The 109,361-nt window shown below is 38.1% G+C and overlaps 1 protein-coding gene across 6 annotated transcripts; it reads left to right on the forward strand.

The window, feature by feature from the left end:
- The first annotated feature begins 34,102 nt into the window (after nucleotides 1–34,102).
- On the forward strand, nucleotides 34,103–97,060 carry USP15 (ubiquitin specific peptidase 15). 6 transcript variants are annotated; one of them, XM_068998193.1, is made up of 22 exons: nucleotides 34,103–34,238; nucleotides 45,164–45,291; nucleotides 48,337–48,467; nucleotides 51,137–51,263; nucleotides 56,298–56,443; nucleotides 58,957–59,018; nucleotides 69,505–69,588; nucleotides 75,948–76,092; nucleotides 85,761–85,934; nucleotides 86,268–86,426; nucleotides 87,085–87,309; nucleotides 88,914–88,997; nucleotides 89,088–89,182; nucleotides 89,358–89,546; nucleotides 90,345–90,460; nucleotides 90,589–90,864; nucleotides 91,170–91,240; nucleotides 91,607–91,722; nucleotides 93,586–93,735; nucleotides 94,117–94,220; nucleotides 94,780–94,868; nucleotides 95,172–97,060. In XM_068998193.1, the coding sequence occupies exons 1-22, from the start codon at nucleotides 34,150–34,152 to the stop codon at nucleotides 95,355–95,357; spliced, it is 2,946 nt and encodes a 981-aa protein (XP_068854294.1). In that variant the 5' UTR covers nucleotides 34,103–34,149; the 3' UTR covers nucleotides 95,358–97,060. The 6 variants fall into 6 exon arrangements, with proteins under 6 accessions (XP_068854294.1, XP_068854303.1, XP_068854311.1 ...); XM_068998202.1 differs by lacking the exon at nucleotides 69,505–69,588; XM_068998210.1 differs by lacking the exons at nucleotides 93,586–93,735; nucleotides 94,117–94,220; nucleotides 94,780–94,868; nucleotides 95,172–97,060 and having other exon boundaries at nucleotides 91,591–91,695.
- The last annotated feature ends 12,301 nt before the right edge of the window (nucleotides 97,061–109,361 follow it).

The raw sequence follows: 109,361 nt of genomic DNA on the forward strand, positions 1-109,361 counted from the left end.
AAACATGATGTCTGACATGTTATTGATCTGGTACATTGTTATAAACTCCATCCAAGTATCTTAAATATTTTGCCACATTTAAAATGTTCACTACAAATAGTTAAAATGCTACCTTTAAGGCAAGTTATTCAACTTAACCAACTTGCTGTGATTTGAAGTACAATTTAGTTGATCCAAAGTAGATACCGTTTTAAAGCAAGCAGAATCACTTTCTAGGTCTATTGATAAGCAACAGGATTCAAGTGCCCAAACATAACCATCTAGGGCCATTTGAGATGCCCAAGAGAAGGGATCAGCAGATGTCATGCAAGCTATTTTGCATCTGATTCAGATATGGTTCTGCAACCATCTGAAGCAGCACTTGGAGGCCAGACAAGATGCTCTGGAGTTTTAAATTATGTTATGCATCTGAACCGTACCCTGGATGTCACTTGACTATGAAGCTAAAGCACCTATCTCTCACGTAGGCAATTGCAATTGGATGCCTATTTTAGGTGTCAGTCTCAAGCTGAATCCTGCCTCTAATGCCCTTTTTGGTAGGTTATGACCAAATTTCCAATGCCTAAAGCCAAGCAGCACTGGAATCTTCTTTAAACTTCACAAAGCAGCAACAATGTGACATACAAAGTGTTTTACTCTTTGCCGAACACTGAAGTCTCTAAAGAAGGAGTTTCTTTTACCATTAAAATAAGATACTGTAATTTCAAATGTAGCTTTGCAAAGGTTCATTATCTGACAACAAAATAAATCACAATTAAAGGTGTATTCACTTTTAATCTTGTGTAGCTTCTGTTTTTTGGGAGTTTTTGAAAAAGAAAGGAAGATGTCAAAAAAGGTGTTCTTTTCAGGTTCTGTATGCTGGCCAAGGAATTTTATTTGATGATGGACCATTATTACTCTTCTCCAAATACCAGGAGGTTTAATAAATTTTTGAGCAGAGGCTTCAAGATTAAAAATAATAACTTCAAAAAATAAAATTACTACCATATGTTTCAACAGGCAAAGAAACATAATACTATGAGACCTATGAGATTGCTATGTCTAGCTGTATCATTCCAAGTCACAAAATTTAATTGCTGGAAAAAGATATTCAGGCCAATCAAGTAACACAAGGAGGTGGTAAAACACAATTGTAGCTGTTATCCAGCTTCTGGATTTGATAATATCAGTGAAAAGGTAAATTCCAACCACAAGTTTTATTAGTGCTGAAAATGCTGAAAGGTGGCTCCACCTTCACCTTTTCAGTCAAAATCAACCACCCAAAGAGCTTTTATTATATGAGATTCTCAGAGTGAATTTCAGAGTATCTGCAACGGTTATGTGAAGGGCTCGACTTTCTTTTCTCTGACAGATCTAGGCCATCTGAGCAGGTTTTAAAACTCCTTCATCACCTTTGAGACTGAAATTAAAAGGGAGATGTGCAGTACCCAGTCTGAAAGCTTTATGGTATTGTAGGCTAGCAGAGAAACTGAATACATGAAGCTAACCATGAAGGGATATGATGCTATTTTAAAAACCAGTTTTAATGACTGTAGTGTCTGTTGCTCAAGTCCTTTAGCTTTTTTCTGAAAAAGCTACTGTGTTACACAGATCTTTGAGCAACTGCAGAAGTCAAACCAACCCAGGGTACCAACTGGAAGAGGTAAGCTGAAGAGTTAAGATAGAAAGAAGAGACTGCTTTTTAAAATCCATTTTATATTTGCTATATTTGATTATTAATATTAAAAATAACTTTGGATTTAAAATGTTTCTGTCTGTTTTATTCAACCCTGACCACAAATCAGTTAGACTCATCAAGGAAGCCTGGTGCTGAAAGTCAGTGGAATGGCAAAATGTTAGCTATGCTCAAAGAAAGATAAAGGACTAGGGGCTTGAAAGCACTCAGAGTATGCCTCAAATGGCAAAGAAAGGGAAAAAATTAGACCTAGTTTAGGAACCATTACAAGCTCACTGCATATTATACTGGCAAATTAAAACCCTCACAGAAAATTACTACTATAACTCATTATGCTGGTAAAAAGAAAACCAAGGAGTTATGCTCCTTTATTACACCACTACTTAATGCAACTGGCATTAATTCATTGGAGTGAGTGGTATTCAACTTAGAGATCCAATTTTTGTAGAAGAATGTATTTGTAGGTATATAGAAATTCCTAATTGTTAGTATGTTGCTACTAATGAAAGACTTCATTTCATTCAACAACAATTTAAAAAAAAAAAAGAAAAAAAATCCCTACCAAAAAAAATCTAGTAGAACAATAGATTTGGTTTCATTTTTCAAAGGGAGTGTTTCTTGGGTAGATGCCTAAGTTAAAGATTGTTTAAATTAAAAAAAAGGAAGGACATGGACATTCTCCTGTTCCCCAGTTATGGTTTTGTTTTCTTCAATGCTAGAAAGCATTTATAATAGTTAAAAATGAAAAGGCCTCACAAACCAGGCTTCCATAGAAAGTCATAGACGGACATGCTTTTCTACAATACATGGTTAGACACTTCTGGGAAACACTAATAAAATGTCTTCCAAAAATATGAAAAGAGCGTAAAATAAAAGTAGAACAGAAGGCAGAGGCCAGGTACAGTTTCTTTCCTCCAAATTGGAAACAACAATGCCTGGACAAATTAGCATTATATAAGTCCTCCTGTAATGGTGCTTTGTGAAACACTGTCTGCCACTAACCAACAGAAAGAATATGACAAAGCATTCATCAAAGTACAAAGTACTTTTCTTACATTGTCATTTCCTTTTTTTGTTAGATTGTATTCCCACTTGTTCTCTGACTCTGGCCATTACTGAAGTACCTTAACAGGAAACTTCTCCTTCACAAAAGAGATCTAATGGATAAAACTGAAAGCCTTTACCAAGACCAGACTCACTGGAGAACCTCAGCAACAGCTGATAAAAACAAATCAGAGAAATTGCTTGTCCACTATACTATTTCCTTTTCCAGTGGGCTCCAATCATTTATTTCACGGACAATGAATTAAGTTCAAGAATTCCCCTGATCTGAGGGGAAAGAAGAAACTAAAGCAAACAATGATTTTCAAACAACAATTTCTACCAGAAGCAATCATATTGTGGGAACCAACATATCATTATATAGAGAGTTCCATCATCCATAGTCCAATACCTGAAAACATTACAGCAGGTCTGATGCACTCTTTGGCAAAGACCAACTAAAAAATGTTAATTAGCCAACAAATAACAACCCCCAAAGTGGAAGAACAGAGAAAGATGTACCTTTAAATCTTTCCAATGTCTCACCACTATGATGATCGTCACTGTGGGTCTGAACTCCACAGCCCACTGCTGAGTTAGGAGCATACTGTATATACAGCAAAACTATGTATGTTTATCTCATGGTTTCTGTTGATAATGTAGACTGATATACACTAATTTTCTAACTGTCACATAGCTATTCATATACAGTCAGTACATAATGTGTTAAGGACTGTTATACGTATGGGGATGTAAATGCATTTTACATGCAAAGACAAGCACGAGCTGTAAATAAAAAGAAGGATAATTATATCTGTGGAGAGACAATTACTTAAAGTCCTAATGGCTTGGTCAGTAAATGGAAAAATATTCTTTTCAGGTGTTAGATAAAAGTTATACAGATCGTCTGGTCAAAACCAGAATACACACAAAAATTAGAACCGGACAGCTACAAATTGTCTCTCCAGGAAGGAGGCCATGAATTACCAACAATTGCTTAGGACACTAAAAGAAAGACACAGAGACAGAAATATGCAGCTCAGAATAGCTACAGACATAGCATGAAATCATAGCTTCTCACTTTTTCCAGTAAAACAATAAAGTTTAGGTAGGATTTGGTATACACAGACTACTTTATCTCTTTGTTTAATGGGTAGGAAGTTTGGGAGAGTGAAAAATATTTTGCTTTAAAAATCTGGCTTTGAATCACCTGAATCATTCACTAGTGAGAAATATTTCATTATTTCAGCTGACAGAACTAGGCCTGTCGTGTTACTATGATAAGAAACCAGAAAAGATTGCGGCTGAACTGAAGCAGTGGTGAACCAAAGAGTTCCAGAGAAATCAGGGGAGAAGTAAAGCTACCTGCTTGACTACTTACTCACCTGTATATATTAGCTACTTACTCAAACAGAGGTGCAAAGGTGCATAAGGCATGTGTAAATTGTGATCTTACAGTATCCAAGACAGAAAGGAATACACATCATACCCTTCAGCTATCAAGGTGACAAGGATTCTACATAATACGAAAACTTCTCAGCATATTTTTCAATCATTTGTATCTTACATTCATTTTGAATCTGCATTTAGCATCTACAGGTTCAGAGAAAGGAAACTTTCTGGCAGGAACATTTTCAATATTGTTCCCACAAAATAACTGTGAGAATGAAGTATGAGCTCCAATACACAACCAATGAAGGGAGTCCATTAGAGACTTAGTTTTACAACAGCTGGGACATTTCTACCAACTTCCATGGCAGAGTCATGGATAGGTTTTCCTCCTGTTAATCATTTCCATATTTTGCTAAAGTGGAACTCTAAGTAGCAGAAAAACAAAAATATTAGAATTCATGGAAAGGCTATTAGGATTTACCACAAGGTGATCCTTTGGCAGGTTGCATATACATTTAGTTTGTATCTATTAACTAGATATAATTAACCATAATGACAAAACCAGGATTATATAGCCTGCACTAGTACATATTATTAGATTTAATAAATACACAGATGTAAGGGAACCTGTGAGCCACAAATGTTGAACTCACTTATTCATTTTTACTGAGTCAGCTGCAATTTTGCCAGCTTGTTATTAGACAACCACTTAATTTGAAGAATTATCCTAATAAATGGAATATTATAGTTACTAAAAGAATATATGAGAATAACATACCAATTCAAAAATGTCCAAAACTTTACAATACACATGGAATATTATTTGTGTTTGTGCTCAACTTAAGTTTACTCAAAGTATTCTCCTGGGTTAAGAAAGCATAGAAACTAATTTTTTTTCATTTAGACAAAGTAAAAACTAACTACTCAGCCATCCATGTACCTACTTTCATTTTGTGTTTTATTAAAATAGCACATGCAGTAGTCTTGTCTGTATTACTGATGACACCATGGTGGGTATTGGACTGATATAGGGGTCTCTAGGAGTTTCCAAATACAAATTAATTCTAATGAGATAATCCCTAGTGCATGGAGATGGAGGAATGCTATCTAAATAATGCCACTTCTGTTGCAGAATTGGTTTCAAATTAATTGTTTCTTTCTAAAGCTATAATTATCAGGAGGAATGCTGTTAGTCAGAAAAAAATGAAGTTAAAAAGTGAGTAATGTCTAATAGCTCATTAAATAGAAAATACATTGTAAATTTGGGAATCAGAATGACTTGCAGCTAACTGTGAGACGATGGGTCATGCACATGAAAAGTGACTTTTTTGGCAGGAAAGCAATTTGGTAATGCTGACTGTAGTCTGCATTTACTTGACATTCGGAAAGATCATATGACACCAATGCAGATGAGGTGAACAGTGAAGAGAAAAGGAAGGGCAAGGAGAGCTAGAGGAGAAGAAGTTAGGTTATGAGCAGCTTAGGCATAATGAGGAAGGGGAGAATATGAGTGCCATCATTAGGTGTTCAATTTTGAAAGTGGAAATGGGAACAAAAAGGTATGATATTAAAGAGACTTGGAGTATTCAAGCAGCAATAGCCATAGCTGGGTCAACATTTTTCTCACAGAGGGGTTTTATAAAGAGTTCATTTTGTGATTAATTAGCAATTTTTAAATTCCTCTTCCAATGAAGAAACATAGTAATTGTTATGTAGTCATTGTTCTGTTTGAAAAGTTTACTTCATTTTTTAAAAACATGGTGTGTATTTACTCAGTGTCAAATATATCTTTATAATAATGCAACAAAACAAAGCAAATCCAAAGAATATTCGAAACACTTAAGAATAATTAAGCTGTCAAAAAACCCTCAAACCTAAAACATTATACCACAGCCTCAAAGGGAAAAAAGCTCAGAATAGCTGATTTAGGCTTAAATGTTCTCCTAGTACATTTTCCATAAGCAGTGACCCCAACAATTGCACAAGCAGATGCAGACATGATCAGAATGGGAGAAGGCAGCTATGCATTTGCATGTACACAAACAGGTGCATGCCACACCAGCCTGCACAAACGGGAGGGCTAAAGCCACCTAAAACCTCACAGAGTCATCTAAAGGCCCAGATGTACAAACAACTGCAAGCTGTGGGCTCAGAATCGCAGGTGATGCAAAAGCAGTATACAAGGGGAAAAAAGTTACCCAGAGTTACATTATTTTATGTTGTTAGGCTTTGGTCACAAGCTGATCTACGTGGTAAAACAAAATCTGGAATACAATCATCAGAAACACTTCTATCAATGTACTGTTTTTTGCTGGGACAGAGTTACCTTTCTTAATAGTAGCTCATAAAGTGCTGTGTTTCAGATTTGTGACCTTGAAGTGACCATGGATAAGGCCACGACACAGCAGGTACACCCCTGAAGGGGCTGTGGTTCAAGGACAGTGAAGAGCAGAGCAGTGGAGCACACTTCAGAGTGATCATAGCTGTGGATTAGTTCACACTGCAGCAGACATAGCCCCGAAGAGGCTGTGGTCTATGGATAAACCCATGCTGGAGCAGTGGCAAGCAGAGAAGTTCACTGCAATGTAAAACCCTACGACCTGGTCCAAAGGGACCAGGGATGGAGACTGCAATAGATACCCATTTAAATTGCTGTAACCCACGATTCGAGTTGCATGTTGTAGTAAGTACTACAGCAAGAACCATCCAAACCACTTGAGGACAAGCCTTACAAGAACCAGTGCCAAGTGCAGCAGTGACCCAACCTGAGCTGGCTTTGGTGCCCACACAACACTCCGGTAACTCCACACAATAACCACCTCTCCTCTCCTGAGTGACCACCATAACAAACAGAATCCAAATCGAGGACTAAATGAACTCAATGGACATTTTATGGCCATTATACAGTCGCAGATCATAGACTAGAGGAATAACACCTGCATATAGTAGCGAGTGAGAAGGGGAAAGGGGTGGTTAATGAGGGTATATTGGACAATGTGGGACCTAAGCATGATGCAAATTGTAAGAATAAGTGGTAGAGATGGTACAGGGTTTGGCTAGAATAGTGTTAATTTTCTTCACAGCAGCTTTTAAGTTGCTCTGTTTTAGATTTGTGATCAAAACAGTGTTGATAACAGAGATGTGTTTAGTTACTGCTGAACAATGCTTACACAGCATCAAGGCTTTTTTTCTGTTTCTCACATTGCTCCACCAGTGAAAAGATTGGAGGTGCAGGACTGCTAACCACAAATAGCCAAAAATATATTTCATATCATACGAGGTCATGCTCAGCATATAAAGCTACAGGGAAGAAGCAGGAATGGGCATACATTTGACAAGTCACCACTACACGTGATGCAGCCTTGCTTTTCTGGAGATGGCTGCATCCCTGCCTCCCAATAGGAAGCGCTGAACGAATTCCTTGTTTCGCTTTGCTTGTGTGTGCAGCTTTTGCTTTACCTGTCTTTACCTTAACCCACAAGTTTTCTCACTGTTACTATTCAAATTCTCTTCCTCATCTCACTGAGGAGGAGTGAGCAAGTGGCGGAGTGGGCTGAGCTGCCTGCTGGCATTTAAACCAGAACAATCATAATGATAATGTTTATAAACAGAAGAATAAAATCTCATTGCCATAAAGGAAAAATGAATCTGCATTGGGGAAAAAACTCCAAAATTTCCTAAATCAGAAGCTCAACCAGGGTTCATGGCCACTTCTTTATTTGAACATCCATTGCACAAATAGCGACATAATGCCTTCCTTATGAAGGTTTGGACACTTTGGCAGTAATGCATTTTAAATATTACCTTAATTCCAATGCAAGGTTTATCCCTCATGAATCTAGAGTGAACAGAAAAAAGCAGGATCATAATAATGAGAAATGTCAGTGTACTGGCTGATAATACCGTATCTAAATTTATGGCATGTTATGTTAGCATATAAATACAATATTTCTTCTGTCTTGATTCCAGTAAGCCCATAAAATTGAACTTACCTCTCTGTATTCACTGCTGTTACCAAATCTCAAGATAAAACTTCCCATCTTGTTTAATATTAGCTTATTTGTTACAACACATAGGTTGAAATTTTTTACACTAAATTTGCACAGGTAACAGAGTCCAAAGAGAGGATATAACCCAGAGAGGGTATTCTTCTCTTATGATGGTGCTGAAACAGATCTTTTTTTCTGCAATTAGGCTCTAAATCTGACCTAATTTCTTGCACAAATACCACAGCCTGATCTACTTAGTCAGAAAGTTATATTTTACTTTGGTGCCACACCAAAAACATCATATTTGAAAATTTACATTATTGTAATGGTAGCCTCTAACACTATAATGCAGAGTACCTGCATACCTGTAGAATCTTTCTGAAATTTACGTGCTGTTACATAGTCTCTGTTCTGAATATAATGGGATTGAAGGTGTAGGAGTGGTAAACCACTGACATAAAGCTCAGGTCTTAAACTTATACCCAGAATACAGACACAAACGTAGTTGTCAAAACAGCACCCAACCTACATGCCTTCAACACAGATCACTCTAAGCAGTGACCAATATTTACTCAGGTTCACTTCAGAAAATACTTAAATCACATAATTAATTTGATTGGTCCCATTGAAGCCACACCAGTTTAAATGTCTCACATGATCAGACCTCAAGTTTTGCCTCCCTGCACACAGCATGCACACATCCTAATTTTTCCAAGTGATGATTTTTGGGACTTGGACACTTCTACAGTTCAAACCGAACTAAGACTACTAACTTATCTTAGATAAACCATGAGACAAGCTTCAGATGGTGCCTGCTTTCATCCCTTACTGGAAAAGATCCAAATTTCAAATCATTTACAACATACAAATAGCACAGAAAGATATTAGCTTTCCTCAGAGCCATCGAGGCATTCTGTGCGACTTTGCAGTGTCATTAAACACAATAACACAATAGCCAGTGACAAATTATGGTTGAGCCTAGAACCAAAGGCCAAACATTTCATAAATGGAAATAAACACTGAAAGTCTCAACTGAAAGGGGATCTAGAGTACATAGTTTGACTGCAGTGCTCACAGCTCTCCCAAATGCACAGTCAAGAGGCAGAAGGCAGCATCTATCCTAAGACTGCATGACTGCACATCAGAGACTTTGGTACAGGTTCTCTCATACATGCAGTTTCACATGGTGAGGAAGAAGGCAGGGACAACCTGTAACCAGGAGGACTGTTCTGTACAAAGATGCTCAGACAAGCATGAAAATTCATTTGGTGACCCAAGGGCTGAACCATACCCTCTACCCCATCCACGATACAACCTGTCAGAGACGAGGGAGAGCACCTGCTACATAACTGACTGGTTTGTGGCAAGATGGATCAGAGGCCATAGCTCTGCCTTATCAATATGTGATGCAGAAACTGCAGTGAGGGAGTAGAAGAAATCCAATATGAGAGTATCACTGCAAATGTGAGAGACTTGTCAGGTCTGTGCTCCTGTCTCTAAAAGAGTTGGTGTGAGACTGCATGTTACTGACAGATTTATTTTAGAAATGTTTTATATCCTGCTTTTAAAAGTGAAAAATAAAGCAAAAGCAGTACACTAAGCAATTGCAGCTTGGTTCTAGTGAGTAAAATAAATATGCAGTACTGCAATACTGCCTCCTTGCATTTCAAGAAAGAAATTGCTTTATTGGATCGAGACAGTGGTCCATCTAGTCCAATACCTCATCTTCAAATACTGGACCTTAATATAGCAACAGAGGAGGCAAGAAATATTCCACAGAGAGAGAGCCCAGCATACAACCATGACTAAAAATTTATCTATTTTAAAAGTGCTTGATATTTAGTGACTCACTTATTAATATTTCACTATTCATACAGCCAGCTGGTTTGTTGAGCTGTGATTGTTCATTATTTACTTGTGAAGTTTGCCAGTGTAAAGCACCTTTTGCAGCATTAGCTTCAATTTGTGATATAGGCATAGAAGATTACCAAACACCCAGGAGTCAAAAAAAGCTATGTGTGCTTTCACCTGAGTGCTATCCTGTACTGTGGCATTCCCCTTGGCACTGTTAAAGGGATGCTCACAGTTGAGGCGGCTGTGTACAACGCTGTCCTGGTGCCGAGAGACCTGTGTTCAAGTTTCCTATTACAAGATCAGCAAGATGTGAAGTGAGGCAACTAGAAAATGCAAGCTATGAACATGGTACAGATTAGAAGGTTTGATAAAATTCAAAGATGAGGGGAAAAAAATTCTAAGTTTTTACATATGCAATTATATACACGATTCTTCCATGCCACAAAACATACAGGAGCTTCTCCTATAAGTGCTTACTTAAGGACTAAGGATTAAATCCATACAAAGCATTTTCCAGTGCTACTTCAAGCAACAGCTACAGCTGCGGTGCATTCTACAAATCACTGTACTAATGTATCCAGACAGTAGAAAATCTAAGAAAGCTTTTTTCAGTGACTTCATCCCATTTTATCTAACTATGTAGTGTCATGCCATAACTGGTAGTTATGCTAACTACTACAACTAGTAAAGCATAAGGTCTTTACTTTCTCTTTTCTATCTCCAAAGTGTTTTTCAAAACACATTATATGAATGAAACTATACAAAGATGCCTTGAATTGTTTATCTTAAAAATGTGACTGTTCTTCACTCATAGTATGAAAAAGTACATTAGGTGGCCATTATTATTTTGTCATGTCTTTTGATAAATAACTTACTATATATGGCAAACAAGAGTGGCTGGCTTGGGTATATAAAGAAGCAAAGCATAAAGCCCACTATCTTCCCAAGTTCTACCAAGAGCAAAAGGAGATAGCTTTGTAGCTGCCACCAGGAAAAATGAACAACATTACTGCTGATGTTTCCACATTCATTCCTATGTCTGGTGAGTGTTATATATCTGAACTCAGCCATAAGGAGAAGTGTTTCAAAGTAAATATTAACAGTTTATAAAACCAAATCACTGAGCCAAACTTCCTGTTGAAATAGCTCTAAGAATGAGCTTGTGCTTTTTAAAAAATATTCCAAATGTGATGATATGTGCTTACAATGGACTCTGTGAAGCTGAGTATACCATGTAATTATTTCCTCGTGGTTAAAATAAAAAAAAAATCAAGCAAAATCCTTTTAAAGTACACTCTTAAATTCAGTGATCTAAGGATAATGGAGCAAATACTCTAGCTGGTTTAAAATGTCAGAGCAGCAATTATTCCAAGGGAGCAATGAAAGTCTACATCAGTTGGGGATATCCCTCAACACATAAAAATGGTCATGAACAGGGACAGGTCAGTATTCAGTTCTGCTGGCATAGGACCTTTCTGTTATATTCATCCTTATACAACTTTTGCCTCAATGCCTTCAAAATTCAGCATTTCAAAAGGTAAATGAAAAATGAATTTTCCAATGAAAAGCTATTGCTACCTGAATTGCTTGGACATGCAATAGAAAAATGATGAGAGAAAGACATTTAAATGAGATGTTTAAATACAGATTGTAAATATGAGACTGAACATTAATTCATTAGATTTGTAGGGTTTTCCCTTGCTTTAGCCTCTGTATTACCATGCAGTCTTTGTTTACTGCCATTTATCTTCTTTGTTTGATGACATTTGACTAATAAATACATTGATGAATTGCATCTGTAAATGCCATCCATATATCACAAAAATAGTATGTATTCAGTGCTTCTGGCACACTGAAGCTAAAAGATTTTGTTTTATTTGAACTTTCAGTACTTAACAAAGGAAATATTACTGCTCTGCTGGATAAATTTCCTGATTTTTATTTTAATTTTCAGTGAACAAACAGCTGCAGAATAATGTGACTTAATGAAGCATTTCTAATAAAATCCTGCAGAAGATAAAACAGGGGCATAGAACTACTTGCTCACTGATAGTTGTATCATTCAGAATAATTTTTCAAGATGGTGATCACATTTCTGTGTAGACGAGTATTAGGTAATGTGATTTTCTGTCTTCCAAGTCAGTGATTTCCTTTAGTGAGATAACTAGTTAGCACTGTTGCATTACTTATTTATAGTAAGCAAAACATACAACATAATAAATGCAACATCTTTCTAGTACATTATTTAGGCTTTACACTGGTTGGTAAGTAGCAACACAGACAGCAATAAATTTAAGTGTGAAGATGCTCAGATCTGAAAAACTTCATGGTTACATTTTGCTTACCGAAAACATACTGCCTGTATTTGTAAAGATGTCCTTTATCAAGTCTGTCATCACCTGTGATGAAATTATGAAACTTCTTGGCTGCTACATTTTCCTCTGCCACCACAATTCAGTGTAAAGTATTATTTGCTTTATGTAAATCTAGATAGGGCTCAATGAATCATCACTTTGCAACCTGCCAGTAAAACGATCTCCAATATCCGTCTGTACACACATCTATTTACATTCATTCAGAACAAGTTTTTCATGTATTCCCCACCAGAACAATTAAGCTCATACAGGCATCTACACATAAAGCTGAGATCTCTCACATCATAAGAGCCAGGTAAAAAGGTTACCCCATGTGTCCAGTACAGTAAAAGATACTGGCACCTTAGTCATCATTCTCTGATTAAAACAGCAAGACAGAATCAAGATTTTATCTCAGTCACCCACCACCATCAGTGTATCTAAAATTAATACCACATTTTTGAAGGACCTTCCATGTACAAAAAAAAATATGCAGAACCAGTGAGTAGTAAATCTGATTTGCTGCATCAACTAACTAAGCAAAGCTTTCCATTGAAATTATGGCACTTAGTTAGTTTACATTTATAAGAATAACTACTCAGAACTGGGACTATGTGAAACAAAACCCACATGGTTTTCAATACTGCCTCAGCAGTATCAGTTCTCTGAAATAAAATATTAATAGTGAAATTTATATTAATTACTACTGTTAATTATACACTCACAATACAATTTAGGCATCAGTATGACAGCATAATTACTGTGAAAAAGTATAATGAAACTTGTAACTTTTGCCACCTCTGATAAAAATACCTTAGTATGCTCTTTCACAACTTCAGCTAAGCTATCCTCCTAGTACCACTGAACTACTGTATTTCTAGTAGTACCCAACACTAGAGCTAAGAATCTTAATTTCTCAATTTGACTTAAATTAGCCCATCAAGTAGTTTTAAAGTGTTAAACGTACAGTAGGCTGAATGCTAAAGTCTGAAACTAGTGGGTAAGACAGAGAAACCAGATAACAATTATCATTTAGTCAATAGTAATTTAAATGTATCCACTGTGGTGCAAAGACCCTACGACCCCGAATCCTTTATGGGGTTTTCAGAGATAGGAGTTGAGTATGTTTATTATTTAAATTGACAGTTCTGCAGGAGTCAAAGCACGGTTCTTTAAACACTGAGCCAGTGTCTGCTGGGGGGAGGGTGGTAGAACTGAGGTATTTAAAAAAAAATACTGATAAGCTCCAAGCAAAAGCTGGAAAGAGAGAAGTGTAACTACACATATAATTTAAAATGCTTTAAGCAATGATTTCAACTCCCATAGGAATGAAACATACAGAAGGGCCATGCATGGCAACTCCTAACTGGGCAGTGCAAGCTCTTGCTCTTTATTCTTCGTATAGATAAGCTGGTGTCCGATCCTACAACTCCCCAGGAATAAAGCAGGTTATTTTAAAACTTTGTCTTGCTACACTATAATTGGGATGGGATAAGGGAAAATCCCTCTCACTGTGGCATACAGAACCTGCAACATATTTAGTAGGTAAATAAACACACTGAGATGCAAAGAAAGCAACGTGGATAGACAAGGTGTGTTTCATACTATATACCCACAACTTGGAGAGCACTATACATAGAAGGAAACGGAGCCATGAATCTTCCCTTTATCGCTTTTTTGTTGTTGTTGTTTTTAGAGGACACATAAAGGGACTCCCCGCTCCTTCAGCCGCTCACTGAAGGCGGCCGATAAAGCGTCCGGGCAGAGTAACCCTCAAGTGCCCGAAGGTCCTGCGAGTTAGCGGCCACCCTTTCCATAAAAGTGGAAAACCAGGTGGGTTCTACTGCTCCTCCCCGCCTCCCTCTCGGCTCTGTTGAACTGTTCTTTTAAGTAAAATCAAAGAAAATTAAAAGGAAAAACAAAAGCCTTGAGGATCGCCCGGCGAAAGGATGTAGCCGGCTGTTCCAGGTGCCGAGCAGACGGACGGCAAAGCAGCTCCTCTTTGCATTCGTCTTCGTTCAACTTTAGGGCAACGGGAGGGTGCAGCCCGCTCTGCAAACCTCGCTCCTGGCCCCGCCGCGGCCGCTTGTGCCCGCCGCCCGCGGGGTCTCCGCCAACGGCGAAGGGTATCTCCCGGCGGCCCCACCAGCGCCCAGACAGACACACAGACAGACACACGGTCCTGGAGCGCTCCGCTCACCTACCTGCAGTCCCGATTCGTGCTAGAAATGCCTAGCGATCGGCCGCCTCCCGTCCGGGGGGAGCTCCAGCCTTACCGCCCGGGCATCGCCGGCACACGCCCCGCGCCCCGCCAGCGCTCGGGGGCATGGAGCGGCGCCGTGCCGCGCTCCGCTCGGCTCCCCTCGGCTCGGCCGGGCCGGGGCAGCAGCCGTCCGCGGGGCCCGGCTCTCTCCCCTCGCCTCTCTGGGAATACACCAGGAATCCGGCTAAGAGATGATAGAGGAAGGGTGAAGTAACTGAGAATGGAGGGAAGACTTGAAGTGTTTCTTGTGCACGATTTCAGAGTATTAAAAAAAAAAAAAAATTAAAAGGACGAAGTATGGTTGAGCTATTGGACAAGCGGAGATGGGGAAGTCCTGCAGCCCAGTACGGCTCCGATCCCTATGCCAGCTGCGCGTGGTCCCGATTCAGCCCCGGCGGCAGAAGAAGGAGGAGAAGCCGGCGCGTCCTGCAGCAGTCCCTCCGTTAGAGCATCTCTGATTGGTGTGCCTTCCACACACAGCACGACTTCCCCCTCCTGCTGCCTCCTTCTCTCTTTTGGGAAAAGTAATTGGAGAGCGAGAGCTTCACCTTCAGCAGCAGCAGCAGCAGCCTTCCGCGCCCAGCCTGCGCGCACCGCACCGCGGAAGGGCGCGGAGACGCCCCGGGCGCCCGGACAGACAGAGGCAGTTCCAAGCGCGCCCTCCGCGGCAGGGGGGAGGGAAGAGGTGGAGGGAGGTGGGGAGAGGGAGAGACGCCCTTCTCCTCCCCCGTATTTATCCGGCCACTCGTCGCTTTCCTCCCCAGCCCTTAGGAGGGAGCAGATCCCAGCGGCCGCCGTTCTGTCTGACCGAGGAGCGGGGCTCCGCCGGCAGCGCCCACCGCCGCCACCCCCGCGGCCCGCGCACACCGGGGCTGGGCCGCCTCCCTCCCCCCGCGCTCCGCAGCGCACCTCTCCCTTCTCTCCCCTCCGAGCAGCGGGGCGGGGGTGCGAAGTTTACGCACAGGCGCACGTGGCCGGGGAGGTCCCCGTGGACCCCCGGCGGCCCCGCCGCCGCTCCCCCGGGATCCCTGTGCCCCTGGGGCGGGAGGCTGGGGCGCCGGGCGGGGAAGCAGCCGCCGAGCTGGGCTGCGCAGGGCCGGGCAGGGCAGCTGCACCGCGGAAGGGGGGCCGCGGCTGCCGGAGCAGGAGCAGGGGCAGGAGGGACGCGGCTCCGGCGGCGGCAGCCAAAAACTGGACTGTGTCTCCCTCCAGAGGGAGAAGGGAGTCACGCACGGCAGCTCCGGCAGCGGGAGAGCCGAGGACTCGGCCGGGCCCCTCTTCCCTGGGCGGTGGCATGGCGAGCTTGGTCCGTGTACCTGCGCTCGAGAGGTAGTGAGGAAAGGTAGTACGGGTCAGGTCCCGAAGGTCTTGTTTCTCTTAAGACACCTTTAAAGATGGGTGGCGAGTCGCAGTCGTCTGCCACGACTATTAATTATTAAGGGAAATGTTGCTGAGTGAGGATAACAAAAAGCAGAGTTTTGTAATTTAATTTGCTGTGTTCTGTGCCATTTGAAGGGTCGTGCAGATAAGTGGAGGGGAGAGAGCCAAAAAAGGTGAGAAAGAACCCTTGTTTGTTACAGTAATATCAGAATCAAAGTCTCAGTTTTGTCGTGTAATTCTGGTCCACTCCTAGATTAAATGGGGATGAATGCATGCAGCATTGAGAAGTACTAATATACCTGATCATCTGTTGGGGTTTTTTTTTAATTCTCCAAGCTAATATAATGACCAGTTCTCAGAAAAGAACCTTTTGCTGAGTCCTTAACTCTTATCACGTCTTACATGATCTTCATAATCAACTCTGTCAGGAACAGAAGAAGGAAGTTCTCTTCTTGTTGTTGTTCATGCTAGAGTTCTTCCATGCAAGTAAGCATCTGTAGAATGTCTGAATCCTTTTCTTTTTTTTTTTTTTTCAAAGCAGATGTAGACCTAAATGTACATGCACTCCGAAAAAAACTTTAAAAAAAGGCAAAAGGAAGGCTTAATGCTGACCACCCCGCATGCAGTGATGCAGCTGTAGGATGAAATACAAAGAGACTGGTATCGAAAGAGCGAGTTAAAAGTAGCCTGGTATGTGACTGTCACAAGCACTGTTGCAGAAAGCACTGCAGTACACATACATGCCTGCATGCTTACTGCAGCCAAATTAAAAGGCTGCTGGTTGTAAAGACGATATGGTCTTGTCTCATTCATTGGAAGCTGATACAATAACTTCAGAATTTCCATCGTCAGTAACCATGTTTCTAGATTTGCAGAGACCGGAAAGATAATTTAGAGGGAGCTGGAAAAAGCCAAGATCGTGCTGCTCTCAGCACCACAACTTCAGGAAAAGAGATAGATCCAGACTAAGGTGGATCCACTGGGGTGGGATGCTCCTGCCCCACCAATTCCAAATTACCAGGGATCCTGAATACATAGTGGAAAGGGTAATCTTTCCAGCTCCCTGCCTCAGTGTAGAACCACAAGTATTGCTACTGGGTTAGAAGCAGTGAAAGCACACAAAAAATCCAACTACAGCAACTAAAATGCAACTACAGCAGCTGTTGCACTTTAGATGTGGCAAACACCTTGTTACTATAGGAGCACGTATGTCTATTTTACCTGCATGTATCATTACACTCCAGTTGACTGCATATTGTAAGACCAGAAGATACTTGGTAGTTTCATGTTGGTGTCCTGCTGTTGCAGAAATCTGGTAAACACATCTGAAGACACAGAACTCTTATCATCATGTTAAAGCAAACAAGTCCCATGCAACAACCAAAGAAAAAGTAGCAGACAAAGCTGTAAGTAAAATGACCTGGTTTGAAACCCAAGAATTTTGTCTGTGAAAATAGTGAAAAATGTAGTCTTTGTTTACATCATGATGCTGCTGTGCATGAACAGTTCCACATCTCTTTGTACAACATCTGAAAATCTGAAAAAATCTGCAGCACTCACACACAGCTTGTGTGACACCATGCATATGAAACTATGTGCTGAAAGACATGCTTTCAGAAAGCTTCTCTGCTTGCTTTCACAGTATGGTCAACACTCCTGGGAAGAACTGAAATGATCTGTTGCACCTATAGAGTGCAGCTGGTTTTACAGATGCTTACTTGGTAAGTCTGACTCATCTCCAAAGGTGCCTTTGTACATGCTGCACATGTACGATATGATAGATTTACCATTTTCTGGAAACACCAGATTGGCAGTCTTTGTCTTACATAGCCTGTATTTATATCTTTCTGACTGGAAAATCCCCAACGGAATACTGTGGGGCCTTAGAACACAATACAGTTATGAACCACAATTATTACATGAATGTTCTCGCTTTATTCCTTCAGCTTGTTTCATTTTTGAGTTAGTGTCACTTTTTCTTACTTTTCATCAATTTGTAGGGCTCTTCCACATGCTAATAAACAAGCATAAAACATGAAAATGGGCATTGGCATTTGCAACAGGTGTAGTATTTGGAACAACTTCAGCATTTCCATTTCAAGGTGAACAGCACAGCATAAAAATCAGGAAAGTAAAACCTTGTTTCTGACTAGTTATATGTGGATCTGGTGTGTATATCTTTTAAACACTGATTTTACTCAGAAGCATGCCCATTCTGAGCTGCTAAATAGAAAAAAAGGGAAAATTTATATTTTAATAGCCACATGTAGATTTAGTCTCTAAGACTTGACATCAACATCAGTACTATTCAGTAATGTCTACCAAAAATTTTGCTCCTTCATCTTTCTAAAGAGACTCCTCCACTCCCACCACTGACCATGCTACTAATCTAAATTAACTGAAAGTGCCAGTTTTGGCACTGCTTTTCATTTTAGCAGTTAGGTTCTTGGCTTCTCATTTTGTGCCCAAAGATTAGGATTTTGGTTGGGTCTTCCAACTATATTAATATTGAGCTTCACATACTAAAATAAGCAGCAGTTCAGACCACAGCTCTTACCTGGAATACCTCAGTGTAAGGAGATAAATAGTGATGTAGAGCCTGATGTACAGTGGCATCCTACAGCATTCCTTTATTGCCATCCCGTAAAGCTGGGGAAGAGGAAGCAACGATCTCAAATGTCAGCTGCTGTAAACTATTTGTGGTTATCATCCTGACATTGTGTGAGCTGAGGCAGCCCAACAGTGCCTACAACTCCCCTTTACAATGTGTGTACAGATACACAGACACACAGTCATGTTTTTATCACAGGTGAGAATCTGGTCCACCAAATTTAGGTTCTTTAAATGCTCTGCTACATTCCAGATGTTCACATACAAAAATAATTGACTCCTGAAAAGCTGATGGAAATGAAAAGGCAATGGAGCAAAGTTATTCTGGGGTTCTTTAATAAGTCTCCCACAGGCATTTACTAAAATCATGCTGCTTGTTGCATTTTGAAGGAAAAAAGGTTTTTAACTAGCATGCTGCAATCATCATTGATTTCCACATAAAATGGAAAAACTGACTGCAAAAAAAATAATGGAAGTAACCAGTCTTTCTTTTCTACAACAAGTAAGTTATGCAGATAAACACTATAGTTTGGGGGTTTTTTACCATTTAAAACCATTCTCCTAAGATATAAATAAAATGTATGCTTATGCATGCTAACATAAATGCTGCTTACAGAATAATCACATCTTCCAGAGTGGGGAAACACAAAAACAACAACAACAAAGAGAAAAAACAACCCACAGATACATGTATATTCAATGTAATTTTGGGAGCAAGACTTTGTTGCTTTCATTCATGAGGAGAGAAGGCTGGGAATCAGGGAAAAAACGGGTTGAAAGGGATTTCTGGAAGTCTGGTTGGACTGAAGATCCAAATCCCAGTCATGCATGGGCTGACTTCAAAGTTAAATCAGGTTGCTCAGGGCTGTCTCCAGTGGTTTCACATACCTCCGAGGACAAAGATTGTGCCTACCACTTTTCCAGCCTTTGACCTCCCTCACTGGAAAGGTTTTCCTTCCTTACATTCAAACAAATTTCTCTGAATTTCTCTTTCTGCCTTCTGTGTCAGTTGCCTCTCAACCCTTTGCTGTGTACTTCCAAGCAGCCTCTGGCTCCATCTTCCCTGTAACCAGCCATATGTAGCTGAGTACAGCAGTTATTTCTCCCTTTTCCCTTCTTTCAAGGGCCTGAGCAAACACAGCTACCAGTTTTCTCATATGTCATGCCTTCACCACTGCTATGACATATGGCTGACTCATGTTCAACTTGTTCACCAGCATCTCCAGGCATTTTTCTGCAAGAATGTTTTCTAGGTAGTGCCAAGCTTGTACTGTTGCCTGGGGTTATTCTGTCCCAGGTGCTGGACTTGCATTTGTCTTTGAACTTCATGAGATTTCTACAAGCTCAATTCTCCAGCCTGTTTTGAGCCTTCTGAGCAGCCCTCCAGAGAATTAACAGCTTCCCTTCCCCAGCCAGCCAGCCATTTCACTGTAGAAGGCAATTATGTTGGTCAGGCAGAATTTGACTCGAGTAAATCCATACTGGCTATTCCAAATAGCCTGTTTAGCCAAATAGCCAAATTACCTTCTTGCCCTTCATGTGTGTGGAAATTACTTCCAGGAGAGTTTTCTCCATAATCTTCCTTCAAAATGACTTCTAGTTTCCCACATTCTCCTTCTTGACTTACTGAAATTGGATATATTTACTATTTTCCAATTATTTGGGACTTCCTCCTGTCACCATGATCGTTCGCAGATGTTAGAGAGTGGTCCCATAATGACATCAGCCCACTCCCTCAGGGCTTTTGGACACACCTGGTCCCACAGACTACTGCATGTCCACTTTGCTTAGATAGTCCCTATTGATCATCTCCTATCAGGGGTGATACTTGACTCCCCCAAACACACAAAGAAACCCTGAGAGGAAGGCTGTTTGTCTGAATTAACCCATGGAATATCATATGATCAGGTCTTATGCTATTTCATCAAAAAGAGTAAAATCCCCCAGACTGTGAGAACTGTAGCTATTTTGAAATATAAAGATGCTTCTTCCTAATAGTTTGTAAAGCACCCAAGCTCCCTAAAGGGGAAAGATTTAAAAGCCTGCACTCCTCATTTCTCATATGCTAACCTCCTGACAAGTCACTACTGAGCTTTTTAGATCTTTTATGTATCATCATAAGGCACCTTACTTTCTCTATGCATTTGAGACCCTATGCTGCCAGGCATAGCTTCTGAATCTTGGGCTGGGTGAAGCACGTACAAAGAAGTCAGGTGTTGCAGTATTTCATGCCATGGCTTCTACATTTCTTTTTGAATCTAGACTGTAATTGCTGTGAAAAGCAGAAAAAAAGAACACCAGAAGAATTCAGATCAAATGTTGAACAACACTTGGCCGATTCACCTTTTGCATTTAGTCTTAAACTTTCTTTTTAACAAATTATCGACTTGGCTATATTAAGTATTTCATAAGTAACAGGTCTGAGCTTTATTACACCAAAAGGAAGAGTCCATGGGCCAAATACTTGGGGGTGCCTATGGGGCTTTATTGCACAGCAAAGTTGTAAATGAAAAGAATATTAAGTGTAGTGTCATCTTCTTATTTGAGATAGAGTAAGTATTATTCACATGTTTGGGAAAAGCCTCAAACTATTCCAGAAGGCAATATCAGCCATTTTCCCGTTTTTCTTTAAAAAAATAACCAAGTATCCCTCCATCTGCATCTGTGGGACTTAAAACACCAAATAGAAACAATCACTAAATCAGGAATCCAGAGAAAGAAAAACTAATAAAATCAGGACCAAAAGCGTTCACATACATTTGGCCTAAATTTGGGTTATTATATTACAGAGGCCATTCATGCATGCATTTTTCTTAATCTGGTACTACGTGATAGTTCCTATTTTCCTGTGTATCAAAAAGCACCAACTCCTGAAGTCATGCTACAAAGAACTCCAAAATGAATCAATGTTTTATCCTTGGTTGTAAGTATGTTCTGTTTCAATTTTACATTAAAGATTACATTATAGACAAAATAGGAAACAAAGCAGACCTTCTTACCTAGTGAAATTTTTCATTCAATTTTAAAATAAATATAATTATTCCCAAAAATATGTATTGAATTATTTTCATGAATTATGTGTACATAATTAAATTATTTTAAAGGAGACCTTGTGAAAACAGCAGGTTAGGCAGACCAATAGTAGTAAGTAGGAAAGTAAATTCAATGTGATTTCACAAAACAAATCATACTTATTTTTGTCTCAAACAAGGGCAACGTGTTGGCAGACTTGTGAACTCATCTACAAGAAGGATTAGACTTCACTGTAGACATTCATGGTGCCATTTATTATCTCACAATGCAGCATTTTCTAATCTGTGCAGTGTTGTTTTAAAAACAGGCATCACACTTTCTGGTTAAAAAGTTGTCAAATCTTATTAGCCCAGTAATCCAGTTCCTTCCAGGCTGGAGATAAACTAAGGCATTGTCAGATGTGTTGTTTGCTGAAAAACAAAAGGTCACCTGAGTTATTTTTCCCCTGTTTAATAGTTACAAATCACTTTTTAAACAGTATCATCGAAATTTCAGAAAGTAAGTTTAGTGAAAGGTACAGTGCATTCAATTATTAAATAGGAATAAGTTGTTCAGTTCCCCAGTATTTCTTTCTGATTTAAGTTTTTATCCTCTAAGTTTTAACCACCTATGCTTTAATGAAGGAAGGAAAAATAAAATTCCATTCAGGCTTGTGTATGTGCATTAAAAAACATTACAAGATGGCCTAAAGGTTGCTGAAGATTTTGCATTTTATGATGTTGTAATAGTAAGGCAAAAAGATGTATTTTGGTGTCATCTTTCTGCATACTGAGTATGGGCAAAAATAGAGCTTTTCAAGAGTCAAGAGCAGAAGAAGTAGTATTATTTAGAATATTACCATATTTATTCCAAAACCTGAGGGGTGGAACTGGGCAGTGGAGAACGGGACGGGATCAAAACATAAATAGAATATGACAATTTTTTAATGTTCTGAATTGCAGATTTCAAGATATTTTCAAATGCATAACCAAAAGGAAACCTTTTTTTTTTTTGAAAGAAGAGAACTAAAGAGCATTTTAGCTTGGCTGAAGACAATCCGCTATTAATTCAGCATAAAAAAAAAAAAAAAAAGCCAAAACCCCAGTCCTTATATATAAAAGGTTACATTATCTATTTAGAGTTGCTATAACTTTCAATGAGATTACAAATGGAGCTAATGGATTACATAGTTAATGGTCTGATTATAAGTAATTTCTTTTGTGTAAATATGGCAGAAAATTATATATACCTAGAGAGAATTACAGCCACTTAGATCTTAGGATGTGCAGGGCTAGGAAGTCGGACTGACTGAGCTTTGCCTTCCATCTCAAGCCTTTCCTCCTTCATCACACACACAGCAGGAAAAGCTAAAGGATGTGCGCCTTTGAATTTTTCTGCTTTTATGGCTCTCATTGACTGATTCCTTTGAAGGTAGTGGTAGACAGCCTTTTCAGAGCTTGGACTGCATGGGGGCAGGGCACTGTGATGCCATGGGGATGCTCAGAAGACTTCATGTGTGCCTCTCTCAGTGTTAGACTTAAGTCCATCGTCACCTGACAAAAGTGAAATTAGTTTCTTGTTACCCATGCTAAACTTGTGGATGAACATAAATGACACCACCTGACTCCTGCACATGCATGCCCTGCCTGGCATTCATCATCATGCCAAAACATTTGCCCTGAGGGACTGAGTGCCTCACTTCTGGCCAAGCTGCAGAACTCCACCACCTGCCAGATTGCCTCACATAGCAAGTCAGTTCAAATTTCCATTTCTTTGTCACCCACAGGGCATCGTAAACATAGCACAAGCATCTTGAATTGATCTTCGATGTACATAATTCTCATTTTCTGAAACCCAGCCCAAATACAATGTAAGGATGATAAGCAGTGAGGGAGCTCTAGATCCTTGGGCATATATCTTTTACGGTCATGAGAATAATTTTGACATTTTTGTTCTGACCAATGATTAATCATGTATAGTTTTCTTCTAAAAATGTATTCTAGGACCAGTCGTGTATGCACTGTGGTCCTGAAATTCAGTATTCACAATGAGCAAAATTAGCACTTGTACTTGTGGTTGGGGGACACAGATCCATAGTAGCTGCAGTGTCAGGCAGGTATGCTGGGATTTGGCAACTGGTAGCATGTTCAGTGCTTAGAGCTTGGTGGTGTGGAAAAACTTGCTTTTCCAAGCAGTTCAGAGGTATCTCAGATGTCTCTGCTCTACATAGAAGGCATAGCCCGAGATGCAGAGAGATGCTGCTGCTAGCGTGATAAACCCACTACATAAATCTTCTTTGTTTTCCTCCCACTTTAAGCTTCGTGGCATATCTGTTGCTCCTGACAGGCCCCAGAGTAACCCCCTTATCCACAAGTGCCCTGGCTTTCACTGCCATCAAGCGCCCATAAATGTCAGAGAAGCCCAGAGTTCTGGGGGAGGGATTCCTGAAAAATTTACAGCAAGCATTGCAATGGAGAGGTTTTGCCAGCAGATGTCAGAAGGCAGAGCGCAGATAACACACCGCCTCACCAATTCCTGAAAAATCACATTTCGGTCCCTTTATGCTTCCCCTGCCTGCTTTCTCCTCTCCTTCTCTCCTGGCACATATATGCATAACCATACAGAAAGAAAATCATTAAGGGAATACTGGCTTGGGGTTTTTTTGTTTTCATTGGAGCCTCACACATATACAGAAGATCCAATGCCCTGTTAAGCTTCACGACATATGCAAGAAAAAGAGTTGTCTAAAATTTGAAGTTGCTAAACAAGCTGAATAATAACAAGTTCTGTGAACTCTGGAACTAATGAAGTCTCATTTTTTATGGATTTTACCTCCTGGTTTATTGAAGCTTTTCCTATGCTGTGAAACTTCAAATCTTTGCTTTTTTGTGTAATGGTGATCCCAAGGGACAGGTTTTCAGAGAGATGCTGAAACATCTTTCTGTGGCTTTTCTCTTTTCTTCCCAGGCATCCTTCCTTACTTGAATAAATTTAAGACTACTACCCACCTCTCAAATTTTTTTGAAATCACATGGGGCTCCAAAGTGCACAAGGCTTTCTTCTGTAGGAAACCTAGCAAAAGAAAATGCAAGGACAGCTTAATCTATTACAGATTCAGATTAATGAGGCCATTTATTTTATAGTTTAACTCTGCTAGAATTACTTAAACACTTGAAACTTCACTGGCAATTTAAATGTTCCATTAAGTATTCTGATGATTCCTCATTTTTCTACCAGACTATGAATTTATGGAATATACATAAATGTGTCTGATTGACCATCAATCTCTGCTTTGAAACCCTGTTCCTGTGACCACATGTTAGTAGGTTACCTCTTCTCCCATGTTTCTCCCTTCTTTCCAGAACAGAGAGTAAGTAGCATGAAATGTCATCCTGGATATCATTTCCGCATCCCTCCAGCAAAACTAAACAGGCATCATTGGTAACAGTGAAAGAGAGCAATTTGCCTTCTACTGGTGTCCTGTGACTTCCCAGCTGAAGTTACTCTGAATTTCTACAATGATCCCAGCAAGAATAAGATTAAACGCTCAGCACTTTTCCCTTAATGTAAGCTTGTGCTTATTCCAGCTCTTTGGAGCGTATGTTTTTACTATGCCAAATTAATGAGTTTTGTTTCATTATTCTTTCATAATTTTAAGCTTTGATTAGTCTAGCTCTTAATATGTACATAAAATTACTTTGATTTGACTAGCTATTGTTTAAATTAACACTCTTAAATTATTATCTTTGTATTGTGAAGCTGGTTTTTGTTGCATTATAATGGTTACTTATCCTTCCTGACCTGAGATTATATTGCATCATAAAAATATAGCAACAGATTTTTAAAATTAAATAGAATTCGTATAAAGCATGAATAATAGTCATGTGGACTCATCTATATTCATCTATAATAATGATCCTTTTTGAACTATTTTTACAGAAATGGGTCAGTTCTGTGAAAATTTAGAATGTAGCTAAACAGTCTTTGACAAGACAGAAATGTTAAATTTTATCACTTTCACATTTAAAATATCATCCTCATCAGACAGATTCAGAGCCATTTCAGTGTCTGGTAACACAACTGTACAGTTACTAATGCAGTTGTGGGAGTCATAGCAAGCAAAATTTCTTAATGGTACACCTGGAAATTGCACATATAGGTAAGTGCAAGCCAATTTACTCTTTATATAAACAAGCTCAAGAATGATGATGACAATTGCTCAAAACCAAAGTCCATATACCTTATTAATTTTCTGGAGTTAGATTTGGGTGTGTTGGTCATGCACTTCAGTGATTTTTTTAAATAATGTAATATCCACACAAGCCAATACAAGCCTTCCCTTCACCTCCCTCCACAGTGTCACAGCTCATGCCTATTCAGCTCACCTCCACTCTGACCTCCCTGTCCCAGTGCAAGTTCTGTCTGTGATGGTAAGCTTGTTCTTCATTTTAACTCCTCTCCTGTATTATCAAGGGCAACACATACTCTCATTATACCTTTTTAGGCCAATGAGTCCATTTATGGAGACATCTGAATCAATCAGAACCACTGACAGAATATATGAAATTTTAATGCCATAGTTTTAACGAGACAATATTTTTAAAGTACTTACACTAGTCTTCAAATGCACATCCTGCTTATTCTAAAGAAAATTCAAACCAGCTTAATTGAATTGTCTCAAGAGTGTAAAAGCAGGTTTCCCACTTGCCATTATCAGCCTTCAAAGAGACAAACAGGTGGACAAGAAATGATGGAAATGGGCTTTCCAGCAAAAGCTGAAACTAAGGACTCTTGTGCTGTCACAGATTAGGAGGGAAGAACAAATGGTCAAGAAAAATGGTTTTGTTTCTAGGAGTGTAATAAGTTAAGCTATCTCATCCAGTCCAAACTGAAAGCACATGAGTATAGTGGTGTTCTAGTGTATGGAAATGCAGACCTTCAGATGTTTTCTTGAATAAAAGCAACACTGAGTTACACCAAGAAAACTACTTTAATTCTGTAGGCTGTTGGATCTAGCTAAATCTAGTTGAAGTTTGCGTGTCTGTCCTTGGCAGATCATGGAGGATCATATTCCAGTATTCCTGCTTGAACCAATAAAAGGTGCAAATGGCTAGGGAGATGGAAATTCACCAATTTCTCAGAAAAAAATAAAGCCACACAGGATCCTACCAAAAGGACCTGGATGCAGAAGTGTGGATGACAAAAGGCTGAACACACATTTAGTTTAAAGAGACCACAGTCTCATCCTCAGTTTAATTGCTTCTAGACTCAAGCACCTTTTCACACTGGATATTTCCCTACATATTCACACAGATCACCCCAAACAGAAAGGGTGAGGAGAGTTTCTGTGAGGCCCACAAGGTTAATGCACTGAAAATGACATCTCAAGAGGTAAAAAAAGTATCCAGCAGAACTTCACCACAGTGGTCTCTCTCGTATCACACTGGTGGGTCCTGTGGTCTGCAAGAACAGCACACCTCCCTTGTGCACAGCCAACCACTTTGGCCAAAGTACTAGTCTCTCTTGCACTGCAATACAATCCAGGGAAGTTCTCTAAAATGCAGAAAACTGTGTCCCTTCATATGCAAATATGAGCTGTAAAATAAAAAACATAAGTATGAGCACAAAAGCTGCAGGACAGTGATAACAGTGTGCTGTGACTCTGACTTTTGTCCACTTCAAAAACCAGGTCCCACCGCTGGTGCAAAGGCCAGGCCTCTCCAGCAACTGTCCTGCTCCAGCATGCTTGTATTTAGATGCAGGGAGATGGAGTGGGAAGGACAGGGAGGCATGGGGCAAACGAGGGCAACATCAGAGCCTGGGGGGCGTGGCAGCTCTGACCCAGAGCTCTTTGAAACCACTTCTGCTTCACCATTACCTCAGGAAAAAAAAAGAAAAAGACAAAAAATTACAAGATGTTTTATGCATTTGTTCAAAGATCCTTGTAAATTCAAAAGGAAATACTTTAATTTTACAGGGTTGACTGACAATCAGGGTTTAGGTTTTTTTAATACATTATAGGTTGAAGGTCACTCCAAATGTCAACAGTAAAATAATTTTGTCAATATCTGAACCTATACTGACTGAGCATCCCCTGAAGTATTTCAGGCTGCTTCTTTCAAGTGAAATCTTGAATCATCTACAGTATTTATATCAAACTCCAAAATAATAAGAAAAGCATATCTATATTTCCATTGCTAATGTGGCCCATTTAAAAATTTGTATTTTTCTAGTGTCAGCTAGCAAAAACAACAAAATGGAACACAAATTTTGCTAGCTGAAGCAGAGAGCAGAATACACTTTGTCCTAAGCACAAGGTTTAGATGAAGACTGGGGTTAAAGCTACAAAGTCAACAAGGTAAAGGAATAAAACAGGTGCCTAAACACTCCTGTTGATATATACCAAGGAGTCTAGCTATACACATAAGAACATTCTCAGACACAGAATTTCCCATTCCCATCCCCTGTTTCTCCCCCTGAATCCTAAGTCCGGTGCCTTGGATCTGCTTTCAGTCTGGATCAGCCATGTGCATGGCAGGAAATACCCGAAACTTAGTTCTGCCTAAGTACACTGTGGCAATTAGAGTCTAAGCCCCTGTTTAAAGGTGTCTTGCTCATGCAGGAAGGAGTGACAGTATTAAAGTTCATTATCCCTAAAGCACCAGTGAACCTGAACTCCAAACCCCACATTCGCCAACCAAACCCCTGTTCACCACCATCACTGATTGTTGCATTTCCCACTAGGCTGGAAGTGGAAATCACTTTCCCATGTGCTACTATACGAGGCAGATTGATCCCATTGCAGAAGGTGAAAGAGGCTTTTTGTGCAACAGGTTCCGGGATAACTGGATTGTATATATGTACCACAATTTGCCATTGTTTCCTCTCACTACACTCCTACATACACCCAGCAAAGGACAATGCTGTCATTCATAGAAACAAGTTTCCTTTTTCACTTACTCTCTGAAAAATTCTCTAATCACCAAAAGCTCCTGCAGCTTCTTCTGGAATGCCAGAGCAGCAACTCAAGAATTTTTCAAATGTCTAAAACTTCTCTGTGTTTGAGATACTTTGATCAAAATATTTATTTCTCAGTCAAAATGTCTTATTTTTCCTTTTACAGATGCGCTGACACTCTACTTCGAAAGTTTTTTGCTTTACAAGATTGTCTGCATATATTTTCAGGTTACGGTAAGTCTAACCAGATTCCATAGTAACAGTAATGTTTTATTCTAAAGGAGGTTTAGAAAAGGAAAGCAGAAACCACATATCTAAAATGTATAGTATTAAAATATACCTTTATGTAATTCTGAGTGCCACGTATAAAAAACAATATACCTTCAATGAGATATTTCCTTAATGGCTCTCATTCATACACGTACATGCTTGTGCACGTAAAATGTGAAGTTGTTCTAATGTATTTGGTACATTGCTGCATGTTCTGTTGGATTCCAGTGATAGTTAATGAACTGAATGTGCATTTATTCATACTTTAGATAGCCAAACAGTAAAAATATGCTGAAACAAGTTTACTTGTGCCAACAACATTTAGTTCTGCAACTTGTCCATTGGCTGTATTAGGTCCTGCTATAAATCTCACTATTATCTCCTTTCACTTAAGCACCAATTATTTTTAGCCCACAATGTGCAAATCTTACAAAACCTAACTTCTACATTGTGTTGAGATTTCATATATCTCTAACACCTAGTGCTTAAAGTCTACATTATGAATCATCCTCTTAAAACCATGGCTCTTGCATCACATTGTTGACACACTTTGTGCACAATTAATGCACTTAATTTTATCTCTTGCCTTCAAAACCCAACAGTTCATTTAGCAACCACACAAGAGAAAATTTGGATCCATTCTGATGTGCAAATCAAACACAGGAATTGATAACAGCTTTGACATATCAGACAACCACGGCTAAAACCATCATACCTTTGAAATTAGTTTCTATGTTTAAAATTCCTAAAGGAAAAACATTTTTGAAGACACATACAAATGCTAACTAATTTGTAGCAATCTAAAATAGGGAGGGTTTTTGTGAAGAAAAAAACATTGAATTAAGGAAATGGGAAGTAATTCTATCTTGTGGAAAATGGTTAATTATTACTTACAATAATATCTTATCAGATCATAAAAAAGCTTATTTTTCAGACATTCTTATTTCAAGTCCTGGGCCTTTAGAATTTAACATCTATTTAAGAGTATGTAAAACACATGATTAGGAGTAATAGGAATACAATTTATTAACTGCATTTGTTATTGCAAAATATAATTTTAATATTTCTATATAGCATGTTTGCATATATTTCTTTTAATTCTTTGCCTAGTGCGATTAGAAGTCATTCCTCAGGAAATTAAAAATAAAACGGAATGCTATCCAATATTTAAAAAATTCAAAATTAGAGAAATTGGAAGACACTGGTTCTTCTTCCATTGTCATTAATTAGGAATAATACTGGGACACCCTTTGTTAATCTCACTGATTTTTCTCTATCATCATTCCCCTATATTTAGATCTACAATCTTTCTGACTTAACTTGTCCAGGATGCCTGATCCTAGACTTAGTACATGAAGGTAAGAAGGTAAAAGAAAAACTGAGCGTGTAGCTTTATACACATTTAAAAACTATCCATTCCTTTTTCAAGAGTCTTTTCCTCTCATATGAAAGATAATTTTGGTAATACTAACTACTAAAAATGTAGAAAAAAGGTAACAGTCTGATTAAATTGACTGAACAGAAAACCAACACATTTTTAAATGTTGGCTTTTTTCTTATGTCAACAAAAGTGTGTTATTGCAACAATAGCTAGTAATTCTGATTCCATCTAGCTGAAACAAGAGTTTAACATGGCTATGTTCAGCCTCTGTGAATGAGACAGGCGATGCACAGACTGGATTAGGAATATGATTCAAATCTACAGTGCAGTCATTGTTTTATGTCTGGGACAGAAATGGGTATCTTAACTACATGCTATTTCTCCACCTCCCAGTCTGTCAAACTTAGCCTGCATTTTTGTTCTCGCTTTAAAAAAATGTATATTCTTATCTGCTTCTGTCCATCGTTCAACTCAGGCTTTCTTGGGTTCCCCCAGCTTTGTTAAGTACTGAATTTTTGTTCCTGTATCTTCCCCTCACGTTTACCTTACAGAAGCCCTGCTTTGTCTTGTTTAACTTTAGTCTACAGTTATTTCTGCTTTCTTGGGTTTTTTACTGAACTGTTTCAAAGAGGCTTGCAATTCCAGCACTATTTAAAAATTACCAACTTCCATACAGTAAAATAAAAGGATAGGGAACAAAAGCAGCAGTGGTGGCACTAGTAATTGACCTTTTGTTCCACTTGGAATTCACAAAGCCAATTCGGCTAGTAAAATTAGCTCTATAAGGGTTCCCATCAGATTTCTCAACCAAAAGGGAAATTACCTGTTTTCCTAACTGTATGTGTGAACACTACATAGAAAATACGCTCATTGTATCCATTCTAATATGTCAAGCTCTGTGTCTGATGCAGGTCCAAACTGAAAAGGAAATTCACACAGCCACCAGTGGCTGTAAGCTCACCACAGACCACTGGGCAGGGGAAACCGAAGCCCTCTTTTCCTCCTCCACAAATTCACAAATGTGGTCTAGGTGGTTGTCCTGGTTCTGACCAGGACTGGGTTCATCTTGCAGTGGCTGGGAGGGGGCAAGGCCAGGACACGGGGCCACCTCATGTCCTCGCCAGTGGTGGGGGAAAGGGTGTCTCTTCCTGGGACAAGGAGTAGCTTCTGGCCAGCTAAGGGAGGCAGAGGGAGCAGTGGTGTGGTGCTGGCTCTGAGCCACAGGGAGCAGCTGGGGTGGTGTGGCTGTGGTCAGGTTGAGCTCTGCGGTGAGCAGTTTTGCATGTAAATCACTCTCTTTCTTTTGTACAGTTTTGTTATTAATATTGTTGCTATTACTGTCCATTTTCTTAGCTCATTGCTGTTTCCAATAAATTGTTCTTATCTCAACCATGACCTTCACCTTTTGGGCTTCCAATTCTCCTCTCCAACCATGCAGCAGGAGGGATGGGGGAGTGGAAGGGAGAGCAAGCAAGCAAGCAGCATGTTGTTTGGAGAGTCTCAGTGGGAGCACTAAATTGGGAAGTACCACTCTTAAACCATGGTAGTGGTCTTGAAAGAAAATAAAAAGCAGCAAAGTGAATTATTCTGTATTGCCTGTGAGTGAGACTTGCAGTTGTCTGTTATTTTTACAGAATTTATTGTGTACAGAAGTTTCCACTACTGAGATGCAGAGCTTCTCATATTCCCAAAAACCAAGTCATATTTTAAGCTTTGTTAGCCAAGTCCACTAATTGAAAACAAGAACTGAGAGCTTAAACTTTATGTTGTATTGGGAATCAATAGAATTATCAGTTTACACAGTTTGTTATCTGTAGCCCACTTGCTGAATGTCTATGCTGCTGTACATTGTATTAATTGCATCCTTTTTTAGGATCAAGGTTTAGAACCACAAAAAAATGTTTATAAAAATTCATCTGTTAGCAATGAAGACAGGCAAGGATGAAGGTCTTCTGATAGCTGGAAAGCCTGCCATCTCAGCTAGCTTTACAATATCCTGCATTCACTTCTATCACAAGCAGTAAGATATAAATCTGTATTACAAATGCTTGAGTTTCATTAGAGAAGGTAGGTCATTCATCATTATCTCCAGTGCTGTTTCTGTTTACCAGGTGGTTTAAAATTTGAAGATCCTCAGGCACTGTCTAGGACAGAGGTACTTGGAAGCAATTCCTTGACAAAGCTTAAAAATTCCTGATAAAGCTTAAAAAAAACCCCAGATTTAACACTAACATGCATTTTCCAAGAATGTGAGTTAAGTTTAGGTAATGTTCCAATTAAGAAAAACACAATTGCTTCATGTGAAGTCCCAGAAAGAGTATTACTCTTGTCTCTCCTTGGCAATTCTCAAAGCTCTGCTTCAAATGGCACATTGTATGCTTCACTGTCTATATTTGTAGCACCTAATACCTGTCTAGCATCCGTTTCTGTACCACAAATAGACTGAACTCAGGAATAGGAGATCTTTCACCGAGTAACTGCAGTTATGCAACACAAAGCACAGAGGCATGGGTGGCTCCAGGTGAACCTTTTGGCAAAGTAAGTTGTTGAAGGTCCTGCTACAGCCTGATGAACAATGAAGCTGTTTTCCAGCACGGTGGATTGAGAAATATTTTCCCCCAAATTTCCAGGGAAATATAATTTCTGTATAAATTCAAGTTAGGCATAGAGATAACTTTCAGAGTGTAAAACACTCTCCTTATCTGTCAAGCCCTGGTGTGTGTGTGGGGTGGGAACTTGTCAAAGTTCTTTCTAATCTTGGAGATTCTAACCCAGAAATTTGTTCCCGAAGTGGCTGGAAACCTTCTCGTTGTCCAGTTCAGTTCTCTCTCCTTAAATGTAGCCATTAGATCCACAGGTCTCCCTAACACTTATCTTGTACTTCCTTGCCCCTCCTTCTGGAATGTCCAGCTCTTAAAGAAGGTATGAATGTCATCACCAGTTGCTCTGAGGTCCTGGGAGTTCTTACATATTCGATATGACTTTTGTGTTACACAAATGATTTTGTCTTTATTTCAACATCATCATCCTTACTGATAATCCTGACAAAATACTTACTTAGCTTTGTCCTACCATGTCTGCATAACAGCCTTACTTCCATTGTTTTTTGCAGTGCACGTGTCTAAGTAGCACTTTTTAGTGCTGTTTGTAACAGCTACATGCTACTAGATTTTACGTGCTAATTAGCTAATAATGCCTAACATCTTATAATACATGACTGGCAGCCTAAAATAATCCCTAGTGTTAGTTACTCAATGCAGCAGGCTGTAATGACCTGGGCAGACGAAGGGGGCTAGGTCTACAATTGCAGGCTTTACACATACACCAGTCAGATCTACAAGAACAAACTCTTGTTTTCAGATGCTTGTAATCAGCACCCCAGCCTTAAATTCCCCCACCATTTTGATTCTTTGAAATCTCTATACAAACGTGAAGACAGAGAGAACCTGGTTATGTAATGTAATAGATGGCCTTATTCTTGTGTGTGTGTGTGTGTGTGTGTGAAATGCCAAGCAACAGGTTGCACTGTTTGTACAAGGTTCACGTAAGAGCGACTGAAACAAACACAACAAATTATCCGTTTGTTCCTGCCAAGGTCTGGAAAAGCTAATGCGAGTCACACACACTTTTTGAACCCTCAACAGTATTTGCACAACACAGAAGGTATCATCATATGAATTATGGTGATCCAAACCACTCATCTGGTAGCGAGGCACAAGGGAGCTAATTGTGCGCGCGTTCAATTAAGGCACTGAGGGAAATGTCGCCCGCGCGTCACCCCCGGGGCGGGGGAACGGGACGAGCGACCTCCCGGCCGCGAGGGGGCGCTGCACCACCCGGGCCCGCTCCGGCCCCCGCCCCGCGGCTTCTGGGAAGGGCGGGGCCGCGGCCGCTCCCCGCAGGCGTCACTCCCAGCATGCAGCGCGGCGCGCTCCTGCCCCTGCCGCCGCTGCCGCTGCCGGGCGGAGAAGATGGCGGAGGGAGGCGCGGCGGATCTGGAGACTCAGCGCACGGACGTCGCGGCGCTGCTCAAAACCGCCCTCCGCAAGGGCGACACCTGGTGAGGGAGGAGCGGGGGGGCTCGGGCGAACCGGCGCGGGCGGCGCCCCCCGCCCCCGGGGGCGCTTGGCTGCTGGAGGGACCGACCTCCTTCCCCTCGCCCTCCCCCCACCCGCTCCCGGGGGCGGCTCGACGTCCCTCCCGCTGCCGGGAAAGTGGAGGCGGGTGACAAGGGCAGGGAGGCAGTGCTGTTCCCCGCGCTTCCCGCCGCTCGGTTCCCGCAGCTCCCGCCAGGCGGGGAGCGGCCGCCTGGGTGCGGCGGGGCCTCGGCCTGGCCCGGGCTGCGGACGGGCGGCGGGGAGGCACCGAGGTCAGCGCCCTGCGGGGAGGGCAGGGAGGGAGCGGCGCGGCTGCCGGGGCGCGCTGCCGGGTGGCGGGCCCGGGGTCCGCAGGGGGCTTGTTTTGGCTGCGCGAGAAGTACTGAGGTGGGGGAGAAGAGCTCTGCTACCAGGCGTTTCTTCCATTATCCAGGCCGAAATGGTCCCGGCTTCACCTTCAGGTTGTCAGAAATTATATTTGTACCCTGGCCTGGGTGCCCTGATGCCTGTCCGTGGCTGTGACAAGCCTTGAGTTTAAATTTTATTGCGACTGTAAACGTGTTAGCTTCCTAAGAAAGAGTCCCTGAAGGTGCGAACGTATCCTTATGACACTTTTTCGACAATGAACGTTTGAAAAACACGTTTTTCTAGTCAGTCGTAAAATATTTCTTAGTATGCGATACAAATTGTCAACAGAATAATCCACGGCTAAAGAGAATTAGGTTAAATAAGCACCTCTTTTTGGCGTGTATTTGGTAATCTTCTATAGTTGTAGTTCTATGAGGCTAGGAAATGGGACTATTTTTTAGGAGGGGAAAAAATAAGGAACTGGCACTTTTTCCACGACTCAGCCTCTTCATCTCTTCCTGTGTGAAACTGTCACGCATAGACAAAGGCTGAAGCATTAACTTACAGAAAATTAACTATGAATACACAGAACTAGAACTAGCCCACCTCATTTCAGCTGTCATCACTCACTGTTCCAGTTCTATAAAAGACTATATTTAACAGTGTTGATACTGCAGCATGTGTCAGAAGCATACATTCTGATGCATTATTCAAATACTGCTGAGTATATGTTTGGTTTTGGCATACGAACAGACTGCTCTTGAAACTGGAAAAGTGTAAGCAGCTAGAAAAAGGAAATGAATTCACATGGTAGTATTGAAAATGACCAGTAATAAAAGTGTGCTCAGGCTTGATGTTTTTCAAGACTGTTTTAGTACCTGGGAAGTACCTAACAGAACCATAAAAAAAACAATGTCTCAAGCAGTTAATACTGTTCAAAGTGATAGTACTTTTATGACAAGTTGACAGCATGACCGAAACAGTAAGTTTACTGTGCTATTTACTTTTTTTAGTACGTTCAATATTTTAATACAGAAGAATCAGTTATGTGGGAAAAGCTTCTAAATGTTCTGTGGAAATATATCTAGCTGTGATTGACACTGATATTAGTCAAGTGTTGTGAAACTGAATAAGCTACAGCAAAGTCCCATTTAAATTTTACTCGTGAACTGTTAAGTCAAGCTACATAAATGTGTATTCTTGTGCGTTCATAGGATTTATACTTAGACTGTGCAGCTATCTTCACAAATTAAAGGGTACAGTTAGTCCAAATGCTTTAGGTATTTTGGTATTTATGATTTAGGTATTTTGTCAATGGTTTTTTGATCTTTTAGGACATCAGCAAGGAAACAACAGTTAAAGTGCTGTAAGCCATGGTTCAGAATTGTATTCATTTAGTAGTAAATACTGCCGCAAAAAATTTCACCGGTGCCATACCAGCTTGTTCTGTTTGAGCTTTAAAGCACTCAAATGCAGTCCTTTCAAAAAAGCTGGCTTATCCTGACAGTCTTTTCCATGCTCTTCAGAATTTAGAGTGGAGAGAACAATAAGCTACATATGGAAAGTATAAAGCTTTGGGGGTTTTCTCTAACAAAAAAGCAGCTAAAGAATAGGGCAAAGAGAGGCATATCTTAAAAGCATCTATGAAGTGGCTGCTGAATTTCTTCATTAGCTCTTCATGTATGCTGCAGAGAGAAAGAAATAAAATTGACTTGAAATGCAACATTTTTTAGAGTTAGGTATTAGAAAAAGGATTGCTAGTATTAGAAGCCAGTTGAATAGGTGGTTTAGTAAACTGTAGAGTTTGTTCTATTGGATGTTTTTAAGGGTAGGCTGGGAATAGTATGTGTTAAGCTGTATTGCTCCAATGGACAGACAAGGTTAGTGTCTTTTAACTGGGCTAGTTTGTCACAGTGGTCTTTTTTGTATTCTTTATGGCCAGTTAATAAATTATTAAACTCTGAGAGATTGGGGATTCTTCCATCTCTCCATTTATCTTTTTTCTAAATGTACATTAAATATCAGATTTTTCCGAGAAAGAACTTATTTGTTTATTAGTTCTTTTGAATAATGTTGTCTACTTTCATTAGTAAAGTCAGTATAAAAACTGTACTTTTGTTCCAAAGAACTTGAATTAATATGTTTTACTTCTTGCAGTATTATCCAAAGGATCTTCAGGTTCTGTGGTTGAAAGACCTAGACTTCTGTTGAGGAAAAGAAAAAATGCTGCCTTTCATTGTATGTCTCACAGTTTTAGTGTCTGATAAGAATACGTCTCAGTATTTTGTAATTCTACTGGTGCTTGACAAGTGAGGAGAATTTATTGTCTTGAGATTTTACCCTCTCATTTAGAATGACAAAAATTATTGGTTGTTACAGCTGCAGGCAAATCTGAACTCAATCAGTGTCTTCTACTCCCAGAAATTGAAGAGCTGTTGATGTTCATCAGATTTTTAGGCACAGTATAATTTGTGTGACCAACTGGTCTTGATGATGTCATTTAATGCCTTTGTAGCTGCAGTGATATTCTTGAGAACCTTGCCAAGTTTTTCTGTTTTTACAGTATCACAGAACTGCAGTTTTCAATACTGAAAGATATTGATCTTGGAACAGTTTTGTTATAGAGGGGAAGACTCAGTTTTTCTATGTGACTTCTTGAGTGATTTCTCTGTAATTTCTTCCCCGTATTAAGGTGTGATTTCTTGATTTTACCTTTAAAACCACCTTCTGCCCTGACTTCCCTGTAGTTCATGTTCTTCTGTGGCTGTCTTAGAGATGTTGTCTTGGTGTCTCGAATATGACATTACAAATACTTTTTTACTCTTGTCTACCTCTCACACACATTGTCCTTCCATGATCTCGGATATGTAACCACATTTCTCACCTTTAGGTATCACATGCCAATAAACGTTTTACTTAAAGTGTGTGATAGTGACTTAAAAATAGGTAGCAGCTCAGCAGTCAGTTTTACCGCTTTTTCTCTCTCCTTCTCCCAGAGTTTTCCCACTGTGTTTCTTTCACCTATTGCTTTCCATTTGTGAGTAGATGAGAATGTAGAAGTTACTTGTATTTTTGAAAGCAGTAACTTGGATAAGAATTAGGCAGTTACAACTATCACACGGAGTTTATTTAGTGGCTAAGGGAACAAATGCAATTGTTAAATGTTGAATAGGGAATACCAAGTAGCAGTACAAATATGTACTGTATACAGAATATATTAGTGAAACCATTTTACTGTCCAGTGCTGGTGTCTGTATGTGACAGAAGGTGTTCATTTAAAATGAGTTCAGACATCTCAAAATCTAGTAGGAAAAGTGGAAGCCTTGTCTTTCAGAGAAGAGCTTGGAGAGCCTTTGTCTGTTTTGCTAGAATTTTGAGTCCTGTGCTGAAATACTTACATAAGAGGAAGATGCCTTCTAGGATAAGGATTTTTAGACGAGCAGATAAAGATTAAGACATTATCTGTAAACTGAAGCTAGTCAGGTTTAGGCCAGAAGGAAGATGTTGATTTTCAGCCCTGTTACCCAGTGAGTTTTGGTGCTAGTCATCACTTCACAAGTGATGAGATAGATTCTTAATCTCTTCCTGGTTTTTAAGACTTGCAAATTAGTAAAACCACAGAGGTGCAGTATTTTTAGTTTGCAGATGTGTCTGATACACATCACTTAGGAAGTTCTGCTGAGTCTAGGTAGAGTACTGTTGTTATCCATAGAGTGCATTTTTTTGACGGTGAAAAAAAATATTCTTTTTTTTAACCTGTGGGAATTTCATTGCCTTTTCAGTTGTAATACTTGGTCACTGAAGAGAGTAAATAAAAATGAATTGGGGTAAAAATCCTTCCCAGTGAGTGATCAGTAGATAAGAAAAGTTCAGCCTTAAAGGGTTTTTCCTCCAGGAGTGAATTTTTCCACTGAAAACGTATAAGCATTTTAATTCTGGCTGCAGTGAAAACTCATGAATCTTGATGAACAGACATCTGTAGCCCTGCTTAAAAACCCTACAGTGCCCATCATTGATGACAGGCTTGATGCTGAAGTGCTTAGCTTTAATAGCATTTTACACTGTGGTCTTCACAGAACTTACTGAGTTGAAAGGGACCCACGAAGATCATCAAGTCCAACTCAGCCTAGCACAGGACATCCCCAAGGGTCAGGCCATGTACCTTTTTCTCAGTACTGTCTTCTCAGTGTTTCCCACATTTCATCATCCATCATTGAGTTGTACATGAACAGAATCTAGATGGAATGTTAATGGAAGATTTTACTTGATTTCACTGAGGGCATGATGACATGTCATGGACTTGCACTTCAATAGTATTTGGAATGATATTCTAAATTATTTTGATAACTTCACAAAATGAGAAACAAGGAACACTGTGTCGGTGTTCCAAGGATAGATTTGGAGTTGGATGGTTTTTTTTTTTCTTTCAAATGAGGTTTAAGTTGCTGATCTTGACTTTTAAACCTTGTGGTTGAAGTTTGGTGTTAGGTTTCTCTCACTGCATAAGGAATGGTGCTGCATGTGACCAATGGTTTACAGAGTTTAATTCTTCTGGACAATACTTAAATAGAGATGAGTAGATGTATTTTTCTTCTGTGAATTGATTAGGTAGAGTGAGAGCATGTTAAAATCATGGTTGCTCCAGGCTTTTGCCTGAAAATTGAAAGTCAAACATTGATTTTTTAGATGATTTTTTAAGGAAAAGTCTTTACTTAAATGGAAAATTTCTAAGGGTATACAGAACACTTACATGGTTGTTAATATAAAGTTCACACTGAAATTTTAACATAAAATTTCACTCCACTTGCTCTGGCTGAATTGTACTTTTTGGTCAGCCTCTTGGTAGTATGGATGAAGAATGTGCTGCTTAGGCTACTGCAGCACATTATGGGTGTGGAGCATGGTGAGCTGTAGTGAGATTTTGATTAGTTGATTTGAAATCTTGGTGCATTTTGTTGAACTAAACTCTTAGTTCTGAAGAGGAATCTGAAATACTTAGACTGTTTTCTTCAAAATGGTAGGTAAACTTATTTTTTTCTCTTTGACCTCTGCATTTTTTTCTTGAAAGATTCTATATTTTGAATAAAAATGGTATAGTTTGTGTGATAGAGTAGAATAGTTGTTACCATTTTGAACTTTAAGAACTTGTTAATTCTGAAAGAAAATTTAATTTGAAGGCATCTATTAATTATGAGTGTATTTAGTCAAGCAATTTTTGTCACCTTAATCAAAGTAGAAATACAAACCCATTCTTACGTTCTTATTTTTATAGTTGCAGTTGTGCAAGAGCAAAAATCAGATGCTGTGCCTTTAAGCAGGAGTCCTAATTTGCTTTCAGCAACACAGTTGTTCCACTTTGTCCTCTGTATTGCTTAATCTGTACTCATGCACAGTAAGGAGAGTAAAAAAAAAAAAAGTCCTCACCTATCTCTCTGGACAATTTGCACAGTTTTACTGTTAAAAGTGAAATAGCTTCTGTTCAGAAGATACGATGTCCCAGCAGTACACAGTGCACGAATGGGTGTCTCTCTGTGAAGTGTCTTTATTGCATATTAAAAGTTTCCTGGTTTGATTTTGAATTCAAAGAGCTGATCTATCAGTCAACATAAATAAATCTAGGTTACATGTTGTTTAATTCTGTCTGTATGTAACAGTCAAAAGAATTCAGAATGGTTTTGACAGCAGTGAGAAATACCAAGATCTTGGTCATACCATTCAGGTATTTTTCTATCAGCTTGGATGTTGAGGTAAAGAATAAATGCTGTTGTACTTGTGTGGTGTTGATATTATGTTAATTAGGCTTATTAAGTCAAAATACGCAGTAAATCACAGGAGAACTTGAATGACATTAAATAGTTACAAACCATGGGAGAATTTTAGAAGTCAGTTAATAAGTTTCCTGATAGTACTTTCTTTTGTTCCGTGAACAATGTCCATGTGGTCATGCAGCTGTGAAATTTTAACACTTCCATAAACTTATAATTTATTTTTATTATTTGTTGATTTTTTATTTAAGAAATGAAGGTGTATTTACAAGTGTTGTAGTAGCTTCATTTTTTTTTTGTACTTGTAAGTTAATGTACAAAGGCTGTAAGTAATTCCTGTTTTGGGCTGCCCTAAGTCTCTACAGTTGATCATTTGGTCATACATAAGGATACGGTCTTCTCTGGTAAATTTGAGTGACCCAGTTTGATTGGGTTTGCATGGCAAGGTGTTGGTAGCAGGGTTGCTACAGGGGTGGCTTTTAGGAGAAGCTGCCAGAAGCTTCCCCTATGTCATGCAGAGCCAATGCCAGCCGGCTCCAGATGGACTGACCACTGGCCAAGGCCAAATATCCCAAATTGAAAGGGACCCATAAGGGACATTGAATCCAACTTCCTGTTCTTTGCAGGACTGCCTAAAGCTAAACCATATGGCTAAGAGTGTCATCCAGGTGATCCTTGAACTGACAGGCTTGGTGCTGTAACCATTTCTCTAGGGAGCCTGTTCCAGTGACCAGCCACCCTCTCAGGCTTTTCATGATGTTGAGTATGAACTTCCCCTGTTGCAGCTTCATTCCATTTCCTGATGTTTTATTCCATTATCTGGTATTTCAGAGGACTCTAGAGTATAAATTGTCCCTTGTATATGATAATCCATTTCAGGCAGGCAAGAAACATTTTACAGAAGATAGCAGATATATCTTATGAAACAATCTGAAGCTCTGCTCAGAAGTAAACACTGGATAGTGAAGTAGGCCCCCTTGAACACATTCACATGTTCTATAGTTTTTGATTCTACTTGCACAAAGAAAAATTTAAGTATACATAATATAACCAAGAAAAAAACTTCTAAAGCTAATTAAACTGTACAAATACTTCCAGTATGATTAATACTGAAAATTCAATATTTGAGTGTAATTTTCACCAAATGGTACATGCATGTTTTTGCTTACTTTTAAGTAGAGGTTTGGGACTATTCCAGTGTTTTATGTTATCAACCAGTTGGCCTGAAGTGACTTGGTTGTACTATTTTCTTCAAGCAATTTGAGGTTACTTATTTATTTGAAATGTCTATAAATGTCAGGTATCTCCTGCTTTAGAATTAACCAGTTCATTTTGCTGTGCAGATGTCTTAGTTTTTAAGGTTTGTCCCTCAAAGCAGAATATCTAGAAATTTGAGACTGTTCTTGTCTTTAATCTTTATTACAAATCCTCCAGGTTTGTTTCACCCTGGAAGATGGATTGGTTATCCTGTTCATTAGCTTAACTGATGACATCCTAGAGAGCAGAATTTGTGTTTCCTGGTTGAGTGAAATCTCGATTCTGTCAGATAACAAACATTTCTTAATCATAATTCTAAAAAATGGATAGGCCATATATTTTAACTTCGATGGAGAGTTCTGGGGTAGCCTTCTCGGTGAGTTCCACAGTTCAAGAAACTACTGTAGCATTAGACTCATTTGGAACTCCTTCCTGCATCAGGTAATGGTAACAAAAATAAAGGCCAAGTTTAATATACATATGTTTTAGGTCTCTGTTTTACTAATGCATGGTATGCTATTTTTGTATCTGGGACAACACGCATTACAGTGAAGTGTATCTGGTCCAAGTGCATGCCCCAAGTTTTTAAATATTTTTTTCCTTAAAAAGGATCAGATATCATTTAAGAAATGAGGGTTTAGCAGATGTAGTTCTGTTTACTTGAGCTGTGTATTTTCTTCTTAAATTACTGGATGTCCCTCATAGGTAATATTTAGTTTTCGGGTGTTTGATTTTATCATGGATATTAGAACATTGACGAAAAGATAAATTAAGTTGCCTTCCTATGGTTTTCCTTCTCTTATGCAGATAAGTAGTCTTGTTGGTGACAATGCTATATTGAATGTGTTTGTAGAATCAAAAACTTTAAGTTGTAAATCTCTGATTATTACTTTTCCCATTCATGCTAAGAAGTATGGATTTTAGCTACAGAAGTGCTTTAGCAGATTGATTGATTCCCCTTGTGCTCCTTTTTTTTTTCCTTCCCCTCCATAATCTTTAATGTGGCATATCCTTCTTGCATAAAATGAGGGTAGTATATGGCATTTGAATGCAAATTTCTGGTTTCCCTAATCTTACTGGAAATGTAGTGTTTCATCTCTTGATGAAACTTGCTCTTAAGAGCAAGTTCTTGTAATGGAGTGTTCTGGTTTTGGCCAGGACAGACTTAATTTTTCCACGGTGAGGGCATGGAGCCTGGAGCCCAGCCCCAGGCACCTCCAGGTTGTTATGCTCTACCACCCCCAGGGGTGGGAGTCAAGGGCTCTTGTTTGGGAGAAGAGGAGCGTGGCTTCAGGTTGAGAAAAGGCATGGGGAGGGGGAGACCCATCCACCATTGCTCATTGTCCCCCAGGGTGAGCATTTTGCATGTAAATCGCCCTCTTTTCTCCTCTTCTGTTATTAATATTGTTGCTGTTACTGTTTGTTTTTCTTATCTCATTGCTGTTTCCAGTAAATTGTAGTTATCTCAGCCTGTAATCTCGGCTTTTTGTGGAGGGGGGGAAGAGGAGCAGTTTTTTTGGTTTTGGTCAGAGTACTAAATTGGGGAATACCATTCTTAAACCAGGATAAGAGAGAAGATAACAGCTACTGTGACTATGTTCAATAATGACTCAAAATAGCTGTTCTCACCTGTACCAGATTTCTATTGAAGCAAAAGTAGCCAAATGTGCATTAAAATGTATTAATGTATTAATATGTATAAAACATAGGTATACATGTGCATGCACATACTGCCTGGAGTCGGTAATTCACTGTAAGAATTCACATCTATAGTGTCTGCTAGCATTTTTCAAAATACCTATGTGCATTTTTTTTTTACTTGGCCAAATAAATTCAATAAACCTTTCTTTTCCATGTAATTTCCATGTAATGCATGTTACCTCTGCTTTGTGGTAAAGGAACTTGACTGTGCTGTTTAGTTCTTATCATAATTACATACTTGCATGATTTATAAGTAGGCTTTCAGCTTTCTTTATACAAGAAATATTAAGCTCCTATTTGAGCCTGTAAGTACAAATTCCTAAATGTGAAGGGAAGTGATGAAAGATTTTTTGGACTTCGTGTTAGGAAAGAGAAATGTTACAACATTTCTGTTAGGGGTGACCCTAAAGAGATATTGCACAGCACATTTTGGTTGGTGGCAAAATTAATTGGATATGGAATAAGAAAGCTGATGAAGTGTTGAAATAGATAATGCTGAATATTTAAAATCTAGAACAGTGGACCCCAAGCTTTCTCACACTGTTAAATTTGGTTATCAAAAATTTGTATTAATCACTGTTACTGGGATGTGATAAGACATTTAACACAGAGCATTTGAAAAGTAGAATAATTATACGGGAACAGTAATTTCTTAAGCATTAATTAAAACAAAGGCAGTTTGCCTGTATGATGGTTTCTCTTCTGTGTACAATTGTATCTTCTTAAGATTCATAGTTCATTCAAATGTAGATCAAGAGAATAGAAGCCATGGGACAGGGCTAGCAGGTTTGGTGGTGACTGCATTCATAACCGCATACAGTTACAGCTTTTAGGGAATAGAGCTGGGTGGCTGCAGCAGAAGAGAAAGGGGAGGATGCTGTTGGCCTTAGGTATGTTCATGAGAATGAAAACTTAGTGTATAAAGCAAAAGGCAAGGGCATGTCAGATTAATCAAATTCAGCTTCATCCTGAGGTAGTAGCAAAAGGTTTGGGACAGACCAGGCAGAAGAAGATGAATGCTTTTAGGAAGGAGAAATAATGCATATGGTATCTTAAAAAAAATTAAAATCTGAGCATCACTGAACAAGTTTGGTATCTTGATCTTAAAGAAATTCTGGCCGAAAAGGTATAAAATGTACGTATCACAGGACTTCGTAAAAGCCAGGCTGTGACAACAGTTTAATCTGGACAGAAATACTGTGGAGCTGAGATTAGAGATATAATCGCTTTATATGGAAGTATGATGTTGATAATGATTTGTAGGAGGAACATCTAGTCCTCCATCAAAAGCAGAGCATTTACCGCTTGTGTTGATGTTGACTCAGAGGAGGAAAACACCGTCTCTGGTTCTTGACAAGGTATCAGAGTTCTGAAGTTTTTTAAGTTGCATATGACTGTTATAAATAAAACTCCAGCAAGTAGACAAGTCTTCACTGAAAGTTCTCTCTCACTTTCTAAAAGGTCTGTCTAATTATAGAGATTTAACTTGAATCTCCCGAATTTGAAAATCAAGAACAGCAATTAAAGATGACAATCGTTCATGCTAAAAAGGGAAATGTTTTTTCAACTTGCCATTTCTCAGCCTCTTACACGTTGTATTGGCAGTCTTGCAAAACTGTACATGGCACTGTTACTGAGATCTTTATTTGACCACAGTTGAAGTCCTCACTGGTAGGGGAGATGCTGATAATGGTTAGCAGAACAGAGAGAAAAGCATTGTCATTTCACAAGACTGATGAATGCTGGTGCATTATCATGAATGAGGTAGGAAGTAGTAGCATCCCAGTAATTAATATATATGTCTTCTTCCTTTTAAGGTATCTAGTGGATAGTCGCTGGTTCAAACAGTGGAAAAAATATGTTGGTTTTGACAGCTGGGACAAATACCAGATGGGAGATCAGAATGTGTACCCTGGTCCTATTGATAACTCTGGACTTCTCAAAGGTAACTGCTTCTTACTCTGAAATAAGCCAATAGTACATTAAGTGCAAAATTGTCACAGGTAGTTCATCTTTTGAAGTTGGCGGTGTAAATGAACCTCATCATATATAAAGGTAAAAATTTTGGTTTCTTTTCAGACCATGACAAGGGAACTGGATTAGATTTCCCTAATGAATCACAATTTTATAAATACAATTATTGGAACTTCTTTGTAATGGTAATAAAATATGTAATAATGTACAAATTCCTGGTTTGTAATGAGATTTTGGGTTATCTTGAGAATTGAAAATTAGTCAAGTTGATAAAAGGTAGCTTGAGTTCACCATGATTTCCCTTTTTTTGGTAGCTTAACCAAATTGGGTGATTTAAAATAAGACACTTAAGTTGAGCTCTAAAACTTCCTTCTGTAAATGAGCCCCAAGCCCTTACTTTAGTTCTGGAGCAATTGAAGAAGTGGTATTATGTAGTTCAGTGACTTTCACACAACTTGTTTGAAGTGATAGAGGATAATTTCCTATTTTCTTTATGGTCTTTTAAGTATGTTAAACTCTGTCACTGCTGTAATTATTCAAGTCTGACTGACTTTTGCTGAACGGTAGTCAAATTTATGAACACAGGTCTCAATACTTTCCCACATATTTTAATGTTCATGTCAAATTCTGTATTTAATGTTCAGCAACAAAATACTATTAAAGATGTTAATATTTGATCTGCAAAGTCTAGCAGATACAAAATTGAGCACGTAATTGCTTTTCTTCTTTGCAGTTACAGGTAATGTAATAGTACTGCATATTCTATTGGCACATAGTAATACCTTTTTTCCAACTTCATGGGGTTCATGATGAACTCTTGACTTTCTTAATTCAAAACTTCTGTAATTAGTGTCTCATTATTTTACGATTCAATGTTAAAGATGATTGCATCTTTCATAAAACTTGTCATACCATGTTTTACTGATTGTCGGTGTGAATGAGTGTGTATATCTGACACTGACCAGTGCCTTTGTAGAAGGTGCTGTATTGTTGTATACATCTATATGTTCTCTTCCATCCAGAAACTTCAGGGTGTTTTTGTTTCAGGTGAGTATTATGTTTTGTTTTCTGGAACATGAGGTCTTTTGTACGTTCTTGTAGTAAATCTTGCAGTGAGGCAGGGATGTTCAGGTGGTACATCTCAGCTGACATCAGATGTAGCAACATCTTTTTATCCTCAGTGAGGTGACGTCAGCTTGTTCCCTCTTCTGTGCCTTTCCTTTCAAAAATATGATTTCTAGTTTTGCCAAACTGTTCATCTGTACCATTTATAACTTAATCTACATACATGTTGAGATTATGTTTAAAGTTACTGTTGTTATGAAGCCTACTTCAAGGTTAGCTGTCCAAATTTGAAGTCATGTTAGCCATTTTCCTAAAAGCTCCTGAAAATGTGTATTCTGTTGTATTTGACACTACCAGTGCCCCTTTCAAAATAAACAATATCAGAGTTTGTGAACTTCACTATTTGCTCATTCATGGTTCTAAACTAAGGCAGTGATTCCATGCATCCTGTTACCTTCCAACATCTATCCTTTCTGTGTAAAGGTAGTTTTAATAAGGCCATTAGTGCCCGCCAGATAGTAGCTTTCTCTTTCACCCACTGCAGAGCAGCAATCCTCTGTACTAGGTTTTACATGTAGCATAAACTCAACCTGAAAATGCTTGGATTTTAATCTTGTCTTTGACACATAGTATGCTGTAGTTGCTCTCTTGCTACTCTCCTTAAAAATGTGCATCAGATATAAAGAATAAAATAATCTCAAATGGGCATGCTTACTCAAATATTCTGCAGTGTAATGCAGTGATAAGGAAAACAGTAACTGAATTCATGAAAGACTGATTCTAGGAAACTGAAGCAGTATGTTGTGCTTATATTACTTCAGTGCTTCTCCATTGTTTCCAGAACATTTGGATGTAGTGAGAGCAATGAAAATGAACAGGTAGAGATTTCAGTTAATCTCAACATGGGCAAAAAATGTTGAAAGTGATGGAATGCACGTGTCATCTTCAAAAGAAGAGATACATAGTCAAAGAGGGCACAAGGAAGTAGTTACTTAGAGTAGCTGATTGTTCATCATAGAAAACAGTGTTGTATATGAGGAACTGAATTGTCAGAGTCAGGCTTACCTGTTCAATGGTTCCGAAAAAAATTATACTAGAAGAAATGTTGGTATTTGTAGAAGGAGGTGATAGAATCCAAATTGCACCTTCTCACTATGTAAGATCAGTGCAGAAATACCATATGAGTCTTGTGAAGAGTTACGTAGACCTGAAGATGTGCTTGTGGATTTCTCTGCACACTGTGCTCCCAGTTATAATGTGATACTTCCAGATGGAAAGACAGCTGCTCTAAATGTGAGGCTCACAGTGGCTCACATCTGGAATCACCTCCTAGGCCTAAAAGATAACTGCTAGTAATAAGGATTGAACCAAAGCTAAAAGCATGCTAGTTACCTGAAGAGATTCCAAGTTGTGCTTCATTCAAGTGCGGCATCTCCCCTTCTCCGTGAAAAATTTTGTAGTGACTGTTTCCAGAGCACATAGGATCTTTTAAATAGGAGGTTGTACCATGCTACTTTCCTAGTCTGATGTGGGGTGAATGACTCAAACTTTGTCTTGAATCTACAGTTAACTAACTACTCATTCTCATTTTCAGTTGTGGATGTATCGATGATGATGTGGGAATATGTGTGAAGTGAGTGGGAGAAATAAATTGGTTTCTTTGAAAGCTAGGATGGTGTATGATAACAAACTAGGTGCTTATAGTTGCATGGGGATATGAAGTTGTCACTTGGGTTCCTGAGTAAAGGAATATCGCCTGTAGTAGGTGTGCTATGCATGAACTGGATAGTTTGCTTAAATAATTTCAGAAGACTGGTTTTGAACACCATAATACTGGTAACATAATTGTGACTCTGAAAATATTTTGTCTGCTGTTTATATGAAAAATGTTATATTAAGAACTCAAGTACAGAATTACAGTATTCAAGTGACAATAATCTTTCTCTTATAGATGGTGATTCTCAGTCTCTCAAGGAACATCTCATTGATGAGCTGGACTACATCCTTTTGCCAACTGAAGGCTGGAATAGGCTAGTGAGCTGGTACACACTTATGGAAGGTCAAGAGCCAATTGCACGCAAGGTACTCTTTAATTACCTGCTGGGATGAATATGATTCACATGAAGTCCTGCAAATATACAGGAGTTGCACAGGAATTTATGAACAGACTTTTAAGTCCTGGCCTATAATATTAATACAGACAACTCCTGCTTTAGTTGCTTATTGATATCTAAGTTTTACTCAGATTTTTGAGGCTTAAGTTTATAATATTGGGAAAGGGGGATACAAAGGATATAATACTTTCTTATTCTGGAATTAAGTCCTTTTAATAAATATCTCAAGAAGAATTTGCTTTATAAGCTTGTAAGGCTATAAGTGCAAATGGTTTTGTAATTCAGTAAATAACTCCAGAACTGTATTGACTATTGTTAGTGGAAAGCCTAGCTCTAATAATGTTAACGTTGGTGGAGTAATTGGTAGTTTCTTTTCTGATAAACACTCCGTGCTCAGCTGCTTGCTAAGGCAGTTATTCTTCAAGCAAAAAGCTTACCTCAACACAAGTGGTAGTCCCTAGTATGGTGGATAGTGTGACCTTCCATCAATATGAGATACTTAAAAATTACCATCTTTAAATTTGTTTTTGTTTGCTCCAGCACGTAACACCCTTACTATTAAGGTGATACGACATTTCACCAGTTTATTGATCATACAATCTTTTTTTGTTTGTGTTATTTCTTAAGATTTTCAGGTTAGGGATTACAGTTGCATCCTCACTGGACTGAATTACTTAGATTTTAAAATACATTTTGGTATGTTTATCCCTTCTATATTGACCACTAGGGTGTATTCTTCCAGTTACAGGATCTTAATTTTAATTCTTTCAAAATCGCTGAAAAAATATTAGGCTTAGAATTTAGTTTTATGATATGTGGTGTAATACAGCTTTTGTTTCCTTCTTGTGACATGAGTATGGTCTAACTGCATGCATGCTGGCTGCTTACTTGAAGTCCACTGTTCAAATATATGGTAGATACAGCTGTAGAAACAGTTTCAAGTCTTCAAATTTCATTTGGCCAGCAACAGGAGTTTGTTTGATGGTTTTGTAACATTTTCTTTAATACGACAAAATAGCTGTTTGGTTTTTGGTTTTGTTTTAAAGAGACATCCCTGAAATGTCTCTGTCTTTTTGTCTAGATCTGTTAGAGATGAAATCCATTAAAATAACTCTCCTTCTTTAAAAATATGTTACCAACTTGTTACTGTTTTTTCTGAAGATGGATTTCAGCAAACTGCATACTCTTCCATCATCATGGTAAAGTAAAAAGTCTGTAATTTTTTCAGTTTGGGAGGAAGATGGAAGGAGATAGAAGTGAAATTAGAGTAACTTCTGTTCCACTTGGAAGTAGCTAACTGGAAAAATACATGTAGTATAATGAGTGGCCAGGTAAACTGGCATAGCTTTGTTATTTTCTGCCAGTATGAACAGCAGTTAACTCTCAGAAGCATATTCCTGTTCGGCATTTTTGTTTCTGATGCTTTTGTCATTCATTATTATTTTTCCTGTGTGCCTTTATTTTTTTTTTCCCGTAAAGGTGGTATTATACTTTTCTTTCATCCCCTTCATTACATCAACTATTTTTGAAATGTGGATCCAGATTTTAAATGGATAAAATACTGTACTTGTCTACATCAAGTAATGTTAAGACTTCTTGTAACTGGTTGTACTACCACTACAGTGTCAGTTTTTATTCTTAGAAATGTCTTAGCCATACTGCACAGTTTTGTTTACTGCCACTATTTTGTTGTGACTCTAGTAACTGAAAACTACTAAGCTGCTCAAATTAAGATTCATTTTTATTTAAGTGTCATGACTGATAGTCATTAAAGCTAAGGCAAGCAATGAAATAATTCACTAATTTCTTCATTTTTTTCCTATGGCTCATGCATATAAGTTACATTTGTACAGCAGATAGCAGATCTCTCCTGGCAATTAGCTGGTGGCTTTTTTTTTAACCATATTTGTCAGATGTATCACATATCAGGCTGATGGTTATTTTTGGAGCAGTCTACATGACTAAGTGTACTGCAGTTACACTTTGGAAGATCAAAGGGAAAAACATTTAAGAGGTGACCCTGAATATTTTTTCTACATTTTACTTTTATTAAAGAACAAAAAAATCCTGTATATTTAACTATTCCATAATAGGTGTTTAAAAAATGAACATATAGTAAACAACTGTAATGAGTAGGTCAAATTTCAAATGAATGTATTCATTATTGGAATGTAAGTGGAAGATTTGTAGGTTTTGTTTAAATATGTGGTATCCAGATTTTATTAGTGTGTATTCTTTTTTTGATAAATGTTCTTTAACTGTGAAAACTAGTTCTTGATGTTCTGAGGAAGTAGTATACAATGAATGTATTTGGAAATAAAAATAGCTTTGTGGTTTTTTTACATTTTGATCAAATACCTTTGGATTAAGGTTTCATATTTGTGATTTCTACTGTACTTAACACTTTGAAAGTCATCATGTTATACACAGGTAAGACAGTCTTCATCATGGAAAAATGTACTTTCGATTTTACTGTATTTCTAAGAAGTTATAGGAGAACTTTAGTTCTAATTTTTTGCATTTATCAAGTGTCTTACGTTCCCTGAACTTCAGTGTCTTGAAGAGTTGTCAAAAATGTTTTAAAGCATGTGTATATGAAAACATAGACTGATAACGTGATCCCGTTCTGTTTTTCAGGTTGTTGAACAGGGTATGTTTGTAAAGCACTGCAAAGTAGAAGTATATCTAACAGAATTAAAACTGTGTGAAAATGGAAATATGAATAATGTTGTCACACGAAGATTTAGTAAAGCTGATACAATAGGTATGCACAACGATTTTCTAAAAATAAATGATTGGTACTTGTATGTGGTAGCAAGTTCTGAAAATAAGTCTAGATAAAATGATAGATGGGTATTTTGACCACTAAAAACAATGGGAGTAGTTTTATTTGGGTCAAAGTTAAAAGTTAACAAATTGGAATATTGAGGGGGTTTAATACAATTTTAGCAATATAATTATGTGTTTTATTATCTAAGCATCTGTATTAACTTTAGAGGTTTGAGCTTTTAAGAATGCGAATTGTGTGATGTTGTTTATTGGATTTCATAGTACTTTTTCTTGGCTTTTGATGTTTAAGAAATATATTTTTTTTGTGTTTCATTAGCCAACATGTTCTAGTCATATATATGAAGAGAAGGGTATATTACAAAATACAAGAAAGAATTTAATTAATAAATCAATGGCTAAAGCTGACCTACAAAGGCAGTACTCTTTGGGTAGTGAAATAGCAGGCCAGGCACAATCTTTTACAGTAATTGAATCCTCTATTAAACCTTTAACTTAGCTTTATTTGTATTTGTTTTGATTGCTCGTTGAGCATTCTGTCATTGTTTGAAACAGTATTTTGATAAGATATTTGACTTTGAAAATAACAATCAGAACATTTTCAAAGATATTGCTACTCAATTTTTGGTGTATTTGTCCATGTGTAGCTGACATAAGAGTCTTTCAATCGTCTGTATTTGTGCAGTTAGAATTGTACTCTATGCCCTTGACACTGTATGCCCAGCCATCACTTTGTTTACATTTGTTGACAGCGGTGTACATTTTTTAGCTTTTGCTTCTCTTTACATCATGAGTAGTGACTTATACTTACCAGCCTTTAATTCTTTGCAGATTTCTTGCTTTGAAGCAGTCATTTTACTTTGTTAAATTTCAATATTTAAGTTAGAAAAAGAATCACCTGCTTGTACAGAATGAAAACTTAAAAATTGTGAAAATTCCCCTCAAAACAAGGTTTGTTGTATGTTAATTTGCCTTTTTGAGGTCTGGTTTAACTTGGGAAGTTATACTTCATTATTTTCTGAAAAAAACAGAAACTTGGTAAAAGCAATTTAACATTATCCTTCCCTTAGGACCAAATGCAAGCTATTTTGCAGCTATACTGAATTTAATTGTATTGCTGAAATTATAGGTAATGGATGAATTTTTCTTTCTCTAATCAGTAGCAGGGCATTTTGGAATGTCTGTTGCTTGAAGGTATATTCATTTTTTCTTAGCAAAGAGAGAATTACAATTATTAATGAATTGTTATAAAGCATAATGAGAAGCAGTCAGAGTCACTGGCAACCCCTTTTCAGACACTGGCCTTATTTGCTTCTCTGAAATGTGGATGATATGCTCCTGGAAGCCTTTAAAAACATGCTCTTTCTAAAAGTGAAGCTTCTTGCTCAGAGTACAAAGCAGAGCCATCCTAGCCAGGACATCCAAGAGTATGTACCTTAGAAGGAGAGCTAGAAAAATTCTACCCACTTTAAGAGTAAATAATAACTGATCCCTCTTATCCATTACTAAGATTGTGATTGGTTTTGCTCCCTGCTTCTTACCTCAGGTATATTTAAGGTAGTTCTGGATTTCATCAAATACGCAGCAGAAATGCTCGTTATATCAGTAAACAATATGCAAGAGGGATCTTACAGAATCTTGATTATTTTTTATTCTTCCTTATATTCTCCAGTAAAGGATGTATTTTTATTATGGTTGCAGAAGGATTGTAGTACAGAAGAGTCAGTAACAGCCCCACCGAAGTGAGTAGACATAGGGTACTATGGTCTTTTCAAGGAATTTTAGTTTTTTTATCCACCGTCATTGATTGTATTATTTACTGCCCTCAAAAAATAAGTACAAGGCCTTCCTTAATTCACAAACCCAGAGAAATATCCTAAGTATAATATAATACTCACCTGTCAGTCTTCAGATATGTGTTATTCCTGGAATACCTTTGCTTTTCCACTGAAATAGAAGCTAAGCTAAGCTTATGTCAATAAATTAGTACAAGGTCAGGGGAGACCTAATAATGACAGTCATTCTCTTGTGATGAGATTAGTCTCATGTGATATATTCTTTGGACCTTCTTGGGTACCTCCTGCAATTGAGGACCCTTGCCTTGGAGGCAGTGCATAGTGGCTTTGAGACTGGCTGATGACAAACTCCCTTGGAGGAGAGGGGATTAATTCTAAAAGGAAAATGAGTTAGACAATAGATGTAGTTGAGGCAGCGTTTCAGCCAAGGTGCTGATCCCAGTGAGCATAAGGGCTTCCAGGTGAAAATGAGTTAATGATCCATTTAGGAGTCTTAATCATGTGAAAGTGTGATAGAACTAATCATCAGCCTAATGTGTAAGAGTTTTACAAAACACAAAATGTCAGACTGTCTGTAGCCTTGGTTATGGACAAATAGGAGTCAGGTTGTGTCAGCAATGCCATAAAACAATTCCAAAACTGAGCTAATAAACTTCATCGCAGATTACACTAGTGGGCTGTGCATCTAATAGACTTTTGCTAGTAAATTGTCTTAGCAAATGGCATTGATTCATCTCTCCCTTTAATCTGCTGCAGAATACAGGAGTGTAATGCTTGCCACCCTTGAGGACTATTTATTCTGGAATCAGTGACTTACGACTAACTTCTTTATGAAGGAGGGATTACTGTTTCATAGTTCAGACTGACATTTTAACATTAACTTAACACCCAAGAGTTTCCTTTAGCCAGCATTTGTGATAGTGCTAGCCTTTAGGAGCCAGAATGTGTTTGTATTAGGATCCACTGAACTTGTTCAGCATCTCATCAATACTGTTCCAGGTAGTCTTTTGAAATAGTCCTTAAAGCCTGCAGTTGTTTTTATGGATGAGCTGTATGATTTTTAACAGTATAGGGTATTATCTGTATGGGAGCTGTAACTTTTAACTCTCAAATTGAACTATCTCAAATTGTGGGTATACAACTGATGGAGTGATGGCAGTTCTTCCTCTTTGAGACCCCATGCTAGTAGTACTCATCTCATACATTGAATGTATGTAACTCCCCAGGGAAATGTTGGAGTCACCATCCCTGGAGGTGTTTGAGAACTGACTGCATGTGACAGTGCTATGATTTAGTTGATATGCTGGTGTTTGGTGGAACGTTGGATTCAATGATCATGGAGGTCTTTTCCAACCTTAATGAATCTGCGATTCTGCTGGAGAACCCCATACTCAGTGTGCCTCAGACAATACCTATTTGATACATTTTGATTTATGGTGGAACAGGCACTTTCACTTTAGTTCATAAGCCAGCTCTCTAGTAATACTTGATGGGGACAGGAGGAAGAATTATAAAGTGTGCGTTGGTTATATGTTCATGGAAATACATAAAAGAATCTTATTTTCACAGTCTAAAAATTGGCATAATAGTCAAGTGGAACATGCTCTTTCTAGAGTCTTGGACATAATGTGTAGTCATCCAATAGGATTGATTCTTCCTGTCTTGTAATAGTTCTCTTAGCAAAGCTGGAATATGTTAAAAATTAATATCATAAATGTCAACTTAGTACTTGAGAAGAAAATGACCTGCAATGCTCAGATAATTAATCGCCATGGTATTAGTAAGAATGAAGAATTACATTTTGTAAATTCTTCTTTTAGTGAAAGTCATTGATAAATCTAGATTGTCTACTTTTTTTACAAGATTGTTGCTGACTAGATTCCTTCTTATGTTCAGATGTAGTTATTTGAATTCATTGGTTGAGAATTTATTGAGACAGTACTCAATTTTTTCTTTTGGAAGCCAACAAATCAAATAAGTCTGTTGCCTTTTTGATATCACCTACCTTGCCTACGTATCATCTCTGTTACCAAAACAGATGATCCAGTCTAACACTTGCTTTCAGACTAAAATGTGTGATAACTAGTATAGAAACAAATTGTATTCAGTTGTCTACTATATCTACAAATTGCCCGTTGTCATACATTTCAGAAGCCAGTGGCTGGACTTCTGCAAGGTACTTTTAAGTTTCGGGTCTCAATTTGGCTTTTCTTGTTTAACCTAGTGGAACAGGCAGTCTTGAGTAAAAGGGAGGAAGAGAACCTGACACACTAATGTTTTATCCTTAGACTTTGGAGGAATGTCTTTCAAAGAGCTTACAGGGCCCATTTCTATAATAGTGCTTTCAGTGATCATCATGGATAAAGTGTACATTTCCTGACTCCTTTTTTGTGTTCTGTGTTAGCTGTTATGAGACATAGCTTCCATGGCCCTTTTTGAGTCTTATCAATTAAAAAAAGCAGCTGAGTGGGATTGCTATGATACATATTAGTTAAAAACCCCAACTCTTTAATAAACTCTACTTTTGTATGAGGAGAATAGAGTTGATTAAGAACTGCTTAAACTTCAGTTGTAGATAACTGTAATGCTACCTTAAAATTATGTAGCACTGGTTATATTTCTGTCAGGTAGAGCAGGAGTTGGTAGACCTTTTTGCTTTAAATCATTCAGGGACAGAAGATCTTTCCTCTTTCTTTTAAAATAAATTTATGCACTTCAGTTTTACAGAGTAGTTTTTAATTTCTGTGGATACGTGAATTAAACTTCATGCATGATTTATATATTGTGGTTAGTGCTAATTGCACTCATGGGTAGAAGAGTAAAAACTAAAAAGGGTTTGATTTAGGGAGAGGAACAGAATGACTTGCACTCCCTGCACCTGATTTTGCTACCAGTCTCACTTGTGATAATTTGCTACCTCCCCGCACTGAGTCTCTGTTAGCACATTCAGAAATGAGTCGATGGCTCCTGTCTGTTATTTATCAAGTTCTCTTTATTTGGTCTGCCTTGCTAAGGGATTCAGTCCTCTGACTGTTTCCATTTTAAAGGCAAGCTAACTACCAACTTCCTGCTTGTCCTACAAAATTATGTAGTTGCATGGCAATTTCTACAGTTTCGTTCATATTTTGAGTATGAGGAGATGAATTCTGATGCTTTATTTGACCTTACACTGTGTACTGAAATGTTAAACTTGTGTTCTCTCTCTAACAAAACAGATACAATTGAAAAGGAGATAAGAAAAATCTTCAATATTCCAGGGGAAAAAGAGACCAGATTGTGGAACAAATACATGAGTAATACTTTTGAACCTTTGAATAAACCAGACAGTACCATACAGGATGCTGGTTTATACCAGGGACAGGTACAGTGAAATATTATTTCTCTTCTTGTATATGTTTATCTTTTTGCTCCTGAAAATGTAGCTGTACCCAATGATTTTTACTTCTTTTTAAATGAAAATTGCCTCTTGACATATTGTGTTAGGGATAGAGGATTTTATAAACAAATTTGTTGAAATTAAAGTAGTTTTTGTGTGTGTTTTCAGGATTAAAGATTTAACTCTCTTGGTGAATTAAAACTAAAATTCTAAATATACTTCTAAATTTTAAATGTTATGCTTACCAATTTTATGAAGTTGCTGACATGAATTTGGTAAAATCTGAAATTAAAAAATTATTCCTAGGATCTGGGATATGTTCCTGTAATGAAACCCAAAATTTGAAGACCTTTTTAGGTATTCTAGAAGAATGTCTTCTATTCAGATTCCACTGTCTAGATTTCACATACAAAATAAGAAAAAATAAAAATATTTTGATAAGAACAACAGAGGCTTGTAAACCTGCTTTAATATGAGACAATATCATCACTTTAAAATCATCACTTTATAGGGGAATTCCTCACAAGATAATTTTTTTACTTTTCCAGATGAATGTAAAGAACAAACATTAAATGTTAAGCTACAAAATATGAATGTAAACAGATCGAGTAATTGCATTGGTAGAAAAAACTTCTCAGATTGTTACACTGATTCTTCAGTCTTCAGATAGAGTTGAATGTTTTTTCAAGAGCTGTAGTTCATGCTGTCATGCTACAAATGTGGATGGATGAAATTTGATGACAGTAATTTTAGTCAAGATTATGTTAAAGTATTTCCTTTTGCCTTGAACTATTTGACTCTAACCTACTTACCAGCAGTATTTATGCTGTGTTTCAGTTTTCTTTTATGGCATGGAAGGTAGCTAATCAGTGCACCAAAATAGCTGCTTGAACTATTGTGTCCTTTAGCTTCATGCTGCATGCACTTAAACTGTCACACAGGTAATTTTAACAATGCAGAGGTCCTACTGGAAGAGCCCACATCTCCCATAAAAGATTCACATCAAAGATGTAACTTGCAAATTACCTCTATCCCAGTGAAACATTAACTGTGAAGCAAACATGGTCTCATAAAGCTGTGACAAGGTCTCTAGGTGACATTTGTACTTTGAGCAAAACAAATACTGTTTAAAACAGAGTTTAACCATGGTTTCTGAAAATGCTAAATGTCGTGTTAGGCCATATGTGTTTGGTCAGTTGCACTTGCTGACATACACGGTTATTTTTCTTGCTGAGCTTCCTAACCTAATAATAGTTACTCTATTACAGTCTGTCTAACCTAATAGTTATAATAGTGTATGCGATTGAGTAAATTAATGCTTTGAATTTATCAGTTGATTTCTGAAGTGAGCCTTTAGGGATTCCATTGAACTCTTCAGTCTAAAACTACGTTTTATTTAGTAATCTAATCTCTGAGAGCCAGTCAAGGAAGTATGGCAGAATCAGTCTTTCAGCATCAATGACCAAGGATAGCAGTCTGCTCTGTTCCTGATAAAAAGCTGGTCATGATAGAAGGCTTGTTTCCAATCTCATGCTCTTGTGTATGCAGACTGAAAATATGATTACATCTTCAAGTGGCTTATACATAAGGTTTTGAGCATTAGTATGTATGTGAATTTATGTCACTGTGTAGACACATATAGGCACAGCATGGCAGTTAATTAGAGTCCTGAAACATCGGTGTACAGTTGTGCAGAATTAGTTGCATTGGAAGTGGGGAGTTGGATTCAGCTTAAATATTGGAGTCTAGTTGCCATTTCAAAGGATCTAGATATCTCAGCTGTCAATCCAGAAAAAGGCATGAGCTGTTTGTAGGTCCTGTGTCATAACTGCCAGTGCAGGGCAGATACCTGAAATACCCAAAGGAGTTTCAAATGACACCTGATGCCTGTGTTTGGGACTGAGTGTTCTGTACTCCTTTCTGTACCAATAACAAATTGAACAAAATTGATTTCATTAGCCAACTGTCCTGTTGAAAAAATAATATTAGATAAATGCTTTGGTAAAACACATAGGAATAACCATACAGGTATGATTTTAAGGCTGTCAGTGCAGAAAATAGTTTTGTTTGGGTGTTTTGGTTTGGTTTTTTTCTTACTGATCTGTGTGAGGCAAAATTCTTTCAGGAATGTCCTTTCCTTAACAGGGCTGTTGTATAGACATGTGATTTCTATAGATTCATTTAAACATTGCAAGTCATCTTCTGACCTCTTTGAGAGATAAGTGGCTTGCCATCCATGGATTTTAGAGGAATAGAAATATTAAGTGAAGTGCCTGAAATTGCACAAATTATTATGCGGGGTGAAAAAAGTAGAGAGGATGGTGCAGTGTAATGGATAGAATGTGGAGTGTAATGGAATATTCTTGAATCTCAGTGAACAGTAATTTAAATACCAGTCTTTTCTCGATCACATGTCAGCAAATCTGTTAAAAAGATGGAACAGAAAGGAATCTACTGATATTTTTATTTCAGTTTTCTTATTACACTTTTGGTGGTAGGTCCTGGTGATAGAACAGAAGAATGAGGATGGAACATGGCCAAGAGGTCCTTCAACTCCTAAGTAAGTTATGAATTCCAGTCATGTGATTAACTTCACATATTATTTTGTTTTATGGAAAAAAAAAGTTTCTAAAAGTGGCATTTGATTTTGAAAATCTGCTGAATATACTTGTTGTAAGTGCTGTGCATTGTAGAACATAGCATAATAATGGTGAATGCCTGTATATAGGTTGCTTAACTTTGTTGATTTCAACCAGTGATATATATTATCCTGCTTAAGAATGAAAAAAGAATCCATAGTAGAAAACTGTAAAACTTAGCTTATTTTATTTAGATTTCTGTTTAAAAGCACAGTGTATGTGTTAGGTCAACACAGATATGTGTATTTTATCAGTATTTTTCTTATATGTAAATATTTTCATGGACAGGTTGTTCCTTTTGTCTCCAGAGCACAATATTTACCCATAAAGTTTATTTAAATTGCAGCCTACATTACCATCCTGTGGCTTTTGCTCTTTGTTGGGTTGTCATCAGTTAATGCAGGACAATGTTGGTTTTGTTTTCTGGTTTTCCTACTGCTGTTATCAACAGCACGTTGATAGTGGCAAGTGAATAGAAGGACATGTGTGTTTTTCTTCATTTAGATGGATAAACTATTTCTAGTATTATTTCCAGTATCTAAATCATGTTCTGTTGGTTTTGAAGAACAGCTGGAACCAATTAATTAATATGATGTCAGCCTTACAAATCGTTAACTGTGTTTTTTGCCTTTGTTGGCTGGTTCTTGATCATACCTTTCATTTAAAAGTTTAAGTTCTTTTAAGTTCTGTTTATTCCTTTTAAGAATATGCATGCATGTAATCAAGTGTCACTGTTGTTCTGAAACATTTTTTTAGTATCATTGCTTATCATTTGAAGGACAGCGTTTGGTTTTTTATCTCAAGCACTTATATTTGGAGCACTAGTTTCTATTAAGTTATTTAATGAAGTCTGAATTCAGTTTAAGATTAGTATGAACAGTATAATCTTGCTTAACAAGATGTAACACAAAGGATTGAGAATGTGGAGCAACAGAAAGAATGGGATGCTAAGTATTTGAAGTTTAATCTCTGATCTCAAAAAGCATCTAGTAGAAATTTAAATTCTTGGTCAAATTTTAGATGCAGATTTCAAAGGTTAAAAGAACTTACATAACTCATTGTCATGGATTCTTTTGGAAGTCTTGGTTGGAAAATATTCTGGTGATGGTATCTGCCTTTATTCTGTCAAACTTCTTTTCCATTTTATAGAAAGCATTCAGGAGAAGTATATAAATTAAAGAATGTCTCCTGAAAAATGCTTGATCTGGAGACAAGTGAAATAGTAATTGAGAATGCTGGTGTCAGAGGAGGCTGTAAGTAAAACAAAAATGAGGATGCATAGTTTTACTGTGAGGTTGGGGTATGGTTTTGAGATCTGGCAGCTATCAGAAAGTTGGGAATTTGATATTCAAATACACTGTAAAAATTGAAGGTTTGCAAAATTTAGTGAATTCAAATAGCAACTGTCAACAGGCAGTAATAGGACAGGTTTTTACACCTGTTTAAAACTTCATGAACAATCTAATAAATGTTTAAAGGGATAGAAATAGTAATCACTTTGGAGTTTTCTGTGTGAGATGCATTAGGAGTATGTTTGTCATCACAAATAGCATATATCCACATACCTTCCTACAGCCTTCTCATTGGTCACACACTGGCTCACACTGCTGAAATTACCTCTTTGTAGTGCTTCTTTTTGAAGAGTACAAATTGTAAACTAATTCTGACATCAAGGTATAAAAGGCCATATTTAGAAATGTCAAAATATAGAATATTGGAAAGCATGAAAGACTATAAAGATTGAAAAGGCAGGATCATTTCAGAACATGAGCTAAGCTTTTCTACAGATTCACAGAATTGTTGAAGTTGGAAGGCATCTCCATAGATTCTCTGGTCCAACCCACTTGCTCAAAGACAGGTCACCTACAGCAGGTTGCTTGGGACTGTGTCCAGTTTTGTTTTGAGCATGTCCAAGGATGGAGGCTATACAGCCTTCCTGTAAACCTATTCCACTGTTTGTTAACTCCTATTTTGAAACAATTTCTTATATTTAGAAAGAATTGCATGTGCTTCAGTTTGTGCACGTTGCTTCTTCTCCTTTCAGTGTATACCACTGAGAAGGGTCTTGCTCCATCTTCTTCATTTCTTCCCACTGGTTATTTATACATGTTGATAATATCACTCTGGAGCCTTCTCTTCTGCAGGCTGAATGGTCTCAGCTTTCAGCATCTCCACAGAGGTCAGATGCTGCAATCCTTGATCACCTGTGTGGTGTCTGACTGGACTTGGTCCAGGATATCTCTGTCTCTCTGGTCCTGGGGAGCCCAGCACTCCAGGAGTGTCTAGCCAGTTCTGAGTGGATGGGAAGGATCACCTCCCTTGACCTGCTGACAGTGCTTTTCCCAGTGTAGCACACTGGGCCAAGGTGTTTGGCCTAAGGACACACTGCTGGTTCACATTCAGCTTTTATCCAGCAGAGCCCCAGGTGGTTCCCTGCCAAGCTGCTTTCCATTCAGTCATCTGCCCACACCCCCTCTTCCTCCCCGTGTGTTGGTTCCTGGGATTGTTCCTCCGCAGGTGCAGGCGTTCGCATTTCCCTTGGGTGGACTTCAGGAGATTCCTGTTTGCTCGTTTTTCCAGCCTTTTGAGGTTTGTCATGACAACAGAAAATACATTGAGACAGTTGAAAATGAGAAACAGTAAGATGGAAAGATGTTCTGCACATTTTCCCCGCCTCTTTTTAGCAGAAGCGTAACAGCAATTTTTGTATTGGTTACTTCTTTTGGCAATTTTTCTGTATTCCTACAACTGGTGATGAATGCTGGCATTTTTTCATGAGAAAGATGTTAAAGGTGTGAGCTTCTTCTGCAAGAAAAGAACTTAGTTACTTCGAAAGTGGCCAGGTTGGGACCTCAGTTCAGTATAGGAAGGAACACTTTCGACAGTGATAATTCTCTTTTTCTTACAAGTATAATGAATTCTTACAAGAAAAAAAGATTATCATCACAATTGTCTCTCCTTTTGAAATTAGAAAGGAGTGATTTAAAGTTTGAGATCGTTTTCATATAGAAGCAGAGACCATGCTGTGCAACTTAATTTCTGCTCTGTGTTCAAACTTGTCACTGTTCGCATTTCTTTTATGTGTACTGTTCTTCTAACTTCTGAATTTAATTAATTTTGGAAGTAATCACAACATCCACTGTAAAAACTCTGTGTGATTTAATGATATCTGCTATTGTATCATGTTTGAATGCTGCATAAAATGTTTGTGAGTCTTGGGATTTTTGTTTGAAAGTATCTGGATGTGGTGTACATTCTTAAATTGTTCGCAGGGTCAGTCAGGTTTAGGAATAGCTGGATTTTTGGCTTTCTCAGGGGTTGTTTGTATCAGCTACTGGCATGTTTTTCGCTCTGAGAGGTTGATTTCTGTGAAACTTTCTCTTTCTCCTGTAATGTCTTAAATGTCATTTGCTCCCAAAAGAGATATTACTTAGTAGTCATTATCATTTTTGCAGAACATTTCTTTTATACTTATCATGTCTGTGAGTAGCTGACTAACATATCTCCTCAGTGTCATACATGTGACAAACTTACATAAACATACAGATCCCAGTTGTTTTGGTAGCTTAGTTGCTGCTGATCCCAGTATTTGAATGAAGACTTGTTATCTTTGTGCAGACTTTTTTTCTTTAATCAGTGTCCTTATATGGGAAATTATTCTGCAGGCAGGAAAAACAACTAAATCTGTTTGAATGGTTTATTATTGTCAAGATGGTGTTTTAAACTAAGATATATTTTAAAAAGGGTCTAAGGCTGTAGTTCAAGTTACTTAAGGAGCTGTACTACAAAATCAAGTTACTTGTGTTTAGGAAAAACTGTTCATCACTTAAAACTTTTCAGCCAATCTGTGATTGTAAAACTTACGGAGAAGCAAGGAACTCAAGTTTTGACATTCCATGGGTTACCAGTTGAATTGCCAGGACAGGGTTTCTGTTAGTTTTCTGTTAAGAAGTTGTTACCTATTTGTATGCAAATATAAAAGCAAGTTAGGGAAGCATACAAGAAAGCTATAAACTAGTAGGTTATTTCCTCTAATACAACACCTCAAAGAGGTGTTGTAGCTGGATATTTTTAGAAAACTTAAAAACAAGTTTTAACTCTACTGATTTCATCTTATTCTTTAAAAATGCTTTCTATATGGTAAAAACTAAGATTTTTTTTATTACCTGTCAATCATATATCTCTGTATGTATAATAAAAGTAATATATTTCATTAATCTAAAAAAACTTCTGTTTTTTAGATTCACTGTGGATTCAGTCATCCTAATCAAATAGCTGGCTCCTTAACATAATTTACAGGTGGCCTGTTGTTAACTTTAAAGCAATTTTTGTGTGTGAAAGGGAATATATTGTTGGTTGGTTAGGGTTTTTTTTGACCGTACAAAAGTGTGAGGCAGTACACATTCATAGCTTATTTCTTTTTCTTCTTATAATAATGAATGTTTTCATACAATATTTTTCACATAGAAAGTTTTTCCACTTTTTTTTTTCTGGTTCAAATTCTATGCCTTTTTTCCTTGGAGGAGCATTAAAGGCCCTTTCTTGATTCTTCTCAGTTACTGGGTTGGACCCCATAATGTTTGTTAAGAGGAGGAAAAAAATGGATAAAAGATGCTTGGCAGTCCTTTTTAAAATAATATAATGCCTGTTCATCCAAGCTTTTTAGGAAAATATATCCATGAATCTCCAAAGGAAAAATTGTGTCTACTGAAATGAGGGGGTTTTTTTCCCTGACGCAATTGATATGCAGACAGGTGTGCCTTTCTGCTGACTTTTCTGTGAGAAAGAGAATTGTGGTCAATAGAGCTGACTGGGGACTTACTCTGATGTCTTAAATTGTATAAGCAAGAGCTGTCAGCTTGTTTGCCAAAAACTGGACTGCCATTTACTGAAAAATAGTAACTTGTGATAACCATGTGTCTGTGCTCCTGTGGGTAAACATCAGTAATGTTCAACAGACATTTTCAAGTTAGTTTAACAAACATGTTCATTAACATGAATTAGTAGAGGGTTGAAAAACTCTTAACAAATGCATGTACTGAACATTAATTTTTTAATTGATGAATGTTAAAATATCAACCTTTTTTACTGCAAATTCCCCAAAGAAGTATGATTAGCTGAATTAGGGTTTGTAAGAAGAGAAAAGTCTAACTAAAGCTTGCTTTAAAATTGTGTGTTAGCCCAATCATAGCTACAGCTTCAAGGAAAAGAGTCCTTGATGATGGAAGGACCTCTTGAGACAGTCTCACCTAGTTCCCCTACTCAGAGCATCAGGAGCTGGAGCAGATTGCCTGGGACCATATCCAGGCATATTCCAAGTTCAAATGGAATTTTATTGATTTTGTTTTATACCTATAGACTTTTGTCCTTTCAGTGGGCACCACTGAGAAGATTCTTGCTCCATCTCCTTAATTCCCTTCCATTGGGTATTTATACAAGTGATAAGATTTTTCTGGAGCCTTCTCTGCCTTCTCTTCTCCAGGCTGAACAGTCCCAGCTCTCTCAGCTTCTGTCAAATGCTGCACCTTTGTAGTGTCTCACTAGTCTTGCTCCAGAATGTCCCTATCTTTCTGGTACTAGGGAGCCCAGAAGGGAACTCAGCACTCCAGGTGTCTCTAGCCAGTTCTGAGCGGATGGGAAGGATCACCTTCCTTGACCTGCTGGCAGTGCTTTTCCCAGTGTAGCACACTGGGCCAAGGTGTTTGATCCAAGGACACACTGCTAGTTCATGTTCAGCTTTTATCCAGCAGGGCCCCAGGTGGTTCCCTGCCAAGCTGCTTTCCATTTGGTCGCCGGCCCCTCCAGGGGTAGGATTGAAAGGTTTTTGGTCCATTTCACTGTACACTTACGTAACCCATGTTTCATCCACTTGTCTATGAGGGTGTTGCAGGAGACACTGTCAAAAGACTTAAGGAAGTTGAGATAAACCACACCCATTGCTTCCCCCTCATCTGCCAAGATAGCCTTCTATGAGGTGATTACCATCAGGCTGGTTAAGCAAAGTATCTACCACTGCTTTCACTCATACACTTTCTCATCTGAGTTGGGTCAAAATCTCCTTGTTCATCCATTCATGTTTCCTGCTGCCTTTGCTTGATTTTCTACTTCTCTGGCTGGACCATTCCTGAGCATAGAGGAGATGGTCCTTGAAAGGCTGGACTTAAATGATCTTAGAGGTCTTTTCCAACCTAAATGATTCTGTGAATATCAGCCAGCTCTGTTGGGGCCCCCTCTTCTCTCCAGGGCTGTATCCCATGGGACTTTTCCAGTCAGATCCCTAAAAAGGCTAAAGTCTGCTCTGCAGTAATCCAGGGCTGTGCTCCTGCTTTCTGCCATGCTCTCTCAGGATCTCAGATTTCACCATCTTAAGGTCATTTTGGCCAAGGCCCCAGCCTTCACATTCCCAACTAGTTCCTCCTTAGTTTTAAGTATCAGATGCAGCCGAGAAACTCCCCTTGTTGGCTCCTCAGTCACCTGCATCAGAAAGTTGTCATCGTTGCATCTCAGAACCTTCCTGCATTTTTTTGTGCCTTGCTATGTTGCCTCACCAGCAGGTCTGCTATAAGGACTAGGGCCTGTGAATGTTAGGCTTCTTCCAGTTGTCAAAAAAAGTCTTATCTGCCTTTCTTTATCCTGATCCAGTCAGTCTGGATGACTACAGAGGAAAAAAGATTGTTCTAGCTGCAGTTGTTTTTCCTCATGTCTGTATTTATCTCCTTGCTGTTGGTCATTAGGGGAATTCTAGTACAGTTTAACCATAGTGTTAATGAAGTATGTGGGCAGGTCAATATCTAATGTGAGTTACCATTTATTTCAGCATAATACAGTGAAGTGGGTTTATTAATCTGTCTTTTGCTGGACTGTTAAGATGCTAAATTATAATAAATAATTTTGTGGGGTTTGTTAGTTATATCATTAAAAGTTACTTTTCAAAACTATCTGTTAGTTTCTGCTGCTGTTGTAGCTATGGTGAGAATTTGGTTTACTCTTCCCCTGCATTTGAGAAGCCATTTACTGATTATGTAGACCTTTATGTGGCTTATTCTGGTTTCTTTTAGCTTTTATATACTGCAATTACACATTGAGTTTTAAAATTTAAAACTGTATTGCATTTTAATTTGGTTTAAATCGTATAAAAGCTTCAAATTTGTTTTGAAAAGTTCAATTTCAGTTGAAAATTATTCAGATCAAATAGCTTCTTCTAAAATAATTACATGTGTAAATGCTATAGTTTAACTTCTGTCTTGGATTTAAATGGGGTTAAATTGACTTTGGTTAGGTATCTTTTGTGGACACAGTCTGTGTATTTTACTTCTTTGAAGATAATATTCAAAGAAGGGGTTTAGATTGATAAAGGAAATTACAGGAAAGCTTTGTGAATGTTGATCTGAACACTTGAAAAATTAACTAACATGTTCTTGATGTGGTGATACATAGAATGGTTTAGGTTTGAAGGGACCTCAAAAGCTGATCTAATTCCTTCCCCCTGCCATGGGCAGGGGCATCTTCAACTGGACTGAGTTGCTCAGAGGCTCATCCAATGTGGCCTCAAACACAGGGATGGGCCATCCACAGTTTCTCTGCATAACCTGTTTGAGTTCCTCACCACCTGTTGGGGTCCCTCCCCCTGCCATGGAGCCCTGGGAGAGGGGCCCTGGGGGGGAGACACAGGGTTTCCCTGCCCCTGGTCAGCCTCGTTCCCCCTTGGTTGGTTTGTGTTCCCCTGTGGGGGAAGGACCCTCGGGTCCCGTGACTGGAGGAGTTCCTCAGGAGAGCCCCGGCCATGCGGCTGGAGAAATAAACATCTCTGAAACACCTACCACGAATCTGTCCATAGATATTTCCTTTCCACGGAACTCCTGGTTTGATATATGCGTGTTACAGTAATCCCCGCTGTAACAACCACCCTCACAGAGAAGAATTTCTTCCTAATATCTAATCTAAACCTACTCTATTTCAGTTTGAAGTCATTCCCCCTTAGTCCAATGACTACATGCCCTTGTAAAAAGTTCCTGTCCCTTTCATAGCCCTCTTTAGGAACTGAAAGGCTGCACTAAAGTTTCCCCAGAGCCTTCTCTTCTCTGGACTTAACAGCCCCAACTCTCTCAGCCTGCTCCTAGGAGAAATATTCCAGCCCTCTGATCGTCTTGTGGCCCTGTACTGGACTCATATCAACAGTTTCAAGTGTCCTTATGCTGGTGGCCTCAGAGATGAACACTGCACTCCAGATGGGATGTCATGAGGGCAAAGCAGAGGGGGAGAATCCCCTCTCCTGCCCTGCTGGTCACGCTGCTTTTGATGGAGCCCAGGGTATAGTTGGCTTTCTGTGCTGTGGGCTCACACTGCTGAGTTATGTTGGGCTTCTCATCCACCAACACCCCCAGATCTTTCTCTTAAGGGCTGCTTTCAATTCATTTTTGGCCCAGCCTGTGCTTGCGATTGGGATTGCCCTGACCCAAGTGCAGGACCTTGCATTTGTCATGGTTGAACTCATGAAGTTTCCATCAACCCATCTCTCAAGCTAGGTCCCTCTGGATGACATCCATTTCCTCCAGTGTGTCAACCACACAACACAGCTTGGTGTCAACAGTAAACTTGGTGAGCATGCACTAATCCCACTGTCCGTGTCACTGCCAAGAAGCACTGGTCCCAGTACTGACCCCTAAGGAACACCACTGGTTTCCACTTGGACACTGATTCGTTGACTACAACTCCTTGAGTGCAACTGTCCAGCCAGTTCCTTATTCACCAAGTGGTCCATCTGTCAAATTGATGTCTCTCCAGTTTAGAGACAGTGTTTAATGCTTTGCAGAAGTCTAGACTGATGATGTCAGTCTTCCCTCATCCACCTCTTTAATCCTGTTTTAGAAGGCCACCAAATTTGTCTGGCAAGATTTGCCCTTAGTTGACAGCATGTTGGCTGTCACCAATCACCTCCTTGGTCTTCCTGGTTGGGTGGCCCATAGCAGACCCCCACTATAATCTTGCCTGTCCCTGTCCTCCCTTTAATCCTTATGCATCAGGGATCACGGATCTCTTAGAGGAGCTCCCAGGAGGTTCCCCTGCCTGTCCTTCCTAAATAGCCTATGTCCTTTCATTCCAACACTCCAGACATAGTAGCCATCCCACCACTTATTTGCCAGTGATGGCAGAGGATTGTACCCCTACAGTCATATGCACATCTCCTCTTGTTTTTTGCTCATGCTTGTGCATTTGCATGGAGGTATTTCAGTCGGGCCCTCAGTGAAGCTGAAGAAGAGTGCTGGCTGCAGTGGCTGGAATTGTTTTATGCTGTACTTCAGGTTCATTCCTCCTGACCTGCAAACCCTCTCCAGGCTCTGGGCAGCAGCTCTTGCAAGCTCTGGCATCAAATTGGTGTGAGCGGTGTGGATGGAGGTTCCCCTTCCCCAGCAACTCTTCTTTTGGAGAAAGTTTATTACTAGAAAGTTGAAAATAATTGTGAAAATATTCTTGGGGAAATTTCCAGTGTAAAAATGTTTATTTCCCTAAGAGTTTAGTTCTTGAAAGGTGCTTAAAAAGTCCTGAGCATGTAGAAGTTCTTCTCTTAATACAGCAATATGTATTTCAAAGCTTTCCAATGACAGCTGGAACTCCAATTCAGTTGGAGTTACATAGGGCCCACAAAAACAGGAGGGTACATTAACTCCTTTGAGTATTCTGTCTTTTCCTTGCTTACCTGTAAGATTTGCTCAAGAAAAGAAAAATACACTGCAAGTTATTTGTAAATATCATATTTAGTTGTTATATTCAGAGGTCTTTGTGAAAAGACTGATGAAAATAATCAGTTTTCTTGTATTTTAAAGTAGTGTCTTAAACCATGGGGATAAGTGATAATGTTTCTACTTTTGGCAAAAAAAAAGTTTTTTAAAAATTCTGTATTGTGCATAATATCCTGAAGTTTTCTAACAGTATTACTGAGACAATTTTAACTAAATGGTTCCATGCTGCTGTTAAAGTAACCTTGAAGTATTTATCTTAATCGTTTTTGTATCTCATCTCAACATCCATTTAGTTTGAAATTAAATTTTAATAAAATTCCTACATTACGAACTTAACATTTCAAATTTTAGAACATCAGAATATCTACAGTTGTACTATAAGCTGAAAACATTTTTTTTTAGTACAGTGGCCTGTGGTTTCTTTTGGTTTTTAATAGCTCTGTTTCTTCAAGAAATTATGGAAGTTTAAGTACTGTGAAACATTTCAAGTTTTAAAAGACAGATTCTGAGGGCTGCATGTCCTGGGTATTTTTAGTGCTTTGCCCACTTTTTAAAAAGTATTTCTTTTCCACACTTGTTTATCTGCTTTGTTCATTTGTTATCTTTCTTTCATAGTTTTTAATGTCTCAGCATTTTTGTCTAATTTCTCATTTTCATATTTTTAAAGGTCCCCAGGTGCATCCAATTTTTCAACTTTACCAAAGATCTCTCCATCTCTATCAAATAATTATAACAACATGAACAACAGAAAGTAAGCAATATACCTTAAAACATTATTTAATCACCCCAGTGTGATATAAACAAAGTTCGATGTTTTATACCTCCTAGATTAAGGATTTTGAATTGCTTTGCAATATTTGGCTTGTGAATTGTTACTGGTTACTATTTCATAGTGTAGGTAATGCTGACACAAAGAAATGAAACAACATTAGAGATGGTTGTAACTCTTACTCTTCAGCAGGGAAGACACTGAAAAGAATTTTGGGTGTTGTAAGAAAACGTATAGACTTTATTTAGAGTTTATCATTCTAAAAATACATTGTTGTTATTATTGTCCTGGCTGAATTTAACTGGAGAACAAGAAAAGTTTAAAGTACTTATCTTTATGGTGATCAGGTTTTTCCTTGTTTATTGCTTCTAAGGTATTAGAGCAGCATATGTGACATCACACTTTGATTTCAAATCATAACAGCTGAATTGTATTAGCTGTAATGTACCCAGCAACTTAACTTCTGCTTCTCCTACTAGTGCTAGAGGACTGGAGAGAGATCAGGCTTAAGTGTGCTTGACTATTACAATGAACAAAGGCTTAGTAAGAGAATTCTCACTTTTATGTGCTTTCTCCTTTATATTCCAAATTAGAAGTTTAATAAATAATGTGATAAAACTCTAAAAGAAGAGCTTTCATATTGCATTGGCCAACTTTTTGTGTAATTTTTCTGTTGTTGTTACTGTACACAACTGTAAAAATAGTTGGTGAATATAGAAAAACATGGAATTATTTCACTTTAACAGATAATGGAGCATCTTTCAAATGCTTGAAACCAGAGAGCACTCATCTTTAATGCAAGCTGGGGGAAGTTGAAGAGCCTTATTCTTACAATTCATTGAAATTTTTAATACTTTTCTAAACATGCATTTTGTGATCACATTTGAAGATGTTAAATACTAAAAAGGTGACATAAATATTAAATATACAATATCTTACAGTTAAATACTGCACTTCTCAGAAGTGATTTTTCCTAAGGGGTGAAGTGTCACTTGTGCTTCTACCAATTGTGAGTAGCCCCAACTCTCACTGTTGAACAGTTGAAATCTGTGTATTTAACTGCAGTCTATTGTACTCTGTGTGTGAATGTGTAGTAAATAAGAGTATTTTATCTATGATTGTGCAAAAAGTTACCTGATCAGAGCTGAGCCCCTAGCTGAGAACTAATCTCTTCTTCTCCTAGTGTTTAAGCAAAATGCAGTGGTATTGCCAAACCCCAACGCTTAACAGTTACTTTTTTCTAGGGAGCCGTGATTTTAAATCAGGCCATCAAGGCTTTTTTATTTTCTCTTTTTTTCTTCTCTTTTTTTGTGTTTGGTTTTTTTTTTTTTTACATTAGCTTTTTGTTAGTGATGTAGTTATGTTTAGGAGGCACTTACGAAACCTGTTGCCCGCTCTTGCAGCTTTTAAAGATAGTTTGTTCACATGATTTACCTGATTTTGATTTTATTTCTTGGTTTAAGCCAAAATGTGAGCTTTTAGAACTGAAAGGAAAAATTCTGGGGTTTGAAGGTGTTTGTTCGTTTGTTGTTATTTTACAATTTATGATTTTTAACAGAAACAGTATTTAAAAGGAAGTCATATAAATTTCAGATTTGATACGGAATTGGTCCTTTTAAGTGATTTAACTATAACTTAGTTTGTAAATCAGTTAATAGGTACATGTACTCTGTAGTGTTACGAAGTACCAGTCAGTTTTCTCTTGTATATCAAAACACAGTATATCTAGATGTTACATAAGACAGATATTCAGTGCAGAAGTATATGGTTTTCCTTAAAATGCAATAATCCAATTATGATGACTTTAAATATTTTCTAAACCAAAAATTAACCATTCAATACAAGATGTAATGCATATGAATCTTTAGCATATGCATTACTTCTCTCAGAGTGTATGTTCAGTGATGAAGTCATATCCATTAATTCACTTTGTACTTGAAAGTACATAGGTTTACATTAAGAATTTTTGGCTTCAAATAGTGAATGGAAAGATATATCTCTGTATTTGTTTGTATTATGTAATTCTGGGTTAGGAATGTTCCATTCTTTTTGTAAATATCTCCTTGTCTAAGAAAGCACTTCTTTTTCATTAATTAATACTATCTTTGTTATTTTTCTCAATTAACTACTTAATGTCAGCTTTGTCTGGAATTTATTTCCATGCTTCTGCCTTGTTGTCTCTTATATTGCACATTGTCCTTAGTGCAATAGTGAAATTATACGTATGTGGCTTTCTAGGATCTGTTGGCATCTCCACATGGGCATGAGATGCTGTGACTCTAAAGGAAATACCAGCATTTGTTTTGAAGATAATTTTAACTGACAAAGATTATTTATAAGGCAGAAAAAGCAAACAACAGGTTGTGTGTATTAAGGGTCATAAATACTAGTCATTGCAATCCTGCTTTTGCAATAACTAGTGCTCACCTATAGAGTACAAATTATGTTAAAAATCTGAAAGTATCAGATTTTTTTGTATGGTACACATTTCTGTAATGTTTTTCTAATCCAGGAGGTGTTCTGTGTAAGAGTAAGCCTCAAATTGGTAGATATTTAATCGTGTGTTGAGGTAGTCATACATTAGATATCAGAAATAGCTTGTGCAAATTTTATCCAATCTGGAGCCTTCATTTCTGTAAATGTGAGTTTGCATTTGATGGAATGGAGGATTCCAAATAATTGATCACTGGTGTTCTTTTGCCTTTACAGGTGGTCTTGTTGAAAGAATAACATAGGAGGATTAGCATAATATGTGTTAGTGGATTCAGAAGAGCAGGGAGAGACACACATCTTTTAGGTCTTACTGGAATTTCTGTTTATTGCTGTTAATAAAGCAAGACATTTTATATCATATATGGTGTTTTTTAAATTATGTGGGATGGGGATTAAAAACACCTGAACAGGGATTTTGCTTGGGGAATTTAAGTGAAAAGTTGTTGTGTTTGTTTCATATGTAACCGTTGCTTTAGGCTCCTGAAATGACTTGTTTGCATCATTTAGTAGTGTCAGCCTGTCAAAATGGACAGCTGGCAGCTTTGTTCACATGCTTCATATATTTCAATATGCTTATTCCAAGAAGTGCAAGTGTTAATTACAGTACATTACCTCTAGAAACAGTTTCTTCATGTTGTACCTGACACATAACCAAATATTATGACAAAGGCAATTTAAGTAGATTAAAATGTTATCTTTTTCTCTCCAGACAATGATAACGAACAAAAATAAAGATAGTAGTCTTTGTGTTGTGACATGGGTCTCTCCTGCTACTTCAGGTATCTCTAAAATCTGATGAAACCTGATAACAGGTTTCTTAAAGTGGCTGGTCACAAAAACACATTGGCAGTGCCTTAAGATGGTAGAAATATTACAGAGCTCAGTAAGTCTTCCAAACTTTTTAAGTTTCTGGGATCCTTCTTGCAACTCAAATTCCTTTTGCAGCATCTGTTACATATGGCATTCCACTGTCAAATTATGTCTTTTCCAAAGCTAGTGATGCTTTTCCAGTCTTCTCTGTTGAAAATCCATGCTTCCCAGAACTCCAGCTGTACAGTGAGTGCTCTGGGTCCATCACCGCCATTTAAAAGCTGCTCTGATGCTTAAAGGCACATATAGACAGTACAAATCAGTCATTTCAGACCTAGTACATGCAATTCAAAATGTATAGATTTACATATAATAAAATCTCATTTGGAAACCTCCTTTTACCATTTTTGACATTTCAAGAACTCTGTTCAAGGGTCTGGTTTCATGTTTTCAAATCTTGCCTTCTGTGAAGCAATTTTTTCTAAGAACTATCAGTGTTTCTTTATGTTACTGCTCTTACTTGACTGGCCTATCATAGTACTACCCCTCTGCTTTTCTCTGCATTGTTCCTTCATTAAAGGTAGGAAAGTTTTGCAGGAAAAGCACCTGGAGGCTTGGGGACACACAGTTATCACAAGTTACTTTTTCTAGGATATTTCTGTTTGAATGAAATTCATGTAGACTTACCTTGCATCCTTACTTGCTTTCCCTTGCTAGCTATCTACTGTTGACTGTTAATGATTTCTTTTTCATCCAGCTCAAAAGCATAAAAAGCAAAGCAACAATGTAATTTAAATAAAAATCATTCTTTCACAACTAAAGTTTGCAGACTGATAGAGCTGTAGAGATCTCCTAGTATCCTGCATACAGTAGTCACTATGTTTTGTAGGATATGTTTTGATAAAATATCATAGAACCATGAAAGAAAAATATATTAATAGACATGATTCACAGTATGAGTGGTAACCTTATTCTGTAAACCCCTCAAATATATTTCTGTGGGCCAGTACTGGAGATGAAAGAGCTCAGAAATGTCTTTCCCTTTTGAGAAGTAAACTGACAGTTTGTCCCTTAGAGCAAATACACACTGCATCTATCTGCACTGCAATTATCTTGCACTAAGTTATTGTCATGGTACTCAGCTAATTTGAGAAAATCTTTCACATGAATAAGCTGCAGCCAAAAAATACCAGTTGCATTTCCTTTGCTTCCTAGTGTCCCTCCAAAGCTGGCAGTTTGTGAAGGGGGGGAAAGCTGCAGAGAAGGAAATAAGAATGAAAATCCCCAGAAGAACTAAATTCAGTCAGTTCATTACCCCTGCATCTCCTAAATTTCAAAGCGATTTCTTTTTTGTTAACCATGTGAAAAGTGTTATCTTTAAGTCAGGTAAGGACAGCAGTAGGAAGGAAGCAAGGCTGAAAGTAGAAGCTTGTTGTGTACCCTGTACGTGTGCATTTCTGTTGCTGCTGTGCACTGTTGGGTTGGTTATATTGTGGGGGTTGCATTAGCACCAGTGGCAAGCTTGTGGTTTTGATTCCTGGGGGAACTAAGGCTTGCCAGCTTGAGGGGATTGGAGTTCACTGCAGTAGCTGGGCTGCAACTGCAAAGGGAGATGGAAGGTAATTTTTCCTGGGAATCTCTCATACGTGGGTGAACATTAACTTTACAGTGGTTTTTTTCATTGAGAGTGACCAGTAAGCACAATACCTCTTAGGTAGTTTGGGGGCAAGCCAGAGAGCAGAGAAAAGGCGTATGTATAGGAAAGGGAAGAACTAATAGGAAAGTCAGCTATTAAAAAGAAATGAGCGGATGTAAAGGTTTGATAACAGCACCTTTATGGACAGTGGAGCTATAAACTGCACAAATTTCTGACACATTGAAAGAGGGAGAAGTTTTCATCACCTTTTGTTTGAAATTTTTGGTAACTTGATTAAATAGCAGGTATTTATGAAAAGTGAGTAATTGTGCACTGAGGGGACAGTTGGAGTTCAGTAAAGAGCATGGTAGTGTTCAGGAGTAATGGCTGGAGTGTAACCATTGGGCACTTGCATCCTCAGACTTTGCAATTGTAAATCTCATTTATCAGGATTGATTCTTTGCAATGCATATTTTTCCTTATCATTCTTAGCAACTGACTTTCACATTTTTGTTCATGTTGCTTTTAATGTGAATGATTCTTAGTAGCTGCAGAAATACTGAACTTTAGCCAAAGCTGCTGTCACACAGATTTCATTACGATCAGTGCCTTAAAAGGTTAAACCTTTGTGGTTGCTTGGTTTTTTCTAACATATTACAGAACATCTCTTAGAAGATTTCTTTGCCTTTCTAGTGTTCTCAGATATGCTTGCTTTACGGTTTTGAGGGTTAGTTTATATTTGATATTTTTGTATTTCATCTGGAAACAAATTGTTTTAAATAGTATCATTTTACCTATTTCAGTCTTCTCCAGTTTCTCCAAACAGATGCATCATAGATTTATATTGAAGTTGTTGCAAGGCATTTTGCGCATTCCTTTACCTCTCAAGGCTTTTCTGCATTTGCATGCTGGATTGTGCTGTCCTAGCAGGGAAGCTATAAATAGACTGTCTGATGCAGTGAAGCAGCTATGCCACAGTGGCCTTGGAAATCTCAGCTTTCACCTGTAACTCTGCATTCCCATTCCCACCGACCTCACTCTTGCAGTAGCAGGATGCAAAAGGAACGTAAATGATTGATTGCTGCTGGTGGTGTCTAAAGTCTGAGTGTATTAAATACGATGGAGCAATGAAGAATAGAGTAAGCTGTGAAGCTGCTCCTATAGAAAAGGGGTAGGGATGTAATAATTGCAGTTACTGCAGTATGTTTGATTTTGGTTGTTTGCACAGGTGACTTTTAAATTGACATTAATGTTATTACAAAAGTTAAGTGTTTTAAATCTTTACTTGTACACAGAAGTTAGTTTAACATTTTTAATCATTTAAGTTTATAAAGTACTTGTATGTTTTAAAGTACTAGAGAGTACGTGTTTACATTGTGAAAGATGTCTTGTTTTCTTACAGTGTGAAAAATTCAAACTATTGTCTCCCATCATATACTGCTTATAAGAATTATGATTATTCAGAGCCAGGAAGACACAATGAGCAGCCAGGCCTGTGTGGCCTGAGTAACTTGGGGAATACATGTTTCATGAATTCAGCAATTCAGGTATGTACTTTAAAATAAAATCAGCTAGTCTTATTAGTTGAAAATAGTATCTTGTTTTATTTTGTCATATTTCAAAACTAACAGTAAGAGATCCTGCTAAGTAGCGGGATAGGATTAAAAGTGAGGAAATAATGCATCTTTATTGGTATATTTTAAAAGTTGATTTACACAGCTGTGTTCATAATGATCAATGTCAGAAGGAGGTTTGACCAGTGTTCTACATGAGTGAACTCTTTAAGTGGGATTCTTTGCTTTTTGTAATAATTGCCGTGCACATGTCATAAAACCTGGCTTTTCATATTGAAATGCACTTGAGTAGCAGTTGTAGTACCAAAAAGAGTGTCAAAAAGTATATGACTGATAGATTACTGGGCCTTTATTTCTGACTCATTATGTACTTTTAGTGTACAGGCTAACATGCAAGAACTGTGGAAAATATTTTCCTTTGACCTTTACTCTCTGAATAGCTGCTGTTTCATGGATGAGGTATTTTACAGAAATGTCACAGCTTGTGTCTGTGCTATGAATGCAAGAGAAATACTAGTATATCTACTATTACTCTACCAAGATGAAGAAACCTTAGTGTTTTAATTTTAAATGGAAGCTGCAGTTGAAGAATGGTTAATGATCAGAACTAGGAGTTTCATTTGGTTTTGTTTAGTTCTCAGACTCGCTTTTTGTCATCGGAGCAGCCTTTTGTCGAAAAACTCTTATGTGTATTTAAGTTCTTGTTCACATATTTTCCTGAGTATGAAAATGATAGATCTTAACCAAGCATGATGCAGAGTTGTTACCCTCTTTTCCTCCTTGGTCATTACAAGGGTTCCTGGTTTATGTTTGTGATCTCTTTGGGTAAATTTAAAAACAAACAAAAAAACCAACACGACCCAAATGTTGTATTCCTTCTTTAGCTTGTTTGGGTAAAAAAGGAATTTCAGGTACATTTGTAAGCTAGGTTTATGAAGTTGTTGAAATTCGTTCAAAAGAAGGAATGTTCCAGAGTTTCATAGTGTGTGTAGATTTTTCTATTCCTTCTTTGTGTTAAGAAGCAGTGAATAATTTGGCCTTACTTTTCTGTAGCCTCCTGTTAGGTAGCTGCAGAGAGCTATAAGCTCTCCCCTTACTTAATCTTGTCTTCTTCAGGTCAAACTAATGCATATAGCTCTGCCTTTCCTTGTATGTTGTTCTCCAGCCCCTTGACCATGTTGGTGTCCCTTCTCTGCTCTTTCTTACACTGGGTAGCCCTAATCAGGACAGTGTTCCTGCAGCAGTCTCACAGGTTCCAAATGGAGGCGAAGATTTGCTCTCCTTTGCCTCTGACTGCAGTTGCTAATACTGCCCAGTTTGCAGCTGGATACCTTTCCGATGAGGGTGAACAGCGGGATCACATTTCCACAGAAAAGGACCCCTGGGTCATATAGCTGCTTTCTAGGCAGTTAGCCCCCACCTGGTATATAGGGTTATTCCATGCTTATTCCATACTTACTGATATAAAGCATCTATAAAATTAAACTTATTCTTAAAGTGTTTTCGTAGGATACTTGAAGAGAAGTTGAACAGTGCAGGAAGTAATTAAAGTTTTTTTAGTATGCTACACGAAAGATGGCTGAACTGAAAGGGGGAAGGACACACATTTTGTGGTTTCCGTTCTAAATAAAAATTCTATGCATAACCTCTCTTGATTACTGAATTGCGTCATTATGCTGTTGTAAAGGAAGAAAAGAGTATGTTTTTGTCTAGTGCGTCAACCAGAATTATCTTTTAAAAGTTGAATTCAAAGAATATTGCTACATAGTGAATTTTTTTTTATGATTCTACATTGTTCATCAAGCTATACTGATTAAGTAAGGACAATTTTAATTACTTATCCAAACCTTAATTGAACTGGTATACATGAATTTGTGTATATGTAATTCAAAAGTAACCTTTTAGGTGAGAATTCTAAGCATGGGTTGTTGCCTTAGGAGTGTTATACAGCATAACAAACTTGCTGCAGGTCACATCATTATCCCATTGTGTTAAACGGATTTAATTCTGACATCTGCATTAGAAATTATATCAGCTTGTCTCGGTTTGAAAGACAGGTGTCTGCTAAGGAAGGCAGAAGCCCCCCTTGAAGTGGCAGATATAACCCCTTTCCCCCTGAGTTATTATGATTTTGAAATCAAGGGTCTTTAGGCAAAGATGTGGGAAATAGGAATAACAGTTCTTTACTATATATATATTTATAGATAGATAGACAGATAGATAACCAGTCGAACAAAACAACAACAACTATGATAGTAACAGCAAACACAAACCCAGTCCCAGCCTTCTCGGCTGTCAGGCTACTCCCCCTCAGGTGCAGTTCCGCTCGCAGCCGGCAGGGATCGCTGGCGGCTCCCGGTGAGCAGGGCAGGTGCGATGGTTCCCCCGCGGCTGCAGGGGGCGCTCCGGAGCGAGCTCGGGGAGCACGCAGCACTGGCAGCCTGGGATCCCGGGGAAGGGTGGAACAAAGGCCTCACAAACCCTGGGCAGCCGGTCCTGGACTCCCAGAACCGCAGGCTGGAATGGCAGGCTGGAGCGGCAGGCACAAACACAAATCCCGGGTGGCAGATGAGATGTATCCAAAAGGGGAACCCCCCGGGGCTCCAGGCAGGCAGGGTGAGCACGGCTACAGCGTAGCGAAGGCTCGAAACAGCAGCGGTGCAGGGCGGCCCCAACCCCAGCCTCCAGCAGGGCAGGGAAAGCAGCCTTGGGATCCCGGTGTTGTTTCCAGCAGAGAGGAAAGACGCCGAAAACGGGAACCAGCAGCTCTTCTCTCCGCGGCTTCTCTCTCCAGACGCTGAGAGCGAACTGAGCTGACAACCAGGTGAAAAACAAAAGTCTGGACAGGCCCTTTTGTCTTTCTTAAGTACAGTCATCTTCTCTTAAGTACTGCCATTTATCTCCTAGCAACATGCATATGGGAAAAATTCCTTTAACAGAAAAAACTAGGACTAAACTAAAACCCCAACACAGCTTTGACTTCATTGCTTTTCAGTTACATCTAGAGAATTAATTGTTCAACTAAGTTCTGAGAAACTGTAGTGTAAATTAATAAATACAGGTTTGCTGATTACCAAGACAGTGCTCTGGTAAGAAAATGAGGTGTTTATTGAGCACTGCAGCTTTGAGTTTGGCATGGTACCTTTAATATGTCCTTGAAAGTGTGTTTTTTCAAATGCATTATTTGGTGGCTTTCTTAGCAAGGAGATGGAAATTATCTTTCAGTTTCACGTACTGTATCTCAAAGAAAGTACTGTTCAGAGTTTAATGTTATCTAAGAAATTCATGGAAGCGCTTTTTAGTGAAAGTATGATGTGTTCTTAACACACTAAGGTCTCACAGGCTGCATTCTTCCTCTTACCACCACTTGCCTCTTTTTTCAGTTACACAGAAAGCATGCATTTCACTGTGCTAATTTGCTATTAATTTCACCTCCTACTTTTATCAAAGTAACATTGGATTATTCTGGCCGTAATGCCTATGGCCAAAGCACTCTGAGCATGTTTTGATCTGTCTTAGTCTTGGAAGCAATAAAAAGGTGGGCTCAGATAGTATGTGGATGGCAAAATAGGGAATTCTGCTTGGTCATATTGAGTGCTGTAGGCATTAACCTGGATGATGGAGCAGGACACACCCTCAGCAAGATTAGAGATCACACAAATCTGCAGTGAGGAACAGCTATACCAGATGGTTGTGCTGCCATTCAGAGGGACCTCAGCAGGCTGGAACCTCATGAAGTTCAATCAAAGGAAATGCAAAGCCCTGTGCCTGGGGAGAAACAACCCCAGGAACCAGTACACACTGGGCTAGGGGGTCAGCATCTGGATAGAAAGCAGCTTGGCAGAGAAGCACCCAGGATCCTGCTGGACAAAAAGCTGAACATGAGCCAGCAGTGTGTTCCTGTGGCCAAGGCAGACAACAGCATCCTGGGCTGCACTAAGAAGAGTATTGCCCATAGGCTGAAAGAGGTGATCCTTTCCTTCCACTTAGCACTGGAGAGACACCCCCAGAGTTCTGAGTTCACTTCTGGGCTCCCCAGAGATAGGGATATACTGGAGCAAGTCTGATGAGAGACCACACAGGTGATCAAGGATTGCAACATCTCACCTATGTGGAGAGGCAGACCGCTGGGGCTCTTCAGCCTGAAGAAGAGAAGACTCCAGAGTGATTTTACCATTTTTTGGAAGTACCTGGGGGAGAAAAGTAAAGAAAACTGAGCCAAACTCTCCTCAGTGGTGCCCACTGAAAGGAGAAGAGGCAATGGGCAGAAACTGAAGCACATGCAATTCTTAAATATAGGAAACTTTATTCTAAAATGGGGTTTATCAAACAGTGGAATAGGGTTTTCAGGGAAACTGTGAAGCCTCCATCCTTGAAGATGCTTAAAACCTCACTGAACAAAGTCCCAAGCAACTTGCTCTAGGTGACCTGTCTTTGAGCAAGTGGGTTGGACCAGAGAATCTGCAGATGCCTTCCAGCCTCAACTAATCTGTGATTTTCTGATTTGCTTTGGTCACGTGCTTCAGCTTACTTATCTTCCTAAAGTGTATTCCTTCACAATTGTGCTAGCACAGGGCTGTTTATCAGGAAAAATCTGTTTTCTTTAAACAAAACAGTTTATTGTAGAGTATGGGACTCTGAAGTAGTTTCATTTCCATTAATATACCAAAAGCTTTGCTTTGATCCCTTCCGTTCAGTTGGTGCTGAGTGTGATCAGTGCAGCTTCCTTCAACAGACCAGCTGATTGCCACTTTTCTCAGCTCTCTGGGCTTTCCAGGGAGTACTGAGGCCCCTGAGAGTTCACATAAGAGCCATTTCTGCTTCAGAAACCACAGCATTTCTCACACAGCTTCTCTTTGGTCTTGTCTCATGTACAGTGAAGATGGTTTGCATCAGAGCTATTTTCAGTGTTCCTTGAAGAACAGGGATAGGTTCTTCACACAGCTTCATCTCCTTAGTCTGACAAACTTGTGTGAAGGTTCTTGCCCTGTAAACATACTAGGTAGAAATGTGAAAGTCCTGGCAATGTCTTAAATTTTGTTGCAAGTTCTTTAGTAGTTCTTCAGTCTATAGGTAAGGTTAGGCTTGCCCTGTTATCCTTCTAAGTGATTATTGTAAAGGGACCTTTGCCCTTCCAGGTAGGGTTTTTCAGTGTTAAAAAGCTCAGGACAACTAGAGTACAGTGAAGAAGAGATGGGTAAGATCTCAGTGGGATTACAGACAGCTGCAAGCTGAATAAGAGTAAGGCCAAGAAGTTTAAAATACCACTGTATAGCTCCCAAGTGCTGTTCTTTTACCACAGTTCCTTAGGTTTTAAAAAAGCAATAATTCAGCTTTCTTATTTTGGTTGTATTGGAACTTTTGTATAGTTTTTTTCAGATTCTTTTGAAGGCAGTATTACATGTATTTATTTTATTTCAGTGCAAACACCTAAGGATTGGTTTTTACTAATTAGGCCTAAATGTCTGCTTTTGCAGATAGGAGCATGAAATAAAACAGGAAAGACAAAAGGGAGTTTGTGGCTTTTATGAAATAGGTACTATGACAAATGCTTGAACCCATATTAAAAAAATATTTTGCAAGCAGATATTTCATTCACATTCACTCATTAGAAAAAATGAGTCTCGTTAAGCACTGCTGTGCTGCCACCTGTGGATGTTTTCCAAGTATTACTTTCCTGTTTTGCTGGGTTATTACGGATTAGAGCTCTGTGGAAATGTTTTTTTTCTCTACTACAGTGAAAACCTGAGAGTTCCAAAATTTTTGTTTTATGATTAAAAAAATGGGAGAAGAAAGAAAGTAAATGTTTTTATTTAAAACATTCATTTTTTTCCAACATTTTTATGGCTTTTTTCCATCAGTGTGATTATATACACCTGACTTCTGAACAAGCTTTGCAATGGGTATTTCAGAAGTTTTCTTTCTTCAGAAAGCTGAATAATATTCTCTTTATGGTTACTTATGGCTGTGAGTTTATCTAGACAAAGTTGGCATGTTTCACCAATACCTGAAATTGTTACGTTTCTCTTGCTCTGTTTCAGTTGCTGTAGGCATGTGGAGTTTGGGTTAAGGAATGTATTAACTGAGCGCTTTTTGCCATGTCTGATGGCGAACAGATGAAGTAGGATAGACACATGTAAAGTAAATCACTCCTTCTCCTGTGACTTGGATCTTCCTTTTAGTCTGACAGTTCTTGGTCTTTTATTAGAAAGCTGAAATACATAATTTCGATGTTCCTTGCATAAAATTCTTAATAAGTAGTACCTGAATTTGAAAAACCAGGTCACTTAGATACTGAAAATTGAATATTCCTTTCAGTTCATGATCCTAGTGTCTCCTTCTCATTTCCCCCGTTTGCTAGCATGATAGGTAGAGATGTTTTCTTTATTTTGGAAGTTTATCATTATTTTTATGTAATACTCCATATGGGATGTGAAGAGATATTTCCTTGTTCTCTTAGGATTATAGGATGATTCGTGGAACTTCAGGAGGTTTCTGGTGCAACCTCCTGCTCAAAGGAAGGTTGGCTCTGAGGTCAGAACAGGTTGACCAGGGCTTTATCCACTTGGATCTTGAAAATCTCCCAAGAAGGTAGAGCCTCTTAGTTCCACTGCTTGACTGTTCTTACAGTGAAAGCTTTTTTCCATATGTTCTTAACCTTTCATGTTTCAACTGATGCCCATTGTTTCTTTTCTTCCTAATATGTGACACTGTGAAGAGCCTGGCTCCATCTTCCCCTTAACTTCCTATAGGTACTAGAAGGCCACTCATGGACCTCACTCAAACAGTCTCTTCTGCTGCCTGAACAAGCCCTGACGCTTCAGCCTTTTCTCACAGGACAAGTGCTTCTAGGCCACTGACTGTCTTGGTGGCTGTCTTTCTTCATTTTTTTTTTTTTTTTTTTCCCATCAATTAAGTCTGTGCAAACTCTTATATCTGAATCATTCCATACTTAAATTACATGGATTTAGAAGAGTATGATGTGACTATTTTTTTTACTATATTTCCCCCTCTGTGAGGGTTTCATAGGACAGGTAGACTTGCTAACGTTATCATAGGCTAGTATTGTATACAGTATTTCAGTGAGACTACAGCATTGAGATGTATATATATATATGTGTGTATGTATACATAACACTGAAATTTTTTTTTTCATTTTCCTGTGCATCTTAATAACTTTTATCCAAGTTATTAATATGTACCATGGAAGTATGATTTCAGTGTTAACCCTTGTCATGCCGAAGACTGATCTTCTCTCCTGTGGTTTTTCTCTTGGAGTTTCTACCTTCTGTTCCATACTTCCCATGATCTTTTCACTAAATGACCAGTTTAGGTTCAGAGAATGTTATAGAAATTTTGTTGGTTAAAGAGAACTTGTGGAGACTGCAGTATCTGAAATAAAGTGCCATTCTGTTACCTCTTTAGTTCACAAACAGTTTTCCACAGTTTTACTGTATTTGTTTGGCTTTTTTGGTTGCTGTTATTCTTCATCTGTCGGTATACTTTTAGTTTACTTACTGTCTGTGTTTTGAAACAAACAGAAAACCCTGAATCACTGGGTTGAACAGGACATGTAAATCTGATCACTTTACTGTCCAGTAGATTGTCTTGGTTCTAATAGACACTTTCTATAAGGCTTCCTTGATAACCGACAACGTATCACATGAGAAAATAAGAATGTAGGCTTCCTTTCAAATTGGATTCTGAATGCTTTTTTTCCTGTAATGTTAATCATGATCTCAAATAATTCTCCATTGTCAGTCTTTTCAAAGAGTAATAAACATGTTTGTAATTGTTTAGCTTTGTCAGTTTCATGGAAAAGATCAATGGGTATGTGGCCAATTTATTAGCTCCTTTAGCAGCTACTCTTTTAAAAGTTTTGGTATCTTATATTTTAGAAAAATATATCAGCTCTGTGCCTCAAAACTTGCTGTGTTGAGATAGACATTTGTGCATTCAAATACAACCGTCAGTGTCATTTTATGTTGTAGTGTGGAAATTGTTAAAGGAAAAAGGGAAGTTATCTGTAGTAATCTTCCTGGCTTAAACTACAAATATTAATTAATATTCTGAGAAAGTGACAAAACCAGTTTATCAGGTGAAAACTAGAAACAGGTGAATTTTTTTTTGTGGAATCCACATTGTCAGCACATTGTATAGTGCTTGACTAACAGAAAGACATGTAGAAAAATATACTATTTCGTATTATTTAGTTCCTTGTGTTGGACATTCCTCACACTAAGCTGAACAGTTGAACTGATTTCATCTCCTAAACCAGCCAAAAAATAATCCAGAAGACAACACAGATCTGTGAGGTAGGGGGAATTGGGATCACCACTACTGGAAGTAAAAGCTCTTTGCCATATAGCAAGAGAAAAATGGTTTCTTCAACCCTGAATGCCTAAAAGGGTCTGTAATACCAGGAATTTTTTTTTGCAGTGTTGACAGATCCTGAAAGCTTTAGGTGAGGAGGAGGAGGAGAAAGGAAGGAGTTTAATATAGGCATGAAACTCAGCTCTCTACAGCATGTGACTGGTTTTGCTTTGTAATATTGCACAGGTATGATAGGCAGACATAGGAATAACTTTTTTTGTGCCCCACTCGGTAAAGTTGCAGTTCTTCCAGGCTAATTCTTGTATCTTATGTAGTAGCGTAAGTGGAGCTCTGCCCCTTGTTTGCACAGAAGCAGATGAGACTGGTGAAATACTTGACCTTTCTTCAAATCTTTTAATAAAGGAACAAATGCAGAAAAGCTTACAATGTTTAATGAACAAACTCTTAAGAATATATGCTAAGGCGTGGCATGGAGATAATTCCTGAGTGATAGAAATGTTTGTGTCTAAAGGAGTGTGAAGAGTAGCACACAAAAATTCAAAGTGAAATTGTAAATTGTACTTCAGAAATTACATCCTGCTGTCTCCAAATGCTGAGAGAAGAGTTCAGCTTGTACAGAGGATAAGTGATTATTTCAATCTAAAACAAGGTCCTTGCTTTCCTTGGACCAATTTTGGCTCTAAACAGCATCACAAAATTTAAAAGAACATAGGAAGGGCTGCAGCACTGTGATTCAGAGTCTAGTCCCTCTAGCACAGATTGCTGTCTCCAACAGCATCCATAAGCTGATATTAACAAAGAGAAGGAAAAGGGCAAGCATCCTCACCTCTCGCCTGCCAAAATAAATCTTTTTTTTCAAATGTTGCTCTGAATATGGTATAATTTGAGTTAATAAGCCCTGTTAGTTCTCTCTTCCAAGTACATATGTACTCTCCTCTTTGTGCACCTATTACAACTTCCAGCAACAAGTTTCATAAAGCCATTCGTATCTCAAGAAACCTTCTTTTGTTTGTTTTAAATCTTGATACAAATTATATTGTCATGCTATGATTGGTTGGACTGCTCTGTTTTATAAATTTTAAAGTAAAGCTCTTGACAGATATCTGTGCATCATTTGTAATGACAGCTTCAGCCAGTCTTGGTTTGAAACCATTATTTGTTTCTGGAAAAGATTGTTTGGGGTTTTTTCTGTCTTCCTTGCAGGTACTAGACATTACAGTTCATGGCTGCTTTAACAAAATTCAAACGTTCTTTGTTTAGAACTAATTCAAATCACTGCTCTAAAAAGTCTGTATTTTTGTTTGCAGTGTCTGAGCAACACACCTCCTCTAACAGAGTACTTCCTCAATGATAAATACCAAGAAGAGCTGAATTTTGACAATCCTTTAGGAATGCGAGGTGAAATAGCAAAATCTTATGCGGAGCTTATCAAGCAAATGTGGTCAGGAAAATACAGCTATGTTACCCCAAGAGCATTCAAGGTCAGTAGGGAAATTACATTGAACGTACATTGTCAGTTTCAGTTTTGTACTTCTAAATATACAAAACTTAGAGAAATACGCAAAAAGAATTTGAAGTACCACTCATCAGTATGCAGTCCATTCATTAAAACACTTGGATGTATATTTCAGTAAGTGTCACCTTTCCTTGTGCTTTGGTCTTTGAGAATTAATTTTTACTTCCTGTCTCCATTGAAAAGCTTACCTTTTATAATTGTAAGTTTTACCTTTTTGATGTGCTGATGTAGCATCTCAGAATTATCTACTCTTTCTAACAATTAAGGTACCAGAAGTATTTGCATTTATTTTTTTTAGACACAAGTGGGACGATTTGCGCCACAGTTTTCTGGTTATCAGCAACAAGATTGTCAAGAGCTACTGGCTTTTCTCTTGGATGGTTTGCATGAGGATTTGAATAGAATTAGGAAAAAGCCTTACATTCAGTTAAAGGATGCGGATGGGAGACCAGACAAGGTAGGGGTTTTGGAGCTGATGATTTTAGTCAAAGCTGTATGTTGTAAGATACTTCTACGTGATTATGCATTGGAAGGTTGGGAAACTGATTATGTGGGGCTTTTTCTGGAAGACATTTCAGAAAATAGGACAAGACCTTAAAATTGAGATCTTGAGAACCTGTGTAAATTTCTGTTTTATTTTTGAGATGAGTGGCAATGGGAGGATGTTAAGGCCCTTTTAAGACTTCATTAGGACCTTCTTGTCCAATTCAGTGCTGAGTTCAGTTGGAAAAACAATTCTCATTCTGTCGTTCTTTCATATCTGGAGTTACGCAGCATTGTGTCTCTCTCCAGTACTCCTACTTTAGGGAAACTCTTCTTTTGTTATGAGTTAATGCAGATGGAATTTGTAGGGTATCTGCTTTTGTCTTTCCCCAAGCTACTTGAAAAGTCACTCTCAGACTATGTAATACCGCTGACAGAATCTCTATCCTAGGAAAAGCATACATCTTTTAACCTGCAAACCTGACAGTAGTAACATTCCTTACAGGTCCTTTGGAGTGACATGTCTGTGTTTAGGTGGTTACTGAGAATGTTCTATCAAGGACTTTTACTAATAATTCTCACTATTCATTTCCTACTACTTTGTCATAACCCAGATCATGCTTTATTTACAGGTGGTTGCTGAAGAAGCCTGGGAAAACCATTTAAAGAGAAATGATTCCATCATTGTAGATATATTTCATGGCCTTTTTAAATCTACCCTAGTTTGTCCTGAATGTGCTAAGATATCTGTAACCTTTGATCCCTTTTGTTACTTGACACTTCCATTACCCATGAAAAAAGAACGCACTTTGGAAGTTTATTTAGTTAGAATGGATCCACTTGCAAAGCCTATGCAGGTAAGTGGCTTAATTTATGTACAAGCACCGTGATTTATGAGGCATTAACAATGAACCCAAGTTCCTTTACACAGTGCAAATTGATAAGCAAATCCAGATGGCTGTAGTTTTCTGGTGTGTATTCTGAAGTCTCACTTAGGAAAGTGGGGAAGACTATGCATACCTGGAGGAAGACTGTACATACCTTGTAGAGTTTCAAGAAAGAATTGGTAATTTCTGTATGGTTGTGTTAATAAGTCTTCCTAATCTTTAAAATGTATGCTGACATAATTTTTTGAGTGCTGCTATAATGAATTTTTATGGTTATAAAAAATACTTACACACTTAATCCATAAGACTTAATTTCCTGGTTTCTTAATCACAAAAGGCAAATATTTGTAGTAAGTGGTGCAAAAAAATGCCATGACTAAATATATTAGGTAGTTCTGAATTCTTCTGTGCTCTCACCTAATAGTCAAAAGAAAAAATTTCAGATGAGATTTCTTTGTGAAGAGTATCTCTTTTGCTATTTTTTAGGAAGGGGATGATACTAAACACTTTAGAATGTCTTAAAAAAATGTGCATAAGGTTATCATAACCAAGTAATGATTAAATGGTTCTAGCTGTACCTTAGAGGGTAAGTGAGGATAAGTGAAGTAAATACGACACAAGCAGTTATGCAGGCATCAGAAAGGCTCTAACACCTGAAATCAATACCATAAGAAGGAAAGTGGGAGAAAAGAGTGTTCTCAAAGGCAGTGTCAGTTGTGGAATTCAAAGGTGAAGGGACATGTGTTAACTAATGAGAGATGAACATGCTAGAAAATACATTGTGAAAATAGAGGACACATAGTAGTTGCACAGGGGACACAAAGTAGTTGAAAACTACTGAAGTAGTTGAACATGATTCATGATGTTGTGATGTTTATGCTGGAATTAATAGTTTGGTAAGAGTACAGGTTCAGTAGAGTTTTTGTGAGTCTAAATGATTATAAAACTTAAGGATATAGCATGCTGTACAAAGGTATAATGCATTATTTCTAATTAATCCTGTCTTTATTATGGAAATAACAGGTAAGAGTTCTGTGTGGAGTTTTATTACAAACTGCAGATGCACTGCACTAAGGGAAGCCACAGAGAGGTTTTCTTTGACTTTAATATTCAGGTTCTCTCTCTGCATGTGAAATGAGAATCTATTGCCTGCCATTGGTTTTTTTTCCTAGGAATACTTTATAAACAACTTGTGTTGTATTCCAAATTTAATAATCTTTTCAATAGCATGCATACTATTTAAATGCTTAAATAAGTAGGTACTGTTGAAATGCAAAATCTTAAGTAATTTTTACAGTTAGTCGTCTTATGGAGAAAGTAAAGTAACATTAAAACAAGCATTGTATAAACTAATAAATGGAATATTCAGTGTGTGTGTGTGTATTTGTAAAGTGCAGATAACTACTACAGTTTAAGCAGCTTTTGGAATTGTGTTAGTTGATTTACATACTTTACACCTTAAGTTTCAAAAACATGAAAGAAATATGTGAAATTTGCTGAACATGTGTTGTTTGGGTTTTTTCCTCATGTATATTTGTTCTCTTAAGAAATTAAAACTGTATTTTACTTTTTAGTACAAAGTAGTTGTTCCCAAAATTGGAAATATACTGGATCTTTGCACAGCATTGTCGGCTTTGTCTGGTGTTGCTGCAGATAAGGTAAGAGTGATCTGTTATATAAAGCACAACAATGAACATTTTAATGTGTATTAGCCTGATTTAACGATGTGTACTCCATTATCTTTTCAGATGATTGTTACTGATATATACAATCACAGGTTCCACAGGATATTTGGCATGGATGAAAATCTAAGTAGTATTATGGAACGTGATGACATTTATGTGTAAGTGTAGATAACGTGCTTCATGTCTCTTTGCAATTTGTTTAGTTATTTGCAAAAGATTAAAACCTAGACACCAGATAAAGATGAAACTGAGGGGGAATATTTTTTTATTTTTCCCCTTTGTAGCATTTTCCATGACCATTGTTCTTTGTATTTTTGATTGTTTTTCTTCTAGATTTGAAATTGCTATCAATAGAACAGAAGATACAGAACAAGTCATAATTCCTGTTTGTTTAAGGGAAAAGTGCAGGCACACTAGCTACAGCCATAGTGGTTCTTTACTATTTGGTCAACCTTTTCTCATAGCAGTGCCTAGAAACAATACTGAAGATAAACTGTATAACCTGCTGCTGCTAAGAATGTGGTAAGTTTATCGTTTAAAGAAAAATGAGTTTTTTAAGAATAATGCTAATAGTTGGAATCAGTAGGCACTTACTTTCACGTGCATTTCTAACAAACTGATTAGATTTGAGTACTTTTATTTGCTTTCTGTTAAATATAAGATACAAAATTTTAGCCATTATTGTGGATTTTAATTTGATTTTTTTGTTAGCATGACCTCATCCAAAAAGTATTTGAGAAGATGGTAGAGAGTCAGTCTGTATTGTTAAATAATTCTCTTGTATGCTTAGCTGTTTATTAGGTCTTGGTAAAGTGGAAATGTTTTCCAGTTATTCTGCTATGGTTATACCTCCTGTGTCTACTGTTCAAGCTTATATATGAATTTATGTTGCAAAAGTAAATGGTAGACACTTTCTGAAACTGGACTAGAATTAGTGTCATTATAGAGAAGAAATTAGAATTACATAACCTCCAATTTAAGCTTATGCTGCTTTTTCTGTTGATGTAACTTTCTCTGTAATATCGTTAGCAAACAGTTAAAGAAATTATTTCTGGACAAACAGAGACTGAGACCAAGAATCAAGTTGTCTTGGGCCCAGCACCTGCCAAAAACGTACAGTTGCATATGAGCAGGTTTTCCTATGTGCTTGTAACAGTAGATATGTTTGGCAATAAAACTGATAATTCAGAGTAAATCAGGAGTGCAGAAATACAGCACACTAGCAAGGAGTTGCGGTAACAATTTAATTACCAGTTTGAACAATGTAAATTATTTAACAATCTGTTGTTTGTAACTGTTGCTTTCACTTGTTATATTTAGCCGATACGTAAAAACATGTACTGAGAGTGAAGACACTGAAGGTTCTCTGCATTGCTGTAAAGACCATGGTATCAATGGTAATGGCCCAAATGGAATACATGAAGAAGGATCTCCAAGTAAGACTGGAATATCTAAACTTGTTTAGTATTTGGTGTTGAATTTGAAGTGCAAGTTAAGTCTCTAGTGTCTTTCCGTTATTGTCATTCTGTCTCATTTCTTCGTCTTTATTCTTTGATTGCTTTAGGTGAAATGGAGACAGACGAGCAAGATGATGAATCCAGCCAGGATCAGGAACTTCCCTCAGAGAATGAAAACAGCCAGTCAGAAGACTCAGTTGGAGGTGACAATGACTCTGAAAATGGATTATGTACTGAGGATACTTGCAAAGGTCAACCACTCACGGGACACAAAAAGCGATTGTTTACATTCCAGTTCAATAATTTAGGCAATACTGACATAAACTACATCAAAGATGATACCAGGCATATTAGATTTGATGATAGGCAACCTAGGCTTGATGGTAAGTCATGGGGAACAGATTGGGCAACATTTGGTTCTGATACTCTTTTCTGACTCCCATGTTTAATTTTCTTTGTGTGCTGTTTGATATATATTTTTTTAAATGGTAAATTCTGTATAAATAATTAATTTTTTATTGCAATTGACTTTTGGAAATGCAGAATTTTTATGTGCTTCAAATATTGTATTAAATTCATTATAGCATTGTTTAATTTATTTTGAAGAGTGTTTGCCCAAAGTTAATACAGTTTCATGTAAAGTAAGAAGTAATATTAAGAGAAAACTTTTTTTTTTTTTAAATCTTAGAAAGATCTTTCCTTGCTTTGGATTGGGATCCTGAATTGAAGAAGAGATATTTTGATGATAGTGCAGCAGAGGTAAGCTGTTTATGTTGCCCCCTTTTCCAGCACAAATAAAAATTAAACGTAAAAAATGCAACTTAATTAGTGTGACATAAGAGATTGTAAATCTTCAAAAGAAGAAGTAAATATATCTCTTTTTCACGTTATTTTTAGTAATATGTTGTCATAAATAAACTTCATATATACATCCAGGTATTTAGCAAATCTGAGGCTTATGAACTGGAAAGTAAATCTGAAGCTGTGGAAACTTTTTGCTTGAATGGTGTCTGATCAGTTTTTCCATATATAGGAGCTTTGTAGTTACTGTTTATAGTAAGACGACATCACTAAAATGAGTTTTGTTTCATTTGTTCTCTTAACTCAAGAAATACTTCTCTTTAGGATTTTGAAAAACATGAAAGTGTGGAATATAAGCCTCCCAAAAAGCCTTTTGTGAAATTAAAAGATTGCATTGAGCTGTTCACAACAAAGGAAAAACTAGGTGCTGAAGACCCATGGTAAGCACAAAAAATTAAAATTATGTTCTATGGTGTATTTCTCAAAATTAATCAAAACCACACTTGAACACAGAGATACATAATTGATTTATTAATGGTATTTTGAATCTTGGTATTTCAAACATAGTTGAAAATTCTCAAAATGTTTTCTGTTTTGATCCATTACTTAACCAAAATTTTTACCATGTGCAGAAGATCGTATTGTAAGGAAGACATTTCATGCATTCACAGTTAGAAGGAAGGGTCAATACATAAGATGCTCTAGTCTGTGGACTGCGATGGACAGTGAATGAATAATACTGTGACATTGTTTACAGTAGTTTAAAAAAATACTCCTTTCTGAGATGAGAGAGGTTGGTGCATACTGTAGTTTCTTTATGCAAACACATACCTTGCCTTGCATTGATATATGAAATAGGAATATGCTTAAACAGCAGGGTTATGGGATGGGGGATGTCTGTAGTCAACAGAACTCCTCAAATTCATGTTCTAGCCATTAGGTTTTTGGCAGAAACTTTTATTCTGATTCATGATTCTTCCAAATTTATAATTTGGAATCATAGCTGAGTATTCATAATTATAGTATGTTCCCATAAGATCCTTTTTTTCCAGGAGTTTTCTAGCAGATAACAATCTTTCATTGACATCTTTAAGCTCAGAATTAAATTTGAAAAGAGAATCTGCCAATTTTTCTTCTGCAGATACCTAAAAGTTTTGGAGATCTCCAAACATTGTCAGCAGAGTTTATCCTATATTTGTGCAGGGTAGGGAGCTAACTTACAAAATCTCATTTTTTTTTCTGGGTTTGCTAGTTTATACAGCACTGGATAGACTGTTTGAGATACCATATAACTCAGGTATGGTGAAGTGCTTCCATTTTTGCAGCACATTTTAAGCAGAGTATTTAAACTGCAAAATACAACAGCAGAAGTCAAGCAGCTGCTACTGCATCTCACCAGAGGTCATTAATCACATTTTTCTTCATTTGTTAGGTTGTCACAAGTCTAATTTATGGGAGTTCATCATCCCTAGTCCAGCTCTGTTAGTATTCTACATATTCTAAGCCAACTGAATTGACACATTTTCAATTTCAGCCTGCCCTTACAGTTTTCCTAATTTCTTGTGATTATCTGATATTGCTATTTAAAGACACTTGTGCAGCCTTTTAATTAGGACTCATCTCTTTCCCGCCCCCCCCCCCCTAGATTTTTACTTGTTAGATGCCAGAGTGTAGAATATGCATAGACTACTTCACAGAAGAGTTGCTTCCATTCATTCTTACTTATCTTCCTCCCTGAGCCATAGTGGCTTCAAGATTCAAGTATGCATTGCAGGAACAGAAATTTCTAGTCACAGCCTGTTTAATACTTGCCTACTAAGAAGGCAAGTTTCTAGTAACAAGTTTTTCCAGGTTCCAGTAGTCACTGTTACCTGGTTTTGGATGGTAGATGAGATAGGGTGGGGGATGGATGAATTTGGAAACTGAAACTTGAAAGAACCACAGTTGTCTGTTACTTTTGGCTTTTTTAATGGTTAGTTTCATAACACTAAATCTTTTTTTCATAAAATACAGGAATGCTGTGTTTTAACTAAGGATACAGGGATCTGATCAAGGGATATAGGAGATGAGAATCCAGTATTTGGGGATGCTACTTCTGTGTTTAAAATTATGCTGAGCTTCATTGGGATCACATTTGCACATTTTAAACTGGAAGGGATAAATATGGCATTAGTAAGGGAGGATGAAAAGTGTGTGGTGTTTGCTCATTCAGTTCCTCCCATGTTTCTGACTTTATAGTAATGTGTTTTAACATACATATGGACTACACTTACTTAAAATTGATTTTTTTTTTTTCCTTTTAGGTATTGTCCAAACTGTAAAGAACATCAGCAAGCTACTAAGAAGTTGGACTTGTGGTCACTGCCCCCTGTACTGGTAGTTCATCTAAAGCGCTTTTCCTACAGCAGATACATGAGGGACAAGTTGGATACGTTGGTTGACTTTCCAATAAAGTAAGAAATTCAAATATTTTGATGCTAGAAGTGTAAAAGCATGACTAGGGCATGTGTTCAATACAGCAATTACATAAAATGGGTTTGTTCTCAGCTTCCATGAGAGGATCCAGTAAACTAATGACAAAATGCTTCTGGGTTAAAAGTAAAAACTTGGCAAAATAGTAATAATAGAAAAATAGGGAAGATTGCTGGTTCCTGTTCTACTTCTCACAGAGTAGAAGAGATGCTCTGGCAGAGTAGTCTGGTGTATTTTTCTAGGGAATACAAAGTAAGGGGCTCCGAGACCACCAAACTGAAGTGGTTAAAAATGCTATTATCATGACTGACTTTTGGTTGGGTTTTGTTGTTTTATGTTGTTTTGTTTTGTTTTTTTAACAGTGACTTGGACATGTCAGAGTTCCTTATTAATCCCAATGCAGGGCCTTGCCGCTACAACTTGATTGCTGTCTCCAACCACTATGGAGGAATGGGAGGAGGGCACTGTAAGTTGATTTCAAGTGTCATCATTCTAGATGTCAGCTTTCTTTCCATGTTGATTTTGACTGAAGTACTGATCACTTTGAATCAATGGTGGTTTTTAGTGGTTATGGGACAACTTTTTTTGTTACCTTGAAATGCTTTCACAAGTATTTTAACACAAAAATCTGTATGCAATGAGCTTTTGAGAGTTAAGTGTAGGTTCTTTTATACTTCTAGTTATGCATATTGTGAAAAGAGAAAACATAAGAGCTACTGTACTCTTAAAACTGGTTTTGTCTTGCTTGTCTGTATTTTTGTTCATTGTGCTTCTTGAAAGCGGAGAGGAAAAATGACTGACAGATTGTATTTTAACTGTTCTTTTCAGTAACATTGTCTTTAGAAGGGAAATGTTAGTGATTAAGCTGTCTTTGCTCAAAAAAGATAGTGTTAAAAATGTTTAACAGTGATAATGAGGTTTAGTTAGTTAAATATTAAGTGTTTGACAGTAACATACTCTAGTAACAGATTGTATTACATCTATGAAGATACAAAGTCCTGAGACATTGTACTTTTTTGTCCTAGATACTGCTTTTGCAAAAAATAAGGATGATGGAAAATGGTACTATTTTGATGACAGTAGCGTGTCCACTGCAAGTGAGGACCAGATAGTGGCAAGTATTTCTTATGTTTCCAAATTTGGGACTGTTGATGTTTTCTTGTCAGGGTGCGAAAAATGAAGAGTAAACCATGAAACTTGTGTTAAATTTGTAAGGAGTAGTTTGCGTTCTTTCAAAGGACAGTACAAACCAAAAATGTCTTGCTACAACATGCAAAAATAACTTACATAAACAGTCTGGATTTCTTTGTAATTTTACCTTGTATACTTGGAAGCAAAGAAAAAAAAAATCAGTAACCTGGATTGTAAATGTTTTGTTTGAAGCCTCCTGAACATATTGTACTACTCTCTTTTACAGTCCAAAGCAGCGTATGTGCTCTTCTACCAGAGACAGGACACAATCAGTGGAACTGGCTTTTTCCCACTTGACCGGGAAACTAAACAAGGTGCTTCAGCTGCCACAGGCATCCCACTAGAAAGTGATGAAGACAGCAATGAAAATGATAATGATATAGAAAATGAAAATTGTATGCACACTAACTGATGGGAAGAACTAGAAGCCATAAAAGAGACTCTCTTCCTGGGGATACGTATTGAAAGAGTGAAAATGCCCACCAAATTAAGAATAAAAATCTGAGATGGGGAGTTTCAGATAATAGAATGTAAATCTTTATTACATTTTAACGTGCAGTACTTGAAGTGAAACAATAAAAATTAAACAGAAATTGTCTCTAATGCATTTACAGTCTCATATTCACAAGGTATATATAGGAAATCACAAATAAACCCCTTTTAAGTTTTCTGCTGCTGTTCTGATGGATTTTATGTTTTCTTTTGTTTTGGATGTGAATTAATAACTAAAATATTAAATCTGTGGACTTCTGACATTTACTTTTCTAGTACTGCAAGAATACTACTGCCAAGTCTAGTTTCTGGATGAATATATACATGTTCCTTAGGCTGCCAACAGACTACAAGTAAAAATGTCATAAATACCTAAAGAAGTAGTTTTCTTGAAACAGCAATTTTTTGTGTCTCCCTATTTTTTTTTTTTAATTTGATCACAATAGAAGAAATAGCTTGAAAAAGGTGTTTTAACCTTTTGTGATATAGTGGAACATCCAGAATATTACGTTCATCTTACTGCTGCTGTGGAACAGGTTCTGGATTTCATGCTGCATTAACAAAAAGGTTTTCAATTAAATGTAAGTATCCATTGTTGCTTGTTGGAATCTACTCCGCAGACATAATTCCTGTTATCTTGCTTCTAAGACATGCATAATTTTAATCTGATAACAGTCCAAAATTTAAATTGTGCTGTAAGTTCTCTCTCCCCAGTTTTAGTAGTTTGACTGCTTGCAAACTACTCCGTATGAAGGTCCGAGTTAATAGTATTCTGTATCCATAGTAATGACTGTGTATCAGGCTTAGTTAAGAATTTTTTCAATATAACCTGCCTTTAAATTGTTAATTAACAAAATCACTTTAAAGGTAGGCCTGTTAATTTTCTTTGTGTGTTCCGGATGGAATTCACCATAGCCTTACAGTGTATCTGAAAAGGTAATTCATAAGAGAATTGGCATTTGCATGTTCAAGTCAGAACCTGTACAGTATATAAAGCATACAAACTCCAAGTTGGATTTCAGTTAACTATGTTCAGGGGTCCAGGATGCCAAAATAAGTGTGACTGTTTTAAACATTTTTTGATTTGCTGCTTTCCCATTGATCTAGTTGGAAGAATGTATTGTTGATTTGCATACAATACTGCCTTTGAGAGGGGCTCTTAAATGTGGGGGCACATGTCACATATCTACTACCTGGAGAATTGCTTTGTGTCCCACTGTTTAAAATTTTAAAAAGATAAAAGCAAAAAGTATGATGTTCTTCACTTGAACTAATCAAATACAATAGGTTATAAATTGTGTATTGTAAATAAAAGTTCACTCTGTGAGTGCACATTTTGGTAAATTATTTATTTATGTTAGCATTAAAAAGTTTAAAAAATTGCATTTGACCAGGATATAAATGAGATATGTTGGACATGGCTTTGCTTTATACCTTGATATTAAAACTGGTGTTTCATCCTGGTATTTTAAAGCTGCTTTGAGGTTTTGTTTTTTTTAAATGTAAACTAACCTCCTGCATGACAGAGGTTAAAATTTTGTCTGCACTTGAGTTCACTTGGGTTTACATTTGAAATGCGCATGTTTATTTATACAGATTTCAATAAAGCTATTCAAGGCCTTATGTAGTGCTCCATTTTGTTAAAAATTCTTTTCCCACAGTGTTTGTGTCATGGGTTGTCTTTGTCTGAGAGTTATATTCTCAGTTATAAACTGGTTATGTAATGACCAACATAGAACAAGATTAATAGTATTTCCAGTAGATAGTAATATAAAAGAGTTTCTCTCCTGTTATTGGCTCTGAAACATAAGGCTGCAAAAACAATGTCATAATTTTGTTTGTTTTTAAAAGTAATACTGTAACAATAATCAAATGCAAATATACTAATTGTGAGATGGCTGGGGAAATGAGGGAATATATTTAAGATTATACAAACCTATGGGTGTTGGTGGGGGGGAAATGATACAAGCTTTTGGAAGTAATCCTAGAGAAGTGATTGACTCTTTGAATAACACAGACCCCCCCCCCCCTATATTTATACTCCCATTTTTTCCACATCTTGTTAGCCTAGAACTTGTTTGGAAAAACCACACAGAACAAAGGATCTGATTTGACTTACCAGAGTACCTTAGGAGTTTGTAGATTGGAGCTAACATCTGATAACTCAAGAGTCCTAATGCACTTCATTCTCCCTTTGAAAATGTAAATACACACATACAGAATGTTATATTTGAAGGAATGTACTTACCTACTAATAATTGGATCATCCAACTAGAATTTAAAAGGGTATTGATCAAAGTAACATTTAATTAGGAAAAAAGTACATAGATGAATTCTAATTTTTTTCTTTGTTATTGTTAATTTGGCTTCCAAGTTTACAAACACACAAGTTTGTATAATCAGCTTCCCAATCAGAGATAAAAATCAGTAATATCTCTATTCAAGTGTCTCAAAGGTTTCTTGGATTTCAGTCAAGTTGTGAGTTTTATAAAACATGTATTCACATATAAGAATTTTTTCAGTGTGGACATGTTTTAAAGTACAGAAAGTACATTATTATTTACAGTGTTTATCGAAAGTTACTCTCACTCAACCCCATCATTTATATGGAGAAGAGAATCCTAACATCTGTTATGAATCATGTCAGATAAAAATCTAGTGTGCTTTTTTCATCAAAACATTTGCTGTCAGTATAAACGTATATATATATATATATATGTATCAGCATAAACTCTAAAATTACAAGATTCAGTTAATTTTGTTAATGTGACAGTCACAGAAACAAAACGGAAGCAGAGTAGAACAGAGTAGGAAGCAGAAGAGAGCTTGCAGTTCCCGCTTATTCCGTAGATTTTGTGACAGCAATATGTCATTTAAAGCCAGACTGGGAGGGAGGTAGAGGTAAAGAAACACTGCTCAGGACCTCTTGTTTTAGTTAGCTTCAGACAATGTTCTGGATGCTTTGGTGCATCATCCACCTAAATTAAAGTCCCACCTGCCTTCCTGGCACACTGAGGCGAAGTTTGCAGCTTACTTCTGAGCTGATGAAATGAGAAAAGCTGTCAGATGTTCCGCTGTCAGATATTCCACAGTCAGATGATGTGGAAACATCTGCTGCATCTACAACTACTTGCTGATGGGAAGGCCACAACCCCTTCTAGCTTTCCCAGGAAGTTAGCCCTGTATTACAGAGTGCAGTGTATTTTTTTAAGATATTTGAAATCTTTAGAGGGAAGTAAGTATGGCAGGCCAAGAAATTAATTGGCAAACCCATTAGTTTTCATTAAAAATTATGCTGCTTTCTTTGATGTCAGAGTTGTAGTTGTAGGGTACGGTTTTTCATTGTTCTAAGCACTAGTTACTTTGACAAAGAAAATCACTATAAATGTAGTGAAACAATAGGAAAACTCTATCTGATAGAATAAGCATATTCTTAGTCTGCAGGCAAATTGCTGTCTTCAGATTTTTTTAGTTCTTTTTCCCAGGGGGGTAAACATTGTGAAAACAGTTCCACTTCTCTAGTTCCAAGATTGCATGCTTTACTGGCATAATGTGTTCCTGAGGCAAGGAGATTTTCAAAAGAAATTGCACCTTGGAATAACATGGAAAGCCGGAATAGTCCAAATGTGAGAAATTTATTTAAGGAATGAACTCAGTTACTCTATGCCAGGTAGCATTAACAGTCATCCTGGGCCAAATTATGCAAAAGTTAATACAGGATTCCATTGATAAAGAATTAACGTCAGTCCGTATGGTTTAATGAAAAGTAAATGTTATTACTTGTTAGGGCAGTAATTGAAAAAGACAGTTGATAAAGATGATAACATAGGTGCACCTAAATTATTTCACTACTTGGCATTTGTCACCTTAAGTATCACAATACTGTCATCAAAACATGAACATTATGCAGTATCATCCAATAGAACGTTTAGGAAACAACTAATAGCCTCAAAAAAAATTCCATTAGGAAGTCATTGTGGAATAGAGATGTTATTGAAGAAGTTGGTGGTACTTGGTCTTAAATTAATGTTTTTATTCAGTGTGCAGAATATTCTGATCTTACCTACAGAACATGGAAAGGAGTAAATACCCCATAATCCTCTGTAGCCCCAGTGGACAAGCAATTCAGCACAGAAACAGTGGCACAAGAACTAGTCCTTGGATACATAAACAGAATTGAGAAGTTGGATTAATCTTTCTGGATCTCCAGTAAGGAGCCTGTGAAAATACACTGTTTGAGTTACTACCTTTTAAAAGTTCGGATTGTAACCTGGGACAAAGTATAGAAAAAAGTTACAACTCCAGAGTAAATGCATTTGTACTAACAGATGGGGAGAAGAATTGCTTTCTCAGACTACTGAGAAGTGCCTCAAGTTGCATGCGACACCTTATGAGGGAGGACTTTATGCAGAGTCTTGCAGTGTATGGAAATATTCGAAGAACTAATAGTTCAAAACTAGAAGAGGACAATCTGAAAACAGAGGTAAGTGTGGGAGTCTTTTATGCAATTACTTTTTTTAGAAAGGAGAAGGAAGATACCAGCAAAACAACCAGCAGAGGCAAGTGGTGTGTTGTTCTATTAACTGGGCTAGATACCTTCCCTGGGCTACAGAGGGAGGCAGCTGAGAGGTGCAAGGGCCCTTCCCCTGCTGGCATGGAGACTTAGTCTTGAGTCATCTGAGTCACCTGCCTCAGCTTTGAGATCCTTGAATCCATAAACATCCTGTTTTCAGAGGAATGTTCCTGCCTCTTTAGACCTAATTGTACCCATTAAAAATCACTTAGAAGTTCTGAATGGAGGCCTGAATGTGTACGTATTTTCTCGAGCCCACCGTGGTTTGAGGGAAGGCCTTTACTCACTAGTGTTACAAGAATTCATTAACAGGGGAATAAAACCCATGCTCTTGTTCAGCATAGGAAATGGTATGACTTTTCTTCCCTTCTTTCACCATGGCTACCAGCTTAAACTCATGAAGCCACTCCAAACCTTCTCTGTAAGACTGTCCTAGTTCTGGCCAAGGACACGAGGGATGGAGCCTGGAGCCACATGTGCATGGCCAAGTCATAGTGCTGTTCCATACCATCTTAAATCATGGCCAGGGGCAGGGAAAGGGCTCTCGCTTCCTTTTTTCCAGGGAGCAGTGGGGTAACAATTGTCCCGACCGGAGGGTTTTGCTGCCATTTTTTTTTTCATTGTTTCAGGCCTGGGGGGAAAATGTACACAGAGGGTCTGGGGGCCATTTTGTTCTTTGTCTTGGAGCTGTGTGGCAACAGGTTGGGTTGCTCGGATGGTGAGCATTTTTTGTATGTAAATCACCCTCTTTTTTGTATACCTTTGTTGTTAACTAGTGTTGCTGATGTTCATTTCCTTATGTCATTGCTGTTTCCAGTAAGTTGTTCTTAGCTCCGGATCTCTGCCCTTATTCTCTCTCACTAGAGAGGTGGGGAAGGGGAGCAGCTGTGTGTAGTTTAATTTTCAGCTGCCCTTAAACCGTGAAAAAGACCTTTGATTTATTGTCATTTCCTCCGAGTAATTCTTTCCCCCAGTTACAGCCGAAACCAAAACATACATCTCCCTTTTCCTTCTTTTCTTTGCCATTCTGGAAGAGCATCCCTGCCTCTCCATAACAATTTCTCTTAAAACACAATGACCTGTTCAGACTTGCCCCTGTTGAAAAATGAGTAGTTCCTTAAAAATGAAAATTAAAACCTACATATATCATGCAATTGGTAAGAGGTCTGCAACCACCTCTGGGGGCACAAAGGCATTTTCCAGAACACAAAGAATGCTGTCTGGAAAGACTTCAGATGAGCTATGCTTGTTTTCAACATCTGTCAATGTTCTAAAATACATATTATGCTCTGGATACTGTGTAAATGTGTGTCTTTTGCCCGAGGAGGAAGTCTGCAAACACAAGGGACAATTATTACTGACTCTGTATCATCTATACCTATGAAAAACAAATACAAATAACAAACTGATTTTTAGTATAGGAAATAATGCCTTAGCAGATGTCTTTAGGAAATTTAACCTCGGCTATTTATGTAATATTTTTGAGATAAGGTAGCACAGTTACTAGTTAAGATGGGAAGAAGCATTTGGGAAGAAGCATTTGCTTATCCTCTCTACACAGTTTTTGAAATTCTGTTTGGTTAATGTCATGGTCAGTCTGAAATTGTAATTTAGAAAGCTCATTTTTATGATTGTCCTGATTTGAGACAAATTCAGAGGAACATCCAAAATGAATGTCCTCTGATAGAAGGGAGGTTACAGCCACCCCCCCCCCCCCCCCCCCCCCAGGTTCAGGAAAAAATTTTCCTCTGAGGAAAGTGAAAGAAAAAAACTTATTTGACAGACATAATGCACAATGGGAAAAGAATAATGCTAAATAATAAAACCTCTCGCTGTGGAGAGAACCTGGTAAATTTCCAGAGTCCATTGTGGGTGTGGCTTTCTCCTCTTTGGAGCTGGGTTGGCTTGGGTCCCTCCGGGCTGAGGTGTAAGGTCTCCCAGCTGATGTTTTGGTGTTCTGAACAGTCCAGAAGAGAAGAAGAAGAAACCAAAGTCCCAGGAAAAAAAAATTCAACTCTCCATCTGTCTCTGGAGAAAACAGAGCCAAAAGCTGGCTGAAAAGTAGGAAAAAGGGGGCTTCCTCTGCTCTTGCTGCCGTAGAAGCATGCAGAGGAGATAGAGTGACCTTGGAGCACAAACTGCTTCGAAAGGTTCATCTGACTTTTTTTTTTCCTTTCTCTCGCACCCAGTTGTAAAGACACAGAAAGGCACAGGAATCATGTCTGGGCATAGAGTGGCGAAACAGGGTACACATCATAAAGTCACCCCAAGACAAAGATGTACATTGTTTCTGTAATATCAGGGAGGAAAAAACAGTGAAGAACTGTGAATGTATGTAAAAACAATCACACTAAGACAAGCCAAGAGTATGGAGAAGCCTATGCTGCATGAATAGAAAAGATGAATGTGATGAGAAAGTAGCTGTAGGATACTACTAACGAGGTGGTAGAGGATTTAGAAAAGGAGCAGAGTCCTATGATTAAAAAAAAGCAACTACTGCAAAAGTCAGTAACAGGCAACTAAAAACTGAAATCTTTGATAGTGGTGGTTTGTCTTGCAGAGATACAACAAAAAAGCAATTTGGTTTCTAGCAAAGGATTTAACTTCTTAGTGAAATGTTAGGGTAAACCAGTAGAAAGGAAACAATCTAGAGGTGATTCCAAGACATTATGAGGATTGGGAGCTGAGCTAATAAATTTTAGGAACCAGTATACAAACGAAGGCTTGAAATGTCCTGAAGGGGGGAAAAAAATGAATCACGGAAACAATTAGATTGGAAAAGACCTCTGATTGAACAGCACCATGTCAACTAGACCATGGCACTAAATGCCATGTCCAGTCTTTCCCTAAACACCTCCAGGGACAGTGACTCCATCACCTCTCTGGGCAGACCATTCCAATGTCTAATCACCCTTTCTGTGAAGAAATTCCTCCTGATGTCCAACCTAAACCTCCCCTGGTGCAGCTTAAGACTCTCATCTTGCCACAAGTTTCCTGGGAGAAGAGCCTGACCCCCACCTGGCTACAACCTCCTTTCAGGTAGCTGTAGAGAGTGACATGGCCCCTGAGCCTCCTCCAGGCTAAAGAACCCCAGCTCCCTCAGCTGCTCATCACAGAACAGTGAAGTGTCAATTTCTTTGCAATTCTACTGTTGGTAAGGCTGGTTCTGGCTTTCTGTGATCTTGCCTCCAACAAAATAAGACATTCAAGCCCACCGTACATTTGTGTATGTGTGGCTGAGTAAAGGGAGGAGTGGCTGGGTCAGGAATAAAGCCATTTGGTAAAGAATCTGTCAATACTTAGTACATGTTAACTTCTAATTTTTTAATTCAATTGTTTATCAAATGTTCTTAGATCATGGCATGGTTTAGTTAGTTATGACTGAAGCAGGGAAGCAAGGTCCTTAGAAATAAACAGCTTTAGGAATCTACTGATGACCGTGCTGTCAAAGGGAAATAAGGTTTCAGACTGGCTAAACAAGTTTTACATCCCACTTAATGATCTGTTCAGTAGCTCTAGGGCTTGGCTCTCAGGTGGAACAGTGAATATTCAGACCTGGAATTTCCTATGCTCTAGCCAGTAGTTAGCCAAGAGCGCATCCATGCACTGGTGTGAGGAGACAGACAAGCTCATCCACCATGCCCTGGGAGCAGGTTCCAGCAAGTGGCTGCTATTTGTGAAATACTGAATACAACTTGTAGAAATGCTGCCAAAATACCAGTATTAACTGATGAAATTAACTATGTAACTGCCACACATATGCATCCTTGGTTGTGGATGTCTCTGCTTGCACATGACCCAGGGTGTACATATGTTCAGTGATATAGCCCTGCTTTATTGGGAATGCATATTCACACATGGAGGTGATCTGGGGAGCCATTTTACTACAAAGGAAAGCATTTGGATCTTTATGACTGGATACCTTTGGCTGTCTTCCAAATTTCCTGAGAAGTAAGTTCATTCTGTTTAGCTGTTTGGACCCAACCTGAGTAACAAAATTTCTTTCAGACTGCTGCTAATAAATACAGCCATGCATGAACCTCTACAAATATTTATCTCAAAGGCAAAGTCCTCTGAATCAGATAGGGAGCCTATATAATCTTCATAAAGCAACAAAGATGAGTGCAACACATAAGATAAACCCAAGCCTCTACAACAAGAAGTTCTTCATTCAGATCTCTTCCATAAGAATTTTCTAATTCCTATGGTTTATAGAAAGAACAGCCTGTAAAAGAATGGAACAGTCCCACTTCAGTTATCTTTGCAAAGGGTTGTGCTGGAGGCTCTCAGAAGTACATGGCCATACTGAGTCTTTTCTAGGCTGGGCTGAGTTAGCTACAAATTACCTTGGTCATGCCAGCAGTGTTGCCACGGAGTGTGAGAAAAGAAGAATACCTACATGGTGTGTTAGTCTCCGTGCAACTTATATGAGTAAAGTGAATGTAGCTATTTCTATAATTATTTTCTGTGTTTTACAGTCCCTGCTACACAGGGGCACTCCTAACACAAAGGAACTAACATCCATTCAGCTGGTGAAAACTGTCCTGTAGTAATGATATCACTTAGCAGTCTCAGGGCTGCAATCTGGAATGATTATCTTAAAGGATTCACCAGAGCCTGCAGAAAGCATCCAGTGACTTCTCCTCTCTGCTGCAGCAGCCAAAAAAAATTTATTTTTACACAGGGGAACACCCTTCTCCTCTCTGGTGTTGCTCTGTGATTAGTAGATTGGAGGTTACTAGGTGTCTGGAAGTACTTCCATAATTTTCACACAAGCTGAAGAAGATACAAAAAGAAAACGATTAAGATGTAGGGAGGTTCTTGGCAAATAGATGAGAGAACAGCAAATAATGAGATTGCAGCACAATGCATATTACTGAGATTCTTGATGGGCATGTTTAAGTTACACATCCTGCAGTGAGCATGAGATAATCAGAAAAAAACTTCTCCTGAGAGAGCAGTTGAATCCACTGTCCACTGGAAGAGCTCTGGATCAAACAACAGTGCCTAGAATCACAACTGGTTTGCTTCAACACAACTGTGCCTTTATCTCTAGACCAGCTGACTGTGACCTGAGGCTGTGCTAATTGTTCAGGTGGTAAGGACGGTCAGCGTCGGGTTTTTCTATGTAAGTCAAGTAGCATCTCCCTCTGTTTCTCTATTTTCTACACTTGACAGAAAAAAAAGTATCATGAATGGGCTGCATTATACACCATGCAGGGAAAAAATCACAAATTAGCAGATTAAATTCTGTTATTTGTGTAAGGGAATGAAAGACAAAGTCAGTTTAAAGCACAGAGTAATGTTTGTTTCCCCGGCCAGCCACGTACTTCCTGTGTGAGCTGGAAAGTATGTCTCTGTTGGTCTGTTGTTACATTGCTAGCTCTAACACAGCAATAAATTAATTCAAGCAGTGGATAGCAGCTCTTTCTCACAAAAGATGTTACCAGGTTCAGCTGATTCAATTACCAGCTCTCAAAAGGCCAACACAAAAAAACCCAAAAACCACTGCTTTGAGAATCTGCTTGGACAAGATTCAAGGAGGAAAACATTGGAAAAACAGCTTTGCTGGCTGGTTACATGAGAGTCTTGGAAGCATCTAAGCCTCTGGTCAAGAGATTTGTGTGTGGGCCCTGAAGTGAGCTGTGCACTCAACAGGGAATCACTACTGAGTACCTAATACATGTCATAGGTCTGACATTTTGGGTATTGCTGCTTAACATTGTTGTGAGTGACCTTACACAAAATGTGACTGATTTGAAATGAAAGTTACTGAGAGTTTGCTAATGACAAAAAGGATGATCCACCAGTAGACAGCAGCTGGGATTGCTTTTTTAGTCGACCAAATGAAATAAAATGTGTATTAACTGTTAGTATACAAACAAAATGAGTACTAACATGTAAACATATGCTCACACCTATGCAGAAAGGAACACAGGCTAAATTAATGAGGGGTTCACACTGGAAAATGTACTTTTCAATCTATTGGTAGATCTAACACAGCCATATCCTAAAGGAACAAGGGTTCATCTCTATTCCATAAAAAAACCCTGAAGAGTACTAGAGGGAAGTTTATGACTTCTTTTAGCCCATTTGTGTCACAACAGAAACACTCCCTTGGCCCACTTCTTTTGTCTGTAATTTAAGGAGGAGGTCCTGAAGTGTTCACACAGTAAGGGCTTCTTTGTGCTTACACAGACCAATACAATGCACAGTTCTTATAAAAGGCTACAGGGCATATTTGGTATTAATCAGTCTCTCACTGTCTTTTGATTTAAAATTTAACTTTGCCTTTTGATATCAGTATCTATGTTCAATCTGAGGCAAAATTTTCTCCATCACGACTCTTAAATCTGCAGTACAAAAAAATCACCAGAGAGTCTGCAAACACCTTTACTTTTCCACACAACTGATTTTTCATATCCTGAAGTTAGTTTAGTATTGTCGCTACTTACAGATTCATATCACTTACAGAAGTATACAGGAGCATAGGTAAAGTGAACTCAGAGGAAAATCACAACTCTTCCCATTACAATGAAACCAATTCATTGCCACAGTGAATGCCTCTGTATAGCATGATGACAGAACCCTGCTCTCATATACAAAGCCTGCATCTGCATACATCTACCAGGATGGGCTATAACTAGGACTAAACACCTGAAATTAATACAGCCAAATGCTACCCCATGTTTAATCCAATTAAAAGGACTGATGCGCACCATTTGGAATGTACAAGGTAACTTAATGAGTCACAATAGGTCTCATGAGCATTTTTGTTGGTAATTAGGGCCATAAAGCTACAGGGAATTATTTCAATCACCCACTGCCCATCACAAAATAACATATAATTTAATAACAAAGCAAACCACAATACAATAATTGCAGTGCAATACAAAGTTAGCTTAAAAGCTGAGAGATGTGCCTGAGATGTAGGCACATGTATTGTTCCCACTTAAGTCAGCTTAAAAGCTAACTAGCATTCTTAGCTTGCTGGTCAAAAATGTGCTGTCAGAGATGTCCACATATGCCATGCCACCTTCTGAATCAAAAGTGAGTTGAATTGTAACTGGGGTATTTAAAGTGGAAAAGACTGGCAAGCACTTCTGCCCAGGATCAGGACTACAAGCAATAGAATCTATTGCAATGAAATGCAATTGCAGAAGCCACATTCACAATCAAATCAGTGTCACTCAAAAGGATCCTGGCTAGTTTAAACAGTTTAACTGCACTGATTTAGATTAACTGATAAATCCCTGCATTTACAAAAGGCATCCATCAAAATGGTGAGAAAGATGGCCTTGTTGTTTAAGAGACATGAGTGAGATTCAGGCACAAGTATAGTTCCCAGTTCTTGTATTCAGCAGATCTGGAAGAGTTTTCAATTCTACAGCCACTGTAAGATTAATTTCCAAACTCACGAGCAATCTTGCAGTATTTGGCTGGCAATGCTCAGCAGACTGAGTGTCTAGGCTGGTAGTTGAAAAGATATGTATGATCAATGTAAATGATGTCAAGTATGTAAATAGGCAGACAAGTAGATTCCAGGACTATCAATGTGCCCATGGCTCGCTGTGTACAGTAAACTGGTGGAAAATCCAAACAACAGAAAGGAAGTAAATCATTAAAGCTTACCTAAGAAATACACGTGCATAGTAAATAATTAATTCATTCATTCTCCTAGCTAATCATCCATGTTTCTTATTAAGGTATTTGGACTGGTCTGTGAATTGCACCAGGCCTGAAGCCCAGAACAGATGCAGTAAGATGGGAAAATCCTTAGGAAAATGCTTATTGGTTAAGCATGTAAATAGTTCTACTGAAGACAACACTCTTGTTCTTTTGTTGTTGGGGGTTTTTTTAAGTAAGCATAGAAAAATCAAAGCTTTTGAGAATACACAGACCAATGCACTTTGAAAGCATAACAGTGTTATAGAATTATGTTTGCTTTTACTGGACACAGGGGTGAAATCCTAATTCTTTGTCTGACAGCATGTAAAGTTTGACCACCTAATCCAACTGTGCAAGTATTACAAGCAGTTTTTAAAACTCACATCCATTTATCCAGTTCTGTTGAGCTAACAGCCAGTATATTGACAACATGTAAAAATAAATATCTTAAAATAACAAATTACTTAGAAAACAATCCTGCACTCTCTGCTTCACAAAGCACCCCAAAAAATTTATGTGTTCAGGTACAGTCAATGCTGTGCCAGCTTACTATATCATTTGCAATGAATCTCACAGTAAATTAACTCAACTTACAAGTAGGGATGCTCAAATTTATGAAAGGTTCTTTTTACTTTTTCATCACAAAAACCTCAAAATACTAGAACATTGAGTAAGACTGAAGACTTTCAGGAAAATATGAAGAAAAGCTGTTACTTAAAAGTTTTAAATAATATGGCAGTAAAAATTTATTCTTCATTTGGCTTCTTTGTAATTTTTTTCCAAGACTTCCAGGTTTGAAAACTACAGCATGTCAAAACTCACGGATGTTTTCCAACTCCTTGGGTTTATAGAAGAGGAACAGAACCATGCTGCATTATAGGTAGGCAGCCAGCACAGTACACGATTTGCAGCACCAAGAATACGGAAAAATTATTATTGCAGAGATTAAAACCTTTGTGAAATGTTAACTGTTGTGGTGAATGATGAATGGTGTCCTCCAGAAGGAAGCTCCTAGGCAGCCATCAGGCCTAAGCTCCCTGCATCACTACAGGTAACAGATACTGAAGAGCTTGTGCTGCTTGTTCGGGAGCCTGCTTTAGGAATGGGTTAAAAATTGCTGGCTTGGAATTCTGAGGGACACTGCTGGTGACATGAAAGGTGCCCGGGACCCAACTACTCCACGTGCCCTTGGTTTTTCCCTGCCTATGTTATCTTAAAGCTTCTCAAAGAAGGATTCACCCTCGCTTCGCCTAGAGGAAATCACGGAGCGCTGCGTACGCACACGGGCCGAGAAGAGCACAAAGCTTCACTCCTACAGAATGGGCAAGGCTGGAAGGGACCACTTCGGGTCATCTCGTCCAACCTCCCTGCTCAAGCAGGGTCACCTCAGAGCACATTGCATAGAATTGCATCCAGACGGTTCTTGAATCTCCAGCGAGGGAGACTTCACAGGGCAACCTGTTTCACTGCACAGTCACTCACACTGGAAAGAAAGCAAGAACTTCAGGATTCAAAAGAAAAACGTAACAGTATACCTCGCTTTTTGCTTTTTACAATCAAACGCTCCTGAGAGCCGGACTTGGCCAGAGGGACCGATCTCCGCACCCCTGCAGCCGCTCGGCGGGGTTGGCGGCCACCGAAACCCAAGCAGCTTCGCCACCACCTTCCTCAGTGACCCTTCGG

This window comes from Aphelocoma coerulescens, chromosome 1A (genome assembly GCF_041296385.1).
Source record: "Aphelocoma coerulescens isolate FSJ_1873_10779 chromosome 1A, UR_Acoe_1.0, whole genome shotgun sequence".
NCBI classification, from domain to species: Eukaryota; Metazoa; Chordata; class Aves; order Passeriformes; family Corvidae; genus Aphelocoma; species Aphelocoma coerulescens.

Coding starts and splice junctions, on each gene's coding strand:
- USP15 (XM_068998193.1), top strand. CDS start 34,150: ATGGCGGAGGGAGGCGCGGCGGATCTGGAGACTCAGCGCACGGACGTC. Junction 48,468..51,136: donor AAGAGCCAATTGCACGCAAG/GTACTCTTTAAT, acceptor TCTGTTTTTCAG/GTTGTTGAACAGGGTATGTT. Junction 90,865..91,169: donor TAGGCAACCTAGGCTTGATG/GTAAGTCATGGG, acceptor TTTAAATCTTAG/AAAGATCTTTCCTTGCTTTG.